This window comes from Mytilus edulis, chromosome 11 (assembly GCF_963676685.1).
Source record: "Mytilus edulis chromosome 11, xbMytEdul2.2, whole genome shotgun sequence".
In the NCBI taxonomy this organism is placed as follows: domain Eukaryota; kingdom Metazoa; phylum Mollusca; class Bivalvia; order Mytilida; family Mytilidae; genus Mytilus; species Mytilus edulis.
The window spans coordinates 52,960,980-53,105,158 of record NC_092354.1 but is presented as its reverse complement, the minus strand read 5'-3'; the positions used below and the strand labels follow the sequence as shown (position 1 = coordinate 53,105,158).

The following is a 144,179-nucleotide window of genomic DNA, read 5'->3' as shown; positions in this document are numbered from 1 at the left end:
ACAACACAATCAACTACAATGTAGGAGAGATCAAATCAAATACTCAACTTAATAAGCAAGAAGCGATAAAAACAAATAAACATCACAATAAACAAAGAGAGATCAATAAACAAGGAAAGTACAAAACAAATACACATCACAATAAACAAGGAGAGTCAAAACGAACACATATCACAATAAAAAAGGGGAGATAAAAAAAAATACACATCACAATAAACAAAGAGAGATCAAAACAAATACACAGCACAATAAACAAGGAGAGATCAAAACAAAAACACATCACAATAAGCAAGGAGAGTCAAAACGAATACACATCACAATAAACAAGGAGAGTACAAAACAAATACACATCACAATAAACAAGGAGAGATCAAAACAAATACACATCACAATAAACAAGAAGATATTAAAACAAATACACATCACAATAAACAAGGAGAGTCAAAACGAATACACATCACAATAAACAAGGAGAGATTAAAACAAATACACATCACAATGAACAAGGTGAGATAAAAAAAAATACACATCACAATAAACAAAGAGAGATCAAAACAAATACACATCACAATAAACCAGGAGGGATCAAAACAAATACACATCACAATAAACAAGAAGAGATCAAAACAAATACACATCACAATAAACAAGGAGAGTCAAAACGAATACACATCACAATAAACAAGGAGAGATCAAAACAAATACACATCACAATGAACAAGGTGAGATAAAAAAAAATACATATCACAATAAACAAAGAGAGATCAAAACAAATACACATCACAATAAACAAGGAGAGATCAAAACAAATAAACATCACAATAAACAAAGAGAGATCAAAACAAATACACAACACAATAAACAAGGAGAGATCAACACAAAGTCAAAGAAAAGATCCGTGCCTATACAACATTTGTTTGTACAACATGCCAATCTCAAATAAGTTTATGAAATTTCTTATCAAAGACTATAATAGGTTTATGTTGTTTGTCTGTTGGCTAAAGCTGTTACAGTGTAAAATAACCCTGCAAATATATCAGTGTATATTGTATAGTGTACAATTATGCTGCAATTATTTACTGTTGAAATACAGAGTTAAATCTTATAAGTATTTATTGTTAACATGTAATGTGTTAGATAACATCGCAAGTATTAACTGTTGACTAAAATATATTTTAAAGTCATTTCGCAAGTAAATAGTGTTGACCAGTACATTGTTAAATTACATTGCAAGTATTAAATGTTGACAAGAACAGTTTTAAAAGAGGGACAATAGACAACAGAGGGACAGTCAAACTCATAAATTGAAAATAAAGTCACAAAGCCTTGGCTAAAAATGACAAAAGACAAACAGACAAACAACAAAACACATGAAACAACATAGAAAACTAAGGAATTAGCAACACGAACCAAACCAAAAACTAGGGATGATCTCATGTGCTTCGGAAGGGTAAGGAGATCCTGCTCTACATGTTTTAAATTACATGACAAGTATATACAGTTGACTAGAACGTTGTTAAATCTATTCGTAAGTATATTTTGATGACTAGCAGTTTTAAATTACATGACAAGTATTTTCTGTTGACCATTAAAGTATAACATTACACTGCAAGTATTTACTGTTAATTAGCAAGGTGTAAAATACGTACTCGGAAGAATTAATTGTAATATAGCACAGTGTTGAACCGTTTAGTAGAAGCAAAGAATGAAATAAAAGAACATATGCAATGACCACTGCTTACTTTGAAGTATCGTAATAAAATTAACGGTACCAATTTTCTTGCACCAGATGCGCATTTCGACAATACATGTCTCTTCAGTGATGCTCGTGGCCAAAATATTTGAAATCCAAAGCTTATATAAAAGATGAAGAGCTATAATCCAAAAGGTCCAAAAAGTATAGCCAAATCCGTGAAAGGAATCAGAGCTTTGCATGAGGGAGATTCATTCTTACCAGGCATACTTCTCTCTATCCATAATTCTTCATTTTCATCTTCAATTTTCACTAAATCACTATTTCTCTCTATACAATTATCCTGAAAAGTAATACAATTCAAATTTGAAAGAATGTGCGCATAAAGTCGAGAGATGTTCTTTGGAGTCTAACAAAATGACACGAAATCGAATCAAGTTATACGAATCAGATCTTCATTGCAAATGTTTGATAATCAGTTGGTACTTAAAACATAATACTGATGATTTTTAGTTAAGCGACATTTTTAACACGCAAGGCGCAACAAATTAAAAGACTATCGGCCAATTGTTGTGATACTCTGACCAATGAAAACAATTACAAATTGATTAAGTACCTAAAAAAATTGGAATCGAAACAATCGATAACACAGATATAGTCCTACAATTGCTTATACATATGTAAATCACTATTCAACTGATGCCTTTTTGAATATGTAGTGTATTTTGAATATGTAGTGTATTTTGAATATGTCGTGTATTTTGAATGTGTAGTGTATTTTGGTAAAGTAACTTAACCTTTGCTTGGTTCCATGTTAACTCTTCCCATGAAAAGAAGTAACAATGTTCGTTGTGAAATATCCAATATTCTGGACAGGAACCAGTCTCTGCTGTATAAGAATTATTAAAAAGTTTTAGCAATTGAGGTTAATTTGTATACAGATTATGCAGTACATGTACAATCGATATAAAAAATGCAGGAAGAACTTCGATTAAACTGATATGTGTCCGTAGTACACTAATGCCCCAATCGCACTATCTTTTTCTATGTTCAGTGGCCGTTGAATTAGGGTACAAACAATAAGTTTATATTAAAATTAGACATATCATAGCATAGAGAACATGTGTACAAAGTTTCAAATTGATTTGGCTTCAACTCTACCAATAAACAGCTGTGCCATTAGCGCATTTAACACCCGTCGTTTTTTTTTTTGCTTAAAGCACTTTTAACAAATTGTCCGAAAAATGGCCCCTTTTTCGGAATTAAATCCCATAAACTCACAAAAATAAAATTTTAATTTTATAGAAATCGGAAGAGATCTAACGTCAATACATTTAGATATTTCAACAAAATTTTATGAAAATTGCAGAAGACTGGAATATACCCATTTTTAAATGATAAAAACTCGGAACTCGAAAACGTAAAATATACAATTTACAAAAATCAAAAAGGAGCTCATATCACTGGTACTTAAACTAGGCCGTAAGTTTTCTCGTTTGAATTGTTTTACATTGTTATTTCGGGATCTTTTATAGCTGACTATGCAGTACGGACTTTGCCTTATTGTTAAAGGTCATACGGTGATCTATAATTATCAATTTCTCTGTCATTTTGATCTGTTGTGGAGAGTTGTCTAAAAAAAATTATTAAGAATTGACAAAAGATTCTTGCAGAAGTAAATTAACTCCGAGACAAATTAAAAATGATAGTCCATAATCAAATGGCAATATCAAAAGCTCGAATACATCAAACGAATGGATAACAACTGTTATATTCCTGACTTGGTACTTATGTAGGAAATTGGTGAAAGTGTTTTGGGGTTAATGACCGAACACTCTCTCTTTTTTAATTAATAAAACCCCATAACGCGGGATTTTAACCTACAAAAGTTTTTTCCTGAAGCAGAACAGACGAACAAATGGACGAACGAACAGTCGGGTGCACAGACCGAAAAACATAATGACAATGAATGCAATTGAGAAAGCTTTAGTTTTGTCTTAGATGCATGATTTTTCTTTATTTGATGTTATTGGCTTTGAAATAGCTGACTGTAACTACGAGAACTCTCAGATCGGTACGTGGTCTCGGTATATTGTCGGGATGTTTAAGTACACAGCCACGTCCACTCTGTGTTTTTGTTAGATATATTTCTATTTGAACCCAGCTGACGAGTTAAACCTTTTCCAACTGATAGTAATGTTCTTATGTTGTACTGTTACACTACTGTCCTAGGTTAAGGGAGGGTTGAGTACCCGCTAACATGTTTACCAACCCCCCCCCCTTTTCTACATATTGTATGTGCTTGTCCCAATTCAGTGGTTGTCGTTTAAAATTGTTATACATATTTGTTTTTCGTTCATTATGTTTTATAGTTTGAATTGTTTTACATTTGTCATTTCGGGGACTTTAATAGCTGACTTTGCTCAGTGTTAAAAGCTGTTGATGACATAGATATTGAGGTCTTTGTCAATTGGTCTCCTGTAAGGAGATGTTTCATTGGCAATCATATTATATTTTCTTTTCTATGCTTATAGAAAATATATCCAGCAAGATTGAAATATCTCAAATAAAAAAAAAAGATGAATAAAAAATAAGGCATTATTCTAAGAAGCTTTAAGTGTTTTTTCTTACGTAAACAAACATGTGTATACATCTTTCTTTACTGAAGTAGATTGAATAATTTGTTCATTACAGCAAAGAAAAGTACAATAAAGATATTTTTAGATGCAAAAAAGAATAAATAAAATCATCTCTATTTATAAAAACGTTTCATTAGCCAATTTCAAACAGTTGATTTTACTTAAAGTTTGTGTAATGGACATTCGTTGACTAATTTAGTATCAAAGTCTGTTTTTGTTGTATAAATCGCACCTTCATCCACACACGAAAAGTAATTTTCCCATTCACCCGAAGGTAGACAAACTGAATAGGACCATCCTTCGAGTTTATATCCATCTTCACATTTAAATTTAACACCGGCACCAATATTCCTATGTATACCAAACCTTTCAGTACTAACTGACTTCTTTACAACTGGAACCCCTATACAGTCTACAACGTGAACATTTAGACAAATAAATTTCAATACGAAACAAAAAACACGTTATAAACTTCATACGTCCAAAACGCTTTTCTGAAAGGAGTAGGTTCAGGAAGACCCCTTTTTGGCCCCAAAATATAGCAGTTTTAGAAAATTGTGTAAATGTAATCTTTAAGCTATATTTTGGAAAGTAATATGCTTCTGCTACATAAATATGAGCTGTTTTTGACAATACAATGCACACATATCGCGTTCTAGCATCATTAAGTCATGCTAAATTACTGAAATCTTCAAAATTTTAGCATTTTGGTTAACTTTTAGACGGTTTCTGTCTAAAATGAAAGTCGCTGCATTCGTGTTCATTCATAATATTGAAATGTAAGTTGTATTTGATGAAAATACAAAACATATATAAAGGTTCAGGATGAACACGGATGCGGCCACTTTCATTTTTGACAAAAACCATCTGAAAAGTGACGTTTTTTGGCATATTTAAGCTTGAATCAGAGCGTTTTTAATGACTAAATCAGTTAAAACCTTTCACATACACTAATCGAATCAATTGAAATAGACACTTAAGTGTTTAAAAAGTGTCGAAAAACTTTCGTTTGATGAACCTGAAATTTGAGGCCAAAATCGGCCCTTACCGGACCTACTCCTTTACGTTAATCGGGAAATGCTCAAAGCCGAATATTTGAAAGCAAATTATGCTGTGGATTCATTAATATTCGTTGGATACTAATTTCGTTGATTTCGTGGGTACAGATTAATCACGAGTTCAAATGTTCAACGAATTGTATATTTTCCATTCGCTTGTTTGCAGATTTTGGCAAAACCAAGACATTAAATATCCACGAAAGTGTCAGTTTACCTTAATCCACGAAAATTGGTACCCAAAAAAAATAAATGAATCCACAGTAAATATAAACTATATCGCATTTTTGTTCAAAATTGCCGAGCTATTTATCTTGATTCATGACTTCAAACTACGTAAAACATCTATTTTATTGGTAACCCTTTCAAATATTTTTCAATTTGATATAGCGCTGAATGTTTAACACGTTTGAATCAATGTGAAAACAAACCTTGTGGGAAAACGTATGACTTTGCTAGATTTAATCAGAATAGACATATTAATTCATCATATTCTCCGTAATACAGAGGAGGATCATTATAGCCATATTAAGTCATCATATTCTCCGTAATAAAGAGGAGGATCATTATAGTCATATTAAGTCATCATATTCTCCGTAATACAGAGGAGGATCATTATAGCCATTTTAAGTCATCATATTCTCCGTAATACAGAGGAGGATCATTATAGCCATATTAAGTCATCATATTCTCCGTAATACAGAGGAGGATCATTATAGCCGAATTAAAAAGTTTTGTGTATTACTAAAGACAAATTAAAACAAAAGTTATTGTTATTTCGATCTTGACAACCAATTACAATACATAGAGAAGGTCCCGTATGTATATACAAAGGAAAAAGACCTATCTTGTCGAAGCTATCGGTCTAATTTATTTCAATGAAATTAAAACATAAGCTGCCTCTTGCTAGTTACTGACAATTATAAAAAGTAAAAATTACAAAAATCACAAAAATACTGAACATCGAGGAAAATTCAACACTGAAAGTTACCAATCAAATGGCAAAATTCAATGATAAAACACATCAAACGAATGGACAATAACTGTCTTATACCTGACTTGGTACAGGCATTTTTAAATGTAGAAAATGGTGGATTGAACCTGGTTTTATAGCGCTAAACCTGTAACTTGTATGACAGTCGCATCAAATGCCATTATATTTACAACAATGCGCGAACAAAACAGACATAATAGGTTAAATTGTTAAAATATGAGGTACAGCTATTATCCAATTTATATAATGTATACAAGTATTTACATGATTTTTCACAAAGCTGATTTTGACCATTGAAGACACATCTTTCGCCGTTCTTGCATCTGTGTTGTCGGCATTCACCCGCCATAACCTGTAATTTCACAAATTGTTTTCGAATTATTCCATGTGTGACCTTTACCTTGTCGTTTTTTGTATAATTCATTGACGCGTTTCATACACCGTTTTTGATTACAAATAAAACAAAAAAAAAACTACTGCGAATGAACCTACTTCATTATCACATAAAGAAAAAAATTATTTTTGTAAGTTTAATATAAAACAATAATGAAACATAGCTTCTCTAATTTTTGTGCTATTTTCACATTTCTTGATCGTTGTGAGAAAAATATTTCTCCTCATTAGTGAAATATCTGTTCTCGGCAAATGATTAGTTGAAATTTGATTATGACGTTAAAATGTGTTGTTTCCTTTTTAATTTTCCTATTGTAACGTCATAAAAAAGGCGACCATGCCTGATAACGTCGCATATAAAGAAATCAAGTTTCTGAAAATCTTTGAAAAAGAAGGATAAAAAACATGAGAGAAACAGATTTCGACAATATAACTCGTGTATAACGATATTTCTCCACTCTCGATAATTAAATTTTAATTATTTGAAAAGCTCGACAAACCTCGCGCTTTAAATAATAAAATTCAACTGTCTTGAGTGAAGAAATATTGTAATACACTGTTTGCAGTGTAGGAATCTATATTTCTCTGATTTTTGTTCTATTTTTCACTTCTTGATGTTTCTCCTCACTATTGAAGTTTCTTTTCTCAGCAAATGATTGGTCGAAATTTTATTATGGCGTCAAATTTTCGTGGTTTCTTCTGAATTTTCTATTGTGACATCATGGGAAAATACCATGACCAGTGACGTGACATATAAAAACACCACTTCCTGGAAATCTTTGGAAAGAAAATATAAAAATGATTACACAAACAGATTCCACCACTATAACTCGTTTATAAGGATATTTCTTCACTCTCGGCAAGCCTCGTGCTGTAAATAAGTAACATTTAACTGTCTCAAGTGGAAAAATATCGTAACACACTACTTGCAGGGGTGGAATCTATATCTACAAACATGACAGTTTACACTATTTACCCACCTTTGGCCATGCCGTAATATTTTTTACCTCAGGTCATGTCGAAATATTTACTCACCTTAGGCCATGTAGCAATATCACTGAAAATACAACCGGTCTCAGATATTATGTGTTTTGTATCTCCGAGAAGTTCACACATTAACCAATCATATCTGTAATTAAAACTTATGCATTGTGATGTCATAATGCATTCTTTCACGCAATTGAGCATGCTTATCTGAATTAATCGCCGAAGGATATTGCCCAATTTACATCTTTCAAAATGTAAACGTCCCGAATTGTCAAAATGCATGTGCTGGCAATTCAAATCATTTTTGTGACACACATCTACTAAACTGAATCCACTTGAAAAGTGTATGATGCATACAAAACATGAGAAACACAAATGTTTCATATTGACTTCAAACGTATGGAACAGTTATCCTATTTCAAGCTTCATCGAGGAATGGAATAATCAGTAGTTTACCGATATTGTTGATAATCAATAATGAAGGAATTTAGATATACAGATATATATTTGACACATATCATTTTTGAATGAACATGATATGGCAAATCGATGCAATATTTCTTAATGTCAAATAAAATGAAAGATAAGATATTTATGAATATTTTATACACAAAATTATTGTTTATATCATATTTGTTTACGTGAAAGAGACGATAGAAAACAAAGGGATATTTAAACTCATCAGTCGAAACAAACTGGCTATACCATGGCAAGTGACAGAAATATCGATGGAAAGACCAGTAACAAAACTCAATATAGAAAACTAAACACTGTGTAACACGAAATTTATCAAAGTCCCGTTTGAATATTTAGGAGCAAAATGATATGGGATTAATATTGACAACATAATTAAGTCGTCAACAAGAATAGATTTGAAAGCAATAGTGTAAACTACATATTTGTCGCGGCTACTTTATTTTACGATTATTCATTTCAGCTGACTTTATGGCTGTTCATTTTAACGATTTTATAACTTTTTTGGTGAAACTTCATAAGGGGAGTTACAATTTTGAGATTACTCTTGACTGCTTATATTAGCGTTATTTTCCTATTCTCTAAAGTCGCGAAAATCAAGTTCTCGAGAAAAGATGGTTGGAATACAGTTTGATAAATTCAAGCTAAACTATATTATTTTAAATGTTTAAGCACATTTCCTTGTCCATATTGATCGAGGTAATTTCAATCAAGTGTGGGTAAGCTGATATTAAACCAAACAATTCAAACTTTTCCAAATCTAAACGTCTTTCAATACACACATTTTCAACGTGCTTAGCGTAGTCTGGGACTTGATACAGTTCCCGAAGAATACATATTTTCTACAACAGCGTTCGAGTACGCAAGTCTGAACAATGCCTCACTAAATAATAAAACATTCAAACAGATGTAGAAGATACAACGGGGATTATTAAGACCTCATAAGTTTAAAGAATCTGATATCATTAATAACACCATTGGAAGAAAAGACAAACAAGTTTACAAAGCACAAATACATTTGTTACACTACGGTTTTCTTGATTTGTCTTCCTACTCTTCTTCAACTGTTGGCCATTGCTGCATATTCATATATTATTTTTTTTGATACTTTTCTTCTTTGAATCTCTGGTTACGCTATATATGATTGAAATTGGCTCGAGTAACGTATACAGACAACTGAAAAATTCATCAATGTGTATTCCCATAGCTAAATGTCAAGACATTGTTACAAAATACATTACCAACCTTGCTTTCTATATTATGGACATTTTTTTATTACATTTATAGATAGGGACAGAGTGCTACGCATTATCCAAAAATATCAATTAGTTGTGTGTTTATTGCGATTTGTAGGGAGATATATTCGTCTAGCTGCCGACTGGAATTTAACAAACAAACAAAAAATTATAGAATATATTGATTTATTCGGCAATCGATATCCGTACATTAACTTCATGGAAAAACAATCACCCCAGCATTTATATATTTCTTAGCTATCAGATAAACAATAAATCCATCATAAATACCACGATGAGAACTGTCTACGCCAGATGCGCGTTTCGTCTGCTAAAGACCTATCAATAAAAAAAAGTTTAAAAGGCAAAGAAGTACCAAGTTAAACTTACTTGGGGGATTGAGGAATTGCAATTAACATCTTAATACGATAATTACATAGTTTTAATGGACAACTTCACAGTATGAATGTTTTTAATTAATGACACACGGACATATATATTTATACCCATTGTTATTTTATCTCGATGAAGATGCCCGCGTTGATATACTAGTATGAGATACTTCAACAGAACATAATTAGTCAACATGACGGTAACCATGGTAATTTGGACCAAAAACCCAACATTGTGTACAACTACATCATAAACATACAACATTGATAAATCAAATCAACCAAACAAATATATGCAATAACATCTAACAAAAAGCCAATAAAATCATAACTGATGGGTAAAGATAATCTAGCACAGAATGTTAGTACACAATAACATACATACATGTCTCTCAAGAAAAAGTAAAAATAAAATTCATAAGTTTCGAGGGTACACATGTCTACCTTATATAGCAAAAAACAAAAAACACAAATCAATGGCCGTGTAGATAGATGAATAAAGACGATTAAAACATGCACTAAACTGCAGTTTATATAGATATGTAAGAATATGGAAAGCCTCAGCTGTCATATATTAGAGATTTGCATAACGTTATGCTGAAGCTTACAATGTAAGGTTAATACAGCGTGATGATGAATTAAATCATCAAAATGAAAACTTTAAATAATAAAATGCAAAGTTGAATCTGCGTTGTGTTGACTTGCAACTTCAAGTGTTGATGTTGTGAAAGCATCGTGGTGAGCCACGGCGTTATGATGATATGCTTATAACACGTAACGTTGAGCTGAAACTACATGTTGTTAAGTTGACATTACACGATGTTAACTTGATACTGGATAATGTTTAGACGTACTCTTCGGTTGCTAGGATAACAAATGAAACGAAAAGTTAAACTTCATGATGTTGACTTATTATTAATAAATGTAAAGCTTAGATATCACGACGTTATATCATTATAATGTCACGATAGGTTTATCATAATGTATGTAGACTTTAACCTACACTATGTAAAGCTAAACTAGCATACTGTTATATTACTTTAATGCCACGATAAGCTAACCATACAATATTTTCACTAGATATTACACGACGTACAGTTGAAAGTACGTGTTGTTGAGCTAGGATTGCACAATGTTAAATCAGTATTATGTCACGATAAGCTAACCATACAATATTCTCACTAGACATTACACGACGTACAGTTGAAAGTACGTGTTGTTGAGCTAGGAATGCAAAATGTTAAATCAATATTATGTCACGATAAGCTAACCATACAATATGCGCACTAGAAATTACACGACGTACAGTTGAAAGTACGTGTTGTTGAGCTAGGATTGCACAATGTTAAATCAGTATTATTTCACGATAAGCTAACCATACAATATTCTCACTAGAAATTACACGACGTACAGTTGAAAGTACGTGTTGTTGAGCTAGGAATGCACAATGTTAAATCAATATTATGTCACGATAAGCTAACCATACAATATGCGCACTAGAAATTACACGACGTACTGTTGAAAGTACGTGTTGTTGAGCTAGGATTGCACAATGTTAAATCAGTATTATGTCACGATAAGCTAACCATACAATATTCTCACTAGAAATTACACGACGTACAGTTGAAAGTACGTGTTGTTGAGCTAGGATTGCACAATGTTAAATCAATATTATGTCACGATAAGCTAACCATACAATATGCTCACTAGAAAGTACACGACGTACAGTTGAAAGTACGTGTTGTTGAGCTAGGATTGCACAAAGTTAAATCAGTATTATGTCATGATAAGCCACCAATGCAATATGCTCACTAGAAATTACACGACGTACAGTTGAAAGTACGTGTTGTTGAGCTAGGATTGCACAATGTTAAATCAATATTATGTCACGATAAGCTAACCATACAATATTCTCACTAGAAATTACACGACGTACAGTTGAAAGTACGTGTTGTTGAGCTAGGATTGCACAATGTTAAATCAGTATTATGTCATGATAAGCTACCAATACAATATGCTCACTAGAAATTACACGACGTACAGTTGAAAGTACGTCTTGTTGAGCTAGGATTGCACAATGTTATATCATAATTATGTCACGATAGGCTTATTAAACATTTTTTTGACACGAAACGACACGAAGGTGGAAAAAAGGACCACTGATGTAGGACCTGAGGTATCTTGCAAATAGTGCCGCATATACGTAGTAGTTATATGATATAAAAAGAGAATGAATTAAAAATAAATTATTCTAATTTCTATTTACACTGTTACAGTACGGTCCGTATATCATTTTAAAATAGTGAAAAGTTTTCCAATTGTAGAATTTTGGAATATAAAACGTTTTGAATTTTTCAAGTTAAATTTTCAACAAATACTTGAAATTTTAAAATTATTAATATCGTTTTTAGATTTTATAGTTTAGATTTTTGATTAATCTTTAAAAGTACTAAACTTAACGTAAAGTTTTGATTATTTCGCCTTCTTTAAAGTTTGATTTTTTAAAGTTTCAAAATTAAAAAGGGGCCGCAAAAGCGCCTGTTAGCTACGGAAAAAAACGAAACAAAATGAAATGAACAGTTACATAAAAGTTTATGTATAGAATGAGACCAGAGGCAGACAGTTGTAAGCTTATTAAACCTGCATCGAAAAAGTTAATTTGCGTTTACAAAAGTCTCTTTAAGCTTAGGGTTTCAGATATATAACTCAGAACTATTCTCTCCTCATTTAGAAAAACAGTAAAAACTGGACAACTCTCAATAGGCCGAGTAGTATGGTAGGGTTGAGCATGTATATATATTTTCAATTGAACTGTAACCAATAAAATTGCTCTATACTTGATTTCAATTTATTTTTTTGGCTTTATGACTTTTTACTATATATGCAATCATGTCGGCAAATGAAATTATCGAAATTCAAGTACATGATTTTGAACGATTACCTTCGCTTTCAAATATTCGGCTTTGGACGTTCCTGAAAGGGTAGATCAAGGAAAAGCGATTCGGTCTCATGCAATTTTAAACATTTTGTTATCAATTTTTTTATCGATTGCATATTGATAATATATTGCCTTGTATCATTGATTTCAGTTCAAAGTATTGATACGGAAGTCATTTTTAATCTATGGTGTCGCTATGAACGTAGTGCTAGCCGTGAATGTTGGAGGTTTTTGATATCTGTTTTACAGTGTTAGCCGCTTAGAGTAACTAAAAGATCAAATATTAGTTGCTTGGTGCCAGGAAACTATTTTAATATATGTAAATAAACTTATCATAGATAGACGCCAGGTTGGAAATTTTGTATTTGCGGCAGCCTCGCGTTTCGTTTACAAAAAACCTAACCAGTCACGCCCTAAATAAATAAAATTAAAAAGACCAAATCAAATATAATCAAAAAGGCCAAATAAAGTAAACGTTACCATTCAACTAATCGTTCTAGTTTTATTTTAAAGCTCAATACATTCATATCATATAAACGTTTACCATAAATATTTTTCAGCTTGCAAATCTATGTAATAGTTGCCGCTGTACATTAAGCTCCCATCTATTTATTTGTAGGTGTCGGCATTTTGAAAATTGAAATTTTAAACAAGTTTATATTTAACCCCTTTCCACATTGCGCATGCGAGTCGGCTGCCTTGTAGCGGCATTGCCATGCTCTTTTCCGAGATCTACAAGGGTGTCTTTTACGTGCAAGAGATTTGGCTCTCTCTCTTAACACTGGTCAGCAATTTATGGTCCCCTTCCGACGGACTGTCACTGTTAAGCCAATAAAGGGAACCAGATGTTTTTTGCTAGTTCTTTGTTTGTAATTTGTCCATTTTTAAGTTATCGCACAACAATCAAATTTCAGGCCAAGTACTCCTCACGTTAAGAACCTCTGCAGTGACTCGTTGCAAGGAAAGATTTCTGTCCCTATTCAATATATCATCATTTTTCCAGTGGCATATACGACTCTTACCTATTCTACCTGTTGTATATCATGTTAATTTGTTATAATCTTGAACATACATGTAATATTTGCCACTGGCAACCATCAATCAATAATTTAGAATAGGTCGTTTTACTAAAAAAAAATGGGTTCCAACTCCCTTGCAAAGTGGTCCTATTCTGTCTGAGAAAAGGCTCCGCGTTAACTTTGTCGACCATACTTTGACCTTTAATGGTTTACATTTACAAATTGTGATTGTGATGGAGAGTTTTCACATTGACATTCATACCACATCTTCTTATATCTACTTAGTTGGAATTTGATATTTCAACTTTTCATTTGGTCAAACACCTCTTAAATTGTTTTGGTTCTTATTTTTACTTGGCTTTCAAATATTCGAATATTTTGAGCGTTCCGTAGGTAAATGCTTTACTTAAAAATTCAGCGTTTTACATTGTCCTGGTTTTTCGAGAGCACAATTGGTGTGTGGCCAAAATGGCAAAATTCATTGTGCAGAGATCGTGGCACTGACTCTCTTTACACGCCCCATTCTGACTGGACATAGATGCGTATTTGTACTTTGCTCAAGGTTGATTGTGCTACAATAACTAAATAAAATGCTTCGCTGAGCTCAGCCTGATTCGACCGCAGTGGTCGAACCCTGAACAGTTGGTGCAAGTTTCGACACATTATTTAAGCTTGATACAGTCTGAAATTAGATTGTGATCAAACTTTTGACATAATATAGGTTTCTGACACATAATAAATGTGGTGAAAGATCTTTAAAATTTGAAATGGGTTTAAATATTTGTATTCAATTCCAATCGATTTTTTGTTTTGCTATTGCGCAATAATGTGCAATCCAAGATTTCTTCCTGGTCCAATATTGAGCTATTGCACAATAGATTGAAAATGAAGATGTCTTGGATGTGGCAGATCCAGGGGGAGGGTTCCGGGGGTTGGAACCCACCTTTTTATGGACGATCAATGCATTTAAATGTGGACATATAGTTGGACCCCCCTTTTTTTCATGGGTTTGGAACCGGCTGGATCCGCCCCTGTAAATGCTATTGCGCAATTCAGTGCAATTGAAGATTTCTTGCTAATGCGCAATACTATGATGAAGCGCAATACTATGCTATAGCGCAATACTATGCTATAGCGCAATACTATGCTATAACGCAATTATATGCTATAGCGCAATAATATGCAATTGAATATTTCCTGCCATTGCACAATACTTTATTTAATAATTTACACATAATATCCGGTGTATATCTCCTGATATATCAGTATTGTCATACGACCGCAAAAATTGAAAAATTTTTGGTCGTATATTGGTATCACGTTGGCGTCGTCGTCGTCGTCGTCGTCCGACGACATTTGGTTTTCGCACTCTAACTTTAGTAAAAGTAAAAAGAAATCTATGAAATTTAAACACAAGGTTTATGGAAATAAAAGGAAAGTTAGGATTGATTATGTGTGTTTTGTTTCCAACAGTTTAGGAATTAGAGGCCAAAAAGGGCCCAAATAAGCATTTTTTTTGTTTTCGCACAATAACTTTAGTATACGTAAACAGAAATCTAAGAAATTTTGACATAAGGTCTATGACCACAAAAAAAAATCTTGGGATTGATTTTGGAAGTTTTAGTCCCAACAGTTTAGAAATTAGAGGCCAAAAACAGGTCCCAAATAAGCATTTTTCTTGGTTTTTGCACAATAACTTCAGTATAAGTTAATAGAAATCTATGAAATTTTAGCACAAGGTTTATGACCACAAAAGGAAGGTTTGGATTGATTTTGGGAGTTTTGATACCAACGAATTAGGGGCCAAAAAAGTCCAAAATTAAACTTTGTTTGCTTTCATCAAAAAATGAATTATATATATACATGTATATATTTATATATATTTATTATCCTCCTTAAGGAGAGTATGGATATACATGAACATAAATACAATTGTTGTATAATACAGATATTGACATGTCAAATCTAACCGTGTATTCAGATTCTTAATTTTTGGTCCTGTTTTCAAATTGGTCTACATTAAGGTCCAAAGGGTCCAAAATTAAACTTAGCTTGATTTTAACAAAAATTGAATTCTTGTGGTTCTTTGATATGCTGAATCTAAACATGTACTTAGATGTTTTATTATGGGCCAAGTTTTCAAGTTGGTCCAAATCGGGGTCCAAAATTATTATATTAAGTATTGCGCAATAGCAAGAAATTTTCAATTGCACAGTATTCCGCAATAGCAAGAAATCTTCAATTGCACAGTATTGTGCAATAGCAAGAAACTTTCAATTGCACAGTATTGCGCAATAGCAAGAACTCTTCAATTGCACAGTATTGTGCAATAGCAAGAAATCTTCAATTGCGCAGTATTGCGCAATAGCAAGAAATATCTAATTGCACAATATTGCGCAATAGCAAGAAATTTTCAATTGCTCAGTATTGCGTAATAGCAAGAAATCTTCAATTGCACAGTATTGTGCAATAGCAAGAAATCTTCAATTGCGCAGTATTGCGCAATAGCAAGAAATATCTAATTGCACAAAAATGCGCAATAGCAAGACATTTTCAATTGCACAGTTTTGTGCAATAGCAAGAAATATTCAATTGCACAGTATTGTCCCGTTTTCAAATTGGTCTACATTAAGGTCCAAAGGGTCAAAAATTAAACTTTGTTTGATTTCAAAAAAATTGAATATATGGGGTTCTTTAATATGCTGAATCTAACCATGTATTTAGATTTTTAAAATTTGGGCCCCGTTATCAAATTGGTCCACATTGAGGTCTAAAGGGTCTAAAATTGAACATTATTTGATTTCCTCAAAAATTGAATTCTTGGGGTTCTATGATATATGCTGATTCTAACTATATATTTAGAATTTGGACATTGGAACATAATAGGTAAATGTCTAATTTAAAATGTTTAAGTTTTTAAGTTTAAGTTCTTAGACCACATTCATTCTGTGTCAGAAACCTATGTTGTGTCAACTATTTAATCACAATCCAAATTCAGAGCTGTATCGATCAAGCTTAAATGTTGTGTCGGACTCCATACTTGCCCCAACTGTTCAGGGTTCGACCTCTGCGGTCGTATAAAGCTGCGCCCTGCAGAGCATCTGGTTTGCTTTAATATACAAATACGAAATATGAATCAATAGAAAAATAAAGAATTTTAAGAAAAAAAGATATGAAACAAATTACACCCCTCCCCATTTTTACGATACACGCATGAGAAAACGGATGATGAACGGATAAATGACATTGCATATTTCGCGTCAGAAATGGCAATTATTGGTGTGTCAGATTTCTTGTGTGTCATGAATGCTTATTAATCATAAATGATCTTAGAGTAAGAGCACGTCTTCACTATCAAACATCTCTTATTCAGGCAAGAAACTACCCTTTGGCGGCATTTTGAAAAACAAACCAAAACCAGCTAAACGGAAACTTTTTGAATATTTATGCGATTTACAAGTATTATTAGTGCCACCTTTCATTTTTTTCGCATATTACATGTGTTCTTCCACTTTATCCGATATGCTTCCGTTTGGTGTACGTTGTATGCGGTACTAGTCCTTTGGATGTATGTTTGAAATCCGTTCTGTCTTGTACTTTTCCGTTTCTCGTACGTTGCATATTCTGTGTGTGTCCGTTGTGCCTTCGTTTACGCGTCCGTTTTATTTTGTCAGTACTGTACATTATCGGAACGGACTCCCAACGGATAACATTTTTGTTAACGTAAAACTTTTTCCATCCGTTAGTCGCCTGTTTGTGCTATCCGGTAAAGCGACCACAGTTGAAGAAGTCATAGAGCAAAAAAAAATCAAATTTGAGGGAAGTTTGTTGAAAAGTCAAAAGTGCAGAAGAAAATATAAACATAATCAACCTTGTATAAATCTGTTTAACCTACAGCGAGTTTTCACTGTTACTCCTAAATGTTGGGCGCTGTGGAAACAAAATAGTTCTGAACTATTATTTTAAACGCTCAGCTTATATAAGAGATTTTTTTTAAAAGAGAATCGGTTTAAATAAATAAAATTCATATTTGCAAAACCTTAACACATTTCAGGATACTGTTATCTCATGTTAATGTTCAATTTAAAAAAAAAAACACTGAATCTTTAAATTGTTTATTTTGCAATTGCAAATTATTTTGTGCGTTTTATTCCTTATTAAGAATGATCATAATCAAAGCTGTGCTACTTGTTTTAACACGAATTATTCGCTTTTAAGAAACATCTATTTTGTTACGAAATTTTTCACCGCTTACAATTGCCTTCCTTTTGACTTATTTTATACATTAACTTTGAAGTAACCGTAGCTCTTCATTTCATTTTGTTTCGTTTCATTCCGCTTTTATTCCGTTTTGCAGTTTACAGGTACTCCCTTTTCGCCCATTTTCTAATTTTGATATCTTCATCAAAATCTTTCAAAAATCAAACTTTCCAAAAGCGTAATAATCAAAAACTGCACGTTAAGCATTTAAGAGTACTTTAAAAGTTGATCAAATATCTAAACTATCAAATCTAAAAACGATATTTAGAATTTTAATAATTTGGTGAAAATTTCAAAATTTCAAAACTTTTTCAAATTTTGAAATGATAATATTACATGGACCGTACTGTTACAGTGTTAAAAAGAAAGTAGAATAATGTATTTTGAATATATTCTCTTTTTATATCATATAACTACTACGCATATGCGGCACTATTTGCAAGATACCTCAGATCCAACATCAGTGGACCGTTTTTCCAACTTCGTTTCGTTTCATGTCAAAATAATGTTTGATTAGCCTATCGTGACATAATATTGATATAACATTGTGCAGTCCTAGCTCAACAACACGTACTTTCAACTGTACTTCGTGTAATTTCTAGTGCGCATATTGTATTGGTAGCTTATCATGACATAATACTGATTTAACATTGTGCAATCCTAGCTCAACAACACGTACTTTCAACTGTACGTCGTGTAATTTCTAGTGAGCATGGTTAGCTTAGCGTGACATTAAAGTAATATAACAGTATGCTAGTTTAGCTTTAAATCGTGTAGTTTAAAGTCTACATACATTGTGATAAGCCTATCGTGACATTATAATGATATAACGTTGGGATATCTAAACTTTACATTCATCAATAATAAGTCAACATCATAAAGTTCAACTTTTCGTTTTATTTGTTATCCTAGCAATCTAAGAGTACGTCTAAGCTTTATCGAGTATCAAGTTTACATCGTGCAATTTCAACTTAACAATATGTAGTTTCGACTCAACATTACGTGTTATAAGCATATCATCATAACGCCGTGGCTCACCACGATGCTTTCACAACATCAACACTTGAAGTTGCAAGTCAGCACAACGCAGATTCAACTTTGCATTTTATTATTCAAAGTTTTCATTTTGATGATTTAATTCATCATCACGCTGTATTAACTTTACAATGGAAGCTTCAGCATAACGTTATGTAAATCTCTAATATATGACAGCTGAGGCTTTCCATATAAGAAACTATGTCCTAATTCAAAGTTGTTTGAAAACGTCAATAGGTCAATCGTATTGCAATATGCACTGATAAGATATTATAATCATTTGAAATAAGACTTGCAGGAACCTGCTGTTGATTTTCCGTTCAAAGAATTGCTTTATATTTCAAATATGCTTATTTTGCTGCTCTCAGGTAGGTCGACATACAATGTAACTTTTCAAAATAAATGTTTACACGGTCAAATATAATAATATTATAAAGACATTGAAGCAGATCTTTTCCCAGATTTGTGTCCTATCATAAGTTCTGTTTTCCGGGTTCAAGCTTGTTTATTATTTCCGACATCAGCAGGAGTCTATCTTGTTTTGAATAGTGCAATTGTATTTTCAAAAGAGAACGTTATGATCTTCTTCAATTTGTATTCGTATCCTTTAATTTGTTCTAGCAGAGCAGTGTATCTTTCCAACGGAAACAATTAAAACATTTGTAATAATCATTCAATGGTATTTTCGTTTAAAAACACACTTTTTAACACACTGAACCAAGATAGTCACGACGCCGACTCGATCTCGCAACAGAATATTACAGGCTCCACTAAAAAATCACCCACCCACAGTTGAAAATGAAATTATGAATTGGATAATTAATAGTCAATGTTTGAAACGGTCTCTTTTGTAAAGAAAACATGATGTAAGACAATCTTACAAATACATTCTTCTGTCTTTTTATATAGTCTGTATAGCAACTGTTCTAGCAGAGTGTCCAGTTACATGGCATCATTATGAAGATTCTTGCTATTTTTTTAGTCACGAGAAACTTAACTGGTTTAATGCGCAGGTATGGGTTTTACTATTCTTAATCTGGAAGTGTCATTCATTTTTAGCCACCAGAAACTTAATAGTTATCAAAGGTACCAGGCTTATAATTTACTACGCCAGACGCGCGTTTCGTCTACATAAGACTCATTAGTGACGCTCATATCAAAATATTTATAAAGCCAAACAATTAAATGTTGTAATTTGAAGTTATGAGTTAAAGTCATCTTAAAACGGAGCTAAAGGTTTTATTGTCATAAGAAACTCTATTAATGTATTGCGTACGTATGTGTTAAACTAACCTTAAAAAGGGAGTTTCGTGCTTTTTTAGTTAAGACAACTCAATTGTTTTACTGCGCAGGTATAGATGTTATAAACTAATCATTTGTGCTCTTAATGTCAAGAGAAGCTTCATGTGCAAGTATGTGTTAAGCTAATCTTAAAGAGGAATTTACAGGTGTTTTTTTAGTCACGACCACTCACTTGTTAAATGAGAGGGTATGACTTCGTTAAACTAATAATAAAAAAGAAGGCATATGCTCTTTTAGTTTAACACATACCTGCGTATTAAACCAATAATTTTCATTTGACTAAAAAGGCATGTGACTTCCATGATAAAATTTGTTTGGCAAACATATGAAATATCTGTGCATTAAACCAATATAGTTTATCGTGACTTAAAGAGCAAATAACTTCCTTTTTATGATTTGTTAAAATCACAGATATTTGCCGAACGGAAGTTATATGCTTTTTTAGTCACACGAACCTAATTGCTTTGATTTGCATGTATGTGTTACACCTGACTAAAATTATCAACCACGACCCTATATCTACCGAGCGCTTATTGTTTATGACCAATCACAATGAAATGCTAAATGTATATGTTTGTTCATCTTTAAAACCCTATATTTGAGCTCCGTAATCGTCGTGATGATCTCAGGGGTTGCCAATTAGTCATGGACAATTAATAATCATTAACTACCTAAACTATCAATGTATCTACTGAAAATTATTCAAAAAATTATTTTGTCAAATTTCATATGCAAAACTCAACTGTCACTGTTGGTTGTCACAAACATTTACTTTCTTTTAAGGAGAAAAAAATCCATTGTGGATTGAAACATTATGCAAAATATTCAAAACAAACATACAGGTAATACAAGGTTATATTTTTTAATATAATACTGTTTATAAATATACATATATTTTATTTTTGTGGTGAATTAGGGATCATGCAGAGCACATGACGCTAGACTTGCAGAAGTGATGTCTGGAAGCCAACAGAACTTTTTGCAATACACAGCAAGCTTATATTCTTCAAGTATTTCATTACATATACAAATATAATTAAGGCATAAATTGTCAGTTGGCATGCCTGTTACGCAAAAATCAGCTTTCAACAGTCTAAAAATCAAATCAAAATTTTAAAGTTATAATGATCCAAATAATTAGGTCTTTCCACTTTTCTGTGGAAAGACCTATTGTATTTGTTCTGATTATCATTATTAGGTCTTTCCACTTTTCTGCGGAAAGACCTATTGTATTTGTTCTGATTATTTTTTTTCTTCTGCCTAATTTTGTTCTTGCGATAAATATTTTTTTCGCAATATGTCGCTAAGATATTTCTCATATCGTATCATAAAAGTTCATGCGCTTCTAAATTTCACGCTGCTAAGACACACAATTTTAATTGTAAGAGTTATCTCCCCAATCACTGTTTTCCTTGTGACTACATCTCCGCCGTAATCGTTAAAGAAAGCGACAAATTTATTTTATAAAATTGCTTGTTATATCCTTAACATGATTTGTCCTATTTTAATCGAAGCGATATGAAAACTCTATGTGAGAGTTATTTCCCCTTATGCATGTGATATAAGGGAAATGCATTTTTTTTAAAACATAAATGATAGAGACCTAGGATATTTTGGTTCTTGATAAAAAAATACGAATATTTTGGTTCTTGATAAAAAAATACGAAAATTAGGTTAAGGTCCGAGGTGAAGGTCATATTTTAAATTTTGATTTTGGAAATTTTTTAACTCTTTCCAAAAACCATATAAAATATCAACAACATATTTTTACTAAATTATAAGTTGCGACATGTCGTAACACATGAATTTTGGTTGGAAGGGTATGCTAACATGAAATTGGAGTCTACCCTCATATATCAAAAAATTGGCATATAGTGATATAACTCATTAACCATATATAATTAAGACCTATGGTCTTTTGATTTGAAGCCCTTGATTTATGGCCTTAAAATTGAACTCAAGGTCAAAGCTGAAATTTACATTTTAGATTTGACATTTGCTTTTACCTCATATATATACACGATAGAGCCATGGGACTTTTTGCATTTCGTTGCAAGACCTTTGTTCATGGAAAAGCCAACCGAAAGTGACCTTCTGTAAACCGGAAGAAGCTATTTTTTGAACTTATTTAATGTTAAAGTATATTAAATAATATATTTTTTGAATAAGTATCAGGTAAACTATCAAATAAAACCGGACGTGACATATTTCAAGCCGGAATTAAAAGTTCATCTCCCCTATTTAGGTAAAAAAAAAAAACTATATATTTTTGGAATCAGTGTACAATAAGCTATCTTCAACGCTGGATATGATATTTCAAACTGAATTTTCATAGATCTATATCAAAATTGATCTTTATGGGTGGAAAGACCTTCAATTAATTTCTGAGCAATTGGTTTTTATTTTATTTTTTTCTCCTGCCAAATTTTGTTCTTTCGATTAATATTTGTTTTGCAATATGTCGCTTAGATATTTCTCATATAATTAAGATCTATGGACTTTTGATTTGAAGCCCTTTGTTTATGACCTAAAAATTGAACTCAAGGTCATAACTAAAATCGACGTTTTAGATTTTGACCTTTGCTTTTACTTCATATGTATACATGATAAAGCTATGGAACTTTTGCATTACGTTGCAAGACCATGCAAATCCCACCGAAAGTGACTTTGTGTAAACCGGAAGTAGCGATTTTTTGTACTTATTTAATGTAAAAGTATATTAAACAATATATTTTTGAAATCAGTATCAGGTAAACTATCAAATAAAACCGGAAGTGACATATTTCAAACCGGAAGTAACAATTCATCTCCATTGTTTATGAAAAAAATGAATAGAAACCATATATTTTTGGCATCAGTGTACAGTTAGATATCATTTGACGCTGGATATTATATTTCAAACTGAATTTTCATGGTTCTATATCAAAATTGATCTTTATGTGTGGAAAGACCTTCAATAGTTCTCTGAACAATTGGTTTTTAAGTGTTAATATTCTTTTAATATTATTATATCGTTTACTGTTTTGTTATCGTTTGAATTGTTTTACGTTTGTTCTTTCCGAGTATTCGATAGCTTGATAATCGTATACATTGGTATATATGTAGGCTACATAATGTAGCGGTGTATTCGGTATTGGTTATATTCATTGATGGTAATTATATGATTCCTTCAAGCTTTAGTATTTTTTTTACTTGTATATTCAGAGTGAACTGACATTAATATTTGAACAAAAAACTGTTGCCCTTAATTCATTTCACTGTTTGCTTAATCTCAACAAAATAAACATAACACACAACTCTCTATCAAAAAGTATTTATTTTCAGATAAGTAGATATATATAAAAAAAAAAGTGTTCAGCAGTAAGTTAATTAAACTGAGTTAGAGCACTTCTGGTATAATGTTACTGGACCGTATCCGTATATCGAAATGGAATTATTGTACAAACCACTTTTTTTTTATCTGTGTTTACTTTTGACATACAAGAACATGCTGGAATTCAAAAGAAGTGGTATGTGTTTACAAACGAGACAGATGATGAAAAAAGCATCGAAGAAAGATGTAAATAACAAGACATCTCCATACGGCAGACCTTCAACAACAATCTTAACTCATGCCATAATGTCATCTATTAGACACAAAATGTACAATAACCAGCGATCTGCTTTAAGCTTATACATGTTATACCATTAAGAGAAAAATTGCTGACATCGACCGCCGATACAGCGTTCACTTATTTGGGTTAGTTTAATAAAGAAAGTGGTGTGGTTAATGAAAAAATCACTATTTGAATATTAAAGACTTTGTCGCTTTGACACAATCCCAATTTCCTTCCTCAGTTTTATGTAGTGAAACAGTGCATCATTAGAACCGCAAAAATGATTTGTAAAAAACATTACACATCAGATCTGGGAAAGACAAAGATAAACATCGAAATGATTACTAAAAAAACAATACAAAAAGAAATTAACGCTTGTATCAATCAGTCCAACTCGATCTAATACATCGTAAAAATTTCATCACCAGTGGGCAGAAGTATGATCTTTTGAAGTGCGAACGTGTAATATCTAGCTTCAATTGCAATGAACAGAATCTAGATTGTAATATATGTAATATTGTGAAATAAAACTATTGAAAATAAAATCATTATAAGAAACCGATAATGTCAGTATTAAAAAATCTTATTTTAAATACAAATTATACTAAATGTCCAAACCGAACCGTCATCGTTGTTTCTATGAAAATAGATTACTGTTAACTCTTTTACTGCATAGTAACACAGTGTAAAACTACAATTAACATGACCTTATATTTTTTATCAGATTTTTGGCTCGGTGGTAGGGATGATTTAGAGGAAGGCAAATGGCAGTGGTCATCCACGAAAAGTTATTTTATGTACACCGATTGGGCGCCACATGAACCAAGAGGCGGAGTTAGCGGAAACTGCCTTCAAATGTGGAGTGCAAGTAACTGGCAATGGGATGATTATGCTTGCTCAACAGAAATAAAATACATATGTGAATCTAAGTACGTATCTAACAACAGATATCGTTACGGTTTAAGGTAGCAATACACAGTTAGTAGTTTGGTTTCGCATTTTGGTCCTGCTGGATTTTTCAAATATGAAAATTATTGTGCAATAAAATTCAGTTTTAGACAGCTGAGTACTAATTTATCCTTCAGAGATGGTTTGTAAGAACATTAAGATTACTTTTACATGTTTTATGGGTAATTTTCTGTTTGACTCTCCGTATGTCAAAGCTAGACCGGCCATAGGTTCAGAAATTAATATTTACAAACACTTTTTTCTACACGATGTTTTTGACGCAATTTTACAATAAAAAAATGAGATAAAACACATATTATTTTTGTTAGAGTTCTTGATAGATATATGTAAACAGTTTCAGGAAGGGTACTACTTCAAGCGATTGAAATTCTACATCTGCCCAAATTTTGGAGGGAAATGCGACATATTTCCCACTTTTTGCATTAATTTATAACAAATAAATGTAGGTTGTTGCCATGGATACCCAAAAAAGAAATTTGTTTTTTTACCATTTTAACTACTGGATATTAAATATATGGAAGCTTTTGACACACGCATATGTACATATATGACACAAACAGTTAGTTTAATTTGCAAGAAAGCAATGAAAAGGGGATGGTAAAATTTCAGAGAGTAAATTTGGATATTATTTCCTAACTGTGTATTGCCACCTAATAGTCTTTTTGTATTGTCGATAATCATTTGAGCTTTTTTCTACCCGAATCATCTTTGATAAAGATAAAGGATGCAAACTGCGTCTGTCTTTTGATTCGTCTGGTTTTGCGCAATTTTGGTTCTGTTTTGCGCAATATTTCTGTATTCATTTGAATTAATTGATAAAATATTTTGAAGAGCACATTCAGTATTAAAGGATGTCGAAAAGCCTATACTTTACTTTGCGCTTAGCAATAATTGGTTAGTCTTTGATTATTGCATCATTTTAATACATGCTTGACATTATTGTATAGATACATGTACATTATTTTTTACTGGGTATTGATCTCATTAGAATAAACTACCAAATCTGTTTTCAAAGCGGTATAATGAAAACCAAATCGCATAAACATATCAAAGGAACAACCAAGATGCGTTTTTCGAAGAAAGACTTACAAAACCATCACCAAAAAAAAAGACAAGAGTGCACACACTGAAATGTCTCGCTTTCTCTACTAATCATTGATATTATATTGATAGTTATAAATATAAAGCTGTATTACAACTGTCACATAAACTTAACATTAACCAAGAAAACTAAACATTGAACCATGAAAATGATGTCAAGGTCAGATGAAACGTACCAAGAAGGTATGCACAGCTAAGAATTATTCCATACAACAAATATATTTGACCTATTGCTTATAGTTTAAGAAAAACAGACAAAAACACATAAACTTAACAATTAGCAATGAACCGTGAAAATGAGGTCAATTTCCATACACCAAATATAGTTGACCTATTGCATAAAGTATTAGAAAAAAGACCGAAACTCAAAAACTTAACTTTGAGGTCAAGGTCAGGTGACACCAGTTGGACATGTACACCTTACAATCCTTCCATACACCGAATATACTAGACATATTGCTTATAGTATCTGAGATATGGACTTGACCACCAAAACTTAACCTTGTTCACTGATCCATGAAATGAGGTCAGGTTCAAGTGAAAACTGTCTGACGGGCATGAGGACCTTAAAAGGTATACACATACCAATAAAGCTATCCTATACCTTATAATAAGAGAGAATTGTAACATTACAAAAAATCTTAACTTTTTTTCATGCAATATCCTCTTTGCAATTAGAAACCCTATTTGAATTTTACAACATATAAATTTACGATTCCAAATATTCAACTTTTGGCTCTACCTGGGATAAACCATGACAATCGAACAGTTTTGCAAATAAAGTGGCAAACTATGACGTTAAAATACGCTGTATCATTAAGTGCTGATAGTTCTACAGTATATACACTAATATGATTTTTTTTTTCATTTCAATATTTTTCAGAATTCCAGAAACTGTTGTTGGTTAAAACAGATTGTTGATTGCATATTAGCTCATTACATCCATCCATAGCAATAAAAGATTAAACTTATGTACTGGTATGATTATTACCTCTTGTGAAACTTGAAGGATATAGGGTTTCATCAATGACATAAAATCAGTACATGCACGGGGAAAAAAACACAAAAAGCAGAGGCAGAGATCGAGTGGTTTACTACAATACGATTTTTCTAATAGTTATTGAATTGCAACCCCTATTTTTCGGCAAATGTGCAATGATTAAAAAAAGACAGTGAATTTTAGGCAATGAAACATGTATTTCGATATTTTAATCAGCTAACAAGAATCGACATAGTAGGGGTTATTTGTGAAATATGTTATGGTTAGATTGATCCTAAAATGTATGAGACTAATGCAAGATCCTTCATAAGTTGCATTTTCATTGGATAAAGTCGCCAATTTTCATAGCATCAATTCACAATTCATTATTGATGTTATGAAAATATACGCACAAGCATAGATGGGGTATAAATTATCTAAATGTATGATTGGACGTTGATTGCAATCAGTGTTCTTAGAAGGGAGATACCAGTATTGTATTTCAAGCTCCGATGTCATCAAATGGTAATTTGATGGTCGCAAACTAATTCGAAGCCAAATACAAGTATATATAAATCAATTTTAGTACAAAAACGTCATACCTAGTCCAGGAAACGATGACTTTGCTTATATATTGAATATTGTAGTGTCAAAACCAATATTGAAGTAACGGACACGATCATTTTTACTTGTCTTACTTATGACCGATCCATATGACATTGATCATTTCGAAAATAAATTATGCTAAATCTATAAATCAAATTAAAAGCATTAATTATAAGTTGTTTTGTCTGTTGTTGCCAATACAGGTTTATTTCTTTCATCTCTCAGTTATACAAATGAATATACATGCAAGTATTTATATGTTATCCTATAAGCCATGCACAAGACATCAATAATATGCATTATGTTGAATCGTTGGCCTACATTGCTCAAAGTATGTAAATATATCTTTATTCTTTACAAGTCGGATCAAATATGCCGTTAAACTGTATATGATACCCGTATGACGCATATATCTTGTTGTATCTTGCAATCGACCTTTCTGCTTTACAAAAAAAGTTTCACAGATAACACGAGCGATAAATGTAGACTATACGATTACAGTCTTCTGGTATCCTGCGTCTGTTGTGAGCGAACTGTAATGTTCAAACCACCACAGTTCAAATGGGAGTCCTCATTGTGGTTCGCTTTTAAGTCATGTCGGATTCATTTAAAATACAATGCAACGATTGTAATTGGAAAAAAACTCTCTGGAGATGAAAACAATATTCGTACAGTGTAGGAAAGTACACAATGTATGTGTATTCACTACGAAACAAGAGAAAAACTCGTCACGTTTCTAAAGCCCTTTAAGTAATTCTTATATTTTCCTACATTTTATGGATTTTGTTTATATATATTTATATTTATATGTGGTCATAATCTACTCTTCAAAGTTCCAATGTTAAGCAGTGTCGAAGTCGAACTATACTTCCTGAAAAAGAAAAGAAGTTCTTATTTAACTACGATCTATTAATTAATCATTCAGGTTTGGATTAACACGTATTACGAATGGCTGAAAGTCTTTGTCTTTTGACTAATAGAAATAATTTTGTCATGTCACCGTGAAGTCTTCAATTTGTTTTTTTCATGATTGACTCCTTTAAAATGGGATTTAGAATTAGGTTATAAGGATTGACTGTAATATTCTTATCTCTATTCGAAATACATTGTAACCTTTTTTCATGACAGATTTTTTTTCCAGTCAATCCTTAATTGATATGAAATCTGTAGTTGAAATAAAAAAAAATGTATTTCTTATTTTAAGCATAAACTTCATATGTTGTCGCTTAATTATTTCTTTGTTCTTGTTTGCGTATCGATATTTGGTTGGGAATATATGCATGTAATTATTAAATAAAATGCAGCGTTTAATCTTTTCTATACCAATTTAAAAAGTGAAAACACACCCCGAGCCTTAAAGGCCAGGCTGTACGAAAGTGATACATGAAGATCTGTGAGTTGGTGTGTCCTTCTCTATATTTCAGCTATGTAAAACATCATATGTGTTGCAATTCACTTAAAAACGATGTGTGTGACCCTGAACAGGGGAAAGACAAATATCGTTCTAGATCAAAATTTACTCGAACGTTTTTATAAACCTGATGTTTTATTCTGTTTCTCGCATGCAGTGCAATTTTCATTTTTATGCAATATTCGTGAATTTATGTCTTTTTACAGTATAAATGCGTGCTTATGTAATAGGTAATGCAACGATATGTATACACTAGTATGTGTTGTTGGTTTTTTTTTGCATACCTGATTGATATTCCTGCTTTATCAAACATATACTGTGACGCCTTTGCCTCGTCTTTATGTCTATTTTTATCATCATAGTAAACCATGTGTTTAATACCAGATTGAATAATTATTTTTGCACAATTATTACAAGGATACAGCGTGACGTACATCTTACATCCCCGGATGTCTGCAGATATCTTGTTAACAATAGCGTTCATTTCCGCATGACACACTGTAGACAGAAACAACAGTCTTAATAAAGTTAGTTAATAATCACATTTGACCAAATTGAATGATGTTAAGCACTCAAACATCAATCCAACGAGAAGGCGCATTGCTGAGGCTGAACGTATGTCATGTTTGAAATATTCAATTTTGATACTGAAAAAGAACGATTCAATAGTTTTGTGCTTCTGTCTTTAACATTGACGACATAAAAAAAACTCTACGGAAACAAAACAAAGAATGGCGATATACGTCAGTTACTGAATATCACAAATGAATATACGGTCAATGTAATTTGAATGCGCAAATAGTGCTTTGGCAGTATCAGAAATAGCCATACAAATTGGTGGAAACTGTCTGTGTATGACAAACCTGCATTTACATTTTCCTTCCACAACGGTCCATGTACAAATAAATAGTAATCTCACTCGTATTATATTATTAATTAGTGAACGACCATTTAACTTTAAAAAAAAGGGAGGTGTATGTATATTCTGATCCCCAAATTAATGAAGAAAACGAATATTGTGATGAAGCAGATGACAAAAAAAATAGTCTGAACCAGAGTCTACCCATACACGTACCTTATAGTGTTCAATTTTGAAAAAAATACTTATTGATAGCTTCAAAAACTAAAATTAATGTTTGGACTCAAACAAAAACCATACCCCCCTTTTTTCTTAAGTTAAAGGGTTGCTCCCTTATATAAACATGTACCTTTGTGAAAACATGGTAGTTGGTTTTTTGTTTGGTTAACTCTGGTTTTTTGTTCTCTTACCGTATAATTTTTTCGTATTAAGAATGTCTTTTGAATTTTTTCCCCAAGGCATATCATCATCACTGCAACCATTAGGCATACCATTATATCCTATACCTACAATCCTATTGTCTGTATTAACAATACAAGCACCAACCTGAAACAAACTACAAGTATAAACCACTGCAACCATCAGACATACCATTATACCCTATACCAATAATTCTATTATCTGGTTTTATAACAACCTCCGACCTGAAACAAACTACATTATAAAACACTATACCATTATACCCTATACTTACAATTATATGTTCTGCATTAACAATACAAGCTCTAACCTGAAACAAACTTCAAGTATAAAACACCATACCATTATATCCTAAGGCAGCAACCATTTGATTTTCGGGGGGGGGGGGGGGGGGGCTATGGATTTTTTTCCGGACAAACTTGTTCTTTCGCCTGTGGCGAAAAACAATCTATTTTTTGGCGACAAGTCGAAAACATTTTTTTTCTTTCAATTTTAGCATTACATATAGTGGCAGCTGAAGGTGAAACAAACATATTTGTTTTTCTCAGGGTCAAAAACAAATTATTTTTTTCCCCAAAAACTGGAAACAAACTTTTTTTTCCAAAAAAAATCCCCCCTCCCCATTATGTAAACCATCATACTCTATACCTACAATTATATTGTCTATATTAACAAAACAGGCACCAACCTGAAACAAGCTATAGGTATAAAACACTGCATCCATTATGATCATTATGTAAACCATCATACCCTATATCTACAATTATATTGTCTGTATTACCAATACAGGCACCAACCTGAAACAAGTATAAAACACTGCGTCCATTAGACATACCATTATACCCTATACCTACAATTATAGTGTCTGTATTAACAATACAGGCACCAACCTGAAATAAACTACAAGTATAAAACACTGCAACCATTAGGCATACCATTATACCCTAACCTACAATACTATTGTCTGTATTAACAATACAGGTCTAGGCTCCAACCTGACACAAGCTATAGGTATAAAATACTGCATTTATTAGGCATACCATTATTCTCATATACCAACAATTATATTGTCTGTATTAACAATAAAAGCACCAACCTGAAAATAACTACAAGTATAAACCACTGCATCCATTAAGCATACCATTATAACCTATACCTACAATTCTATTGTTTGTATAAACAATACATGCTTCAACCTGAAAGAAAATACAGGTATAGAACAATGCATCCAATAAAGAACCTCAGTGAGCACACTCACATAACCCCACGTCCCCACATTGTCATTGGAGAAATTAAATAAGTGTAAGGAAAAAAAATTGTATAAGAAAAAATATTGAATAATAATTTCCTGTCAATATGCACATCTACATAGTATGTCCTTATCATCTACAAAATTTCATGAAATTCTGTCGTGTGGTTTCAGAGAAGTTGAGATGACAAACTGTTGCATTGAAGCAACTAAGTTCAAAGGGGCGTAACTCCTAGAAAAAAATGAATAGTAATTTCCTGTCGATATGCATATCTACGTAGTGTGTCCTTATTATCTACAAAGTTTCATAAAACTCTGTTGTGTGGTTTCAGAGGAGTTGAGATGACAAACTGTTGAAGTAGTACCTTAAAGTACAGAACACTGCATTCATTAGGCATACCATTATTCTCATATACCAACAATTATATTCTCTGTATTAACGATACAGACACCAACCGGAAATACACTACAAGTATGAACCTGAAATACACTACAAGTATAAACAGTCAAAGGAAAAACGGTACAAAGACAAATACGTACCACACAATTTTATGAAAAAACAGCCAAACCAAATATTTCCTAAAGGGTAAGAATGTAGTTCTTACTCCACATGTGTGTTGAAAAGGTGTTATATATGAAAGTGTATATATTTGTTTTTGTCTTTTTATATATTTTGTTTTGTACGAAAAAAACAAACCGTTTGAGTTCTTGTTTGAAATGTTCTTCCTTTTTGTCAGAGAGGGTTTTTTTTTATACCTTAATGTTTGTAAAAAAAAATGGGATTCGATCGTTGATGAAGGTCATACAGTGACATATATTTGCTTAGATCAACGTCCTTTGCTCTCAGGTAGATAGTTATTTCCTAGGGGATTATACATTATTCTTTTTTTCAGTTCTTTGCATTAATTTTAAGAGTAATATGATACTTGATAAATTTCAGATACCAACCTGCGTAACAGGATCTTTGCTTCTTTCTGCTGAAACCAAGGCAACAGCCATAAAATACTGGTCCCATGTTAAATATCGTTGTCTTTTTCTGTTGATATCTGAAATTAAGTGTAGATACCAGTGTATTTTACATTATCTTACCTCCTATACATTTCCCGGAATATGATTGGTTAAAAGCGTCCGCGTGCAAACCGTGTATATTTGATATTAGGGTTAGTAGGGAGGCGGGGCTTATCTCATACACGGTTAGTAGTGGAGTTACGTCTCTTTATATTCCTTATAAGGTAAGAAGGGGTGGGGCTTATTTCATACACGGTTAGTAATGGTGTTATGTCCCTTTGTAAAAAACAAAACGGTACTGAGAAAAAATCTTAAAAGTTCCAACAGACGAAGAAAATGATGATTAAGGTTGAAACAAATTCATAAAACACATTTAAACCTTACAAGTCGTTATTGTTGGCATCTGTTTTTGTATGATCAATGGAAGTATTTACTTAGCGCTAACAGTATTGAAGACTTGCTCGTTTTGAGAATCACTAGTCTTAATTTCACACGTTAAGATAGTCGGTAAGATTAATTCGTTACATAGTGTGCAAGAGACGTAATACGGTATATATGAGGTCAGTAAATTCCATATGGGGATTCGAGCTTCGCTCTCACCCCATATGGAATTTACTGACCCAATATATACCGTATTAGGTCACTAGCACACTATGTAACTAATAATATGCTTACTTCGTGATACATATAATATAAGTATCAAATAGATGAGGGGTATACATCAGCCAAAAAGCAAGCAAACGAAACACAAACAAATGCATCGAGAGGTCGACATATAGGTTTTGATCATAAAAGGAACTTTTTATTCAATAGTATACAAATCTAAGATAAAATTTTATAGCTTGACTGTTTCTTCATCAGTTAACTAAAATTAGGTGGAGATATGTTCTTATTTCCAACAGAGGGACACTAAAACTATATCAATTAACCGGTATTTATACTTAAAATACAATAATAAAATTCATGTCTTTCATTTCAGGACTTCTGATCCAACCATGTATATGTAGTATGGCATGTTATTGAGATATGGTTTTGGTCGATGGATGTTTATGAAGGACCTGTATATACGTAGTACAAAGTATATCACTGGATTGAGCTCTTTGTCCAAGTTTATTATTAAAATGCTTTGCTTTGAGCTCAGTTCATTGTTATGCAATACATTCATTGAGAAATCAAGATTTGACAGACAACTTAAGAATTTGTAATCCTTTATCTTCCATGCAATTACTTTGTACACAAAAACAGTCAACCATGAATCTTTTGAAGGGAAATTATTAATAAAGCAATTTGATATATTTAGTCATAAATTGGTCGATAATTGGTTGCCTAATGTCCAGTGACAAATATTTCATGCATATAAACTATCCACTAGACTACCTATGGGTACATACCAGGGGCAGATCCAGCCATTTTTAAAAGGTGTTTCAACCAAAGATGTGGGAGGGGGATCCAAGTGTTTGTATTAAAAAGTAAAATCACAAAAATACTGAACTCAGAGGAAAATCAATTCGGAAAGTCCATAATCACATGGCAAAAGCAAATAACAAAACGCATCAAAAACGAATGGACAAGAACTGTCATATTCCTGACTTGGTACAGGCATATTCAAATGTAGAAAATGGTGGATTGAACCTGGTTTTATAGCTAGCTAAACCTCTCACTTGTATGACAGTCGCATCAAATTCCATTATATAGTCACCGATGCGTGAACAAAACAAACAGACATAATAGGTAAAAATGTCAAAAATAGGGGTACAGCAGTCAACATAGTGTTATCATCTTAATCACTATAAAAACAACAAATGTAACGAAGAAGCACAAAAAGGCATACATCAAATTAACATCCTCATTTTGATTATATTATACGATTATATGTGTCTATGTAAAATGCACCCATCAAGGAAGGAGGGTATGGGTACTGGTGTAAAATTGCGCGTTTGAAATCGCACAGGTGGACATGAAATAATTTTGTCGTTCAAAGTATGACGGGATGCATAAATACAGTCACGCAAAATAGATATAACAAACACTGACTTAGCAGTTAAAGTAATAATAATAAATGAAATAATAGTGTGGTTCAAAGTATGACGTGATACATAAGTACAGAGTCACGTAAAATGTATATCACAAAAAAGTTGGTTAACAGTAAAAGTAATATTAATGAATAAAATAATTTTGTCATTGAAAGTATGACAAGATACATAGGTACAGAGTCACATCATAAAATAATTTTGTCATTCAAAGTATGACAAGATACATAGGTACAGAGTCACATCATAAAATAATTTTGTCGTTCAAAGTATGATGGGATACATAAGCACAGAGTTACGTCAAAAGGATATCTCTAAAAACAGACAACAGTAAAAGTAATATTAATAAAGACAAATAAAAGAATAATATAACACGTAATTAAGATGATAAACAACGTCAGTACGCAAAATCTATACTTCAAGACCATCGTGTATTATTTGTGAAGTTGATACGGAATATTTATCAACAAGTTCATGGTACCTTCCGATGAACTTTTTTAGAAAAAGGACAAGACGTTCTTTGACATACCCCTGGTTCATCAACTTCTGCTCAGACACTGGTGACGTTTTACAAAGTCTGAGTAGGAGCTGCAAGCTCTTGAATACCGAATAAGTTGGGAAATGTATATTCCATATGCAGGTGAAGTTGGTATATTGCTACTAAGGTGGGGGAAATTGATAATTTCAAAATCAAAATCGTCTCGTTTGTCATAGATTCTGGTACTAAGATGACTGTGTATGTCAAATTCGAGGTATAAGTCTAAAAATGAGGCGGATGAAGCCGTGTCTGTTGTCTCTTTAATTTCTAGTTCTGGTGGATATATTAATGGAACCCAATCAGAAAAGTTTGGATTGTTAATGGAAAGAACATCATCAATATATCTGAAAGTGAAATTAAATAACCTGGCTTCTTTGATCTTCTTGTTTTTGACAAGTGTCTGAAGGAACTCCGATTCATATGAAAACAATAAGAGGTCAGCAAGGAGAGGCGCGCAGTTCGTTCCCATAGGAATGCCGACAGTTTGTTGAAAAATTCTACCTCCAAACTCAACAAATATGTTGTCGATAAGAAACTCCAGCATACTGACCACTTGTTCTTTTGTGTAGCAGGTTTTACCTTTTTGTTTGTCACTATTAACAAAATATGCCTTATGAAATCCCAAAGTAATAAATTTATAGCGTATGCTACCATTTTTATGTTGAAAGGCATTGTGGATTATTTCTTTTAGACGATTTTTCAATTTCACATGGGGAATGGTGGTATACAGGGTTGAAAAATCAAAAGTTTTGATAGAACTAATTTCAGAAATAGACCGAGATTTAAAATTGTCTAGAAGTTCTTTAGAATTTTTAAGAATCCACATATGGTTAATACCACTACGCGAGTAAACAGTTTCACAGTATTTCTGAAGACCCTCTTTCACTGCGGATAAAATTTTAGTCAATCTAATGGACAATTCTTTAGTGGAACATGAAGATGAGCCAGCAATATACCGTTGTTTGTACGGAATTTTATGAAGCTTTGGTATCCAATACAAACAAGGTAAGTCCTCCGATTTGGTGTTCAATGTAATGTTTATGGAAGCCATGAAGGACTTATGATTTGCTAAAATCTCGTCCTTGTCAAATGATATGTCTTTGTATGTGGGATTACCTGAGTGCTCCTTTATACCCAATTCTTTTACAAGACATTCGTAGTAATACGATTTACATACAAAGACAATATTATTTGAAGCTTTGTCCGCAGGAACAACAACATACGTATCATGAAGAGATGATAGACATTTCATGGCCTCTTTGTCTCTGAAAATGGACTTTGGTCGATCGTTAACACAGTTTTTCAACTTGTGAATGCGACGTTTTATCAGAGACCTGATAGTTTTAACCCATTCTGACAAAGTGTCCAGTTCAACTTCTTCTCGTTTAGCCCATGCTCTGGCGTAGTCCTCAATGGAATCCATAATTATTTTGAAGTTATGGTTCCAATTGATGTGTTGTGGTTCTCTAAACTTAGGACCATGAGAAATTACCTTTCGGAGATTTTCATGTTGAATTATGTTTAGATCTCCAGTTATAACATGACCAGAGGGGCTGTAATTATAAGGCGAGTGGGAACAGTCACATGTCGGAGGGCTTTTTAAGTATTGTTCTAAGTCAAGGTCCTGCAATGCTTGTTTATAGTTAAATATTTTAGGTGCAATGGTTTTGGTGTAACTGTAGGATACAATAGGAACAGATTGATTTTGAAAATAAATAGGAATTTTAGATGTTACCTCCTTGTGATGTAGAACGTTGCCGAGATTGATTGCATCAATTCCTCTATTGGCAAAATCAACAGGAAGGAATTTCCTCTTTTCCTCATGTAAAGGTTCCGATCTTACTGGTTTGAAAAGTCGGAAAAGAGCTACATCACAAATAATACTGACTAGTCTGTATATTGCAGAAAATGTATTGGTGCCTCCTTTGTCAAGTGCATAATCTCTCAAACGTTTTAGAAAATTAACTGGCAGTGAAAAGAGAATAGTTCTTATGTAATGTAACCCTAGTGGACGATGAAGATGTGAAAGAAGGTCATCAAAGCTCCCAGAGAGTGATCTAGATTTGGAAGACTTTTTAACATTAGGCCGATGGTAATGTTTTTGCCCATGACTACGTTGTTGTCGTAAGGTAGTATTAAATAAACTCATTACATTAATATCACTGCAGGCAGGACTTGACAAATTTCCTACTCCTTTAATATTGTCATTGCAACCATATGGCATTGCAGTCCCTAACTCCCTTATCCAGAAATTTTCTCTATCTTTGCGGAAAGGAGTACTTAGTACAGGGCTATTTGTGTGGTGATAAATTTTCTCAATGATGCGTACTTTCATAGATAAAGAAGGATCATGGTCCGGTTGATTAAAATGGTTATAAAGAACTCTAAATTGAGGATCTTTATTATCAGACCGGTGTTGATTCATTCTTTTACGCAAAGTTTGACGAGTTTCACCAACATAAAGTAGTCCACACAAAGTACATTCGATTCCGTACACGACATTGTCCGTGGAACAGTCCAGAGGCTCGAAAGATTTAGTATAATAAGTTTTAGATGTTAAATTACTAGTGAAATCAGGAGTCGTGATTAACATATCACATGTCTTACATGTGCTCTTTTTTCTTTTTTTATGTTTACAAGAAGAAATAATAGGTGTTGATTCACTTGTAGCAGGTGTCTTTAAACAGTCAAAAATATTGACACAACATGGCTTTAATTTATGAAAGGTATCTGAATTTTTGAAATAGTAATTACCTTCTGGCTGAACATATGTCAAATCAGGGGTATCCCGGAGGATATTTCGTGGAACACACAAATCAAATGCTACAGTGTTCCGTGCAGCAAAAGAGGACCTTGGTAACCCGGGCGACGTCCCAGCCGGTTTGTTCTTCGTATTATTTGTATTCATCATGCATAAAGCTAGTTTTAGGTTTTATGTGAAATTAAAAAAATGTTTTCAAGAATGTAAAGCTTTCACTGCAATTTAAGAATTGTCTGCTCTTGGTCAATTCGTTTTGTCATCTTACAATGTAAATAAGTACATGTATAGTAAAACAACGCTTCGTTCATATAAATAAACATACTTACACCAGCAGCTACCTTCTTTACATTCTAAAGTCAAGGGCCTTTGAAATCCCATTTTTACAATGATATTATAGTGAGTAGATTTACAAAACTACGCAAATGAGCTACATCCAGTCAGCCAAAACATATCAATAGACTAATTACGGGATTACTCAAGTTGTAAATATGTGCTAACATCTATACTGCCTATATGACACCTTAGTCCTGAGTGTAAATGGTCATCCAGTATGTTAAAAAAAAATTATAAGGCCGGCCTATTTGGCCTAATTGTATTCTAAAACTATATTTCATTGTACATTTGTCATTCATTTGTTTATTTCTTAATTTTTGCAAATTAACAGAAATACTACAATTAGTCGCTCTAATTTTCATAGTATATACCTTTCTATACAATATCCAATTTTAGCACATACTTACAACTTCTCGTCCAATCAAATTGCTTGAATTTGCCTTCTAATTTTCATAGTACATTTGTCATTCATTTGTTTATTTCTTAATTTTGCAAATTAACAGAAATTATTAATTACTACAATACACTTTCATACCACAATAAAACTGCCTTACTGTATTGGTATTACCTACAATTGTATCCATATCACAAAATGAATTGAAAAGAGAATATTTTTGCAATACCTTTTTCATATTGAATACTTTAACTTTTTAGATCTTAAGACATATTAAGTATATGTTCATATCCACCTGAAATTTTATCAGATGACTTCTGTAGCATGAGTCTTTGAAGCATGCTTAAAAAGGTTTTTTTGATGATATCATTTTCATACTGGCCAATTTTTATTATTTTTTGCTTTTACCTGCTTTGGAGAAAATATTTTCAAATAATTAATATAAAATAACACAGAAGTTTACTCTCTAGCTCATCTAGCCCCAAGCAATGGCAAGCATCATGTCAGGCATTGTCATTACTTATGTCTTCTAAACTGAGTAAATTAATTCCTAAAACAATTGAATGTCTTCCAATCTGAGAAACAATTTCGACATTAAAACGAAATCGTTTACTTATGATCATTATGATCCTGCACAAAATAATATAAATAGAACCATACAAACAGTTAGAAAATACATGTTCTCAGATACCATCTCCCATATATATAAAAAATCACATCATGAAAAAATGAACCTGTTATGTGTTCCTCTCCTAGCTTCAAAATGTATCCAAAATCAAAGATGTGGAACATATTCTATCATAATTATATGGCAATTAATGCAATTAATGTCTTTTCCATGCCAGTTTTGAACATAAAAAAACTAAATATTTAATAAACAACTCTCCTAGTGCTCAGGTTGGTTGTCATATTGTGCAACACAGTTGATAATATGGGAATATCATACAAAACACTGTCAAACATCCAAATATACTATCCACACTGATCTGTGTCCACACTTGTATTATATTAAAAAATATATATATATGGTTATAGCGAAGAATTTTGATGAACGACCTCATCAAAATCACGTGTACAGTTGTCATAAAAATAGTAGTTTCATCATTAAATATTCGAAACGATATACATGATTATATATATATCAAACCGCTTGGGTTTTTTATTTATTGATAATAAATTGTGTACGTACACTACATGTATTATACGATGTAGACTGACAAATGAATTATATTTAGTAGTTGGTCGATCTTATCAGATACTATATATATTATTTTAACTTAAGTATCAGATACTATTCATGCTATTATTAAATATTATATACCATGTGACGTAGTGACGACCTTATGTGAACCGTAACTTCAAATTTACAAATTTAGCGTCCCTGTGTTATGATCAATGTAATATAGATTATTGTATCTACATTATTATTAGACAGCAGTAAGTAAAATACATTTTACACATACAAATGTACATGTTTCGCATAATTATAACTCATAAGCTTTGATTAATCGGAGCAATAATGATTTCACTTTCGTTTTTGTAAACAACATTTTGCAACCAAATGATGTGAAAATGTAAACACTGATGTAAAAATAGAAATTGAAAACACGACATACCTGTATCCATTGCTTGTTGATCGCAAGATCGATTTTAGTCTGACATTTATTGATCGAAAATTGTACACAATAAATTAAACGTGCATAAACAAGAAGTATTGTAAATACGGCAAATACACAAAATGTATAATCGACATGCTCAACAGGATCTGAAAGACAAATCTATGTTAATGTATTTTAAAGTTAAACATTTAAATTCATGCATACATTTATTATATGATATAATTTATCCGTGAGCCAATATGCAATTTGTGTGTTTGATGAAATGAATTTAGTTTAATATAATAAACTCAAATCCTGATGTTAAAAGAAATTGTTGCAAATTAACCCGGCTCTATTATTGTATAGACACTGCAATTAATAAATATAATCTTGAATTATTTTTAATAATTTAATTGTAAAAATGTTGAAAGTAAAATACTATAAGTTATTATATATCCGGCTGATTTACTGTTAAACGTCCAGTGGCAAGTACTACAAGCTTGTCAGGACGAATATGTGTATATGATATTTGAATGTGCTTCACAACGAATAAATCCACAGATTGAAGGACATATCACCATAACCATAACATATCATTCTGACTCAAAGGCGACTACTTCAGAATGACGCGTGGTTAGCGCAGACACAGCTTATATCAGATTTCGAATCATTTGAACCAACATTAATTAAGCTTGTATCGAACCTATCACCTCTCGCACTCGAAGCCGAACACGCGGTTGTCTTCCTATAACACTATTGCATTGAATTGTTTTGTATATCCTGAAAAAAGTTAAATGATTATGATAATTATTTCTTTATTATAGTCGCTGAGAAGATGAACATTTGGACATGCAACGTACAACAAACGTGTGACATGTAGATAAGTATGAACATGTCGTCTCCACTCAAAAAGAGTGTCGAACTTTTCTATGACGTGGTATCGCCATATTCTTGGGTAGCTTTTGAAGTACTTATTCGATACAAAACAATTTGGACTAACATGGATTTAAAACTCAAACCAGTATTCCTCGGAGGTCTTATTCATGAATCTGGAAATAGATCACCGGTATATGTAGTGAATAAGGGTAAATATAATTTTAGAAAAGATATCCCACGATTAGCGAGGTATTACCAGATTCCTATCAAAATACCGAAGAATCCCTCAATTGTCATGTTTGAGAAGACCTCCCTGACAGCTATGAGGTTTCTAACAGCTATTAACACTGAGCATCCCGAATACACAGAAAAACTTTCTAGAGAACTATGGATGAGGGCTTGGAGTCGTGATGAAGGTATTTTTGACAAAAATGATCTGATGACAGCCGCTAAAATGGCTGGCATTGATGATGTGATATCAGAAAGCGCTTTCGCAACAGTTACGGATGACGCCATTAAAAAATCACTTAGAGCAGTGACAACTGAAGCTTTGAATAATGGTGCATTTGGTGTTCCGTCTATTGTGATATACATTAACAATAAACCGGAAATAGTATTCGGATCTGGCCGATTTCCAATACTTGCAACGTTGCTAGAAGAAGAATGGAAAGGACCAGAGAACAACATGTCAATTTTTAAACCAGATGAACATTTAAATGTGTAGCATTTAACTAACACTATTATTACTCTATCCACAAACTTATTTACACAATAACCTTTAAACTTGCAGATTAGTTAGATACTCTTCATCTAAAATCTAAAACAAGCGATATTCAAAAACCGCAAAATTGACCGGATCTCAGATGATCTAAAAAGTAACGAGATGCAATACTGTTGGTACCAGTATAACGGGGCTTTCTTTTGTATCGTTTAGGACTATTGTCATTATTTCGGATCTACGTATCCGGGATCGTAATCCATGTTGCCCGTTAACATAGGGAACTAGCTATAGTAAAGTTTCTCCGTAAGCTCACTTAGTACTGTCTATATAACGAAGTCCATTTAATGTTCACATGTTTAATCATATATATATATAATCTTTATATAACAGTACATGTATAATAAATATTCTTAATCATAATTTCCAATTAACGTTCGTACATACAACTTGGTACTTCAAGCTACTACTCTCAATCTCTGACCAATACCTAAAGTTTCTCACAAGATCGAGCTATAAACATGTTCTTAATTTATGTAAGGCATTGATTAATGGTCTTAGATTATTTGGATAAACTATTGCAGTTCAACTGTGCAACTAATGTATCGTATAAAGTGTCACATTAAACAAGATGAAAGATCATTAAACTGATTAAGAACTGACCATCAAATCTTAGATGGAATTGATTACGCCACATCACTCCCCGCTAAACAAAATTCGTTTTCACTCGAATTTAAAAAATTCATACCAAAAATATTACACAAAGTAAAAAGATAAGGGGAGGAAATGTGAACATTAAAAAATAAACTTTTTCTTTGACTAAAACTACTTTAAAAAATCTAAACTAATAATAATGAAAAAAAATAATGATAATTGCTATACCATGTAATTTATCAATTTACGTCGTGAATAGTTGTGGAAAACTTGCAAAAAGATTACTCTTAAAATCTAAATTAACAATTATCCTTTCAACTTCAAACTCTTGATATTTATAACTACAAAAGAGGCACTAAACAAAAATCATAAAAATATATAACACAAGTTTGACAATTATAAATCTATTCAAATACATTATGGTAAGGTCTTTCCGGAATTTTGACCGTTAATCCAAGCGTAAACGAAATGATAAAATAATTAAAAGCATCAATTAAAATCAACTAATCATTATCTCTGGGCAATCCAATTCAGAAAATCAGCATCTCATTAGCTGCAATTTTCACTTCTATGTGACCGTATCACCATAGAACTACCAACACTGTAAATCATTTTCACATGGACACTCCCATGTACCTCCAACTAGTATAAGCAACCCTTCTCGGTTAACTTAACTACACCCAATACGCCCACTCTCGTAATAACAAGAGATTAAAAATTAGCTTAATCAAACATGTGTAATACAAAATAAAATGCAAAAAGAAATATACAAGAAAACAAAAATAAACCTAGGCATAAAACATTCTGAATGGATAAAAACATTTATGAAAACTTAAAGTTATTTACAAACATGAATATATTGTCCACATGACTTCTTCGGTTTGAACGTGCGGAGCCACTTCTTCGAATCTTTCATCAGGAACTTGTCATTTTATATAACGGTTCTTTGCCGGTTTCGGATCGACGGATACGCCAGTCCACTCTGTTATTTACATTGTACATATATACATTGTTACCAACACAAAAGTTTCGATATACAAGTTACTGCTAGTTTTTTTTTTAACATCTCAGAATCATCTCAGGTTTCTATTCATCAACAATTCTCACAGGCGTCCTTCTAATGTTCTTCAAAGTTCGAGGATAATGCGTTTCCATAAAACCAAGGAAACAAAATGACTGACACAAAAGTTTCACAAATATTTACAACAAGTCACTTACATTAATATGTATACAAAGTCATCCTAACTCAACTCTCCGTGGCATACATTTCTCACTTCAGTTATCCTATAGTTTCTCTTGAACGGAAGCCCAAATTGCTTCTGTTTTCAGCACACGCCATAACTTTGTAATTCGTCCAGATTTCAGACACATTATAACTTCGGTTACTGACATATTGACCACGGGTACCTCCACCAGATATAACGGGGCTTTCTTGTGTTTGTTTTAGGAACTATGCAACTAATGTATCGTATAAAGTGTCACATTAAACAAGATGAAAGATCATTAAACTGATTAAGAACTGACCATCAAATCTTAGATGGAATTGATTACGCCACACCAGTATGATTACGACATGTACCCATTTTATCTCGTTTGAAACGTTGTCAACTGTTTAAGATTTTTTAGCATAGTAAGCTATCCTTCTTTTTTTGTTTTTTGTTGGTTGGTTCAAGTTTTCATGCGCAGTCTTGCCTTTATTATAAGGCACAATACTCTCGGTTTTGTCGCAGTAGTTGTGTGTATTACAGGGAAACTGTAGAACAAGAGATAAATTGTTTTGGTGAGTCCTTCGCCCGATCTTAAAAAAGCATTGCAAACTTCTTTTGTCCAAACAAAATACAAGAACTGTACATATATATAAGTTGTATAATATAAATACGTTACTATTATAATTCCTGTTCATACAAGCAGCATAACAATCCTTTGAGAATTAAACTTTCCTACATATTTTTTCATTGATTTTGTGATGCACCTGATTGTTTATCTTGCATGTTATCGAGACACTCTTGTCGTGTCCTAAGCTGCAGTATGTAAGACAAACAATATATCAGTCAATGGTATATTGCATTAAAACACTCATTCTTACCGCTATATTTAGAAGAAGAAAAAAGTTTGTGTCTCTCGGTTATATTTATTCAAATAGCACTGGTAATTTCATACGGTTTGTTAAGTTTATGTTTAAATTTTGTTTTCTTAAGATTTTTATTAGTTTAGTTTATTTTAAAGATAAGCTATTCCATTGGTGACGCAGTATTATGTGTATGTGTTTAATGAGGTTAATTTTTTGGCTAACTTTTGGGAAAACTCCTGAGACTAAAGTAATCAACAGTCAAAGGTTCGGTGCTAAAATGTACATTTCTAATAGACAATCTGTAGATACTTTGTGCAATTTAAGGGTTTCACTATTTGACGAGCAGGAGTTAAATTTCAATACTAAATATCTTAAATGGAGATCGATTATAGGGCTGAATATGCATTTAATGGTATTTTTAAGCACGTTGTAATAAACGATATAACTCTCCTTTTTATTTCACAGCATTGGTTTTATTTCTTGAAAATTATTGCTTATATGTTATTTACATTGTTTTAATGATATCATGTCGTACTGGTAACTATATGTGTTGTTTTATTGTGAAAAATACACAAACTAAAATACATTGTTCTGTTTTAATTCATTCTCTTTCGTAAAATAATTCGGATTACACATTTAGTTGTCTGCAGTTTTTACGTTATATAATAACGCAAATTCGTCAATTCCACTGCAAACTAACAACGTGTTTTTTGTAGGATTAAAACTTGTCCACATATCTTTGTTTATATAATTTTCTACTGCGTCCACTTTAACATTTTGCCTAATTCTTTGGTCAAAGTTAAGAACAGCTAGATTTTTTTGACCAGTCAACAGAACATATCCATTGCCTATTGCTACGACTGAAGTAATACATAAGTTGCTATCGAATTTATACGGATGTTTTAAGGTGCCTTCTTTTCTAAAGCAATTCAAGATGTTTCGCTTTTTATCGATCAAATAAATGTTTGACTTGTCTGAACACATTTCAGTGAATAATCTATCCTTTCCTACCGGAAATGACGTAATAATTTCACCAGAAGGACGATAAACATCTACGAAAGAATTATCAGATGAACTGAACCTTAAATCGTTTTTGAAGGACATTTGTCGTAATATCCTTGATTGGACACGATCAGGCTTGGAAAAGTCCAGCACCTCGAACCAATTCCAATCAATATAACGAACGACAATCTTGTCAATACCAACAGGTATTACATCCCAAATTCTTCCATATATGGGGATAGATTGAATATAAGAACCATATTCATCGTGAATAATCAGAGACTTACTACGAGTATATACAAATGTTACTAGAAATACCATTTTACTATCTGGCATGAACCAACACGAAGTTATCAAAAAATTGCTGTCTCCTTTTGGTAAAATAACTTTCAATTTGAGTTCGAGCACCCATTTACCCGAATAATTGTTTACGGGTTGAATTTTACTACAACTGCTGAAATTCACCAAACATGTGTTCTCTCTCATCTGTATATGAAGATGGAAGTTTGTAATGAGTTGTTGGCAAGTTTTCAAAACCGATATACAACATTCGTTCTTATGAAAACACTTTTTTACATTTTGTAAAATATTGCCTAAAGTAGAAAGAAATCGGAACGTTGTAACAACGAAGCAGAACTGTTCATTTGTCATTTCGCAGACTTTTAACTCGTTCATTCTAGAGACTATTGAAATTTTAACCGAATCATATTGTTTACTACATCCCATCATGTGAGATTTGGTTTCCGAATTGTCACTTCTGGTTATGTGATTGGTTCCCGAATTGTCACTTCCGATATTGTGATTAGTTTCCGTATAGACCTTTCCAGCATTGTGATTCGTTTCCGAATTGCCCTTTCCAGCATTCTGAATGTTCTCTGAAATGATACTCATGGTATTGTGATTGACACTTTCGGTATTGTGGTTGACACTTTCGGTATTGTGAATGACACTTTCGGTATTGTGATTGACACTTTCGGTATTGTGATTGACACTTTCGGTATTGTGATTTTGATTCATGTCATGAACTTTTTGTCGGATATTCTCTATGCTGGCAGTGACTGATTCTAGGCTGGCAGTGACTGATTGATGCGCCTGTTTGACAAATGGGTTAAAGTAAGTGTTCGACAAGAGATCATCTATATAATACAAATGACATGATCTGTGAAGGTAGTTTACTGTACACTGTGAACACAGTATATCTGTGTGTCTTGGGCAATAAAACTTGTACAACTTCAGATGTTCAGAGCACATGGTACCTGTTTCCATATTGAACCTGAAAAAAAAATAATCGTTGTAGGTCTGTTATAATAATTTACGAAAACATGTATACTTCGAGTAACTGACCTATGACATTTGAAAAATCAGCTGGCATAGTTCCAAACACTCCTCACAAAATGGTAAGAGATACATCAACTCAGATTACTAGATACTTGTAAGGATGTTCTTAAACCCAAAGTACCCACATTCCAAACACATATACAAATATTTTATTTTAAAAACCCAATTTCTATAAAATGAAGACACGCATTTTAGAACAAATACATTGCGTTATATAATTTGCATTATATAAGTGATATAGATGAGGGGGGGGGGGGTCATAGATGACTTATATCAATAAATGTTCTTACTTCTAGTCTCTTTTACTCGAAATATTTCAGATTCGATGACCTTTGCTTTCGTGGAAAAACATAAAAGTGAGATAGTTCTTGTAAGTCACGGAATATGTTTTTTTTAAGAAAGTTGAAGCGGTTAGTGTTTTTGTTCTTTGGTCCCTTGATGACTAAACAGATCCACTTTTATTTAATTAACTGCATCAATTGTTACCCGTGCAAAGCGTTGCAGGGGACATGGGAATACAGTGCATCCGTCTTTCCAGTCGTGATAACAATCTCACGTGTATATAGTGTTGGCCATATTTTTATAAAACTTGTGTTTATATTATCAGTAATGTCTAGGACGAGCCCAACATTCACCCCGGTACGGATCGATTATTTCAAAGTAGTTATACCCATAGGAAACATTAGTTATTTAGGAAATAGCACCGTTAGCGCTCTCATTGATGCACGATTATTGCCAGATTTGTTTTTATAAAACTTATACTTTGGTTATATCAGCAGTTTCTTTGACACTTTGGAAAAGTTAATACAAACCACTGTATTGATATATTGAATTCGAATTAAATGCTGATCAAATATATTAAACAGTTAAATAAGCTCCTTGGAAAAATCAATAATAACAGATACATGTACTGCATTGATTTTGAAGACTTCATTTCTCTAATTAATATATATATTGATTTGTTTTAAAGAACACAAAGTTATAGCCCTTGAACCTCAGATGTATAAAATATATGAACCGCGGAGAACATTGGAACTCTTTTTCTTTTTTTTCACATTAATTTTTTAATAGTTTGTCAAATTACATGTATTGGGCGGTAAAGCCATTTTATTCTTTTTTCGTTAACATATGCGAATTTCGTTCATTACAGCAGATTTCAGTGAGTATGTAGCTAAATGTAATATATATTTGGTTAGCTTGCTTGTTACCTAAACCGTGAAGTCATTGTTCGGTAAGGTATACTACTCCCCTTTACAAATACATTGGTAATCTGTCGGACTAGTCAGCTATTCTTAAAGGAGGGTAGTTTACCTTACCTAACAATGACTTCACAATTCAGCTAGCAAGCAATCTAACCAAAGATATTATCTTTAGCTACATACTCATTGAAATCCGCTGTAATAAACAAAACTCGCATACGTTAACGAAAAGTGAATAAAATGGCTTTACCGCCAAATATACAGCTACATGCTCACTGAAATCCACTGTAATTGTTTACGAGGATTTCATTTATATATGAAAGAGATAGTTCTAATATTTTCAAAGGATTGGTCAACTAGAAGTAATTAAACCATTTAACGACATCAAAGTCATACCATGATATGATATGACTTTAATTCATTTGGTGTCGACATAATACTCGAACCCCAATGTATTCAATCGGCAATCCTCGGATGACTCCGCTACTCTCCGTAGATGAGGTACGGAATCGGCCGAGTTGTGACGAATGCCAATGTATTCAGACAGACACTAGCGAGATAGTAGAAGGATTCCCTAGAATAAATGAGAACCTTGTCTTAAAAAAAACCCGAAATAAATACCATTCTAGTGAGTGGCAGATCCAGTGGAGGGTTCCGGGGGTTGGAACCCCCCTTTTTACGATCAATACATTTGAATGGGGACATATTATATATGGTTGGCACGGCCTCCCCCTTTTTATTCTTTGTTTGGAAACCCCTTTAAAAAATTATGACTGAATTCGCCCCTGCCTTTAATCTTACCTGCATGCAAATTGTAAAAAAAAAAAGCAAATGATCATGGAAATAAAAACTATAACTAGATAATCAAGCTGAACTGCTTTACGTGTTAATTTAACTGTCACAATTACCGTATAGTTTTACATCTATCTAAATCCTACCTCTCTAACAAACAAACAAACAAACAAACAAACAAACAAAATGATCCCACCATAAGGAATATCCAAAGACATGTGTATTTGTTTCTTCTAGTTCATTTATTCATTTCTACATCTAAACAAAAATGAAGTTCACCCAGTGTTAAGCTTTAAATACCTCAGTTAAATACATAGAAGAGAGTCCAAAATAAAAAAGGAAAATCCAAGAATGTCCTTTTTAGAGGTCGAAATTCGCTGTTATTGTGAAAATACCTAATTTTGCAATTTCGGATGCTAATATTCTGCTTTTGGTTGGTAATTTTTTGTAAACAAATAGTGTTAGAAGAAATTTCTTCTGTGGCAAAGGGAACACATGGAAAAAACACACCATTAATATGATTATTTTATTGGATATATATATTAAATTACTATTCATATTTTACAAAACATTCAAACCACAATGAAATGACGAACAGTAACCTATAAATTAATAAAATGGAAAGCATTATTCGTTCTCTACATTTTGTCACTAAACTGTCCTGTTTTCTTGGAAGAAATTTCTTCTAACAAATTAGAAAATGTATTTCATTCATATAAAGTATACAGTTTTAGTTTATACACTCAACTTGATAACTTCATTTGTATCCTCTCTCAAGTTGGAAGAAATTTCTTCCAAGTAATATCAAACCATTCAAAATTTCTCCCATCAAATATAGAAACATGTAATACATTTACATATTAATTTCAATTTGTTTAACACAGATAGTTCACTTCATTTAATGTTCTTTCTTGGAAGAAATTTCTTCTAACTAATTAGAAAATGCATTTCTAATAAAGTAGGCAATTTTAGTTTATAAACTTAACTTGTTCACTTCATTTTCATTCTCTCTCAAGTTGGAAGAAATTTCTTCCAAGTAATATCCAATCATTCAAAATTTCTTCCGACAAATATTGAAACTTGTAATATATTTACAATTTTTTTTCCCATTTGTTAAACTCAGATAGTTCACTTCATTTAATGTTCTTTCTTGGAAGAAATTTCTTCTAACTAATTAGAAAATGCATTTCTAATAAAGTAGGCAATTTTAGTTTATAAACTTAACTTGTTCACTTCATTTTCATTCTCTCTCAAGTTGGAAGAAATTTCTTCCAAGTAATATTAAATGATTCAAAATTTCTTTCAACAAATATTGAAACTTGTAATATATTTACAATTTTTTTCCAATTTGTTAAACTCAGAAAGTTCACTTCATTTAATGTTCCTTGTTGGAAGAAATTTCTTCCAACAAATTAGAAAATGTAATTCATTACTTATAAAATTTAATGCAATTATAGTTAATAAACTCAACTTGTTCACTTAATTTTTTATCGTCCTATCCTCTATCAATGCTACAGTCTACGAATGTCCCCCGGTGTATTGCCAGACCCTCCTATTATGCTATTGCAGAGTATGAATCCTTCAGGTTATTGCGTCACCCTTTTTTTTTCCTTGATGCAGGCTATGAATCATCCAGTTGATCATATTTCGTATGTACACTTCATTTACAAAATTCCAACTTCTTTCACGATGACAGTCTGTCTTGTAATTATTTAATCAACACAACACAAAATAAAAGTTATTCAGAGTGTTCAATTTATATATTTTTTTCTTTTATCTAAATAATTTGTAATGGAATTAACAATTGACAATTTCTGCTCCTCGGATAATATTTTACCATTTTAACATGTCCTTTAAATTCGGATATCAAATAATTTTAAATATTTCAAGAACATCATTTTTGTCCAGCGGAAGAGATGAATCTAACATTTTCTTCTTGCACAGCTGGTTGGTCAGCTTAACAAGTTTTGCTAGAGCTAATGTCATGGTCTTATTGTTCTCAAATAAACGGTCAGGTTATTTTTATTCTAAACTGACACTGCCACTGTCACTGCAACCTGGAAAAGAAATATACATAAAATTGAGAATGGAAATGGGAAATGAGTCAAAGAAACAACAACTCGATCATACAGCAGACAAGTCATCCGTTAAAAAAGAGTGCCCACACTGAATTATCTCGATATCATGTCGATATAGTCCTAAATATGAAGTTTCACTACAATTATCACATAAACTTAACATGATCCAAGAAATTGAGGCTAATGTAGAATAATCCAAACTGGAAATACATGTACGCCTTATAATCATACACCAAATATGCTTAAGTTGATCGACCTATTGCAAATCTAAAGACCAGCCTAAAATGAATCTTGAAAATGAAATCAGATGAACCCTGCCAGTCAGACATGTCAATACACGCTTTAGATCTAAATGACCTATTGCATATAGTATAAAAGAAAAAACTTAACCAGGAAAACTTAAGATTGGTCAATGAATCATGAAAGTGGTCATAGATTAACTTGCCAGACCGACATATAAACCTTACAATCATTACATACACCAAATATTATAGTTGACCGTTTGCAGGTTTGCTTATAGAACTAGAAAAACAGACCAACAAAACTTAAATTCAGCAAAATCTTCAAACTGAGAAATTGACCGTAAACAGAGGTCAAATAAAACATACCAGACTAACATTTACATCGTAAAATATTTCATTCATCAAAAAAAGTTGACCTATTGCATATTGTACAAGAAAAATAAGTCAAAAACAAGAATGTGTCCATAGTACACGAATGCCCCACTCGTACTATCATTTTTCTATGTTCAGTGGACCGTGAAATTGGGGTCAAAACTTTAATTTGGAATTAAAATTAGAAAGATCATATCATAGGGAACATGTGTACTAAGTTTCAAGTTGATGTAACTTTAACTTCATCAAAAACTACCTTGACCAAAAACTTTAACCTGAACTTCGCACTATCATTTTCTATGTTCAGTGGACCATGAAATTGGGGTCAAAACTATAATTTGGCATTAAAATTAGAAAGATCATATCATGGGCAACAAGTGTACTAAGTTTCAAGTTGATTGGACTTCAATTTCTTCAAAAACTACCTTGACCAAAAACTTTAACCTGAAGCAGACGGACGAACGGAGGCACAGACGGACGAACGGAGGCACAGACGGACGGACGGACGGACGAACGGAGACACAGACCAGAAAACATAATGCCCCTCTACTATCGTAGGTGGGGCATAAAAAGACCGTGAAATATTAACCATTTTACTGATCCATGAAATGACGTAGAGGTGTAGTGAAAACGGTCTGGAGGCATGAGGACCTTCAATGCACGTATAAACCAAATACAGTTATCCTTTAGTTATATTTATAAAATGATATTACTAACAAGAATGCGTCCATTGTACACGGATGCCCCACTCGCAATATCATTTTCTATGTTCAGTTGACCGTGAAATTGGGTTAAAACACTTATTTAGCTTTAGAGTAGAGAGATCATATCATTATCACTAGGGAACATGTGCACCAAGTTTCAAGTTATATGACTTCATAAAAAAAACTACCTTGACCAAAAACTGAAGCGGGACAGGCGGGCGGACGAACGGACGAACAAACAGACACACAGACTCGAAAGAAATAACGTGCGTTAAGTGGAGCATTATAAGAGGGGCACATAAAACTCTAACTTTTTTCAAGTATAGTCAATGAAACATGAAAACGAGGTCAATGACAATAGATATCTGAGACTGACAGATGGACACTTTATAACAAAAGGCATCTATATATAAAGTATAAAGGATCCAGGGCTTCTACCTTGTGAAATGTTAAGTTTTTAATAAGTTTCATAAAACCTCTACCGCCGAAGCCGCCAGTATCAAACTTTCTGGGACAGAAGTTACAGAATAGATAAAAATGGTGTGTTTCAAGTGAAAGTGCTCTAACTTGTCAAGACTTGCATTGAAAGAAGCAGGTAATGGTTTGATCCTTGACTATGTAAAACTAAAAACATGAAAATTGGTATTTGCTGTCTTTCCGACAATTCGAGCAGAAGGCATTTCGTAATAAGAGCAGACATGGTGTCCAGGCATGTTATTCATATCTTCTAATTTCTGTTACCTTGTGAAAAAGCATGTCAAATATCTGGCTCATCATGCCAGTTAATTATAAAGCATGGCTTATATTTAGAGATCATTACAGCTCTTCTCTAAAAGTATGTAAAACAAGACTTTGATCAACTTGTTTGCTATGTTTGCTTGGATGTAAACAATATGTAGGCGGAGTTTCAATATATACTGGGATTTGATTGGACATGAATTGAAATTAACGTTTATTGCTCAATCAAATTCCAGTATATAGTAAACACACTACCTACAGTAGTATCCGTTATTTACAAACATCCAAACAAATATAGAAAGCAAGTTGATCAATGGTTTGTTTTGCATGCTTTTATAGAAGAGCTCTAACATGTTCTCATTCTGTCATATTCATGCAATATTTGTCAATGAAGTTTATATACTTATCAGTCATCATAAATCTTAGAAAAGAAAAACTGTGGCGAAGAGCAGTGGCGGATCCAGGGGGGGGGGGGGGGTTGTTCCGGGGGTGCGCACCCCCCCCTTTATTTTTGCCGATCAATGCATTTGTATCGGGACATATGTTTTGCACCCCCCTTTGCCCTGGGTTAGCACCCCCCTTTCGAAAATTCCTGCATCCGCCCCTGAAGAGATCTGGCTTATAGAAATTAATGTTCTTTACAAATAGATGTGTCCAAATTGACTGACTATCTTATGTAACAATATTTTGAACAGGGTTGGCAAGTATTGCAAAGTCCAGAGGAAACATGTATGTACTCATAAAACCAGGGTTTTAGTGATAAATACAGAATATAATATGTAATATAAATATGAAGAGGAATCAGTGATCAGTTAGAAGCTCACTGATAAATATACAATTTCTTATACAATGTTATATACATGTATGTATATGACATAATAATCTTATGTTTGAGAGAATTTATTCTAAAGAGTATAAACTGGAAAAAGTAAAGATCCAGCAGCTCTTAAGACATACACAAAGACATGTGCGAGGGGGCGGAGGTACTTGACGGTTAGGATATTTATTCTTGTTTAATACTCTGTTTTCGTGGTCTTATGCACTTAGCCATTACATTCATTCTTAATTTAATCAGGATCATTGATATAGCAGAATAAGTAAGAAAAGTTCTTTTACTTAGGCACGACAGTTTTTTTTTTTGTATTTTTCATAATTGTATTACTAAATCAAAGAATGGAAGTATTATATTGACAGGAACTCCAACGAAAAACTGGCTCATTCGCATCTCCCTGATTTCTTTAAGAAAATTAAAGGTTTCGACTAAGTTTTTCGAGTACGTGATAACTCCTTTGTGGGGTGTCTGTGATGCCGCCTTCTCCTGTTCTGTCAACTGAAGCTAGTCTTATCTACATACCAATGTAAATAAACACGGAACTCCCATGGTCATTTGTGAATCGCCACATGAATAACGACATCTGTTTCCATTTTATAAAAATGTCCAAACGTATTTGATGTTTGGGAATAACTAATTAATGGATATATTCAAAAGTTCAAATTTAATTTACATACAGTCTTATTTGGGATATTAGAAAGAAAAAAAAAACTCGTAATATTATTAACTAAATTTTATATATGCACAAGGAGGTAATAACAAAAATGCAATATGAACAAGTAAATATAGTAGCCTTAAAAAATATATATAAAAGAAAATGTGTTAATTGAAAAAAAATTTTTTTTTACAAAAACAAACCATTGCAAAGAGCGTACGCCTGCTGGAACCCCTGCCACAACTAATAGAATGACTATACAGTCAAGTAAATGTTTACGTAGTAAAAATATCTACCTAATCAATGCCGCCTAGGTTAGCTTTTCTTTTTATACGATTATTATTATTTATTATAAGTTTGTAAAAAATTAAAAATATCAACCATATGTACTCTTCTCGATTTTGCTAATATACGATATGGACTTAATATTTACTATGAGTATTTATACATATAGTTTTTGACAATAAACACAATGCACAAAAACACTGTGCAGAATCTCGTGTGATCGCTGAGTTAAAGGTTGTAAATTTTTATCGAATTTTACAAGAATATTTTATATGGTTATTTCTATTGTCTAAACATGGAAAATATTCTAAACGTATTCAGAGATTTTAAAAGGTTGATAACATTATATGCACGTGATAACCTCTTCATAGCTTGTATCTGGTTAAGATACAGATGAATTGTTACACCTGCTATAATAAAAATCTGAGACTGCTATACTCAATAAAAGTTGAAAAGTTAAAACCCACTTTCAATATTTTAAAATTTATTCCGAAATTGCTCGAACTGACGTCTGATAGATTGTTTTGGGGAATGAATTGTTTTTTCAAAGTTGTTGAATTGTATGAAATATTTGCCATTGGACTTCTGTTAACAATTAAAATTTCTGAAATAAATGTTCTTCCGTTTTTGTTAAGGGGTCCTTATCGTAAAAATTGACATATTGTCATTTAGTGGCATGGTCCCTTGACAATACTGTAACACATCCGGTTATTTCGGTATGTTCCGTAATTCGATCAATCACGAAGTAAAAAAAAATGATTGAAAGATATCTTGATTTCTTCGCCTGCTTATTATAATTTTCCTTTTCATTCAAAGAGTACGTAGGTAAGGAATAGGTAGAGCCACACTTACATTGAAACAAGATACTAAAAGTTAAATTAATTAAAACATTATATATTAAATATTAAACAGTTTTCAGCGATCAGTGCAATGTTGTCATGGTAATCAAGCGAAATTCACGGAAAGATGAAAACATGACTTTACTATTTATATAAGTAAAACATTCTGAATGTCCAAGCTTGGACTGATACTTTTATCTATTGTAAGTTCAAAGTCTAAGATTCTAAGCTAGTGGTTTTGCCTTCTCCAATAATTTAATATTTTCTTTTGAACTTTCCCTTCTCTTTTCAAAATCATTAGATTGATAAATAAGTTCTCGTGTCATAATAAGACAACACACAATAGCAAGTCGTAATCATTTTTACGATTATGTGAATGTTTAATATGGAAACGGCATCATTGACCCCTCGGAGCTTGACTCCTATCGTCATTAAACAATTTACCCATCTATTTAAATCATTGATTTAACGACTATTTGTTTGACTAGATGTATACACTGTATATTCTAAAGCTAGCCTACGTGTGTTAACATACCTCTACACGTCTAAGTTTCGAAGATTCCTTCAAACATCGTAAATGCTATCTTCAGAGTTTTCATTTATTACCAAGTGCATGGGTTCCTTCAATTTTCCACAAAACCATATTGTAAATTCTCTAAATTTTTGTGAACGATCAAATAACACAACTGATTAAAGTCTTATAAATCAATTATTCATAACACCAAATCCAGTAGCCAAGCCTCAAGATATCACTCAGCTTGACGCTTAGATTTTATAATTTACGACATGTCAATATGCGACTTTGATGTACATAATCTAACTATGGGTGTACAAAGTTTTTTATACACCTATGTTCTAATTTAATCAGTACGGAGATCAGAAAAGCAAAAAAAAATAAAATAAAATTGCTGGGTATAAGGTTTGATTATTTTGTTTTTGTTTGTTTAATGCAAACTGCTGTTGATAAGTAAGGTTTTTACGAATTATTAATTTGCTTTCAGTAGATATTAACAAAATTCAATGTTAATTTAAGAATTGATTTTTAAACGGAATTCATTCCGACGAAATCTTTAAATTCTAGTAGCAGTAATTAAAACAAATCGATCATACATTGACATTGCAAAAAAAGTGCTTGGAATCGGAAGCAACAATGTATCTTTTTTACAAAATTATTCCCCTATTTTTATTATTTTTGTTTTTGATAACTGAAATTATAGATATAAAGATATAATGAGAGAAAGTCTAGATAAAAGCCAAAATGCATTCTTTCCAGGTCGCCGGATCTTTATGAAAAAAACAACATTGTACAAAATAATTCTCACCAGAATTCGACAGATTCTTAAACGCAGCCCGCCATTAATCTCAATAAAACAGTATTTGTATATGTCATACTGAATACTGCATGCTCATATTAATGATTTTTTATAGACTGTTTTTCGGACAGGACCACTAAGTAAATGATTGCGTGTCACCTTTTGTCGGGTTGTAACTCGAGGAAAACTGTGGTTCCACACTAATATAAATAATCCATGCACACTTTGTAAAGAGACTACATTTTATCAAGGAATTGTAATTTAAATATACAATTCCTTGATTTTATTGATGTTCACTATTAATGTCAAATATCAGAAAGGTACTACAAGACAACACGTGCAAGATTTCAACTGTCTAGGAGGTTATAAAAAACAAACAGATACCGGAAACATAGTTGCGTGGGTCAAGCAGCTGACAAGCTTTTAGTACAATGTTGAATGTCTGATAGCAAAAGTATTCTTTTAAAGAAAAATAATCGCTCGCCTTTACTTTTCAAACTTCGCTTCAAAAATTTGCAAAATTATTTTTTATTATATTAAAAGTTTCAAATCGTTCGCTCACTCGCCCCAATTTTTGGAGTCGAAAAATTCCGTAGAACAAGAAATTCAATTGTTGTGACCTATTCTATAATTTCTATAATGTGATATTATTTTTTTTTATGAAATAGATGATCGTAACAAACTCATAAATATGATTTACTTGTGGCCAAACCATTAATTACTTGTGATTAAATTAATTATTTTTGTATATATATATAGACACTTATACGAGCATGTTTGACTTACATCGTCAAGTTTCTTTATATCAATTAAAGAAATTTCATATCTCTCCTATTGTCACCAAGGCATTGTATAAATATACAATTCCTTGGTAATGTGTATAAATGAAATTCGTAAGTTTGTTTATGCCGTATGAACAGTTTTACTTCGATGATAGGGATTTGGTAACTGTCCGATCTGTAAAATGAGGAAGCGGTACATATGTACTTTAATAATTATTTTATTAACGACGGGAAATACATGCCCTTTTTGTTACATATTAACAGAACTAATATGTTTATTGACCCTAAACTAGTCTTATCATCAAACGCATCACACAGTGCGCAAAACACATCACACTGGGTGCACAACATGCGTCCTAACTGCATTTGTTTCATTTAATAGACGGGTGGTATAAAACAGTCCATTTGTAAGCAATATTAAATTATCAACACATCATATGTTTGAACAGAAGTATTTAAAATTTGAAATTTGTCTTAAAAATCGGATGTTTTTAATTATATTGAGGAGAATAATCGAAAAAATAAAACTGCTTCCTGGGCGTGGCTATGATAGCACTTGTGGTTGTTGCACCATATACTGACTCGGTGAGTAGAAATTTCAAAAACAATTTGATACAAATAATATTGAAAGTATTGTTTATTGTGTATGTGTACGTACTAACATCTGGGAACCGTATATCTAACATATATGTTCCTGGTAACATTTATCACATTTCAACAGAATGTGATATATGGTCGTTAGTTTTAATTCTCGTCTAAGAAGCATCAGATCGATTATTCGTGTCGGATTATATTTTTTAATTATATTGTTTTTAAGAATCATGTTCACGATTTTGACCGGGCTTTTTATATTTTTGGTAAATTTAATTTCAGTTCAAAGTTGAAAATTTTACCCCATCTTTTATAAACAAGAAGACTTCCGGTCAATTTTCTCCGGTCAGTTTTTAGGTGTCATACCACCAATTACTCCCTCAAATTTAGAACGTTACGTATGTGAAAGTAGGCCTACTCGGACAAAAAAAAAGTGCATTTGATGTCATTGTTCACCTAAACTAACTAACAAATTTGCAGAAATGAAAGTTTTGTTGAAAGAGAAATATATTAAGACAATTTTGAGCCAAAATTTACCTGTCTATGAGTTTGCATTAAAAATTGAGGATTAATGCGCTCCATAGTATACTAATTTAAGATTTCCAGAAAACCAGGAGTTATTTTTAGTGGTACCTCCTTTCGGAAGCTCTCTGCTTTCTTATATGATTTTGAATGTATGTTGAAAATTGGCATGCAGAAAGGTGACACCTGTACAATTCAGGATATACCTAGTTTCTATGAAGTTAAACTTAAGGTAAAATATTTAGAAAGCTGTGAAAATTGCAAAATTTGGTTGAACAGATAGGGACTTTTAATTGGTGGTATGACACCTTTTAACCCTTTTTACGTAATGTAAATAAATACATAGTATACATTGTATATTTCTTTTTATCATATTATTTTCCATAAAATTATCTTTAATAATCATTTAACAGATTTTGACCGGGTTATATGCTTTTAAATTAGTGAAATTAAGATTTAAGGTTCCAAAATGAATTGCCGAGACTAATTCCGGTCAACTTTTCGGTGAAAACGCATACCTAAATTATTTTTGATAATTTTATAATTTGATCTGATAGTCTACTGTATAAGCTTTCAAAACCCGTTTTAACTATTAATCTATCTTTAGCGGTTCCAGAGATATAGTACCAATATCCCGCGTTTACCACTTCCGTGTTTCAGGCCCTGAGGGCTCCCCTTTTTATACCTGTTACCTAGTCTTTATCTTCCTCCTCTAGCAGGAGCTTCGCTTCTAAAGCGTACTTTTTATTTGCACCCTAGCCCTTACACACGGGACACTCATAAAATCAGTTATGCAATATTGTACATGTTCGTATACGTAGTTATTATAACAGTAACATATATACAGCATGCGGACTAATTCATCACCATGTAAAAGAAGTAAACTATATATTACACAATCCAATCGTCCGTACTTCAACATTTATATCTCCATATATCAATATATATCAATCTAAACATTACTGCCCTCTTATTAGCATTTATTGTTCAACCGCTATCCTTGTTGACATAAAATCTAAAAATAAAACTTTCCAATTTATAGTCGAATATACAGTATGATTTTTTTGTCGAGCCTGCAACTTTTGTTGCAGAAAGCTCGACATAGGGACAGTGATCCGGCGGCGGCGGCGGCGGCGGCTTAAGCTAACTTCTTAAAAGCTTTATATTTTAGAAGGTGGTAGACTTGGGTGCTTCATACTTTGTTTACAGATGCGTCATGATACGAAGTTTCCGTCAGTCACAGGTCCAATGTCATTAACCTCATTTTCATGGTTTAGTGAATCAATTAATACTTGAAAAAAAGTTAGATTTTTTTTGTAATGTCAAATTCTCTCTTATTATAAGTAATTGGATAACTATATTTGGTATGTGCGTATCTTGCAAGGTCCTCATGCCCGTCAGACAGTTTTCACTTAACCTCGACCTCATTTCATGGATCAGTGACCAAGCTTAAGTTTTGGTGGTAAAGTCCATATCTCAGATACTATAAGCAATAGGACTAGTATATTCGATGTATGGAAGGACTGTAAGGTGTACGTGTCCAACTGACAGGTGTCATCTGAAGTTGACCTCATTTTCATGGTTCAGTGGTTATAGTTAAGTTATTGTATTTTCTATTTTGGTCTGTTTTTCTTATACTTTATGCGATACATGTAGGTCTACTATATTTGGTGTATGGAATGAATGTAAGGTGTATATGTCTAGCTGGCAGGTGTCATCTGACCTTGACCTTATGTTCATCGTTCATTGGTAAAAAAAAAAGTTTTTGTGTTTTGGGCTGTTTGTCTTATACTTTTTGCGATAGGTCTACTATATTTGGTGTATGGAATGATTGTAAGAAGTACATGTCTAGCTGGCAGGTGTCATCTGACCTTGACCTCATTTTCATGGTTTAGTGGTCAAAGTAAGGTTTTTGAGTTTTGGTCTTTTAAATAATAATATATGCAATAGGTCAACTATATTTGGTGTGTGGAAATATGTTATGATCTTTATCTCAATCAAGCAGGTTTTATTTGACCTTGACCTCATTTTCATGGTCCATTGCTCTGTGTTAAATTTTTTGTGTTTTGGTCTGTTTTTTTCTTAAACTATAAGCAGTTGGTCACTATATTTGTTGTATGAAAGAATTGTTAGCTGTACATGGCTGTCTGACAAAGTTCATCTGACCTTGACCTCATTTTCGTAGTCCATTGGTTAATTCTAAGTTTTCCTGTTTAATGCTAAGTTTATGTGACATTTGTGATAAGGCTTTATATTTAGGACTATCAACATTATATTAATTATTAATAAAGAAGCTTAAGGCCAGACATTTCAGCGTGTGCACTCTTGTTTTTATTCATTATGAAGGTAGCTTGCATACACCTCTTTACATAGGCGGATCCTAGGGGTCTGCCCCTCCTGTCGTGGGAACAAATGGTTGATTATATAGGGAATCACTGAAGCATGACTGGAGTCCCCGCTCTTAGGTCAGTCAGTGGGCCCCCTTATGAAAAGTTCTGGGTCCGCCACTGACTTCATTTGAACTATTACGAGGAAACCATGGTTTTGTTTGAAATTTGATTTCTTCCAATTTATACTATTGTATGCTGGTAATTTTCACTTCGAAGTTTAAAAGTCAGATTTCCGTGTTTCAACTTTGTCTGCTAAATCGACGCTATAGTTTAGCCGGGAACAGTCTATCTAATAATATAGGAACATAGTAACACGCAAGGATGAAAATGCTTTCCTTCTCAAATAAAGCCTGGTATGTTGCTTTAATAATGTCAATAGGAACATGAAAGGTTACTGTATGAATTCTTGATTTGTCTTAAATAAATTTGTTTCAACATAACTTGAATTTGTTATGCAGATTTTTTTTTATTAAAAAAAAAAAGAAACATGTGCGAGATTTTTAATGATTGTGGACTTTCAATTTCTGTTAAAAAAAAGACCACACGGGTAAAATATGAGCACCTTAATAACGTTGTATATTTAGGTTAATTTAAGGATTTCAGATCATGAGCAAAGCAAAGCAAAAAACATTTAGGTCCATATCTCTTAACAGTTTAAGCCTTTCACTTATAAAACATTTGTGTCAAATAGAAAAGGGCATAACCCTTATTCATGCATAAGTAATTTGACATATCAAATTTTCTTTTTTGTTTTATCAAATTAATAAATTTTTATATCAAATAATTATAATCTGTTATATCAAATTGATAATCTATTATATCAAATAATTATAATCTGTTATATTAAATTGATAATCTATTATATCAAAAAGTTAATCTATTATATCAAAAAGATAATCTATTATATCAAAAAGATTCCGTAAAAATAAACGAAATAGAATATTTTGTCTCTCTAACATGTCTAATATTAAAACAAAAATGTTTTTTTTTTCTTTTTTGTATTAGGTGGAAATGCCAGACGAAAAGAAAAAGAAAAAGACAAATGCAAACTTACAAGGGAAACGGAAACCAGCCCCCTTTAATGGCCCATCATGCTCATCTGGAAGGGAAAAAACACAAAAAATCCTCCTCAAAGAATGAAACCGAGCAAAACAGTACTTAAAAGTTAACAAAGGTTGTGGAAAGAAACCAACGCATCAGCAGAGGAAAATAGTTTCTAAATCAAAAAGAAATGGAAAAAAACGGAGCAGCTCAAGAAAAGATTCTGGTAGGAATATAATTATTCTTTTTTTTAATTTATATAATGATCTGATTTTTAGCTCACCTGGCCATATGGGCCAAGTCATCACTAGGCGTCCGTCGTCCGGCGTCTTTCGTCCCTCGTCCGTTAACTTTTACAAAAATCTTCTCTGATGAAACTTCTGAGCCAAAATTTAAGCAAACTTGGCCACAATCAACATTGGGGTATCTAGTTTAAAGATATGTCCAATGATCCAAACAACCAACCAAGATGACCGCCATCGCTAAAAATACAACAAATGGGTGTAAAACTTAGGTTTTGGCTTATATCTTTGAATCCAAATCATTTAGAGCAAATTTGACAAGAAACAATTGGTTTTCAGGTCTAGATCTATCTGTCCTGAAATTTTCAGACGATCAGACAAGCTGTAAATTCTTGGGTTGTTACCCCTGAATAAATAATTTTAAGGAATCTTTAGTTATTATCTTGAATATTATTATTGATAGAGATAGAACTGTAAACAGCAATAATGTTCAGCAAAGTAAGATCTACATATTAGTCAAATGACCAAAATTACTAATTGACCCCATAAGGAGTTATTGTTCTTTAAAGTCAAATTTAAAAAATTTTCGTAATCTTTTACAAAAGTCTTTTCCTGAAACAACTGAGACAAATTTAATCAAACCTTGCCAAAATCGGCATTATGGTTTATGGTTAAAACAAAATGTGTCCGATGACCCTGCTAACCAACCAACATGGCAGACATGGCTAAGAATAGAAAATAGGGGGAAATGCAGTTCTTGACTTGTATTTCTGAAATTAAAGCACAAGTTACAACGGTTGCATTATTTCATGCATCAATTGTAAATAAAAAATAAAATAAAAAATTTAAAAATATCAATGTAAGCGAAACAGTCTCCTTGGAGCATCTTGCTCTATCTTACAATCACCTTTTACTATATATATATAAGTGTTCCGAGCGACTGAAACGAAGCCATCTGGTTGAGTTTGATTCCTAAATAGATGTCCTCTACATGTATACTGTCTGCTTTAGCAGCATTGACTCAAAATGGAAATACTTCAAAGAAACTTGTCCGTAACGGAAATTCACACTTTATTTACCCCTTAAATTCTGGTTTACCTAATACATGTAATACCTTTCTACAAACAAAATTCATGTAAATTGATTCCCTACGAAATCAACAGTTGCTGTTATTCACAAAGTTACACTTGTTTTTATTTAGATTGATATTTTCGCGTTCTAACAAGACCGCAAAAAAAAAATTTGGGATCGTATAATACTATGATGTTGTCGTTTGCGTCGTCGTCGTCGTCCAAAGACACAATGGTTTGGACAATAACTTTAGTTTACGTAAAAGGATCTTTATGATTTTTTTTCAGAAGGTTCAATATCACAAAAAGGAAGCCTGTGATTAATTTTAGACATGACTGTCCCAAACGTTTAGGAATAAGAGGCCACAAGGGTCCGTAACAAGCTTTTTTCTAGTTTCAGGATAATAACTTGTGTATAAAAAAGAAGATGTGGTATGATTGCCAATGAGACAACTATCCACAAAAGACCAAAATGACACAGACATAATAATAACTATAGGTCACCGTACGGGTTCAACAATGAGCACAGCCCATACCGCACAGTCAGCTATAAAAGGCCCCTATATGACAATGTAAAACAATTCAAAGGAGAAAACTAACGCGTATGAATATTTCTATTGGTTTGAAATTGTACCACAATATTTAATACCACAAGTAGAAGGTTAGGATTCTGTTTAGGGGTTATGGGGCCAACAATTTAAGAATTAAGCGCCGAAAAGGGGCCAAAAACAAGACTTTTTCTTGTTTTCAAACAATAACTTGTATGTAAGTGTATGGATCTCTCTAAAATTGTACCACAATGTTTCATGTAACAAAGGAAATGATAGGATTGAGTTTGGGCTTAATTGCCCCAAACATGAAGGAATTAGGGGCAAAAGAAGGACAAAAAAGCATTTTTCTAGTTTCAGACAATAACTTGTGTTAAAGTGTATGGATCTCGCTGAAGTTGTACTATAAGGTTCCAGATGAAATCTTCAATTTGCACACTGACAGTAACGAGCAATAGCTATAGATTTGCAAGATTTTTGACCACATTTTTTTGTGTGTCAAAACCTATATTATGTCAAGAATTTGACCACATTTCAAATTCAGACAGTACCAAGCTTGAATATTGTGTCCATACTTGCCCAACTGTTTATGATTCGACCTTTGCGGTCGTATAAAGCTGCGCCCTGCGGAGCATCTAGTTTATATAGATAAGACAGTTGGTTTTCCGGTTTGAATGGTTTTACACTAGTAGTGGGGCCCTTTACAGCTTGCTGTCGGTGTGAGCCTAAGCCCTGTATTGAAGACCGGACCTTGACCTACAATGATTTACTTTTATAACTTGTGACGTGGATGGAGCGTTGTCTCATTGTCACTTATGCCACATCTTCTTATATTTATTAACATTTTACATTACTGTGTTATTAATGATTCGATTCATGCACAGTTTTGAACTTTTTGTCTGTTGTTTCTTACACTTTATCATCTTTGCTTGACAATGGTTATAATGTCATGCCCATTTCAATTGCACAGCGATTTCTTTTAAGATGGTACTATGACTAGAATCGTGAATAGGTTCTAATTGGACGATACAGGATTGCAATTACTTCTTATTAAAAGCTTATCCAATTTGGTGTAAAAAATCCAGAAAATCAAAATAGCATTTTACAAATTATAGAAAATATGTTTAAAAATCTTCACCCCAAGGTCATTAAAATTTACTTTTTTTATTAAGTCGATGTTTTAAGCAGCATTTTAATATCACCATACGGCCTTCAACAATGAGCAAACCCCTATACCCAATAGTCGATCAGCTAAACAAGGCCACGAAATGACAAATGTAAATCAATTCTAACAAGAAAACCATGATAAAAAAATCAACGAAAACAAAACAAAAATATGTATTGCATCAACAAACGACAATCTCTGAATTGCAGGCTTCTGACTTGGGAAAGGCACATACATACAGAATGTGGCGGGGTTAAAAAGTCAAATAAAAAAATTAAGAACTCCAAGGAAAATTCAATCGGAAAGTCCCTATAATCACATGGCAAAATCAAATGACAAAACACATTAAACGACTGTCATATTTCTGACCTGGTACAGGCATTTCAAGTGTAGAAAATGGTGTATTGAACTTGGTTTTATAGCGCTCAATCTCTCACTTCAACATGTTAGCGGGATCCAAAACCTCTCTTAACCTGGGAAAGTGACATAACAGTACAACATACATTTGTAAGAACGAACTATAAATTTGGTTGAAAAAGGCTTAACTCATCAGGTGGATAAATAGAAATACATAAAACAAAAACACACAGTGGACGTGGCCGGGTACTTGTATATCCAAACAACAAAAAAGACACTATCCATTTTTGCTGCATGACCATGTATATGGTTTTGATTGTTATGCAACACTGACATATCTAGTAACAGGAACTGCTACGTACCCTATGAGAATTGCATTATAGGAATAATTGTTCTTTTGTATCATTCTTGACCAACGGCAGCACTTGCACTCTCTGAAGTGTTGGGGTTTTAAAAATGGTTTTGCCCACTAGTAGAACATACATGCTTGGAAGCAGGAACCAGAAGGATTCGTTGGTATTCAAACATTTGCGTATGAAAGTAACGTACAGGAACTTCAATTAGTTGAGTAAGAACTTTCAAATTGTCACTCATTGTTGTCTTATAATGTTTTTGGGGCTCAGACTTGATGCACAATCACCACATGGCAATCGTTTATTATTTTTTCTACATTCACACATGCATATGCTCATTAAAGGCCCTTAATTTTAATTGAATAGTGCAAGTTACAACTGGGACCAATATTATAATTACCCCACTGATACAAAATTCTATCTTAAACGGCCAAGAGTAAAGAGGAGGGGACTTGATCATATTCCTTAGCCAGATTATATAACTTAAAATAAATTTATTTTGTTTTTATGAATATTGGTGTATTATTTAGTTAAGTTCATGCTATTGATACATCTTTATGTTTTAGACAGAGATCAATATTATGCGGTACTTTACTTTTTTTCAGATGAAACAAAGACAACAAAGAAACAGAAACAAAGTACATTCTTATGTGAACCAATGATACTATTACCAGAGAACTGCAAGAAGAGACAAACTAAGAAATTTCTCAGGACTAATTTTGGTTTTTGAATTTATTATGTTTTGTTGATATTGTATTGCAATGCATTTATCTGTTGTAGAATTATTATTTGTGTTCAATTAATTGATCATATTTCATCTTGAAGGGACTTTACATAGTCTCATTACTACTGTTATTACCGGAGAAATGAAAGGCTTTGTTTAACGATGTGCCAAAACCAGCTAATAGTAGTGGACTGTTAAGCATTGTAGTTAGTGGTTGTAGTGCATACATGTAAGGTAACAATTTGTACCTATTTTGTAAAATCACATTCTCCTACTTTTGAACCCTCTATGTTAAAAAAGTCAAACAAATATGTAAACCTCAAATCTATGGCCAGCCGCAAATCTGTTTTCTATATTGTAATGTGTCCTAGACGTCATAAATCTATGTCCTGTCCTTTTTATAGAAATTTGATATGCACTGTTGGTGTCAGAATGAGCAAAAAGTCATGTAGGATAAGAATAGATATGTTCGAAAAGTGTCTTTAACCAAATATTAGTCTGGGAGTAGGTGAAAGGAATCAGGGACGCATGTTCACCCCTTCTACTGTACATTGGGCCTTTCAGTTTACCGCACATTAAAAAGTGCAAATAACTAATTCTTCATATTTCCCCCTCCTTATTGTCTCCCCTTATTAATAATTAATAGTTACATGTATTTGGTGTTTTGCATTATTATTTTATGTAATATGTATGTGCTAGTTTTTTAAAATTTAGTGAATTTACTTCAGCGTTCAAGTCTAACATGAGTTCTAAATGTTAAAATGTACTTCATTTTTTCTAAATTTCTTAAAAGGTTTAGATTTTTTTTTTAAATGTAGAGGAATAAAATTTACTGCGGAAAAAAAAAAACAACGAAATAAAAAAATATTCCAAGAAATGATGGAGCCTTTATAGGAAACGAAATGACAATTTTTCACATGACTATAAATGCACTTGGAAGAAATTTCTTCCAACCATTACCACTGACAATAATTTAGTACACTGAGCCAAAAAAATGATTGTTTTTCTTAGGGGTGTAAATGAACTTGGAAGAAATTTCTTCCAAGTAGTGGTGGAGACTTTACACAGAATGGAATATTTTTTTCTTTCTGCTGTAAAAGTTCTTGGAAGAAATTTCTTCCAAGATTGAGTCTTGAAATGGAGTGACTTATTTGTGTTATAATATAAATAGCAAATATAAATATGTTTCTTTTTTCAATATATAAAAATTATGTTGAATAAATAATACTGTATTGGCAATTTTATTTTTGGCTTAATTCAATTGAAACTTCTGAAGTGGAAAGATTATTTTTTTTGAGTCTCTAAAAATATTTCGTACTTTTGTGAAAGTAACTGGAAGAAATTTCTTCCAAGAAGGAACATTAAATAAGTGAACTATCTGTGTTGAACAAATGGACAATAATTTGTAAATATATTACATGTTTTTATATTTGTTTGAACAAGTTTTGGATGATTTCATATTACTTGGAAGAAATTTCTTCCAACTTGAAAGGGGATACAAAATGAAGTGAAAAAGTTGAGTTTATAAACTAAAATTGTATGATACTTTATTGGAAATGAAATAAATTTTCTAATTTGTTGGAAGAAATTTCTTCCAAGGAGACGGGAAATTTATATGAACAAAATTTAGTGAACAAATTATGGCTTCCATTTTATTAATTTATAGGTTACTGTTCCTTCATTTCATTGTAATTTGAATGTTTTGTAAAATATGAATAGTAAAATAATATATATATCCAATAAAATTGTCATATAAATGATGTTCTTTCTCCACGTGTTCCCTTTGCCAGAGAAGAAATTTCTTCTTACACTATTTGTTTACAAAAAAATACCCATCAAAAGCAGAATATTAGCATATGAAATTGCAGAATTAGGTATTTTTACAATAACAGCAAATTCCGACCTCTAAAAAGGACATTCTTGGATTTTCCTTTTTTATTTTGGACTCTCTTATAGTTAATTATAGTAACTTCATGCCATACAATTATGTAGTTAAGTAAATAATAGACAAACTTAGTGTGCGAATTTTTAGTTATATTTACCTGAATAACATCACAAGTTCCAACAAAATACTTACTATATCTTAATGTAACATTATATATCTAGCTATTTACAAATATTGCACAATCTCCTGATCATGTGTATATATATACATGTATGTCGTTACTACTAGTTGCATCATATATTCTTCTAGAGTTGTCTTTCTTGTATTTATTGAAGTATTTAAAGCTCGATGTTTATAAATAACTATTTCAATATATCAATACAGTGGTTTGAATTAATTATTCATACGTAACCCAGGAACACATATACTTTTTTAAACCTGAACATATGACAATGTATGAAGGAAATATTTATATGCTACGTACGTATGTGCTATACAAAGGAAAGGGGGGGGGGGGGGTTCCGGGGGTTTTAACCCCCCTTTTTTGGTCGATCAATGCATTTGAATGGGGACATATAGCTGGAATCCCTCCCCCTTTATCCTGGGTTGGGAACCCCCCTTTTTAAAATGGCTGTATCCGCCCCTGTAAAGGTTACGAGATTTACGTTTAATAAAGCCACATAGACGAAAAGTCTGTCGATCTTGTACGCACAGGGTCCGTTTTAAAATCATTTGTATGAAAAGTTTAATTTTTAAAATTTTGTAAACAGTTTCATAAGTAATAGTAAACTAGTTGAGCATTACAATAGAAACTGGAGTTTGACGAGTCAATTGTTTGTTATTTTTGGAAAGGAATGAAAGACGACAAGGAAACTTTGTACAACAGCTGCATCTTTTTTATGTATGTGTAATACTTACAGGAAATAGCAATAATATTGTGTGATTTATTAGGCAGTCACAGAAAAAGTATAGATTTAAAAGTCGCACACACAACCGCCCAGTGTCAAATAAAAAAAAATCAATACAACTACAATATTTGTCTTAGCGTAATACTGAAAAGTAAAGACTGGTAACCATACACTATACTGAAATATGTGGAGCTCTGAATGGGTAACCAGATCCTGCTCCGTGATAAGCACCTTGACTTATGCATTTCCTTAAATGATTTATAGGTAATGTTGATAATTCAATTATGAATTCGAGGATCAACTATGCCTTTAACATTGTAAATCGTAGCATGTTTAAATCGATGAAAAGTAAAATCACAAAATTACTGAAATCCGAGGAAAATTCGATCGGACAGTCCCTACTCAAATGGCAAACTCAAATGACAAAACACATCAAACGAATGGACAACAACGTAAAAAGTATAGTCATGTCGAATACAAAAAAAATTAGAGGTTTTCATTAACTTTTCAAAGCTTTGCAAAGTAATGGAACGTAGCCATGTTTGTGATGGATACAAATATTTCAAAAAATATCAATCATTCCATGTAAAATTTTCGAGTATTTGACCTCTACGCAAGCTCCGGAATATCATATAAAAAAGAAGATGTGGTATGATTGCCAATGAGACAACCGTCCACAAGAGACCAAAATGACACAGACATTAACAACTAAAGGTCATCATGCTTACTTTGAGATATCAATCCCATTAAATGTGTATGAAACAATGTATGATCTATAATTACAGATACGTTGACTATAGACCTGTATCTTATCAATTTTCAATTTCATTTCACCTGCTGTTGACCTGAAATAACTTTTCGTCTTTCTGTGTAGATGGGACTGTTATCAACCTTATTCTAATAAGGTTAAACAGCAAGCGTCTCACTAAATATGTTGGTTTTTCGATGTTTCGTTTTATACTGTATCATTGCGGTCGGTGAGTATATAAATTGTTATTTTATTTTCACATCGCTGTACACAAGACAAAAAGTCACACAGGTTGTTTTTTGGTGTTTTTTTGTTGGGGGTTGACTTCATCTACAGGTGTTTAAATTCACGTTATAGTGCCTAACAAGATTGTGTGAGGTAGACGAAATTGACTTTAAAACGATCGTATTGACTTTTGATGTGCAGAAATAGGCAGATCGGATATATTTTGACTTTATTAACTTACTTCTTAAGTTTGGGATTAATTGTAATGAACATATTCCAATGAGACTGAAAAATGTTTTTTTTTTATTATGATAAATAATAATTTTACCTGCCGTATTCGTGCGTAAAATATATTTCGGCATTTCTCTTACGAAAATGACTTGTTCAATGGAACAAAACGTATTATTTGTAAACTTTCTCTTTAATCTTCACAATAGGCTTTTAAAAAATAACCTTTCAACTGTATATTCCGAAAATTTGGTGAAAATAGAATAATTGGCAATTCTTACCTTTCATACCTTAACTTTCATTGATAAAACATAATTTGACTCGTCCAGTGTCCAGTCTGAAGGTCATTTTAGTTCCCGTAAATATTCATGCACGTTTTAATTAATCAATAGTCATGTATGAAAAGCATAAACAAGTTTGAAGGTAAACTAATAACAATTTAATCCAATCAAATTGCCTACGATTTAATAACAATGACCGGTCCACATCATAAAAATGTATAGGGGTAAACTAGGTAGGGAGAAAATGTCAGATATTTTCAGTTCATTATTTTGCAATAACGAATAAAAAATTGTGGACCAATAGATTTGTTATAATTTCATAAACATGTCATTATGTATTGGTATAGTTTTTGGATCTTTCATTAGCGTATTTAAGGCTGTAGAAAGTTTTGCCTTCAAAAGTCAACATAATCATTGACTTTATACAGAAAATTCGCCTTTTTAAACATTGAATGTTTCTCAACTAATACTCGACAACAAAGCAAAATCATTTCTTAAAACACTGCAAAAAAAATAATTCTGATTGATGCAGTGGTATTGTCATAAATTGCACTGGAGTGAACAGTGGTACAGCAAACGTCGAATTCCCTCACACAATGTTATCACACACTATAGTTGGTCTCAGGTAGATAGTTGTTCTATTGGCACATTGGCAATACTACCACATTTCCTAATTTTTATATATAACATGGAATATATTAAGCTTCCTCATTTAAAACTTAACTATAAGATCAATACATGAAAATAAAAAAAAGTATGATGATCTTTATGGAGTTTATTGAGAATAATGGCCAAAATAAAATAAAAAATAGAAACAGGGGTCAACCAATTTAAAATTAGAGAATAATCTTTGGTTAAAATATAAAGAATTAAGAATAATTGGCAAACAATTTATAAATTGAGAAAAATGGATTAGAAAATTAAAGATTATAGAATTGAAGGACTACTCAAACAAAATCCAAATGATTGAGTGTTTGTATTATAAACTGTAACAGTTCAATTGAAATGATTGATTGGGTATAATTACTCGCTTAACGTACAGTGACAAATATGTAAGTATACATTATGCAAGGATTTTGTTTTGTATTTCTGTGGGTTTTTTAAAAACAATAGAAGTTAACATTGCATTTTTTTTTTTGTTCGTACAAACTTGAAATTTTCATAATTTATTGGGAAGTGAGAAAAAATAACGTACAGTTGTAGTGAATGAGTTCTTATTATTTTTAATATTAATATTCGTACCAATATACTACAAAATAACAAAGAATGCAAAATCGAATGTCCATATCTAAAAGAATTGTACCATAAAGTTACCTTTTATACATAATTTCATTTCAGCTTTAAGCAGTTGTCCACAGATGAACTTTATGTGTTCATGCCCAACCTGGCAAAATGGTTGCTATGTGTGTCCTTCTCCGTGTTCAGGTTAGTTTATCACTATCATTCTTGTGTATCTTTCACATATCAATGAACGTAATACTTTTATTACAAAGACATTTTTACATTCGGGACATAGAAATCATTTATTTAATCCAGTTTATACTTTATAAAAAGTGGTTTTCCACGTCAAGCTTTTTAAGTTAAAGATATTGCACAATTTTCATGTCGTTGATGCTATTTTATAACTTTATTGTTGCTGTGTGATATTTTCCAAGATTTATACTCACCGATATAAGAGTGCTACACGGTTTTTTTTTAACTTACATTGAGACTCAGTATATATTTATACTATATTGTTTTCAATAGGTTCTAATTACTTGTGTATTGTTGATTAAATTTCGCTCCTGCTATTCCACCTACTAAAACTTAAAATTTCATTTCGACAAAAATGTAACTGAATTCAATGTAACATGCTTGATATTTATGCTCTTAATTTTTATGCCCCACCTACGATAGTAGAGGGGCATTATGTTTTCTGGTCTGTGCGTCCGTTCGTCCGTCCGTCTGTGCGTTTGTTCGTCCGTCCGTCCGTTCGTCCGTCCGTTCGTTCGTTCGTCCGTCTGTCCCGCTTCAGGTTAAAGTTTTTGGTCGAGGTAGTTTTTGATGAAGTTGAAGTCCAATGGACTTCAAACTTGGTACACATGTTCCCTATGATATCATCTTTCTAATTTTAATGCCAAATTAGAGATTTTACCCCAATTTCACGGTCCACTGAACATAGAAAATGATAGTGCGAGTGGGGCATTTGTGTACTGAGGACACATTCTTGTTTTTTAATATGCTCCTATTTTATTTTTATAGAGATGGTTTTACGCCGCACATGATAAGTTGCACATTATTCTAATGAAATGTTCTTCTACTAATGAATTTGTAATTCATGCATGTATATTTAATGTTTATTTATTTTGAAAAAAAGAAGATCAGTTACTATAGTATTTGATTATTTGACACTGACATTATGAACTTTAAATCCAGATTTAATGTAAGCTTATTTCGATCAACCTAATACAGAACAATATTTCAGGTAGCGGTTTTGTCCCTGGTCGTTTTCCTGGCAATTTGAACTCACTAAATCCTACACAATCCCCTCAGTTGGGACCTAAACAATCATCTGGAACACAGACCCCAAGTGCTACACAGCAGTCAGGTATTCAAAAAGTAATGAATGTTTTATGAATGCAACATTCAAACATCTTAACAAATTGAGTAACTTGTAGTGTTATAGTAATTATTCATATACTGATAAACTAATCGAAAATATATTTATATTTAAATTTAGAGAAGTTGTCAAATGTGAATTTCGAGCAAGAACATTTTTCAGGTGGACAGCAACAGTCGAATAGTTTTGGTAGTTTCGTCCCAGGTGGTTTTGTTGGAAATATGAAAAATAAGAACCCTCCTCAATCCCCTCAGTCTGGAGCTATACAATCATCTGGAACACAGTCCCAAAGTGCTACACAGCAGCCTGGGACGCAATCCCCAAGTGCTACACAGCAGCCTGGGACGCAATCCCCAAGTGCTACACAGCAGCCTGGAACACAGTCCCCAGGTGCTACACAGCAGCCTGGAACACAGTCCCCAGGTGCTACACAGCAAGCAGTAAAACCCAATACATCAGGTTCCAAAACCAGTTCGCCGCAGTCATCTTCTTCAGGAGATCGTATGTTTTTTTATAATTTATTATGACATAAAATAATAATTGCCATTTATATTATCCAGTATACATGTTCTAATGAATCGAAAGTCTTAAAAATGCACCAAAGAAATGTTTTGAAGAAGAAAAAATCCAAACTAACAGCAATACTAGTATTAATATTTTTAGAAATGTTATTTACCATAGAGTTACACATTAGTACTAACAGACTTTAAAACAAAAAAAAATTGAAATATACCTCAATAGTTTGATAATAAGAGGAGTTAACTCAATAAAGAGTCCCTATACGAATACGAATGTTCACCATTGCATTGTGAATACGTTTTAATTAATTCTGCATGTTTCTTCCACAGTATGTAATCCAGCTCCTGTCAACTGTATGACCGGAATAACAATTGATTCCCAGGGATGTCCTGTGTGCAATCCCAACGGAAATGGTCAAAACGCTCGTAAGTTGAAAATTTTTAATTTTCAAAGAAACGTTGGATATACGTCAATGAAACAAAAACTTAATCACACAACAAACAAAACAAACTCAAACAAACATGTTAGCACGAAGTTTTTCCGAACTCCGAGGAAAATACAAAATGGAAAGTTCATGATCAAATGGCAGAATAAAAAGCTGAAACACATTTAACGAAAGGATAACAAGTGTCATATTCCTGACATGGTATTTTATATGACAAGGTCTTAATCGCCTCTATTATAGAAACTAGTTTTCAATACAATACAATACAATACAATATGCTTTATTTCAAAAACACTCAGTCACATAGACATGTGAAACAAGAGGTAAATTACAAAATACAATCACATACAAATAAAGAAATTAATAAAACAACTTAGAAATGAAATATATAGAAAATTACTTCAGGGAGTCCACTGTAGATGCGTATTTTCATCCCTCGACTTCACATGTGTGACTTGATATAGCATGATATTTACTGATTGGTGAAGTCCTTTATTGTCTGTAGAGTAATTGTCAAAATGATATAGATTCCACGACTACATCAAGTGTGTTACGATATTTCTCCACTTGAGATAGTTACATTTTGATATTTTAAGCGCGAGGTTTGTCGAGCTTTTTAAATAATTAAAATCTAACCTTTGAGATTAGCGTAATGGCGAAATATCGTTAAACACGAGTTATACTTTTAAAAGTGATGGATTCTGTTTCTCTAAATAAATTTTTGAAGATATTTGAACGAGGTCTTTCATTTCTTTTCAAATATTTGCAGACATTTGAGTTCGTTGTATATTTTCTCTTTTACTTATTCTGAAATGGATATCCAATTAATAGTATGTGTTTTGTTACTTTAAGGCTAACAATGTTTCTGTTTTAATTAAAAGCTTATACAGGAACTGGTCAAGGTGGAACTAACTGTCCCAAGCTTGATATGTCCATATGTCCAAATAATATGTGTGTGGATCCAACCAGTGGCTGTCCAACATGTGACTGTAATAAAGGTAAACATCAAGTCAAATACTAGTTGTTTGTGTATAGTCTTTTGTGCTTTCAAAAATGATTGATGATTCCAGTTTGAGTGTATTGGTCGCATGGCATCTATAATTTATCATTTTCATCATAATTGCTGATTATTCTAATACACTGTATTTGCTGTATTGTAAAATTAAAAACCCATTTGTGTTAACTTCCTTCGTGTCAAAGGTAAACCAACATCTTAAGCACTACATCTAAGTTTTCATCTCTTCTTTTTTTGTAGCTAAGGTCCCATCAACACAGGCTCCAACTACTACGACAAAGGCTCCAACTACTACAACAAAAGCTCCAACTACTACCTCACAGATTCCAACTACTACAACAAAAGCTCCAACTACTACCTCACAGATTCCAACTACTACAACAAGAGCTCCAACTACTACCTCACAGATTCCAACTACTACAACAAGAGCTCCAACTACTACCTCACAGATTCCAACTACTACAACACAAGCTCCAACTACTACAACACAAGTTCCAACTACAACAACACAAGCTCTGACTACAACAATACAAGCTTCAACTACTACAACACAAGTTCCGACTACTACAACACAAGCTCCGACTACTACAGTACAAGCTCCAACTACTACAACACAAGCTCCGACTACTACAACACAAGCTCCAACTACTACAACACGAGCTCCAACTACTACAACACAAGCTCCAACTACTACAACACGAGCTCCAACTACTACAACACAAGCTCCGACTACTACAACACAAGCTCCAACTACTACAACAGAAGGTTCAACTACTACAACACAAGCTCCGACTACAACAACTCAAGCTCCAACTACTACAACACAAGCTCAGACTACTACAACACAAGCTCCAACTACTACAACACAAGCTCCAACCACTACAACAAAGGCTCCAACTACTACAACAAAGGCTCCAACTACTACAACAAAGGCTCCAACTACTACAACAAAGGCTCCAACTACTACGACAAAAGCACCAACTACTACAACACAAGCTCCAACTACTACAACAAAAGCTTCAACTACTACAACACAAGCTCCGACTACAACAACACAAGCTCCAACTACTACAACACAAGCTCCAACTACTACAACACAAGTTCCAACTACTACAACAACGGCTCCAACTACTACGACAAAAGCACCAACTACAATCACACAAGCTCCAACTACTACAACTACACAAGCTCCAACTACAACCACACAGATTACAACAGCAAAGACAATAGTATCAACTCCTAGTACTGTAGTACCGACTCAAAAGAAAACTACAATTATGCAAAAGAAAGTCACCACCTTTAAGCCAATAACAAAAGGGGCATCCTTACCTTCGTCTACTACTACAATCACTACACAAAATGTTACATTCACTACACCATTAAGTGTCGAAACAACAACAGAAAATGCAACAACAAGTTCAATGACTGCAACTACTATAACAGCAACAACACCAACTACAATAGTGACAACTACAACAGCTCTAGGTGGTAAGATTACAGTATGAAATACTGTGGATTTATTTATCATCGTTGGTACCAATTTTCGTGAATGAAGGAAAACTTTGACATCTAATTTCGTGATTTTGTCGACGTCATTATACAAGTTTTTAGAAATTTGTCATTCGTTGAACATTTAATTTTGTGGTTCACCTGTACCCACAAAATCCACTAAAATTGGTGTCCAACGAATAATAATGAGTCCACAGTACTACTATTAACAACACAAGATTTTGATCACTTCTAGCTGGTATATGCTAAAACACTATCGATTGTAATCTTGCAAAGACTCTTTTTAACACCAGGCTATATAAAAAAAACGCTCCCCCCTTTTCGTGGGAAAAAATGATTATATAGGGAATCATTGAAGCATGACTGGAGCGCCCCCCCCCCCCCCCCCCCCCTTTAGGTCTGTCAGCGGGCCCCCACTTTGGAAAAGTCTGGATCCGCCACTGATGGATTAAAATTGTGTACTCCAAACGTCCGTTTCGTATACGAAACATTCATCAGCGACGCTCGAATTAGAATTTAAAAAAAGGCCAAAATAATGTTCGAATTTATCATATTTCAATGGAAGGAAGTAATAAGTATTTCAAAATCAAATGTTTTGTCGAACATTAACTAATAATCAAGACCATATCCAAGACAAGATAGTAAGACGTTAATTTTCTTGCTTTTTATTTTTATTTTAGGCTGTCCACCATACCCAGCTGATTGTCCTAACGAGTGTAGTACATATGATTTTAATTTCTGTTTGGTTTGTGATTATTCTACTTGTACTGGTAAGTCATTCTCATAGGTTTAAGTTGAAAGGTGTATTATCTGGTACATTCTTCACATCTGAAACAACTGTCTTAAAAATTGTAAGCCAATCAAACGAAATAAAGTTTCCAAAAGCTGTCATATTTAATATATTTCAAGTTTGACATATACACTTTATTACCATGCGGTGACTCATAGCTGTTAATGTCTTTGTCATTTGGTCATCTCATTGGCAATCATACCATATGTTTTTATTTGTATATCCATTTCGGGATAGTAAGTGTTTGTTCAGTGTTCCCGTTCGTCAGTCTGTCCCGCTTCAGGTTTAAAATGTTGGTTAAAGTTTTTGGTCAAGGTATTCTTATGATGAAATTGAAGTTGAATCAACTTGAAACTTAGTACACATGTTCCCTAATATATAATTTTTCTAAGTGTTATGCCGAATTAGATTTTTGTTCTCAATTTCACGATCCACTGAACATAGAAAATGATAGTGCAAGTATGTCTTGTTATATGATATTTTACTATATGATATTTTAATTTATCCATTCCGGTGAAAAAGTTACTTAGCCTTTATAAGCTATAAACAAAGTCTTGCATTCGAAAATAAAAAAGTTTACATTTGGGAACATGTCAAACTGTTGAACCTGGTCATATTAAATTGGGTTTCCACGTCACTTCCTTTGCGAAATGTTAATGCTGCCGAATCTTAGTTATAACTTTAAAAATAAAATTGAAAAAAAAATCTACATTTATTGCGTCTAAATCTCTTTTCTTGCTCTAAACCAAATGTATAAAAGCTAAGGATGTACAAGTACTGAAACAAATGAGGAGCCCTATGACAAAAAAAGACCTAAAATAATGATCAATTCCATCTTAGGGAGCTACCATTTGATTTTTATGGGGGGCTAGGATGAAATTTGAAAAAAATAGGCAGGACAGGAGTTTTGAGTAAAAAAAAAAAAGGCAGGATGAGACACTTACAAAAAAAAGTCAGGACGACAATTTAGGTAAAAAAAGTCAGGATAAACTAAAAAAAAAGAAGACAGGACCGAACAGAGTGAAAAATAAAAAGGCAGGACAGAGATTACAGTTAAAAAAAATGCAGGACAAAATTTTGCATCCTAACCCCCCATAAAAATCAAATGGTAGCTCCCTTAGGTCAACTTTGCCCGAGGGAGTCATTCGTCATCCAATTTATCCATATTTTGGTCGGAAGTGCTGGAAATCATTTCAAATCGAAAAACATATCATTTGTAATCAATTCATATATAAAGGCGTCACATGACTGTAATGAGATGTATACAGAACGAATTACACGCATTCACTCATCCATATATTCGCTAGCCAAGGGTCACGATCCACTCCCCTCCTCGCAAGTGGATTGTAACCCTTGGCTAGTGGAGAGGAGGGGAGTGGATCGTAACCCTAAGCTAGCAAAGATGACTCAGTTCGTTAGTTCCCAGAGCTATACGACCAACACGTCCTAATATGATCTGTTTATTTCAGCAACAGCTCCGGAAGCTACAAGGCCGACATGACCTAATATGTTTTGTATACTATTTTTTGTAACACCACCTCCTAGAGCTACAGGACACAACCTGTCCTATATGTTTTGTATGTTTGTGCAACACCACCTCCTAGAGCTACAGGGTCGAAATGTTCTTATATGTTTTGTACATATCAGCGACACCAGCTCAGAGGGCTACAGGGCCGACATGTTCTAATATGTTTTGTATACTATTTTTTCAGTTACACCACCTCCTAGAGCTACCGGACCGACATGTCCTAATATGTTTTGTATATTACCCTGTGGTGGACATTATAAGAAAGATGCAAATGGATGCGATCGATGTGAATGCGCTAGTTAAAATATTATTGAAAATAAAATTTTATTCCCAAAGACATTTTTTATTGCGATGAGGATGCCATGTGGTGAGCAGGATTTGCTACCCTTCTGGAGCAAAGATCCCCCAGTTTTTAATGGAACTCGTGTTGCTCATTGTTTGGTTTCCCACACAACTAATTATGCAACATCTGCAAATAGTACAGTAATATAATTTCTTTTGCTGACCCTGAAAATATCTTCATTTTTTCTGTTCTCAGGTAAAAGCACGGGAAATTACAACGCCATACTTACACCGTGATACTTGCATATGCTTTTTTTTAATTCCCAAGAGGTTTAGCTACAAAGTAACTTGATCAGCACCTCAAAAGAAACATTTGTACCATGTTTGATTTCAATCCATTCAGTTATTCTCTAAAAGTATCCATTTGTATGTATTGTCCTTATAGATTTCTTATATTAAACTAAGTCCGCCGCTGCTGGCCATCTTGGATGAGAGTCGCATCAAATTCCATTATTATATTGACAACAATGTGTGAACAATACAAACAGACATAATTAGTAAAAATGACAAAAATAGGGATACAGCAGTCAACATTGTGTTATAATCTTAATCACTATAAAAACAAGACAAATATATGTAACAAAGAAGTACAAAATGGTATATAAACGAAGCATATAAGCAAAAATTAAAAACAAGAATACACACATTTAGTATTATTTGCCATAGTACAATAACACAATGAAGGGGTGTATAAGTACAGAGCCACGTCATATATGTACCAAAGAAACATACAAAGACATATAGACAAAGCACATTAGCAAAAATGAAAAACAAGAATACGATAATTATCATAGACCACTAACATAATGACGGAATATACACAAACCAGACTTAAACAGTAAAAGTAATATTAAAAAAGGCAAATAAAAAAAGATGATAAACAATGTCAGTACCCAGAATCTAAATTTCAAGACAATCTTGTATTATTTGTGAAGTTGACACGGAAAATTTATCATTAAGGTGTTAGTACCTTTTGATGAACTGTTTTTTGTAGAAAATGACGAGAGGTTCTTTGACATATTACCCCTGACCCATCAACTTTCTGCTCAGACACTGGTGACATTTTACAAAGTCTGATTAGGAGCCGCAAGCTCTCGTTTACCAAATAAGTTGTGAAATGTATACTCTATATGCAGGTGAAGTTGGTATATTGCTACTGAGGTGGGGGGAATTTATAATTTTAAATGTAAAATCGTCTCGTTTGTCATAGATACTGGTACTGAAATTTCAAATTCGACATAAGGTCTAAAAATAAGGCGGAGAAAGCCGTGTCTGTTTTTTCTTTAATTTTAAATACCGGTTAGCCCAGTTCTACAAGTGAACAAATATAAATGTTTAGGTGATTATACATGTACCTCGGAAGAATATATATAACTATTTATATTTAGTAAATTACAATATCCTTGTCCTAATATACTATGATTCAAATTAACTAACATTTATCCATCAATTGCTATCCATAATAATATGTATCCGCATGCGTAATATACGTATCCGAGTTGATATATTAATTCTAAATAAAAACAAAATGAAGCAAGATCAATTTTATTAAAAACGTTTTCCTGTTAGAAACTAAGTATCGTGCCCTACATCACAACCGATCCCTATTACAAGACCTACCTAATGTTTTAATTGATAATGTATTCTTGTCCTAAACATGCGTGAAGTATTTGCCACTGGACGTAATATAAATAGACATGAATCCCAATGCTTGGTAACGAAGCAATTTCAAATGTTAGGTAGAAATAATCTATGTTCGATAGTTGAAATTGAAATAGATGCTAGGTAAAAATATAATAAATGTTTGATAAAAAGATGATTTTACTAAGAAAAAACAAATTTATACATAAAAATATCATTAGCAGTAATTGCACGCATATTAGTTTACTAAAAGGTAATATTGATTTATTCTGAGTTGGATTTCTCGTTACTATTGACATATTCAAATGTTCCTCGTTCACATCCAGATCATGTAGTAGTGATTTCAAACTTAACAGTGGAGAAGAATTTAACTGAAGGGAGGGGACAAACGTGCAAAATTGAAAAGCCAATAAAAACTAAATCTTGTCTGTAGTCTCATAGTTGAGAAAAAGGTTAGTGTCCTTCATCATTTATTTTTCAAAATTTAGAGACACCCTTTCTTCCAGTCAAATTGTTCCTCTCGGCTGCTTCTAAATAGGAAAATTTTACCAGGCTTATACTTTCCGCTTCGTGAATTCATAATGCAATGTGTATGATAGCTACTATCGAACTAACCGGACATCATACCTGGACATCTATACTCTACTATCAGAGCTAACTGAACATGACATCCTTGTGATAAAACAACAGGTGATTTTAAATGTTTGTCTTATTCCGTTATTCAATATGTTGCAATTTCATGTATGTAAAAAAAAGTAAACAACATTTACCCTGTATTACACCAAGGGTCTGAGTTTGGCATTTTTATCATCTTTTTAAGAATTGTGATTAAATGGAATATTTTCTTTTATCGGTTTTACTTTTTGCGACGGGAACTGTTGGTAAGTTTTATATTTGTTTTGAAACATATCATTTGTTGCGCAATTATAAAAACGTATGCAGTGAACAGAATATACGTTAAAGGAAGCGAAATAGTCATTTCCCGGCTGACAGTTAATATATATTGTATGTACAAAGCTAAACATCAAGTCTCCTGTTTGTTTTTTCTTTAAAAAAACGGCGATGTCACAATGGCCATCCATCGATCTCGAAAACCATTTTTTACCAAGAAATGTTTTATAGTTTTACATTTATTAAAAGAGAGTGCCATTGAGTTAAAATTTTCGGCTTTTGTCATTTATATTTTTTCTTGTAAGAATATTAAATTATTCGTGTTCTTGCCACAGGAAAATAAAGAAAAGTCTTTTCGACTCACCAAATGTATACATTGTTATCCGTTTCATTTAAGCGACTTAGTAGAGTATTGAATACTACATTCACATAAACAATTTCACAGAATAAGCAATCTACCAGACATAAAAAAAAATGCAGTAATACGCAAAATTAATGATCTCCTATCCCTTATCAAGACCCGTGTATGTTTTTCTACTCCATACATTTACCTGATCTTCTTATTTCAGGTTATTATCACGAGAGTTCATTTTCCACGAGAGATATCTCCAAATGTAAAACTATTTACATGTGTCCAACCTTTTGCTATAAACTAGTTAGGGGTTGTTTCACATGTAAATGTGATGGTAAGGAATTGTATGTCTCTTTGATTTAAATTTACATTACATTACAAATTGTGTTGTTGCTACGTTACGTTACATACAAATTGAAAAGGGAAATTTTCGCCTTTTCAGACAGATTCCTGCAATATTTTAGCTGATTTCATTAAGATTTTGAAGGAACAAAAGGTTATTTGAAAACCAATGCTTCATTTCCTAGTGGTACTAAACTAATAGTGTGATAATATTTCGTCCGCCTATCGGCACACAATGAAAAGCGTTTGTTGTATTTACAGTGCTAAAAACCGGAGTGAACGTATATGATCCGGAAGGCTTAGCAGACCCGTCGTGTTGCCCTTTAAAGTAAAACCTAGTGATAATTCTAATTCAGGAAGATTTAAGGAGCTGTGGTATGAGTGCCAATGAGACAACCCTCCATCAATGTCACTATTTGTAAAAGTAAATCATTGTAGGTCAAAGAACGGTCTTCAACACGGAATCTTGGTTCAGATCGAACAGCAAGATATAAAAGGCCCCAAAAATGACTAGCGTAAAGCCATTCAAACGGGAGAACCAACGGTCTAATTTATATAAAAAAAAAACTACAAATGAGAAACACTTATGAACTAAATCAACAAATGACAACAACTGAAATATATACCGTATAGAGGGTTATTTTCGCGAGTGTAAAATTTCGCGATTTTCATTGAATAAGGTATACGAAATATTTTGGCGATTATTATTTTGGCGTATTCAAAACTTTTCTCAAGACCTTGCACTTTGTAATTGGCGGTATTTATTTTGGCGATTTTGTTCTATCCGCGTAAATAGGCGAAAATTTACAACCCACGAAAATAACCCGCTATACGGTAGTATGTATAAATGAAAAATTACAATATGTTTAAATAGAATCGACAACAGAGTACATGGTAGGGGCTATGGCTAAGATGAAGGATGATTACAAACCCATAAAGCAGACCGGAGGTGAATACTCACTGAAACAGATAACCAATGGCGGGACAGCATCAGGCACGTGGTCTTCTATGTCAAACAATAATATGATTACTGGAATGGGAAGCTTATCGGGGTTTTATTCTTTTGGTGGCAGAGGTGGCATGAAATCGCCCTCTCCAATGCTTCAAAACGGTGGTATGAACAATGCAAAGACGATGTCAAGTTTTAACGGCATCAGCCAACCTCAGCATTCTTGTAAGTAGCCAAGAAAAAGTCGACTCGTACCAGTATCCCCTCCCCCCAAAAAAAGGTTTTATATTAAATTTCAAGGAAGGTAACAATCAATGGGTTCAAAGAAATTGCAACCCTGTCACTAGAAAAGAAACGAAAAGAGGCATTTTAATTTATTTAGATAATTTGCTTTGAATACACGTTGTGAATGAGTTTATATTAAATTTGTAATTGTCTTGAATAAACCTCGCTAGCTTTTCAAACGCAAACAATTCCAGCAAATAATTGGGCAATACATTCTACATAAGCATACTCTATGACATTCTTAACTTTCTATATGGGTTATTACTAAGATGGAACACGGGTAGGGAATCAACACTGTGTGTTGAGCACATTTTCATATATTTTTTTCTTTTTTTAAAGCCTTTTTCCAGCCATCGCAGCAAATGTTGCCCGGTCAGTGCCCACTGATGGACTATTCGTGCCCGTCGGTGTGTTGGTTCACAGACACATCGTCTGGATGCATTACATGTGCATGCAAAGGTAAAATTTAAGTCAGAAATGATCACAAATGACTACTTAATTGCTTAATACATATATACCCAGTGCATTACGTTTGCGCGCATTATCATTTTATTTGCGCAAAATCATTACTTTTGCACTCAGCTTTTGATTACAATTGTGCGAATTTTTTTTTGACAGGTAAACTCAGATAAAATACAGGTAATAATACTAACATTTGCGCGTGTTGTCTCTTTGACACATTCCCCATTTCCATTCTCAATTTAATATAAGTACCCCATCCGTTAATCTAAGTCCCCTGCTAACCCAACGAGGAGATGAAAGTGTGATTTCGAGCAGGATGCACATGATTACAGGAAAAGTCTAGTACTTGATGTTTACATTAGTTTTAAATACAATATTGCGTGCATATTAACTTTAAGAAAATATGTGTGTAATAGACAAGAATAAGGGGTTGTTATTACTACTAGAAAAGTCGGTTATACGGATTAAGAATAGACATTTATCCTTGCAACCGGCCACATACGGGTCTCTCGATGTTGTTGTAAGTGCTTTAACATATAGAGAGCGTGACACTGGCCCACCATACACATGGCTTCGGATTAAACATCCCTAACTAAATATAACTGAATAATTACATTAGATGTATGTTTCATTATGATACTTTATTCTGATTGGCTAACTGCACATCACGTGTTATTCCGTAAGCAATTGCATTGCTCAATAAAACTTTTCATTCATGATAACACGTGGTCCCACAATAAAGTGCACAGGCGAATTAAATAAAACAATAATAAAATTCGTGTTTTCATGATCATTGCTAAAAAAATGTAATTATAAGGATTGAATGCTACTTTTTGTAACTTCATAGGGTTGTAAAAGCGTTGACCGTGCGCACATTTCTAGTATTTTTTTAGCAGTGGCGCTTCATACAAAATGTACTTCGGTCAATGCTTTTTCACCCCAATGAAGTTACAAAAAGAAGCATTCAATTCTTAAATGCCTGCTATACAAATTAGTACACAAGCGTGATAATTATTTAAAAAATCGTTGTTTAAAATTGTTCTGATTAAACGCATACTCTTCATTCAAAGTTGGACCACTGAAAGTTACAGAAAAACTAAAAAGTTTACCAACGACAAATGAACCAACAACGTTACCAACGAAAAATGAACCAACAACGTTACCAACGACAAATGAACCAACAACGTTACCAACGACAAATTTAAATGGCAACCATGCCAACAAACAACATCAACAAACACCCAATAAATGGATACTACCTACTGCTACTCAACAGACATCGATAGAGACAACAGAACACCATACAACGTTAGCTGTGAACAATAAAGCTACAGAACAAAATGGAATAATATCAAAAGGTCAAAATCGGAGAGGTATGTATCAAAATAAACCAGTCATTTTCAAGGCCTTTGCTGCTCGTTGTGAGCCAAGGCTAAGTGTTGATGGCAGTACTTTGACCTCTAATTAAATATAAAGGTTTACTTTTACATATATTGTGACTAGGATCGTGAGTTGTCTCATTGGCACTACACATCTTCTTATATCTATCGATACTTATACGATATTCTGAATTCATAAGTTTACATACTGACAACACAATGACAGACAACAAACATCGACTAAAAGACAGAAAACTAAAGACGGAGGAACATATAACCACGAAGCAAAGACGATTCTTGGCAAAGTGTCCTCGGAATTGCCATTTTAAAATATCAAAATATTAACCTAAAATGTAGTCATATGCTGGACAGTGTTTTAAGTTTGTGTTTGGTTTTATCTTCATTATATCAGTATTGATCTTGAGGAGCTTATTTTAATAATTTGGTGTACTGAGAAAACATTAAACTGTTCTATGATATTCGTTGGTGTCAATGAAAAACAGGAGGGATGGTTTGAGTCTCTGCAAGCTGTTAATATAGAAAATTGTTTCATAATGAGAAAAAAAAACGATATTTAATCACACGTATCACTTACTAGTTTTACGCATCTCATGATTATTTTCATTTACAATATGGGTGACACAGTGACACTGACATTGAAATGTATGCCGACGAATCTTCGTCTTGAAAGTGGAACGAGCTAGATTGATAACTTCTCTATATTTATCATTTTATCTTGAATAGTGTGTCTACCAATCGAAGATAGCTGTCCCCTACATTGTCTGAACTTTGACCGTCAAACATTTTGTGCTTTGTGTGAATGTCCACAGACAACAACACCAACAACAGCCCCAACAACAGCAGTAGCAACAACATCGGCAACAACAGCAGAAACAATACAATTGACAACAATATCGACAACAACTCATCTATCAACAACTGATTCGTCACAAAATAAGGCTCCCAGTAAGGAACTAGCTTATGATTTGTTTTAAGAGTGAATAGTTATTAATGAAACACATTGAAACACAAAGCCTTCATTTCTGGAATTTAATATCTTCTGGGTTTATAATTTATGATTATTGTTTCGACAAGTTGTTAATTATGCATTTTATGCAATTATTTAAATTTTGATAATATTGACAATTTGTCAATTTGATCAACATTTTAATCGTTTTCAAAGACACGCATCCGTCTCATTTTTTCACTAACCTGTTACCGCCAAGAAGATAAAGGATAATTTTTCAGCAAACTTTCATTTATAAGCATTCAGATAATATTTCAAAATACTGAAATTTATCCATGCTTGTTCCAAAACTATTAATTTTAGAGAAAAAAATACGTACTGCAGTTCATTCAGTTCGTCACTGACAAAGATCTTTGCTAGTGCCGATTATTGCAGAAAAAAAAAGAAGAAAAAAACATAACACCGCAGTATTCGCAAATAACTAATGTTATAACCATCAAAATGTGTTTTTTTTATTTTTCAGCATGTCAACCACTGCACAAGTCCTGTCCCACCGAGTGTAGAACATACGATACACAGACGTACTGTCCAGTCTGTAGATGTCAGAAGACAACACCACCACCTGTACCAACAACTGACAGTAGGTACATATAATTCCTTGCATATGCTTGACGGGTGATGCATGCAAAGCAGCAGACGCTTACCATGTCGATGAACTCCGTTTCGATGCGTTTGGACTTCATGTGATGCCCTCGTTATTTGTTTGTTTGATCTAAACATCGGTGACATATTGTTGCTATTATTTTCATACTTTTTTTCTGTCGTCATTTACTATATTATTTATAAGTAAATAAGATAAGAGGTCCTTGAATATGCAGTCATGAATATGTTACGTATATATAAGTGTGATACAAAGATATATGTTACACAAATGTAGCAGCAACCAAAAGACAGAAATAACCAAAACTGAAACACAGCTATCACAGTTGTCCCTATTTAGCTGACATTTTCTGCAATGAATTTAGTAAAAAATCCAAGGTATTGAAGTGTCAAGAAATATTGACCCCCCTTTTTTCATCTGGTGTCAGTAAAGTAATACAAATTGATCAAAAGTGCAGTCATGGTCATTTAACAGTAAATAAAATTTAAGGTATTGCTGGACGTGATCTTCCGAACAGAAAATTTAGGGAATGATATTAAGTTTGGTATATGATAATAATTGTTAGTCACCTCAACGTGGGTGATTTTCTCGCTAGTACAGCGAAAGTGAGAGAAGCAATCGAGTTGAGATGACCAATGATAATCTGTTTATCGCTGTTTTACCTATGACAACGTTGTCAATTTCATGTCAATTGCATTAGCAACGCCACGTGCCACATTAGTTTCTAGCGATAATTTTCATATCACTCGACTAACTGAGAAAGGAAATTATCTGTCAGCAAGATCAAAAGAAAATTTCGTAAAAAAGCGATAATTATAAACTAAGTCTCTGAAACATTTCTGTGTAGTTCAATGATTATAGATTATCGTTGAGATGACCAATGATAATCTGTTTATCGCCATTTTACCTATGACGACGTTGTCAATTTCCTTAGCAACGCCACGCGCCTCCTTAGTTTCTAGCGATAATTTTTCCATCTCAAACGAGAAGCATGATATGAAAGATTATCACAAAAAAAGATCAAAAGAAAAATGCGCAAAATAGCAATAATTAATTAATTATAGATTATCGTTGAGACGACCAATGATAATCTGTTTATCGCCATTTTTCCAATGACGACGATGTCAATGTCATGTCAATTTCCTTAGCAACACCACGTGCCTCCTCAGTTTCTAGCGATACTTTTCCATTTCAAGCGAGTAGCATGATATGAAAAATTATCACAAAAGATCAAAGGAAAAATGCACAAAAAAGCGATAATTTTTTATATCAATCTACTGTCATGCTGAGAAAGGAAATCATCAGTCAGTAAGATAAAAGGAAAATTTTGTAAACTAACGAAACCATAATCTATACTACAAAACAGTAGTAGTTTTGTTTAACCGTATTTATTTATAGTGAATTTGGAAACAAGTTTTTCAACTTATATTAATCCCTTTCCACAAAACAGAAGTAGTCTTAGATATAAGATTTACTATATATATTTAATTGTCAGGATGTGTTTCTCTGCCAGTTGATTGTGGAACACAATGTGTGAAGCTAGGAGTAAATGGTTGTCCTGTTTGTCAGTGTCCTAACGTTACGGTAGACTTAAACACTTCCGATGTCAACACAACAGGTATGAGTGTATCACAGACTTGATTTCTCATATTGTTAGATTTTTAGATTGGCGGATAAGAAAATCAATCATCGCAAAATTCAAGATTTTTTATAAAAAATTACCGCAACTTTCGACACTATTTGTTGTTTCGTGACTGCTAGTGTTTATCTTGCGGATTAAACCCGAGTGTGCAAATTTACACGACTTTTATGGAATTAGTAGTTACAGTTTGTGTTTGTGTAAAATGGTTTAAAAACTTTTGTGTTATCAAAGAAATTATAGCCTTTTAGATCAGCATCCTAAGTAGCAATGTGTACTTTAATGACCATAGTAATGTGATAAATTGTTTGTTTTTTTACAGATTTAACTTGTCCACCTATAAACCGTAATTGTCATAAGGAATGCATTACGTATGACCCGAATTCGTTCTGTCCACTTTGCCAATGCAACACTGAAGAGGTAAAGTTAATATAGTTCAAAAAACGTTTTATTGTTTGTATTGTGGTGTATTCGCTTTTTATTATACCGTGTTGGGCATAGTGTGAAATGTGTATTTGTTTTCAAAAAGAACTCGCGGGATGCAAAACCAGAGACCCATTTAGTATAGTTAAAATTGATTTATGTGTGTGTGTGTGTGTAAAATTGAGAATGAAAATGGGGAATGTGCCAAAGAGACAACAACCCGACCATAGAAAAAAACAACAGCAGAAGGTCACCAACAGGTCTTCAATGTAGCGAGAAATTCCCGCACCCGGAGGCGTCCTTCAACTGGCCCCTAAACAAATATATACTAGTTCAGTGATAATGAACGCCATACTAATTTCCAAATTGTACACAAGAAACTAAAATTAAAATAATACAAGACTAACAAAGGCCAGAGTCTCCTGACTTGGGACAGGCGCAAAATGCGGCGGGGTTAAACATGTTTGTGAGCTCTCAACCCTCCACCTATACCTCTAGCCAATGTAGAAAAGTAAACGCATATAAACAATACGCACATTAAAATTCAGTCTAAGAGATGTCCGAGTCTGATGTCAAAAGATGTAACCAAAGAAAATAAACAAAATGACAATAATACATAAATAACAACAGACTACTAGCAGTTAACTGACATGCCAGCTCCAGACTTCAATTAAACTGACTGAAAGATTATGATTTCATCATATGAACATCATATGAACATCATGAACAACGTGTGTACGTTTCGATGTTCTACTGATCTAGGTTAGAAGGGGCGGGTTAATATAAAAGCTTGAGCTTGTTTAACCCTATGACACATATGATTACACATTGATCTGTTCTTATTAATAAGTGGCTGCATGCTTATGACAAAATAATGGGTTTTTTTTGTCTGTTTTCAAGAATTTAGAGTTGATATTAAACCTGTATTGTAATTCATATAACACTTGTATACAGTCGGGAAGATATAAAGCGCGATATAGTATACAAATAAATGAATGGATACTGTATAGATACCTTTTTGTTATTTTTGTCTGTATATAGATATAGGAAGATGTGGTATGAGTGACAATGAGACTCTAGAATTGACATATACTACTATCTCCATTTGTTTACATTTTATAAATTATAAAAGAAAAAGTAAACTCACAAAAATACCGAACTCCGAGGGCTCCCGACACAAATGGCAAAACAGAAATCGCACACACATCAAACGTATGGATAAAAACTGTCACATTCCTGACTTGGTACAGGCCTTTTCTTATGTAGGAAATGATGGATTAAATCTGGTTTTTATAGCTAGCTAAACCTCTCTCATATCTCACTCAATACATTTTCTAGTACTTCCTTTTTTTCTCTATATACTTTCAGGAGGACAAGACGCAGAACTGACTGTTTTGATTTAGTACAATATACCTCAAGAACTAGATATCTCTTTTTATGTCTATCGTTCATTATTTTGTGCATAAAGTAGGCCGTTAGTTTTCTCGTTTTGATTGTTTTACATTAGTCATATCTTAGCCTTTCATAACTGACTATGTGATATGGGTGTTGTTCATTGTTGAAGGCCATACGGTGACATATAGTTGCTAATTTTTGTGTTATTTAGTCTTATCTCTTGTGGAGAGTTTTATTGGCAATTATACTATATCGTCTTATTTTTATAATATTCTTCCTATTGTCTCTGTTGTTATCTGATATTGCTTCTTAAACCAGCTTAAACTATTTTTTTTAAACTTTCGCATAAGATTGATTTAAAGATTGATACTTGAGGAATTCCAAATCTATGGTATGAAATATTATTTTAAGTTCCGCGTTGGATATATATGTTTCAATATACTGAATATAGCAATACTATACAAATACTTGAATATAGTCATGCACGAAACGGAAAGCGGAAAGTTTAGTTAAAGGATACTGATAGCAGCTTTTCGTTCGACTTCCTATGAAGTTCCTGTAGCAAATCAGACTCATGTATGAATAAAGGATAAATGAACAATGAAGTCGACAAAGAGAGAGATATTTTTTCTCTCGATATTTTCTCCAAACGTTACAACTATGTTGTCTCTCAAAAAAATCAACCTTCTTAATACTGTCAGATTTAGGATTTGTTTGTTTGAATTTATACGAAATGTGAGCTATTCATCCTTAAGATCAAACGTTTTGATCTAGGTTGACCATTCTTTTTTTTATCCTAGGAACAGAGCAGAACCAAAAGTCAATATATATTTTAATGCTATTGCATGATCAGGGGCGGATCCAGCCAGGAATTTAGAAAGGGGGGGGGGGGGGGGGCGAAGTTTTTTAAAGTTCGCCGAGCGGAGCGATGCGAAATAATCTTGGGACTTTTTTGGGGCTAAAAAAAAAAGTGTTAAATGCACTTTTTAAACGGTTCCTTGGGTGGGGCATGTATATTCTATAGTTGCTGAAAAGTGTAAGGATTCTCCCTATTAATTGTCTATGTTCTGATATATTTGATGTGGTACTTGTCAGTAAAAAATAGATATGGAAAATTCTCGTTGTTGTATATTAAGTTAACATATCAGCACAAATTTCTTGTTGTAAACAAGAAATACGCCGGGATATTCGATGACATTTTTAATACGACCGACACGAGTTAAAAAAAGTCAAAAAAACAAATTTTATCCAAATGTTTGGTTGATATGTTTCACCCAACAAAGTTTAAGGCTACGAATGAGTCTGAAATGACAACGAATTTATGAATGAAGGTCGACAAATGGAGACATAAAGGCCACACTCAGCAGTCAGGTTGCAGTCTGGTCTTGAAAAAAAATATTCGATCAGTTCGGCGAAACAGACATTCTGGTCAGACATGCAAACCCTGGCCTAAAAAAATACGCCCGTTTTTTATTCCTCATTTTCATTTAATGCTAAATAATTATGTTGGTAATTTTCATTTCTAATAGCAAAAAGTGGACAAGATTATTGTTTTCAATACAGATGACTGCCAGAACTTTTATTTAATGCAAAAATCAGAGTCAGATTTTTTTCAGTCTCTCAAATACCTTAGAATGCCTCCTCAGATCAAATGGTTCGTACCTTAAAATTTAAATCTATCTAGAGCTTATACTGACTGGGGATCATTATATTCAGCTATCATGTTATTTTAGAATAGGCTGGGGCGTTTAGGGTTAAACATGTTTTCGTAGGTAAATAATATTTCTGTGGATTTTTTTTGTTATGAAAGTTAATAGAGTATAACTTTCTGTTTGGTTGAATTGTGAAATAGAAGTCACTACGTTCTTGCTCAATTCTGTGTCGCTTTGAAGGTATCATGGTTGTCATCCTCAGCCTAAGCAATGTGTTGCTGTTACTTGAATTTCAAAATGACTGAGTGACGGTTTTTTTACGCACTGGTCAACTCCACTATAGCAAATCACATGACTTTGACATAATCGATAATCAGTATTATACCAGCGAAAAATATTTTTATAAGTAAAGAATTGTCGCATATATTATACAAATTAAATACACGGGAAATGGCAAACATCACGAAGTCCAGTCTGATTAATCATTTTACCAAAAAAAAAAAAAAAAGTCAGGCCAAGTACTGATGATAATAAGGTCTTAGATTTTATGTACTCTTACAGATATTTGAAATTTGTTAGTCAATCCCACCTTCTCTACAATGCAATGGATAGTTTCACAATTACTTTATAAACTCTATCTTTAAAATAAAAGTACACTACCTGGTCGCCTTATCTATCATAGAACATCTTCTTTCCAATCATATGCAAAATAAATTATTAAAATAATATACTATATATATATATGCATCAAAAAGAAGATGTGAAAAACGATGCATCTTTTTAATTAATGTCCCCCCAAAAGACAATATTATAAAATGATAATTCATCATCTTTGTGAGGTAACTTTGGTAAAACAGAGTGGGATGAGAAGGTACGTAGACAGTGGGGCGAGTTGGTGATAAAGTGGGCTTAGGGCGAATTAGTATTTGGGCGAGACAATACTGTATTCACTTTGGTATACTATTCCTAGAGGAAAGCAAGTTTTGCACATGAGCTGTTATTTTCTTTGTTTTAGAATTCAACTCTTTCAATTGCATTCTGTTTTGGTGGGTTTTGTAACTGTGTAAATTATACGCAGACGGATCCGCTCTCTTAATTTTAGGTGCAACAAAGAATAACCATTATCTCCCCTTAAATTGCCGCCAAAGTCAAGATCTGTGACAAGTCAAAACTGAAAACAAGAATGGTTTTGGTTTGTTTTTTGTTAATGTGATGCTTATCTTTTAAAATTGAAACTTTTTTCCATCTTTTTTTTTGTTTTTATGTAAATTTGATAAGTTGTAGGTGATCCCCGTTTATTTTTGTAACAAAATGAAATGAGCGTCCGTGGCAACCAAATTGTCCACATTTTGATATACCCTTTTAATGTCATGTTTAAAGGTAGAACAGGGTATTTCATGAAAAGTGTTCGATAAGTGTAGCCTTACATCCTAGCTCACTGCCAGGCAGAATACACAACAACATTGTTTTGTCTAGTCCAAATAATTATGACGTCTGGCAAGACTATTTTAATTTTTTTCTTGGACGCTTCCTACAACGTCATAACACTGAAGCTATTTTTTACGTCTAGAGTTTGAGAGCAGATTATGGGGGTAACTTTGACACCTAATTTTGACAAGAAATTTTCATTTCTGGTTAGAAACTTTTATGTAGTTACAAAATTTAAAGTCCTACATGTACCTTTATTGTGCTTATTGATGAAAAATATTTCCAGAAATATTCAAAAGAAAAGAGAATGCTAGTCGTTTCATAACCTGGCGGTTTCATACCTGGTCTATTCGTAACTACATTTATTTGTAACTGTGACGTTTCCTACCTAGTGTAATTATATATGGTTATAAAGTGTTAGTTTAAAATAATTAGTTAAAGTGAAACAGTTAAAGTTATTATTTATAAATGATCAAATTTTTCATCTAATAATAACAATATTGTAATGTTTGGGATTCTGAAGGGACTCCGATTCATATATAAAATAAGAAGAGGTTAACAAGGACAAGCACACAGTTCGTTTTCATATGAATGCAAAAAACAACTTCTGATAGAAAAAAAGAAGATTGATAAAGAACTTACAGTACAGATTTCACGAAAGCCTTCCCAAACTCCAATCACCAAGTTTTTTCTTGGTGTGACACCAGGAAACTCCGACATCCCTCCCTAAATTCTCAGAGAAATTTAGGAGTATTCCCTCCGACTTCCGCATAAATTTGCTACCTTTTGTTTATTGTATTAGCGACATCTCTCTAGTCCGGTGTCACACCAGGAAATTAATTGCCCTAACCCTTCTGATCTATACTGACACGCGACAGTCAAGCTGATTGTATTTCCTGTCTATTGATAATTAGGTTATATATCTGATTACTTGAAACAAATAAAACATTAAAAAGCAAAACGTTACTGTTAATTCTTTCAATTACACTGTACATTTGAAATTAGTTTGATTAAAAACAACTATTTGATTTCGACTTCGTTTTTTTGTCAGTAAATAAATATTTAATTACAACAGAGATATAATTGTGTAAAAATAAACGGAGACTAACGCTGAATAAATGTGGGCAGTTTAAAGAAAATTACACGTTTCAAAGTTTAGTGTACAAGTAAAAAAGAAAATATTATTCACTATTCGTTATGCTGCTAAGTCTACGCCATTTTCATTTTAAGATTACATAATTGCTTGAAACAAATAAAAGATTTAAAAGCAAGATGTTGTTGTTAATTCTTAAATGCATTAAAGTCTTATATAAAAAATATATACTTCGTTTTGACCTCGTTTTTTATTGGTAAATTATAATACTTACGAAAAGAGACAGACTTGCGTAAAAATAAACGGAAACAAACGCTAAATAAAAAAATGTGAGAAGTTTGAAGAAAATTACGTGACTCAAAACTTGTATATACAAGTAAAAAAGAAAATACTATTCATACTTAAGGCCAATTAAAATTAATTGCTAGATTTTCATCCCTGTCTGCCCCTCTGAAATGGTCCCGCCCAGATTTTTTTTTATAATATGATTTCCGGATTTTGTTCATGTCCGTTACCGGGAATCATCGATAATTTCGTTTCATTTAAAACTTCCTGTTTCAAATTTCGTTTTTGTATTTCTTCTAGTAATCTAATGAAAATGATTAAGTCAACATATTCTGCTGCTCTATGATGACAACATCATCTACCGAGAATAGAGATTGATGACGAGAAGGGCATGAAATATTCCAGTTACGAGTAAAACGCCTTGTCCTTGAACTCAAATTGTGGTAGTCACAAGTGAATCGAAAACCATGTTTATTTACTTTATTTATACAATGACTTTGTGTCAGGAAATTTGGACTGTGAATGATATCCAAAGTGCAAGAATTGTAGATCAAATTGGTACAAAAAACATGACTGGATTAAAGAAATTGACACAAGCACAAAGTTGTTTGATTTATGACCGTATATTGAGAAAAAAATAAATCTGGCTAATACGATAATGTTGTCACGCGTCATTAATTTTCAGTACATCTGATGGGCAATAAACCAATTAACAGCCACACAGTGTTGGGAGAGAATCTTTGGAGGAAATTAGGAGTATAATCCGTGATTCCCCGTGTCACACCGCTACATTCCAAAATCGGTGATTAAAGTTTGCGATTACAAACTCTCTGGGCGTACTGTAGCAACATAAAGATGAGCGGTGTCAAGAATTGGAGACATCAAAGCACATGGGAGAAGAAAAAATACTTTATAAAGACAGGGTTACATGATCGTACATCTAAATGTTGATTGACAATTTTCTTCTGTTCTATTCTCATGTGTGCAAAACTGTACTTGTAAAGTGTAAACTTATTATATATGCAATCAATTATTTAATAAATAAATATAGATTTACCTCAATAAGTCTTTTATTATTTTTTACGTAACCTACGACTCAAATTATTATTATATATTGATATAAGGTTACAAAACGTCTGAGGTACGAAACGACCTAGTAAGTTACGAATTGACTCTTTACGAATCGACCAGGTTACGAAATGACATGAACCCAGAAAATGATAAAATAAGGTATGATTCCATTTGTGGTGGGCAAATATTTATTTTGCTCCAAATGATTTCCCACAATTACCAAAGAAACGTCACTTCCAGTGAATATAAAATTTTAAAATCGATAATATTTGACAGACCCAATTAAATTTCTGGATAATGTAAATTGAACGTTCCGGAAATTCTGGTCCATTAAATTTTACCATTTTTAATATTTTAAATTGAAAGGCCTGGTCACCACCTCATTTAATATAATATAATTGATTGATTCATGTTTAAGAAAATAAATAAATAATCTTTATAATCTTCATTGATCTTTTAGTTCAAGTGGATTTTTATTCCATTAGTTAAAAATCATGTGAGAGTCATCAAAATATGATAATGACATTTTCATAAAGAACATAAAATGATTTAAACACAAAATACATGTACCTACACCACTTTTACACTGGAAAAAACCCATCAAGAAAGGGGTAACCCTTAATATATATCCATAATTCAGGTCTCACACAGGGTACATGTACATGCATAAACTGACATTCCCTGCTTAGGATTTATATTCCCTTCCCCTTTGGCTCAGTAGAAATAAACTCTAAGCTGGGAATGTCACAGTATATATACCTTGTCTGAGACTGGAATAACTAATAAAGTGTATACTATTCCTTTAAAATATTTTCATGAAATTCAGTTGTAGGTCACAAAACACAATAAATTTTATACGAAATGAAATTGTAATTTTATTTTAGTTATAGACATAAGTTTACTTCATGGGTTCCAGTGGAAGTAAGACTAAACCTGGACCAAATTCAAGTAACAATGCTGCCCCTGAGTCCACCAATAAAGAAAATAAATCTGAAGGTTCCACAAGTTTGCCACCTCTAAATCCACCACAGAGTACTGAGGATAAAAAGATGACCACTCTGTCCAGTAGTGTTACAAAACTGCCTGAAGTTTCAAGCTCAACAAGTCAAAATCAGAATGAACAAAGTAAAAACAAGGGAGGTAACTCATCAGATTCTAAGGAGGAACCAAAGGGAGATAAGTCTCAAACAGAAGATGATTTTATTGAACCAGAGGACCAAAGGAAGTTTGATGAAGCACTGGGTTGTGCATGTGTTCTTGTTAAACCGGAAAGTTTAATGAAAAAAGTGACAAAAAATATAACAAAACTACAAATGTTCAGAGCTTTACCAATGAATTATAATTTTTACGATTTTTTATCCAAGTTGTCAAATTTACAGGTATGAATTCAATTGATTACAAAAGGGGCACTTTTTTATTATTTAAATTTACCCAACCCTTTGGAATTGCCTATAAGAACTGCTATCTATTGTCTGTGTCTTTAAACATGTTTACCATGAAATAAACAGATCTAAACACATCAAAGATTTACCTGTTAGGCTGTTACACCTGTCCAATTTATCAAAATTACAGAAAACACTACATTGTAATATATTTTACAATATGACAGATAAATTAGTAAAAGACACAGAAGCATGACAGTTAAAAAAAAATGTTTATTTTTACAACACAGAAACAATTGAAAAACTTGAAAATCTGCAAACAATGTAACCCGAATCATTCAGTCGTTATATTCCGCTTACTACATTAACGCCTGAATGCATAGACAATGAAAAATCTTCAATCAACCATTCGGAATTAGCTCGGGATTTACCTATATCGATAAAATTGAGCTAATTACTGATTGGTTACGTCTTCTACAGGGCACCAATCAAAATCGAGGATTCGTGAAGAGTTTTTATCGTGTTAGGAATTCAGGGCCTCGCAAGTAGGAGCGATCGATTACGGGGAGGGATTGAATTATTCGGTTTACATACAATGCAGCTCATAGTTATCAGAAAATGTACATTTTTACTACACCATTTTATACACACCATTTTACTACACCATTTTACACAGCAACAATTGAACGACAGGAAAATCTGTTAATGTAAGAGAATCAGAAATGATAAATTTAAATTACTTTCTATATGATTGCATTCATTGCACATATACAAAATGTTTGTAATTCAACTTAATTATTTTATGCAGAAAGATTTTATTTATTGCAGGAAATTGACATATCTAATAATAACATAGGACCACATTCATTCAGGAGTATTTGTTTAGCAATGTGTAACAATGTGACAGTGTCCAGTCTAAATATAGCAGATAATATGGCTGACACTGACAGTGCTGTAAGTATATATATATACATTGTAGTAAAAGGATTTAATATAGGGATGTCAGGGGCAGCAGTGCATGTGTTGATGCCTAATGGTTTGATAAAGGGAGGATCAGAGGTCAAAACCTTTGTCAGGAAAGTTGGAAATAGGAAAGATATTTATATTGAAACAACATTCCTAAAACATACATTCGACATAAAAAAACATTTTTATGTTAATGATCACATCAGTCTCTGGTTAACCTTTAAAAAATCTAAAAAAACCCACAAAAAACATTTTTAACTTTAAATCCACAGCAAATATTTAATGAACATCAGATTATTATAAACAAAATGAAGGTCAAGTTAAAAACAATTAATTTTATTATACATGTAATACTTTCTTTCATGGTTACTGATCTGTTGCCTTCAAAAATAATGAAAGCTTTAACTTAAATGTTTTCTGTTTTTCAGGAATGTTTGGGTAAAATGATAACACAGAATAAGACATTGGTGTACCTGAATGTGTCCAGTAATTCCCTTGGCAAAGATTACTTCTCCAGATGTGTGGGACCAGCACTGAAAGTGAATACATCACTCAAGACTCTTAGGTAAATGTAAGAACACTCCCCATCTGCATTTATACAAATATCCACTGAGAACATAGAAAAAAACCCAGACTCACACCAAGAATTTCAAGGTAATCATCATGAATAAAAACCATCTGTTAATGAAAGTACATGTATTATTTGGGGCCCTTTAGTCTGTTGTAGTTAGTTAAATTATGTATATTATACATGTATACTCTTAACCAACTTATTTTTATGCCCCACCTACGATAGTAGAGGGGCATTATGTTTTCTGGTCTGTGCCTCCGTTCTTCCGTCCGCTTCAGGTTAAAGTTTTTGGTCAAGGTAGTTTTTTTGAAGTCCAATCAACTTGAAACTTAGTACACTTGTTCCCCATGATATGATCTTTCTAATTTTAAAGCCAAATTATAGTTTTGACCCCAATTTCATGGTCCACTAAACATAGAAAATGATAGTGCGAAGTTCAGGTTAAAGTTTTTGGTCAAGGTAGTTTTTGATGAAGTTATAGTTACATCAACTTGAAACTTAGTACACATGTTCCCTATGATATGATCTTTCTAATTATACACCTGCTTTAAAAAGGGGGGGTATACTGTTTTACCTCTGTCTGTCAGTCCGTCCGTCCGTTAGTCAGTCAGTCCGTCCCATGAAACTTTCGTCACATTTTTCTCAGGAACTACACATCCACCCTTTCTGTAATTTGGTATCAACATTTATATATGTCAGCCATACCGTGTGATGCGTTTTCAGATTCATCACTTGACAACTTCCTGTTTACCGAACACTTGTATGATTTTACACATGATAGCCAAGTTGAAAATTTTCGTCACATTTTTCTCAGGAACTACAATACAAGGATTTCTGAAATTTGGTTTCAGGGTTTATCTAAGTCAGCTATACCGTGTGATGCGTTTTCAGATTGATCACTTGACAACTTCCTGTTTACCGAACACTTGTATGATTTTACATATGATAGCCAAGTTGAAAATTTTCGTCACATTTTTCTCAGGAACTACACATCCACCCTTTCTGTAATTTGGTATCAACATTTATATATGTCAGCCATACCGTGTGATGCGTTTTCAGATTCATCACTAGACAACTTCCTGTTTACCGAACACTTGTATGATTTTACACATGACAGCCAAGTTGAAAATTTTCGTCACATTTTTCTCAGGAACTACAATACAAGGATTTCTGAAATTTGGTTTCAGGATTTATATAAGTCAGCTATACCGTGTGATGCGTTTTCAGATTCATCACTCGACAACTTCCTGTTTACCGAACACTTGCATATTTTTACACTATTAATATTATCCACTTGCGGTGGGGGTATCATCAGTGAGCAGTAGCTCGCAGTTTCACTTGTTTTAATTCCAAATTAAAGTTTTGACCCCAATTTCACGGTCCACTGAACATAGAAAATGATAGTGCGAGTGGGGCATTCGTGTACTATGGACACATTCTTGTTCACAGATACTTTTTTTCACTTTTTCTTGTCTATTTTGTGGCTATTTAATTTTTCGATTTCCTAATTTACTTGACATATTTTTATAAGAAGAAAACCAGGTTTTACATTTTTTTGAGATGATTTATATTCATGTTATTTTTCTACTAGCAAAAGTCCTAAAAATAAATCAATCATGAAAATAAATTAGTTTAAAGTTTTAAATACTATATTTAAAATGTGCGTTGTTTATCATTCATCTTTATCTTCTAATCAGAGCCCAGAATTTAGGATCATCTGACATGAAGGTGTTTATGGAAGGTTTGATGGAGAATACAGCATTAACAGATATTGATCTTAGTAACAACGCCTTGTCTGACAGGATGATTTTAGGCAAGGGATTTGGTGAGAAATTAAAGGTAAAATTTAGGCATTATACATTTTTGGGAACTTATTAAATCATTACATTAGTTCAATATGGTTAACTGTATTCAGCCATCTTGGATTGTAAATAGCAGTACACTATCAGTCTAGTTCTTTGCTTTTAAAAATCCATAAATTGTGAAACAGATTAGCAATTTATGAGTAAGACGATTTCTTTGAATAAAAAAAAAAAAAAATATTGCATTATTCAGATTTTTTTGACAAATACCAGAAGTTTGTTTTTGTTCAAATCAACTATTCAATTTAGCTTTTTAAGGGGAGATACCTCTAATATGGAGATTTCTATAAAGAAATACCAGAGAATTTGTTTTTTTGTTACAAGAAAACTAATTTAGTGACACAATTTTTTTTAAATTTTAATAATGCAATAATCAGTTGTGTTAAAAAATATATTTAGAACTAAATTACAATTAAATGTATCTTCAGCATCCTAGCTGTAACCTACACTATTTGAATGAAATAGGTTTTTTTTCAGAATCCTAGCTGTATCCTGAAGAGTATTGCCTTGGCTAACTGTGAGATAAATACTGCAGGGATTGATGCCTTTATACAAGGCTTTGAATCTAACACAACACTAGAGGAGCTTAATCTTAATGGTAATCAGGTAAATAGTGTTAAATATTCACCAAATAACTTGCAGTTTTTGAGTCGTTAAGTTGCTGACATATGGGAATTGTATGAAATAGCATTACAATTCTGTACAAACTTGTGAATTTAAGTCATTGGTTATTTTTGGTTAACAAAGGGATCAATGCATTTATTTTTCTGAACTCAGAATGGAAAATGCAACTAAAATGAACTAAAATTGAAAAATATACAATATATATTATTATTACATCAACTTCTATTGATTACATTAATTGCACATGTCCTGAATTGAAGTCCTGTTCAGCTTACTATGAAAAAGTGTCACATGATTTTTATTTTTTTTATTTATGTCTGACCCTACTGATGCAAGGCAACGATGGTGCCAGGATACAAGACTACAAATCACTCTACAGCCATAAAACTTTGGAAGACTGAACGAGTGAAGTGAAGTGAGCTACAAAAAGTTTTCAGGGGAAAATTAAAAATAGAACATATTACTGAAATATTTACTATACACATGGAAAAAAGTATTGCAACACCAAATTGAAATTGAAATTAAAAAAACACTTTTTATTTTTTTTTGATATAATTTGGTAAAATAGAACTACTTTAACTTTATTTAAGTATCATCTGAGTTTAATCAATAAATATCGACTCGGTAAGTTTTTATCTGCACATGCAGCTTGTACCCGTAAACAGCAAAACAGATGTTTTCATCTTCCTTGTTTTCAACACTTTAAATAACCAAGTTTTTAAAGTTATGTGATTGACACCTTGTAATGGGTCCTCGACAACTCTAAACTGCAGCAAGATGACAGATTATCAGCATGAGAGAAGCAGGGATGTCGCTGTAACAACTGCACGTATTGTTGGTCATCACCATTCCACTTTAAGTCGTTTTGAGAATAAAAAATGGCACTAAACGATGTTAAAGACATTCCGAGATAAAGAAGACCCCCTATACCATTTGCTAGGAAAAATCAAGCATAATAAAGGTTGATCAGAAGGAAACCCATTGCATACAATACAATCCCAAAAAGAGAGTGGTGGGCATACAGGAGCCTTTTGACAAGAACTTTTCGAGATCGAGTCATCGCTACTGGTTATCGTGCGATAACCATTTCGGAGACCTTTGCTTACGAACAGACACACAGTTTTCCGTATCCAATGTAGTGCAGAGCTCGCTTAAGTTGAAAATTAGCATCGTGGAGGAAGATTCATTGTTCCAATGGAATTCGGGTCATCTTCCTTGGACGGATCGTAGCCCAGATTTGAACCATATCGAGCAAATATGGGACACTATTGGGTGGAAAGTGCGCGAAAGGACACCCCAGTTCAAACACATCATGAAATAAACAATGCCCTTCATCAGAAATGGTTGCTGCTACCTTAGCAACAAACTAGTCGATTTTTGACAGGAATCAGAAGACGTTAAGATGTGGTTATCCGTTTGAATGGAGGCTGCGCACAAAGTACTAATTCTTTGGCGTATAACGATCAACCATGATGTGAACAGTCATCTGAAGATTAATTTTGAAATGTCTTACATTGTAAAATTCGACTACAGCCAAAGTTGTAAAATGCATTTTTTTGTACAAAAAACACTTCATTTTGTTATTAAAATTGTGGTTGTATAAATCATTTTTTTTCAAACATTTTTTGTTCGTTTCAATGCCAATGTTATCATAAACTATGTTTCAATAATATTATACAAATATCTTATTATATATCATCCAAAAAAAGAGGCTAATTTTTCAAGTTTTGAAAAATCAAGGTGTTGCAATACTTTTTTCCATGTGTATATATTTTCATGAATTGTGAGCTTTCTAAAATAAATACTAAAATATAATGTACATTAAAACTAATTTAATTTTCATCATCTTCATTTTATAGTTTGACTCATTAAAGAGACTTGGAAAACTTGTAGTTTTTGCAATGAATTCTTCCACCATGAGAAATCTTAGCTTGGATATTGTCAGAGTAAAAGACACAAATGTGTCTGCAGCAGGTAAATTTCAAAAATGTTTTTAGTACAATACCTTTTAAAAGCTTATTTACCCATGTATCTACCTGGTGCAGTTGTTCAGCTCCTTTGATATCACTACTTTGCTCCCATAAAACAAAACTTTTCACTTTACAGTAGAACAGAAATTATTTTTATCATCAAGGTAACTAGATCATGATAGCTTATTAAAACACATTTTTTTATTCCCCTGTTTATACATATTGATAGATTAGGGACAACATCAAAAGTTCAATGAAGGATAAAAAACTTAATTCACATAGTTTTTTCTCCGACCCCCCCACCCCCTCTTAACTTAATTTGGGAAAAAATTAATTGACCCATATAGATATGTAAAAATCAATGTTGTATAACCACACCTTGCAGCAGTTCAACCCCACACCCAAACTATTTGAATTAATTTTTTTTATCTTACATTGATCTTTTGTTGTCGTCCCTTAATCAATATCTGATTGATTGTGACTATCCCACATGTCATTGAAAATATCTTCATATTCCATTCCGAGCATCATATTCCCCTCTGAAATGTCGGGATATTATCGTGTGACGTTACACACGGTTAATGTACATAACATTCTGAACTTCTTATTTCATCTTAAACAATAGCGATAGCAATAATCTTTTTATCATGTTCAAATTTATTTCGGATGATAAAACTAAAAGACTTATAATTAAATTTTGATCCGTACTATTTATCAATGGGTATATAAAAAAGAAGATGTGGTATGATTGCTAATGAGACAACTATCCACAAAAGACCAAAATGACACAGACATAAACAACTTAGGTCACCGTACGGCCTTCAACAATGAGCAAAGCCCATACCGCATAGTCAGCTATAAAAGGCCCCAATAAGACAATGTAAACAATTCAAACGAGAAAACTAATGTCGTTTTAAGTTTAACTTATAAAAACAAGCGGATAAGAAAACAAAATAATAATCAAAGTATTGATAGTAAACAAAGCATAGGCAGTGGAATAAAACATTCATTTCCCTTTGCCTTGGGAGATGTGAAGAATTGCTCACCCTTGAAAAATCATATTTCCCTTGGGCAGAGCCCTTGTGAAATATGAATATTCTTGGGTGAACATATCTTCATATTGCCCTCGGGCACAGGAAATAAATGTATAGTGTCCAATAGTGTAAATTTGTTCAGAATTGGGTGGTGACACTTTTTCCGTTGATGAGTTATGTCCCTTTATAAATGGAAATTAAAAAAGCTAAGCCTGTCATTTCATTCTTTAATTTTACCTTAATGAAATGTTATGAAACTTGTACACAATGCTTATAAGGCCATAAAAAAGAATAGGTTTGTTTGCCCAAACGCTACCTACCAAGAAAAAAGCTGCCTACTCAAATTCTTTTATTGTCCTGATTTGAAGAAGTTTTTTTTTAATCAGATAGGCATGAAGACTAATAAACACCTGATACTTCAATTTCTCTTTTTGAAAAAAAGAAAAGAAAATGCCTACCTACCTACCCACTGTCTCAACCTTTGGGTAGGGTTTGGGCAAACCAAATTTTTTTTAATTGTGGCCTAATCACAAAAAATCTGTCTTAACAATGTGAATCCTGTATATGTATTTGGGAGGAGACTTCTGCATATTTACAAGCTGGGGCATCTGTGGCCCATAGACACCTTCTCCATTTATTATTCTCTATTTCAGATTTAAAGGTAGATTTGAAAGAAGATCACACATCACAGCTACAGATTATCAGTTTGAATGATGGTAGCCTGACTGACAACTTCTGGGCATGTGTTGAAGAGGTTTTCCAAGGGAGACAAATCCCTGTGTTTGACATTAACATTGGCTCTAATTCAGATTTATCACCAAAGTGTTTTGACTCAATCCTAAAGCTAACATCAGGTATGAATTTTTTTTCCTAATTATGAGAGTATAAACACTATGGAAAAAATACATACACAAAATGGTGGATATGTTACTGAAATATAATATAAACCTTCCTCCACCTTCCCAAGGAAATCAAAATCATGCAACAAGTGTTTTTTTACACATTGCATTGGAAAAGTATCATAAGTGGATGCCAATAGTTCTATTTTAATTTTCCTGAATTTAAAATACATTTGATACAATTTTACCACTTAATTTTTAGAGATTACTTCAGACTTGTTGATATATGAACATGCACCTTTTAAGAATCTGAAAACTGGATTTTAATCAAACAAATGGTATTCCAGTGTTTGTACTTAAAAAAAGGAAAAAATACACTTGATTAATAAATTTGTTATTGATGTTTAATAGTAACATTTTACCATTTTGAAAATATTACCCAGACTGCATTAGGTTCTGAAACAGTAAATAAGTGTATACTATTTTTAGATGGAGAAGGTATAAGTACTTTAAGAAGAATAAACTACAGTTTAAACAATCAGTGCAATGGTCTGTCAGAGAAGTTAGAAAAGTTTCAAGATCTGCAGTATGTCAACATTAGACGATGTAGGATCAAAGATCTCCACCAGATGGCAGCTGTGTACACAACAGGGAACCTGACTACACTGGTTCTAGATGGTATCAAGCTGGCTTCTACTGATACATTGCAAGCTTTAATGGGTATATTGTATTTTTATTACATTTTCCTTTGCTGTTATGCGAAATAACTTGACCGTCTGCAGTTGACTGAGTACCTGTGATGATGCATTACACTGATTCATCTCTTATTTTATTATTTGATCATTCTAGATTTTGGTTTTAATCAATTGAATGAAATTAATTGAAATTTTTTACCATTAAAGAAGGGTTTGTTTTGATTTTCTTTGATTTCACTTTTATATATTTAGACTAATACTTGATTGTTTGAAAATTTTTAAATGTTTATCTATAGCCCTGCTTAATCATTTTGGCCACTAAACATAATTGTGATCTCTTAGTTACTATACTAAACATAATACATAACATATTTAATGCAATTTGTAAATAGATTAATTAGTTTATTTATCTTAACAGGGAATGTTGTGGGATCTTCATTAAGAACTCTCAGTTTTGGAGGATGTTCCCTGTCTGCATCTGACATCGCTCCTTTGTGCCAGGCAATAAAGAAAGGGTTCCAGTTACATATGTTGAAACTGTCAGCCAATCGTTTAGAAGATGAGGGTGTGATTGACTTGTCTCAAGCTGTTGTTAGCTCTAAGACACACCCTTTAGCTGTCTTAGATTTATCAAGCAATACAGTGAGTTATAATTGACATTTGCAATGTTTTCCATTGAGCTAGCATAAATAGAAATTCCCCTCCTACTTTTTTGATTGACATGCCTTGATGTTGTTATTTATGTAATTAATAAACATTTTGGTGGAATACTCTTTATTACTATGATTTTATGGGTGCAGAATGGCATGGACTGGGTGAAACATTTATTTTCTTAGAAACTGACGATTTCATGGTTTTCAAAACTTCAGAATACAATCTAGCTGGTCTATTGGAAATTTGTACATAATTTTAGTTTCACCAATATTTCCCCCAAAAGTTATTATGAATCTTCAATAATGGGGTTTGTTTACTAAATAGATACTTCAGTGATAATTTTATAATGGTTATGACCAGTCCAATACAATAGGGCTCTTCACGGTTAGTTCGGCCATATTGGATAGGGGGCAGATTTTCATAATGGAGGTAAAAATAGTGTGAACAAAAAATACAGGAAAACATCATTAAGACAAAGCAGTTGCTTGGAAACACACATAGGATTTCCTATACTTTCATACTATTTTCACCTCTTTCCAAAAAATCTGCCCCTTATCCAATATGGCTGAACTAACCGTGAAGAGCCCTATTGGATGCATCAGATGATAAATAATACCTCACCTAAACTATCTCATAGTGGATAAATATAGTAATCAATGGGACATTTGCTACAAATATCTTTGAATTCAAATTTTGAAAAGTGCAAAATAAACTCATCATAGACTAGGATTGAAATTTTCCATTTGCGTCAGACACGTTTTTTGTCCACAAAAAAAATCATCAGTCACATACAAGACTATAGAACTATTTGGTTCTGACCAGTTCAGCATAGAAACAAATCTTACAAATTTACCTGTCCTGAATGATAACAATTTTTATCAACTTTCAAAAGCAAAATTTTCAAGTTTAAATTGCTGCTGTAAATTTTCCAGTAAAAGTTTAACTATCTCCAGTAGATAAATATAGTAATTAATGGGACCTTTTTTACTTCATATGTTTCAAATTATCATTCTGTTTTAGTTTACAGACACTGGTGCTTTAAGTTTGTCAAAGATCTTTTCCACAAAAAGTCACAAATCTCAGTTACACAGTCTCAATGTCAGCTCAAACAATATTGGTAAGATTATTATGTTTACTTATCCTCAAAATTAAACGAAGGTAATAAAGGGGTTTCTAATCTTTGTATTTATTTTACTGTTAATTTTAAATAATTTAATTTTGAATGTAACACGCCTTCTGATTGGCTGACGTTATTTTTTTATGAGCCCATAGACATAATTTAGTTATGTGACCGTGACATCATCAACGTTTTTTCATGGTTTTCTACGGTTTAAAATGGAATTTAGAATTAAATTATAAGAAATGACTTATATTTTTTCTGTCTATTCAAAATAACATAAAAAATGTAGAGTGCACACTGTTAAATAACCCGCTACGCGCGTTATTCAGTGTGCACCAAATTTTTTATGTTATTTCTTCATAGACAGAAAAAATATTACAGTCATTCCTTAATTAATTTTTAGAGGTTGAACATCTTTTAAAAACAGACATCAGGGGGAGATTTAGTATTTAGGGAGACTTCAGATGATATCTTGTGATTGACACTTATGATATAGAAAAAGGGATTACCAATATTAAACAGCACAACAGTTGACACCAACCTAAACACTTGGCACTAAAAAAAAGGCATATTTTCAGAAAAAAAAGCAACACATGGACCTGCTATATAAAAAAGATGTGGTATGATTGCCAATGAGACAACTATCCACAAAAGACCAAAATGACACAGACATTAACAACTACAGGTCACCGTACGGCCTTCAACAATGAGCAAAGCCCATACTGCATAGTCAGCTATAAAAGGCCCCGATAAGACAATGTAAAACAATTCAAACAAGAAAACTAACGGCCTTATTTATGTAAAAAAAAATTTAACGAAAAACAAATATGTAACACATAAACAAACGACAACCACTGAATTACAGGCTCCTGACTTGAGACAGACACATACATAAATAATGCTAGCCTGGCTTGTTACAACCACACATTATGACCAGTTTTGATGTGCTAAAAGTCCATGCTTGTCTATATAACGGTATGTCATATGATGTGAAAATAAAACACACAACATAAAACCAGCAATATTTTATGTATTTAAAGGATTTTATTGTTACATTTTGTGAGATTAATTAACAGTATTTCTATAACATTTAATTTTCTGTATTTTAACCATTTAGTGTGAGTCTCATTGGGGTCTAAGCGTGATGCGGGATTGCTGAATTTTTATTAGCTTGACACGTGAAAGTCAAATTATTGTGTCGTGAAAACAGGAAATGAGGTCTTGCGGGACCCGGGAAATGACAAAAATGAGAATTGCTTACGTACATAGTGTAAGTGGGATACGGGAATCTGACAAAACAGTAAGCAGGATCCGGGATCGGAACCCCCCAATGAGACCCCCTTTAGTAAGTTTATAAACATTTATTTATAGATATTTCTTAATAGGTAAAGAAGGACTGATGAGCTTGGTATCAATGGTTGGTGGGAAGTCTCCTTTACATTCTCTTCATGCTCAAAATCAAACTGAAGGTTTGAAAGAATTGGAAATGACAGAATTATTTACAAAACTTGCAACAGTATTAGGTAATGCTATCTATAAGACATGTAAGAGTAATACAATTTTTGTTTTGAACTGTGTGGGGCTAATTTCTAATATGGTACTTTTTCAGGAAAGTAAATTCCCTAATTTAACCAATTTTTATCAAGTTTTGGATTTTAAAGCTGAATGAATAAATTATCTTGAAAAATATGAATTTCCGAATATTGTAACAGAACAAAATGTAGAAAACAAAAATTCAGAGCGTTTTTTCATATTATAGTTTTCTTAAAATAAATTATTAGATTAATTAATATATATATATGAGACAACATTGCTTTATGATAAATGGCACAGTTTTTAGTCTAATTGTTGATAGTCATGTATTTCTACTTCAAAAATGTACTAATTGAATGAATTTTATGACAGGATTTAATATAAAGAAGATAGGACCTAGTGTGTCAGATCTTCCTAATTTACCTGAAGGAATACTAGTCAACTTATCATCAATGGGAGGCAATCCAGGTAATGGGAGATAACTCTAGTTATATTTGTACAACATTTCCTAACATCTTATGGATATATGATACAGAAGAGAAAGTTTCTACAAACATTTATACACATGTGTCATTAAAAAAAAATTAAGATTATTACATCTCAATTTTAGAATTTCAGATTTATAGAAGAATAAAATGAATGATTATTTTAGTCCTTATGGCACATGGTATAAGTTTCTGTCAAGAGATTTTGAAGATTAATAAAACACTATTCACAGTGCTGAATAAGACAATAGTAATGCAGGCCTTGCATTATATTATAGCTTAAACTGTAAATTTTTAAATTTGTGCATGCAATTATTATTGCAATTCTACAGAAATAACAACAGGGGCTAAGAAATTTTGTATTAGCTCACTAGCCCACGGCTAATTGGTAGCATGATTTTACTAGCCCTGTTGGAAGAACTACTAGCCCAGCAAAACTGACCCGCCAGCCCTAGTATGCCTCACAAATTCAGAGTTTGCTGCAAAAACAATGAATTATATAAAGTTAACAATTTTTATCCATTTTACAGTAGATTTGTGCAAATTGGATACTCAAAACTATCCAATTACTGGCATTAGCAGATATATATAAGTAATTGATAATTGAATATTCACTGAATATTCTTTAATAGTGAGTTGCCCAAATCCTGACATGATACAAGTCTTCAAGTACTAAAGGGTTTTTACCAGATACATTATCGCGTTTGTTTAAAAGAAAAAAAGATAAAAATTCATCATTTGGCGAAAGTAATATGTAAAATGATTTATTTCCCTCCATCTTGTTTATTTACTTTTTTTCGAGTTTCTCGGACTTTACCCGATCAGACAATACTCGGAATTCGCCTTGACCTCATTAAGATTCGGACAGAAAATCAATAATCAGCTGATTGCATTTTATAGCTATCGACAACAAAAGACTAATTAATAAAGGTGTTGATTGAATTGTTTGACAAAATGATATGGATAAATGGCTTCCGCTAAATGTCACATACTGAATTTATTTACCACTTTGCGAAGCACGTGTTAAGCAAACTATTGACGTCTCCTCTCCCTGTAAATATAGTTTAGAAAAGAAAGCTGTTGTTGTGACGAAAAATGTTCAAAAGCAAGAAAAATCTCCGATTTAAAACTTTAATTATCCTTTGACTTTAATATAGGTAATTGATTAGGGAGACTACTTTACAGTCGTTTGAGTGACACGTGTTTCAAGCATAGTTTTACGATGGTCAAGAAAAGAAAACTGTCGTTATGAAGAAATCTATCAAAAAGGTTGAACAGCCAAACAGACGCCCCACTTCGGAAAGCGTTTTACTGCCGGTCGGGAGAAGACCCAAGTGACCATATTTCTATTCCCCAGTCACCATTGGGGACTTTAAAACTCGAATTCATTTGAATTTCAATGAAGATTATCATGATTGATGAAAATTTGTTGCATCAAGTTTAACCTGATGCTTTTTGTTATCTATTAATCATGTGTTTCTTTGTCTAATATGTTCTCCTATTTATTTGTATTGTACTCCTGTTATATTATGTTGTCATTTCAATGTTATATTTAACATTGCCATTAAAGTGTAAGGCTTGGCATGCCTCAAAACCAGGTTCAACCCACCCTTTTTCTCTTTAAAATGTCCTGTTCCAAGTCAGGAAGATGGCCATTGTTATATTATTGTTCGTTTTAGTGTGTGTTAAATTATCACGTTGCGTCGTTTTCTCTTATTTTTAGTGTAAATTCACATTGCGATAAGACGTGTCATGGTACTTGTCTATCCCAAATTCATGTTTTTGGTTTTGATGTTATATTTGTTATTCTCATGGGATTTTGTCTGATGCTTAGTCCGTTTCTGTGTGTGTTACATTACAGTGTTGTGTAGTTGTTCTCCTCTTATATTTAATTCGTTTCCCTCGGTTTTAGTTTTTTACCCACATTTAGTTTTTGTCCATGGATTTATGAGTTTTGAACAGCGGTATAGTACTGTTGTCTTTATTTAAGTTTTCCGAGAATGTTATTGATTAGATCATGGTTTTGGAGGCAAAATGGCGTCCATAACATGTTTCAAAAGTTATATCGGACAAAAGTCAGGATTCTGCTGTCAAAAAGGATTCACAATAATATTGCAATAAATTATTCAGAAGAAGGTGCATTCAGGTTGCATATCAAGCCTGTACTGATACATCGATATTGAAAGTACGGGATCCATTCAGAGTTATTTGTTCTATTTTAAAACTTGTACAAAATAAGTTAACATTCTGATGACGTAGTCGAATCTGATTGGCTTAGATAGAAAAGTGATGAGGGGAGTTTCCTCGTTCTATTTTAGAAACGCCAATAATTTTTTGTCACTAGTCCGTCGGGCATATTGGGTTACAAATTTAGTTGCCCTAGGCCTAAATGTTGTAGTGTCGGGCTAGTGAAATTTTTAACCCCTGAACAAGAAGAGAGATATATTATTGTGATTTCAGCAAATACTGTATAAAAAAATGCTACCAAGATTAAAAATGCCTATTTTTAATTTTTAAAACATTCTCCTATCATATCCAGTTGCACTTTTCACAATATCGTAATACAACATAGCTAAAATTTTAGAAAATTTCAGTAATTGAAATAAATATTTACAAATTTAACAGATCCTTGTGAGAGCAAGAAGAAGTTTGCCAAATAAAAACCTCAACTTGAACTGTTATTATTTCCTAAATTTAAAAGTAATTATATTACCATTTAGTGACAATTTTCTTCTTTCTTTTTCAGGAGAGACAGGATCCTTGCTTGACAGTCAAAGAATACTAACAGATTATCGAAATGATAAAATACCTACCATGACTTTTGGACATATACAAGAACTATGTGCCTGGTTAAAAAATACAGGTAAACTTACAGCTCTAGTGATAGGCAAAAATGTTTAGCTAACAGGGGTTTAAATTTACTTAAAAGTAATGGATGGTCCAGGACCTTCGACCAAAAATACTCAAAGGTCAACCTATATTCTTAGAAGGTTTAATTTTATTATTGCTGCAATCTTGTTTACATTGGTTTCAAAAGTAGTTCTGTCAACATCATCTATAAAAAAAAAATAACTTCAAGAGCCATTACTGGAAGACCTCTCGACCAATCATGAATGCATTCCAAAATATGCAAATCATTAAAGAATTATTAGCTCACCTGGCCCAAAGGGCAAAGTGAGCTTTTTTCATCACTTTGCGTCCGTCGTCCGGCGTTAGCTTTACAAAAATCTTCTCCTCTAAGACTACTGGCATAAATCAAACCAAACTTGGCCACAATCATCATTGAGGTATCTAGTTTTAAAAATGTGTGGCGTGACCCGGTCAACCAACCAAGATGGCCGCCACGGCTAAAAATAGAACATATGGGTAAAATGCAGTTTTTGGCTTATAACTCAAAAACCAAACCATTCTGAGGAAATCTGACATGGAGGTAAAAATGTTTATTATGTCAAGATCTATCTGCCCTGAAATTTTCAGATGAATTGGTCAATCAGTTGTTGGGTTGCTGCCCCTGAATTGGTAATTTTGAGGAAATTTTGCTGTTTTTGGTTATTATCTTGAATATTATTATAGATAGAGATAAACTGTAAACAGCAATAATGTTCAGCAAAGTAAGATCTACAAATAAGTCAACATGACCAAAATGGTCAGTTGACCCGTTTAGGAGTTATTGCCCTTTATAGTCAATTTTTAATCATTTTTCGTAAATTAAAGTAATCTTTTACAAAAATCTTCTCCTCTGAAACTACTCGGCCAAATTAATCCAAACTTGGCCACAATCATCTTTGGGGTATCTAGTTTAAAAATGTGTGGCGTGACCTGGTCAACCAACTAAGATGGCCGCCACTGCTAAAAATAAAACATAAGGGTAAAATGCAGTTTTTGGCTTATAACTATGAAACCAAAGCATTTAGAGCAAATCTGACAAGAAGTTAAATTGTTAATCAAGTCAATATCTATCTGCCCTGAATTTTTCAGATGAATTGGACAACTGGTTGTTGGGTTGCTGCCCTCCGATTGGTAATTTTTAAAGAAATTTTGTCGTTTTTGGTTATCTTGAATACTATTATAGATAGAGATAAACTGTAAACAGCAATAATGTTCAGCAAAGTAAGATCTACAAATAAGTCAACATGACCTAAATGGTCAATTGACCCCTTAAGGAGTTATTGCCCTTGATAGTCAATTTTTAACAGTTTTCATTAATTTGGTAAATTTATGTAATTTTTTACCAAATATAGTTCTCTGTTACTAATGGGCAAAGTTCATTATAGATATAATTGTAAGAAGCAAAATCGTTCAGTAAAGTAAGAACTTCAAACACATCACCATCACCAAAATACAATTTTGTCATGAATCCATTTGTGTCCTTTGTTTAATATGCACATAGACCAAGGTGAGCGACACAGGCTCTTTAGAGCCTCTAGTTATAACAGTTACTGTATTATATATTGTAGGAAATGATATATGTGTTTGGTCCAGCGAAGAGTGGGGACTGATAACTGGATCAGGTCGACCTACTACTGATGCACCATCATGGCTGCAGGTATTGAAGATTTTAAGCTATTGCTTTTGTAATTATACCCCCGCTTGAAAAAGTGGGGGTATACTGTTTTACCTCTGTCTGTCCGTCCGTCCATCAGTCCGTCCGTCCATCAGTCCGTCCGTCAGTCAGTCCGTCCCATGAAACTTTCGTCACATTTTTCTCAGGAACTACAATACAGGGATTTCTGAAATTTGGTTTCAGGGTTTATCTAAGTCAGCTATACCGTGTGATGCGTTTTCAGATTGATCACTTGACAACTTCCTGTTTACCGAACACTTGTATGATTTTACACATTATAGCCAAGTTGAAAATTTTCGTCACATTTTTCTCAGGAACTACAATACAAGGATTTCTGAAATTTGCTTTCAGGATTTATATAAGTCAGCTATACGGTGTGATGCGTTTTCAGATTCATCACTCGACAACTTCCTGTTTACCGAACACTTGCATATTTTTACACTATTAATATTATCCACTTGCGGCGGGGGTATCATCAGTGAGCAGTAGCTCGCAGTTTCACTTGTTTGTTATTTGTTAAATGTCAAATAAAAGAAAGGATAGTCAATAAACAGAGAGGATTAATTATATTGCTATGCTATTCTTTACATTGTCAATACTGTAAATTCAGAAATTATCCAGAGGTTTTTATTATTGCGAAAAATGGGACGGAATTGTAAAGACAATAATTTAAACTCGCATTTTAAACTATTTTATATGAATTAAAGAGGTTTTTATCTCAAAATCGTAAAAATTAAAATCGCATTTAAGTCTAAAATGACAAAATCGCAATATTGAATGGAAGCAATAATTTCTGAATTTACAGTAACTAAGGAAAAAAACTACAATGAGTGCCTATAAGAAGCAAGATGTTATTTAAGGAATGACTGTAATATTTTTTCTGTCTATGAAGAAATAACATAAAAAAAATTGTACACACTGAATAACACGCGTAGTCGGTTATTTAACAATGTGCACGAAATTTTTTATGTTATTTCAAATAGACAGAAAAAATATTACAGTCATTTCTTATAATTTAATTCTAAATTCCATTTTAAACCGTAGAAAATTATGAAAAAACATTAATGATGTGACGGTCACATGACTAAATTATGTCTATAGGCTCATAACAAAATAACGTCAGCCAATCAGAAGACGTGTTACATCCAAAATTAAATTATAAACAAATCAATTTGAGTTTGAATCATTAATAAGAAATATTAATTATATGACAAGCAAAATTATATATTGTCTTTCAATAAAATGTTCAATATAAAAATAAGAAGGTGTCGTATGATTTGCCAATGCAACAACTCTCCTCAAGTGACCATACGAAACTAAAATTAATTACTATAAGCTTCTGCTCAGTCTTCAACAATGAGTAAATGCATAGTCAGCTATAAAAGGACTCAAAATTACAAGTTTAAACCAATTAAAATAAGAAAACTTACGGCTTAATATGTGAACAAAGTTATGAATAAAAACAAATATGTTACACAACAACAAATGAGGCTTAAATTAAAATATTGATTGTTTGCCCTTTACCGACCGACCCTATAAATTCGTTGCGCCTGAAAATCTTTTATTTGTATTTACCAGCAAGTTTTTATTTTATTTTATTTTTTCGTTCCTACCAAAAATCTTATATTTGTATTTCCCGCTCAAAACTATTTTATCCGGAATTCTCGGGTTTTATCTTTAACGTATAAGGTCCAGTCCGTTTGGTATCACCTGAGTGTTTGACATGAACACTTGCATTTGAAGTTTCAAAGCATTTGTTTGAAATCGATGTTCAGCATGTGAACGCTTCCTGAAATCATGATATGACATACGCTACTCTGTACCTTTATACTTAAAGAGCAGGGTTCATTTACCAATAAGTTCGTTTGATACAAAATTATCAACGTGTGTACAAACTAATTTGTGAACGGACACGTGTTGTATTCTTTGTAAGGATTGCCTTTTGTGATCCGCAGATCGGGATGATTATGTTAACGATGCCGCTATATTATTTATATCTGATTTGAATCAAAAGTGACAAAACCCTGTAAAATGGAGAATATCTGGCAGTAAAATCGCCAAGTTGTCCATACAGATCATTTATAAATGTGATGTAAAATACGTGACAATTGTCAGAGTTTTAAGTCTTGTAGCATTTTTATTGGAAACAAAGGCACACACGATGTTTTTTAACACTCGACTTTTTCTACTAGTTATGTATGTCTGTCTGGACATATCTTATCAGTACAAAGTTATCTTTTACAGAAAATCTTAAGGTAAGCATACAAATTACGTAGTACAAAATATAAGTGCAATTAAGTTCAAACTCTTCAAAGTTCCAGGCATATTAACGTTGAAGATATGCGGTACAGCTCTATATTTTGATATTTTAAAACAAAATAGTACTGTGCATGTGAATTAGCTTCACATTCTACGTGATATTTTTTTTTTAAACTAATAGTCCCAGAAAACTTATTTGCAAAAAAAACCGGACACAAATGACATTATGCAGAGTTTGTATCTATAAAATAAAATATTATACCTACCTGCCTTCCCATGACAAATAATATACCGAGCCAAGTTATTTTTTTGGGGAAAAAAATAAAATATTTTACCTACCTACCTACCCTGTTTCAAAACATAGGGTCGGAAAAGGGCAAACAAACAATATTTTAATTTAGGCCTGACAACCATTGAATTACAGGCTCCTGGCTTGGGACAGCAACATACAGAATGTGGTGGGGTAAAACTAGTTAGTTGCTGACAAATACTAGTTAGTATATAGATAAAAAACAAATTGATATTTACAATGGAATAAAACATTTGATGATAAATAGTGCACAACATCTATAGCAAGTACCTCACAGTACCTTAGTAATCTATTTGTAAATTGAGAACTGGGTTAAGGTGGTACCTAACACTACAGGGAGATAACTCTGTAAAGTCAGCTAAACGTTTTGATAAGTTGCGTTGTAAAAGGAATATTAAGCTTCTCAAAATTGGTGTTTGTCAAATTGCTATATAACCAGTGTTATTTTTCTGACAAAACGGTTGGTTTGAAATTAATTTTTTTATGTTTTTGTTAAAGTGTAAAAGTGAATACTTTGTCAAAATTTTATTAAATTTAAATGAGCCAAATTAATTTTAGTGAAAGTGTTGGGTACCACCTTAAAGTCCATTTAATATTTTATTTCAGCTTGAGGCAAAGAGATCAAAAGCTTTGTATCTAAGTAACTTGCCTGGCAACACAACACAGCAGAAAATGGATGCTATGTTTGAAATGGAGGCTGATTGTAACTTGGATGAAGTTTGTCTGATGAAGGTAAGAGATAAAAACAGTCCAAAATGTCAAAAGTTTTCGGTGGTAAAATTTTGTTATTAATTTAAAGATACCAGACCTAGAATTGTGTATGACAAATTTGCGTTTTGGACTACAAATTTTAAATGACTCATCAGGGACAATCAATTATTAAAACGTCAAAATAAAGTACAAAATTGAAGATCATTGATGAATATTTTGAAAATATAACTAAAGTTTTCTATTCCTAGGGTAAAAAATTTAAATTAAATTTTTAGAGATTATATAGATATAGAAAGATGTGGTGTGAGTGCCAATGAGACAACTCTCCATCTAAATAACAATTTATAAAAGTAAACCATTATTGGTCAATGTACGGCCTTCAACACGGAGCCTTGGCTCACACCGAACAATAAGCTATAAAGGGGTCCAAAATTACTATTGTGAAACCATTCAAACGGGGAAACCAACGGTCTTATCTATGCGTATATTGGCAAAACAAAAATATCCTTAAAAAAATCAAATTTCTCTCAAATTATTCCAGGCACTCCAACTTATTCCATCAATAAAAAATGACAGCCTTAAAATAGCTTTTAGTGCTGAAAGTGGCATTACACATACACAAATAAACCTATCAGATAATTAGGGCCCCGCCGACTAAGGCGGGTCGCCCTATAGTGATCAGTCTGTCCGTCCGTCCGTCTGTCCGTCTGTCGTACCGTCCGTCTGTCCGTCCGTCCGTAACACTTTAACTTTGTGTCCGCTCTATATCTTAAAAACCGTTATGATTTCAAAGTTTATACTTGACATCCATTTTAACCAACACCAGAGGGTGTGTCATGATGTATGTAAAACTTCCTAGGTCAAAGGTCAAGGTCAAAAACTTTGGTTTCAGTTGACAACCCTGTGTCCTGTGGTGAAGATCGTGTCCGCTCTATATCTTGAGAACCGTTATGATTTCAAAGTTTATACTTGACATGTATATGAACCAACACCAGAGGGTGTGTCATAATTTATGAACGACTGCCTAGGGCAAAGTGCAAAGTTCAAGGTCAAAAACTTTGGTTTCAGTTGACAACCCCATGTCCTATGGTAAAGATCGTGTCCGCTCTATATCTTGAGAACTGTTATCATTTCAAAGTTTATACTTGACATGTTTATAAACCAACACCAAAGGGTGTGTCATAATTTATTTACAACTTCCTAGGTCAAAGGTCAAGGTCAAAAACTTTGATTTCAGTTGACAAACCCATGTCCTATGGTAAAGATACAATTTTTTAATGCACATTATTCACAGCGGGGCCCACAGAGATGGCTCCAATCTCAATGATATCTAGTTATATTTTTTTCTGTTTGTAGGACCCTGTAACTAGGAGTATAAATGGTACAGGTTGGGTTACAATGTTAGATGATCAGTCTATACAGAAAGCTATAGACTTTTTTAATTCTGGAGAGGTGAGTTCATTTGATTCGGTCACCCCAAACCCTCTTGTTTGAAAACTTGTAAACAGTTAACATCCCCACCCCTAAACCATATGTATTCTTGTATGGGACAATAAAACAAATCACATGAAATTAAATGGAAGTTCCTGGGGGTCACCCCCACCCCGTTCAATTTGAAAATGTACTATTATCTTGTAAATGGTCCAGATCCCCACCCCTAAACCATATATATTCTTGTAGGGGACAATAAAACTAATGAAATGAAATAAAAGGGAAGTACCTGGGGTCGTCCCCACCCCGTTCAATTTGAGAATGTGCTATTATCTTGTTAAGCCATAAATATTCTTGTATGAGAAAAAAATTCAAATCAAATGAACATGGGACCATATGAATAGGAAGTAATTGGAGCTTTGTTTGGGAGACTTCGTAACAGCATCCTCTTCGTAACAGCATCCTGTTACAATTACTTCTTGTTGTGTTTTTACTTTTTATGGTTCTCTGATCAATGTTAGTTTAATTTGATTTGGTCAATTTGTCATTAATGATCCAATAAGCAATGAGGACCACTTTATTTGGTGTATGGAATGGTTTTAAGGTGTAAATGTCTGTCCAACAGGTTTCATCTGAAATTAGACTCATTTTCATACTTTGTTCATCAATGTTTAGTTTTCTTGGTTATGTAAAATGTCTGTTCCTCATATGCTATAAACAATAGGTTAACTTTGTTTGGTGTATGGAATGATTACATGGTAAGCATGTTGTCTGGTAGGTTTTTATCTAACCTTGACTTTGTTTTATACTGTGGATTCATTATTATTCGTTTGATACCAAATTTAGATGTTCAAAGAATGACAAATTTTCTATAGGCTTGTATGTAGACTTTTGCAAAACCACGAAATTAAATATCCATTAAAATGCAAGTTTTCCTTAATACACGAAAATTGGTACCCATAAAAATAAATGAATTCACAATAAGTCATATTTTGTGGTTTTGTCTTTAATCTTTTATGTATATTAAGCAATAGGTCAACTATATGTATTGTATGAAATGATTGTAAGGTGTACATTTTTTTGCCTGGAGGGTTCACCTGACCTTGATCTCATTTTAATTATTAATTAATAATCTAAAGTTTACAATCTACACATGATAGTTGTAGTTAACCCTTAATGTTTTGTTGGTCAATGTTATTTTTCATGGTTTAGTCCATTTATCAGATACTATATATTTTGTATTTGGATTTTTAAGGTAAACATATCTGTCTGGATTGGTTGATCTGACCTTGATCTCATTTACATATCTGTCTGTATTGGTTGATCTGACATCAGGGGTTAAGAAATGTTGTTATAGCTCACTAGTCCAGGGCTAATTGGTATCAGTATTTTCCTAGCCCTGTTGGAAGAACTACTAGCCCAACAAAACTGACCTGCTAGCCCCGAGTATGCCTCAAAAATTCAGAGTTTGCTGCAATTAAATGAATTCTATAAACTTAACAATTTTTATCAATCGTACAGTAGATTTTTGCAAATTGGATAGCCAAAACTTATGTCAGCAAAAAACTATCCCATTATCAGATATATTGAATTAATCGATAACTGAATATTCATTGAATATTCTGTAATAATGAGTTGACCAAATCCAGAGATGGTACAAGTCTTGACCACTGCTATACATGGTTATATAAAAGGATTGGAGTGATTTTATCAGATTCATCATCACGTTTGTGTAAAAGAATTATAAGCTGGTTATATGTAATGCTCATATTTGTTTTCAGTTTAAAAATTCTATTTATTAAAATAAATCAGATGACCTCAAATATTTATGTGAATAAATATCACCATCAATCGTTTGTGTCTTTTATAATTGTTTTATAAAGGAAGTACAGTAATATCCATATTTACATTTATCATTGATAAGCTAATTGTGGGCTATAAATAGATTACAAACTGAGCACAGTCTCTAAACTGAAATTGTAATTGTTATAAATTTTATTTCTTGAAAATTCCAATTCATTTGAATATCAATGAAGATAATCATGATTGATGAAAGTTTTCTGAAGACTGTTAATGTTTAGGTCATGGTTCTGGAGGCTTCTTCACAGTATGTAAACAAAAACAAAATAGCGTCCTAACATGTTTCAAAAGTTATATCTGACAAAAGTCAGGTTTCTGTTGTCAAAAGGGATTCACATTTATATTGCAATAAATTATTCAGAAGGAGGTACAATCAGGTTACATTATATTTCTCTGGTTGCATAAGCAATGTATACCCCCTGTACTGATCGACAAATCGATATTGGAAGTACGGGATCCACCCCGAGTTATTTGTACTATTTTAAAACTTGTACAAAATCAGTTCAAATTCTGGGAATCCCCGATGACGTAGTCGAATCTGATTGGCTAAGATAGAATAGTGATGAAGGGATATTCCACTTTCTATTTTGGAAACGCCACGAATGTTTTGTTACTAGTCCGTCGGGCATATTGGGTTACAAGTTTTGGTTGCCCGAGGCCAAAATGCTGTAGTCCCGGGCGTCGTGCTAGTGGAATTTTTAACCCCTGGACATTGATCTCATTTACATTGTTCATTAATAATCTTTTAGTTTGTGCAACACTTGCACTGTAACTTTCATATAGCTCACTTTCAACGTAAAGTCAAGTAAAGCAGGTGAGACATTTCATTATGTACACTCATGATATAATAATGATTTATCTCTTTCCAGGCAAAAGTTTTTGGTCAGCCTTTCAAGATCTCCAAAATAAACATTAAAGTAGATGATGAAGCAAACTCACTAGCAGAAGCTCAGGCATTGTAAGTTTTTTATGATATATGTAGCTTTTTATGCCTAATCTATGATAGTAGAGGGGGCATTATGTTTTCTGGTCTGTACATCTGTTTGTCCATTCATTCGTCCGTTCGTCCTGCTTCAGTTTAAAGATTTTGGTCAAGGTAGTTTTTGATGAAGTTTGAAACTTAGTGCACATGTTCCTTATGATATGATCTTTCTAATTTTAAAGCCAAATAAGAGTTTTGACCCCAATTTTACGGTCCACTGAACATAGAAATGATAGTGCGAGTGGCCATCCGTGTACTGGGGACACATTCTTGTTATCGCTGTTCTGCAGATGGTCAACACAATTCAGATTGTTCCAGAAGTAGTTTGAAAAATTGTAAGCTTCTTATAAGTAACTATGTTTTGTAAACCAGTGTCAATTTTAAATAAAACTTTTTGAAAAAATAATACAACATTGGGATACATTTTATTTTTATTTTATTTTTTTAAAATTCAAAAAGTCTAAATATAAAATATGTATAACATACATGTATCATACAAATAAGAAATCTGATGAGAATTGAGGTATTTTTGTAATATGGCCTTTTTTAAACAAAGTTTTAAGTAATTAATAAGTCATTTTAAGATTTGTAAATATTATATGTCTATTCTCCTCGTAAAAAACCTCAGTTATTAAAACAGGAACTTTATTCATTTTCTTTCTCAAACTTTCAGCCCTAATTAACTAGAATATGAATAAGTAAGGAAAGGTATTGTTTCCTTGAAAACATAAGACTTCAAAATCTCAAGTAAATATATTTTTATGGTTATTAGGTTTCAGATCTAATTAAATTGAACATTGCGTTGCATTGAGGTTTGAAAAAAATATAGAATATTGCATTTATTTGTTCAAAGTCTATTGAAAGTGATCCCTCTGATGTTAAGTATATATACGAACAACATAGATATATTTGTTACTGAAAATTTGGGATTTTAGGAGATTTTTATTTTTACTATCTCAATGGTTAAAGATGCATAAAAAATAATTGTGTCCTTCACAACAGTTTTATAGATGTTATTAGACTATCTTGGCAGGGGATCTTTGTTTCCCCCCTTTTTTAGTCATCACAATCTGATATGATTTATATACTGTATTACAGAGAGGACTTTGAATTAAGACAGAAACAAAAACAACAAGAGGCTAAAGAATACAGATCTCTAATTCAAAGAACAACAGAAGAATCATGGAAACGTCATGCCTATAGACTAGCTCATCCTGCTTATGCTGATGGGAGAATATGGTGACAACCTGCATTGATGCATACTTTATATACTAAAAAATTAAAACATATCTAAAATACTATAATCTTATACAGTTGTGATATTGTTGATATTTACATTACAGAACATATAGATATGTTTAAGACTTGAATTTTAGTTTATTGAAGGACCTTTCCTCTCGGTCATAAAACTTTCGAGTTAGTTTTAAGTACTCGTTCTCCAAATTTAACCAATCATAATGCTGGATTTCATGTTTCAAGCACGATTTTTCTGCCACGAGCACTGAGCAAAGCTTTATGACTTCAAGCCCTTATGTCTGATTTTATAAATATACTGTAAATTGTAAAAATATTTAAAATAGCTCTCATCATCGTGATTTAGCCTTTTTGCGTGCGTGTGGCGTAAAGTAAACACCAATCAATTATTACAGTTCAAAATAATTTTTCCATTTTAACCAATCTATGGATGAGTCATAACACTTTCATATGTCTCCTGTTTTAAGGGGACATGATTTTTTTTATGCCCTTACTGCAGCCGTGGGTTTGTCACCAAATGGTTTTTTTTTTCTTGAGGTTGCCTCAACTAAATGTCATGCAACTTATGCACAATGCTTATGTTCAGATCAGGATCAAGATCAAATTAAAGTTTCACCTGCCCAAACAATTGAGCACTTTACAAAATAGAAAATGGCTGAATTCTTTGGTTTTCCTCACATTTCTGTATGTGCTTGTCCTAAGTTAGGATCCTGTAATTTATTGTCATTAGCCACTGTCCATTTTATTGAATTTTATTTATAAGTTTTAATTTGTACAAATAAGCCATATTACTTGGTCAAAAGTAATAAAATTGGCAAAACCTTTTTTACTGTTAGTCTAGGTTGTCTTAAAGTTATAGTATTATTGCTTTATTTATTTATTTTTTTATTATTTGTGCTTGTTGAAATGTTTCTAGATGTTATTTTTCAAAGTATTTTATAAATGTTACAAATTACATTATATTTTATTGTTAAATTATCTGTGATATTATGTATTTAAATGTTGCCAAATAAACATAGAACTCCTACTACTCTCTGAGTTTTACTCTAGAAGAGAGGTCTATTTCACTGTGTTGTCCATTTTTGTAGAAAAAGCAAGACTAAGCGATCCTACATTCCGTCGTTGTCGGTGGCGGTGTCCACAAATATTCACCCAGTGGTTAAAGTTTTTAAAAATTTTAATAACTTTCTTTAACTATCCTGGGTTTGTACCAAGCTTGGACAGTTGCTGGTTTATGATCATAAGATAGTATCCAGAAGTAAATTTTGTAAAAACAAAATTCCATTTTTTCCGAAATTTTACTTATAAATGGACTTAGATTTTCTGGCAGGAAACAAAACACATTCACTCTATGGTTTAATCTTAAAAAAAAATAAAAATTTTATGCTACTTTTAATTTGTACCAAAGTTAGACAGAAGCTTGTTTATGATCATAAGCTAGTATTTAGAAGGAAAGTTTGTTAATATTTTGTACCTGTGTATCTGTATTTTACTTATAAATGGACTGAATCTTCTGGTTAACATTTCATACAGTCTGCAGTTAAAGTCTTTAAACATTTATTAGATTTATAAACTATCCTGGAGTTTTACTAAACTTGGACAGAAGCTTCAAAAGATAGTATCAAGAGGAATATTTTTATTGATTTTTTCCTCATTTTGTTGAGCCTGTGATTTTCAGCAAAAGTAGGCAAGACACTGGGTTCTATGGAACCCTTACAAATTTTATCACACTTTTCTTAGGTACTAGTGGATGGAATGACTTCAACTTCAATGTTAAGTTTGACACCAATTTATTTAAAAAGAGGGGCGAAAGATACCAGAGGGACACTCTGACAGTCAAACTCTTAGATTGAAAATAAACTGACAATGCCCTGGCTAAAAAATAAAAAGACAAACAGAAAAATAATAATACACAAGACATGGGTGCACTATTTAATGCTTTCAAACACTATCCTGCATTTTTTCCTATATTTTTATGCCCCACCTACGATAGTAGAGGGGCATTATGGTTTCTGGTCTGTGCGTCTGTTCGTATGTGTGTCTTTCCGTCCCTACCTTCTGTCCCTCTGTTCCGCTTCAGGTAAAAGTTTTTGGTCAAGGTAGTCCAATCAACTTGAAACTTAGTATACATGTTCCTTATGATTAATTGATTGTTGGTTGCTTTACATCCAGTGGCAAAAATTTCATGTATATTCAGGACGAGAACAAGTTTACAATAGATATAGGAAGATGTGGTGTGAGTGCCAATGAGACAACTCTCCATCCAAATAACAATTTAAAAAGTAAACCATTATAGGTTCAAGTACGGCCTTCAACAGTTCCCTATGATATGATCTTTCTAATTTAAATGCCAAGTTTTTATCCCAATTTCAAGGTCCATTAAAAATGGGAAATGAAAGTGCTAGTGGGGCATCGGTGTGCTATGGACATATTCTTGTTAATTTTTAATAGAGTCTCAGAATTGAAGGAAGAAAATGACTGTATTTGGTTAAATCATTCTGTTTTCAGATACTGAATTCCAACATGTTCAATGTAAAAAAATCATAGAATTTTATTTGATTTGATTGATGGTTGCTTTACGCCGCATTAGCACAAAAAGTCTATATCGCGGCGAGAGCTAATTAGAATATTTTTACAATTTATAGCATATTTTTAAAATAAGACAAAAAGTCCTTCAATATACTAAAATTCTTAACTAAAGCAAATTGATTATATACAAATAAAAATCAACAGTAAAATAACGTGATACAAATTAAAAACGATATTTTTTTTATATTCTATAATAAATTCCAATTTCTTTTAAAAATGCAACAATATTTGTGAATGGAACATTATTGAATAAATCTTACATATTATTGACATTGAAAAATCATAGAAAGAGAAAGGAATAAGGTACCATTACTTTTTAAAGTGTTCGGTTTGTTGTAATTTTACACCACTATCTCAGGTTAGGGTGAGTGTTAGGCGCCAGCAGACTGGTTTAATCCTCATCATATACGTGCCTTCACATTGCTTTGGCAATAGTTATCAAAGGTACCAGGATTATAATTAAGTACATCAGGCGCTCATTTCGTCTACATAAGACTCATCTGATGAGTCATCATTGATGTTCAAATCAAAATAGTTATGAAAACAAGCAAGAAGTTGAAGAGCATTGAGAATTCCAAATAGTTGTGCCAAATACGACTAAGGTAATCTATTCCTGGGATAAGAAAATCAATAGTTTTTCGAAAAATTCAAAGTTGTTTAAAAAGGAAATTTATAGAAATTACCACTTAATAGTCATTCGTGTTAACACCGAAGTGCTGACTACTGACCTGGTGATACCCTCGCAGTGGCATCGAACCAGTGTTGTAAATAGTTATCAAAGGTTTGGAAACGTGTCTGTACTGACGTTTTGGATTTCGATGAGCGTAAGCGATCTAATACTAGTTAACAAAGAATTCAAAACCTTCACTTAATTCACAAAGATATAAAGATTCGGTTTGCATGTTTGATTGTACCTATGGAAAACATATTTCAACCGGAAATAGTACATCCTTAATTTAACAATGGTGTTGTTCACACAGTCCCGAAAATTAACGACTCGGGCAAACTTGTCAAAAGAATCCTTATAAATAAACTTATTCTAAAAATCTACATGTTTGACACTGTATTGACATATTTGAATATTGTTTTTATTGGAACAAATATTTATCAGTTTAAAGACCCAAATGTTGCTAAACACCTATCCGACCTCCATGATAAATATGTTGTTGTCCCCGCAGACAAAGCCCTAAAAAAAATCGTTTTTGTGTGATTGATTGATTGATTGTTTTTTTATAATAAAATACCACCGGATCGGAATGAAACGTGAAATTTATACGGAAATTGTCGTAATAAGTGAATACATTCCCGGGTTAAAACTACTTAGAGGTTTTATAAATATTTATATGAATAAATAATTATATTTACATAAACTAGTACATAGCTTCAGAGAAAATAGCAGTTCAGATATAATACATATTTTGTTTCGCATGGTTGAAAATAAATAATATTATTAAAGTTACCAAGACTTTCCCCCTTGTCTTACACTAATTCAACTAGCAAACATGTCAGACAAATGATCATTATAGACAATACGTGATTTAACATCATCATACATGCTTTCCTTTTACATTATTTAAAAAGGAGTTTATAAAACAAAACAATACGGTGTACAAAATCAAACGCCTTTTCAAAATCTACAGAAGCGCAAAACATCTTTTTCTTTTAAATACTAAGAAGTTCAAAAAGTGCATATAAATAAAAAAAAATATGATCAGCTGTAGAGTAACCTTGCCGGGATCCAGTTTGATTTACATTTAATATATTCAATTAATTCATCAACGAAAACCCAACCTGTCATTAAGAATAGATGTAAATATTTTCGCCAAGCACGACAATAAAGTAATCGGTCTATATTTCTTTTTGGATCTAACTTACACTCCTTTGTATCAATTCACCAATAAGCCAAGGTTCCGGTAATATACCGTATCAAAAATAAGATTAAACAGGTTAATGTATATATCAATCATACTATCTAGAGATAAAGCAATGTATTCATTAATGATTTGATCTACTGAAGGCGATTTATTATTCCTTGCCTTTTTACCAGCTTTTAAAATATATTTTCGTGTTATTACACAATTAAGTGTGTTATCGTCACAAGATGAGCTCACATCGTTTCCAATAATAAATTCATCTTCAAACTTCTTCTTATTCAAATCTTTAAAAAATCGAATAATGTTCCAATAGATATATTGCTTTTTTCTCTATTTGACGTCCCTTATTAAACAATTTCCAAACTTTTTTGGAATTTTATTTTTCAATTTTTTCATGTTGTCACTCATATTTGCATTTTATTTCTTAATATATCCATCCATCACTTTCTTATAATATATCTCACCCTGTCGTAATCTATCATTGAAAAAATATTTGACACATAATCATTATGTTTATAACGTCTTAAAGTTTATGATTTTCTTAATTATTCTTTGCTTTGTTACAATCTGTATCCTACCACTGTTTATTGTTTTGTTTCTCAGAATTACGCAACATAGTTTTAGTATACACATTTGTACCAAAAGTAAGTTTTGCAGAATCAATCAAGATATTAGAAACTTCATGTACCAAATTATTCATGTCATTTTTTGAAATCTTATCTTTATCATTAGAAATATTCAGCTTGCTTGTAACGTAATCAACTTTATCTGTATCAATATTTTTTCTATATTCATTTATTTTTCAATTTTCAATTTTCCAATCATATTTTGCTGTACTGAATTATTTTCAATTACATTATTTTTGATCGAGGATTGATTGATTGATTGTTGGTTGCTTAACGTCCAGTGGCAAATATTTCATGCATATTCAGGACGAGAACAAGTTCACAATAAATACAATAGGTAGGTTGATACAATAAAGGCCATCTGGGATGATGGTCGGGGAAATTTGGACTGCCACTGGAAAATGAGGGTATATTGGATAGGGACAGCAATTTTGCCTTGCAACAGGCCAACTACGGACCCCTCAAAAGAGTTGTTGCAAGGGTTCTTAACGTGCAAAGAGCTTGGCACTCTCTTAACACGAGGCATCGGATTTAACGTCCCCCTTCTGACCGGACGTGACTGCAAACTTGATACATCCCGCACAGCCAAACGGACGCCCCACTTCGGCAAGCGTTTTACTGCCGGTCGGGAGAAGACCAAGTGACCATATTTCTATACCCCAGTCACCCTTGGGGTGGATCGAGGACTGACAATCAATAGGTAATGATAAAGGTGAGTGCACATCAGAAAAAAGTTTGGAAATTCACCAATTTCAAAATTGCTTATGAAATGTAGAAAATGTGAGATACATATAAAAAAATCAATAACACTATTGTTTCTACGTGTAGTTTTTGCATTAACAGCTTGACCTACTCTTCCATTCAGTATAAACACTTTGTTAGATTTACAAAAGTCTTATAATTTTCTACCAAAGCCTGGATTAACTACATCATCTGGAGAGTTTCTTTCTATAGGTATATTAAAATCTCTGTAAAATGTTCAACAATGAAGTCATCGACAGAACTTTCATCATAAAAATCGGACAATTTAGCAGTGCGACTATTAATAGTCACCAAGTAGTATAATTTATTTACTATTTTGGAAAATCTTTGAAATTTAACATCAATTTCATTAACAGATTCTTTTGATGTGTAATTTGTATTGTATGTAAACAATACCGAATACAATATTTTCGTCAAGATCAAAAACTTTTTTTTCAACAGAAAACCAATACACATTCGCTATAAAAATTTTTAATACATTTATCCAAGCACTTCCGGTAGCCTTGTAATTTTATGTCTTTTTTTAAAACTAAAAATAAATTCGTCAGAGGTTATAAGTCTCGGTTTATGTATGGAAAGGTATTTACTTTGAAATTTATTTAATTTCATGGTATATACCTTTCTATACATTATCCAATTTAGCACATATATAACCAGGAAGATTTGGACTATTTGCGATTAGAAATAAATTAAGATCAGACATTATATTTTAAGATCTTTTAAGTGACAATTTGATAATCCGTCTATCTAACCTTTTATATTTCTTTGTGTTTGAATTAATTCTATTGTAAAATATATGTTTGTCGTGATGGAAATCACTCTGAACATGACAAGTTAATCCGTTGAACACTTAACCCTTTTCTATAGATACTGTTTTTTTTATATATGCTTGTGTATGTTATTTTGTAGTTAGTTTAGGTCTTAGGTCTGGTACTCTCCGGACCTTGCTAATAAAGTTTAAAGTATTGGTATTCCGTCTTTGCATTACTATAACACGGAAAACGCCCGGTTATATATTGGTTGAGGTACCCGTGGCACGATCCGATCTAGTTCCCCCAAACTAGTAAATGAATACCTTCAGAAGCAACAGAATGGAAGGAACCTGGATTTACCAGCCTTGCAGAAATGGACATTCGTTTCCGATAAGAAAAGATTGATTGATTGTTGGTTGCTTAACGTCCAGTGGCACTTATTTCATGCATATTCAGGACGTGAACAAGTTCACAACAAATACAATAGGTAGGTTGATACAAAAGAGGCCATCTGGGATGATGGTCGGGGAAATTTGGACCGCCACTGGAAAATGAGGGTATTGGATAGGGACAGAAATTTTGCCTTGCAACAGGCCACCGATAAGAAAAGAAGATACCTGTTTGGACTTTCTTTGTAAATATTGCGGTAATACATTGAACGTTTTCACCAACCATCAATGTTATGCAGCTAACGCTCATTGTTACAAGCGCATACATCATGGACATTTTGCCCGTATGTGTAGTTTTCACGTTAAGTCACATGAAAACCCAAAACTGAAGAAGAAATCAAAGTCGAAATCCAAAATTCAGAGAGACAGTGACCGTATGAGAACGTTTATTGAGAAGAGGCAAATGTCTCAATTTCCGTTTCAAGGACTTGAGGACAAGAAAATCTCTTCATATACGTGCACCATACAGGACGAATCCACGTAACAGGACATAAACAAGTTAAAAGTGTCTAACCGAAATTTCATCAAAGAAATCGCTGTACTTAAGGCTGAAAAATCTAAATTGGATACCGTAGTGAAAGATAATGTGATGTTAAGAAACATTTTGGACATAGTAAATTTGGAACGTTCAGAATATGGCCGGGAAATTCAAAAGATCGAACATAGAAGTAAAACTGAACATTTGGAAAGAGTAATAGTTCAACTGAAAGGAAAATCTAAATTTAACGAACTCCAGACAACGCTTAACAACGGAGTTCAAAAATACTGACATGCAGTACAGTCGCATCTTACATGATATAGAAGACGAAATTCGGAGACTTAAGGAAGAGAACGTAAACAGTAGACACGAGATTCAAGATCTAGATATAAAACATTCAAACCGAAATGATTGCTCGCGTGGCAATCATCGGCGAGGAGGAGGATACCCACGACGATAACAAAATTATTTCGAAAAACTCGGAGACCGAGCTTAGGTGGAGTAGTAGCGAATATAACCAGGAAGATTTGGACTATTTGCGATTAGAAATAAATTAAGATCAGACATTATATTTTAAGATCTTTTAAGTGCTAAAGTGACAATTTGTTAATCCGTCTATCTAACCTTTTATATATCTTTGTGTTTGAATTAATTCTATTGTAAAATATATGTTTGTCGTGATGGAAATCACTCTGACCATGACAAGTTAATCCGTTGGACACTAATCCTTTTCTATAGATACTGTTTTTTTTTTTTATATATGCTTGTGTATGTAATTTTGTAGTCAGTTTAGGTCTTAGGTCTGGTACTGTCCGGACCTTGCTAATAAAGTTTAAAGTATTGGTATTCCGTCTTTGAATCACTATAACACAGAAAACGGCCGGTGATACATATTCACAACACGAGTGATTGTTAAATTGGTGTAATTGATGGTCAGTTGATCGCTTGGTAAAAGTAATCATCAAACAAGGTAAGTGCGACTAGATTTCAGTAAATTTAAGAGAGTTGTGTTTTTTTTGTAAAATTTACCCAGTATCAATACCGTAGCTCCGTGTCATTTCAATTCTGATCATGATGAGCAACACTGATTTGCCAGATCATAAGTTTTTGGGTACCAGAAGTACAGATACAGAGCGATTAGTATGCAATTCAAACGCAAAAATTGGTATGTTCAAACTAAAGAGATTCAAGTCGATTTGCAGAACCAGTTCTAACCGAGGAACACGCTGGTCCATGAATGTCTGGAGAGGTCGGGCAGAAAACAGAAACTGTAACCCAATGACTAGGTTTGATGAATTTGCTTGTGTGCCTGTTGACCCAGAAACAGCTACTGTAAAAGAATTGGACTTCTGGTTATCCAGACTCATCATGAAAACTTGACGAAAAGACGGGTCACCTTACCCACTTAACATCCTTATAAACATTTCCGCAGGAATTCAAAGATTGATTGATTGTTGGTTGCTAAACGTCGAGTGGCAAATATTTCATGCATAATCAGGTTTTCAAAACAAAAGATCACCAAGACTATACCTATTCTTAAAAGAGCACATACGATCAACTAAGGAAAAAAGAGAAGGGTAGGCAAAACGGCATAGACACAACATTAAATTCCATTTTTTAAAACTTGACAAATTCACTATTAAATGTAATGAAACAATGATATAATGTACTTTGTTTTCAACGATTCTGTCATAGATTCTGAGGGATGAAACGGCACACTTGATGACATTATTTCTGATAAAACTAAGGCCGATGCCAATCATCTTCTTGATATGTGCTTCGTTAATAAATGACAAATATTTGACGAGAATATTTTACATCTGAAGCGTGGAAGCAGCTTATAATTCGGATCAACGAAAGATTGATTGATTGATTGTTGATTGCTTAACGTTCAGTGGCAAATATGTCATGCATATTCAGAACGAGAACAAGTTAATAATAAATACAATAGGTAGGTCTTGTCATAAAAGAGGCCAATGGTCGGGAAATTTTGGACTGCCACTGGAAAGTGAGGGTGTATTGGATAGGAACAGAAATTTTGCCTTACAACAGGCCACCTACGGACCCCTCAGAGAGTTGCTGCTATGGTTCTTAACGTGCACAGAGCGTAACACTCTCCTTACACGAGACATCGGATTAAACGTCCCCATTCTGACCGCACGCGACTGCGAACTTGATACACCCCGCACAGCCAAACGGACGCCCCACTTCGGCAAGCGTTTTTACTGCCGGTCGGGAGAAGACCAAGTGACCATATTTATATACCCCATTCACCATCGGGGTTAACAACAAGATCAAGAATTTGTGTGCAGTGTACGAATGGATTGAAATTTGTATCAAATGTCAACCAAAACTTCACGATCAGAACTCTTTGGCCTGTGATTGTTGTTTTGACTGACACCATTAGAAATGTGCAGGGTTAAAATACGTGTCGAAACAATCCTATTGGATATGTATAATATGCACATCTCCTTTTTTCATCTGCTTTTATTTTTTTCGAAAATCAGAATTATTCAGTTTTAATATATTAAGGGTTTTATATATCAAGAACCACGTCAGAGAGGTTACATGGATTCATACCTTTTTTTATCAAACCGTACACCAACAGTGGTTATAGATGGAATAACATCAAATACAGTACCAGTTACACCAGGTGTGCCCCAAGGAACATCATCGAGCCTACTGTATACTCTCTTCTAATTAATATAAAAAAAAATCCAGAATACATCGATGCCAGCAAATTACGGCTTTTTACTTAAAATAGTATTATAAACTGTGAAACTACATGATTAATTGATTGTTGGTTGCTTAACGTCCAGTGGCAAATATTTCATGCATATTCAGGACGAGAACAAGTTCACAATAAATACAATAGGTAGGCTGATACAATAGAGGCCATCTGGGTCGGAGAAATTTGGACTACCACCGGAAAAGGAGTGTATATTGGATAGGGACAGAAATTTTGCCTTGCAACAGGCCACCTACGGACCCCTCAAAAGAGTTGTTGCAAGGGTTCTTAACGTGCAAAGAGCGTGGCACTCTCTTTACACGAGGCATCTGATTTAACGTCTCCCTTCTGACCGGACGTGACTGCGAACTTGATACATCCCGCACAGCCAAACGGACGCCCCACTTCGGCAAGCGTTTTACTGCCGGTCGGGAGAAGACCAAGTGACCATATTTCTATTCCCCAGTCACCCTTGGGGAGGTTAAACTACATGTCAACAAGATAACACAAAACAACAAACACATATGAACGGAGCTGCTACACGAGAGACTGAGTGGCTCATTACCTTCAATCCAGGAAAATGCACAACTTTAACAATAACACTTAAAAAAGAAACCATTCAAACACAATTAAATTCTGCATAACCATACTTTTAGAACCAATAACATCAGCAAAATATCGCGGCGTAACCTTGAAGTCGAATGTAAAATGGAACAATCACTGACTTTTAGAACTAATACTATCAGCAAAATATTTCGGCGTAACATTACAGTCAAATGTAAAATGGAACAATCACAATCACAGCATCATCATGGTGTGTTAGTTTGCTTATATTTGTCTTATTGTTATTTTAGATAAAACATGTTTTATCTTAAGAAAGAAAAAAATATGTTTGTATTTTGTAAAAAAAATAGGCACTAGTACTTGCAATGTCACAGTTTGCTCAAAGCATATTATTTTGAAATGCTAATTGTAATTAGCATATGTTACTTGGAAGGTTAAAGATTTTATCAAAACATTATAGGATTAGGCTAAATTTAAGTTAACTTTAAATAATAAGAGTACTATTAACATGTCGAGACATATGTACCTATTTTGGATTTAGTGAGATTAAGTATAGATTATATTTTAGTAACTTTGACATTTATTTTATATCTTACATTTTCAGAAATAGGTTTTACTTTGGATTTGTTACTTAAGATTTTATCCTATATATTTGTATTAAAGTATTATTATTTGGCATTTTTTTAATTAAATTATGAAAACCTTTCTTGCGTTTTAGCTATTTTTACCTGAACAAGACTGACTCCTGCCTCTTGGTTTAAGCACAAAAGAGAAAGCCGCCTTATCTAACCGTGCTCTGTGAGACCTTGGTGACACATATGGTGGAGTTTGACCCGAGGCATGGTACATAAGAAGTTCTGACACTGCATAGCTAAAATATAGTTTGCAAAATTCATTTAAAAAGCTTAAAACGTCAACAGCAGGAGAGACAATGAGAGGAAGAGAGAACCAGTAACAACATAGACAAGTTGCAGATAAAACAAGACACAAATAAAAGAGATGTACAGCTTGCCTATTATATTACTCTAACATTTTTGAGTGGAAAGTTCAGATGTATGTTTATTCTTGGTATGAATCTGTAGTTTATAATACTTGCTTGTGCAAAACTTTACTACAGTTAACATTCAGTTAAGTAGAAACTGCAAATAATTTTATATGATTGGGAAATTCATGAAATTTGACTTATAGCAAAGAGAAAATAACATAAACAAAATGCTGACAAAAGTTACTTTTAGTTTCAGTTTGGTAATTATCATGGAGAAAGATAATTTCAAAAGGATGGTGCTGCCAAAAAGACAGATGTGGCAGGCTATCCAATATTATATGCCAAGAACAGCAAGCTTCCAATTTACAACAGCCATGGATAAGAATGTTGTTGAAATTGGACTAGAGAATCTTCAAGTGAGATGTTTAGTTGACAGTAGAGCTTCTTTTAGCTGTACCAGTCAGCATCAGTTGTGTCGTCTAAACACCACTGCAGCGATAAAAAGATCAACCATCAATAATTCAATAGGTGTCTGTGGAGAGGTACATGCAATAATCGGTGAAATACTAGTAGCGCTACAACTTTCTTTTGAACAATACAAAGATAACCAGAAATTCTGACTACATGCAAAAACTATTTGCTGATTGCTGACTGACAACAGAGTTAAAACAGATTTTGAAAAAACGATTTTGACGAAACCGGTTCAAAAGAATATAGCAGTGAACATTGAACATCATGATAGTGCTGCTCATGTTACCATAGCAACCTTCAAGGACAAAAATGCAGTGATACCATTAGCAGAAACTATAAACTCTGTTATTTTGGAGCCGTATTAAAAAAATTTGTACCAGTTAAAATTCCAAAATTGTATATAGGAACTAGTTATTTTAGAACCGTGCAATAAACTTCAATCTGGCTTCTCTATAGCTGGTGGAAATATTGATGATAATAACCTATTTATTTGAACTTTAAATTACAAATTGTAGTTGCAAAACTAGTTCACTCAAAAAATATTCATGCTTTTAAAGAACAAGATCAATAATGTGTGTGCAGTTTTTAGACAGTAAGACATATTCGAATCGTAACTGTGAAAAGGTATTAGCAGACGTAGGAATTAATTTAGAGGATACAGATCTAAATGTGATGAAGCAGCAACAACTTTATAATTTTTTAAGCCAGAATAGGGACATATTTGCCAAGGATTTATCTGAACTTGGTAAAACGGAAATGCACTACCATACCATTCATACAATGGGTGATAAGGTGGTTAGTTTAGCACCTTATCGTCAATCACCGCATATGTGTGAATAAATCGAAATACAATTAGATGAGACGGAGAGACATGGTATCACCGAAGAGTCTACATCACCTTTTCATTGATTGATTGTCCTAGTGAAGAAACAAAATGGTGAATTTCGTTTTTTGTGGTATTTCGTGTGCTTAACAAGATAATAGAGCCACTTTCTTTTGGGATTCCACACTTATCTGATATATTAGATACTTTAGCTGATGCCAACTTGATCTGAATTCAACAATCGACTCCGTTAAGAATTCTGGCAGGTACCATTGGACCGACACTGGTAGCAACCAACGGCAAATGGGTTGGAGAGCCTATTTTATTCAAAACATTGGGCATCTCACGATGTTCGGATAACTTAAGTCTGATCTCTACACTCCGACCTGTCCAGCCTGGGTAACCCTACCAGGAGAAGAATCTCCAGCTGGCATAGCTCTTGGGGTCACTGAGACACGCAAGTCCCCCGACCACGGCAAATCCTAAGCAGTAGTTAACCAACAGTACGAATGTCGGACTTTCACTGAAGTTATAACTTTAGAAAACATATTTAAATCTAGAATTTAAATAATGACAATTACATAATAGAAACGAGAATACAGAATGACAATGAAACAATACGATAAGGAAAACATTACGATAAGGATTAACAAAAGAATATAACAAAATTCTGTCGTTTGAGCTTTAGTCCAAATAGCGCCGTAATTGAAATGACTACAGGATTAATTATTCTTTACATAAGAAAACTTAAGAAATATGCAAAGTTGTGACTTTTATGTTTATTATTTACAAGAAGAATTATCTTGAAACAAATAATTAATATTACTTATAATACAAAAAGCTTTATAAAGACAAAATCGTTCCATCGTAAAGAAATTACTTTGACGGACAAATATTGCAAATAAAATGATTTCGATGAAATAATGAATAGTTTAACAATACAATGCTAATTTATGACCGAACAGTGTGTCAGTGAAAGTTCAAAAGAGTCAGAAGAATAAACTTTTTAAATAGTTTCAAATGAAAATGCATAATTTACATAAATGATCGCTATCACACATTCCCTTCCCTTTGAAATTCAAAGCGTCCCCTCTTTGTGGTTGAATTGCACTATCTTCTGCGGTGATTTTTTTTTTCAAAAATGTTTATTCCTATTAGCTGATTGATGATTTGCCTGTTGAATTGATTTAAATCGATTATTTTCATCCGATAATATAATCTGCAGTTGGTTTTTGATAGACTCAGCAGGCTTAACTCTGAAGCCAAGCAAATGTGATTTTGCACAGAAAGAGGTTCTTTACCTTGGTCACATAATTTTAAGAGGAGGAGTCAAGGTTGATCAGTCTACAGATGAAACTGCCAAATCCTTCCCAGTACCAAAAACTGAGACACAGGTCAGAAGCTATCTAGGTCACTGTAACTACTATCGCAAGTTCATTTAAAACTTTGCATACATAGCCAAGTCCCGTACAAATCTCACCAAGAAGGATGTACTATTTGAGTGGTCAGAAAAATGTAAAAAAAATCTGTTGACACACTTAAAGATGTACTCTGTATCCGGACTTAACTGAACCTTTACATTCTTACTGCAGATGCTAGTGGAGCTGCTATATAGGGTAAACCTTATGTCAATTTGATTCGGGAGGTAGAGAAAAAGTATGTGCTTACAATGGTCGTTCTATCAGATAATCTGCAGTGCGTGTTCACATATCATCCAACATCAATCATACTGTCGATACCATTCTTCAACTTGTTCCAAAAGAAAATTTATTAATGCAGTCAAACATTATAAGCAAAAGTAAACGAGGTCTGTTCAAATTTAATGGTTACATTTTCAAGAGTTTGTTTGGAACGGCTACAGTCAAAGATGTCAACCGCCTTACATGTCACATGAACATTCTTTCCAGAAACAGTAAGACATTAGCCAAATATATTGTTCATCAACACGAGTTACTATCATCTTATATGTCAAAGACAGATAAACGCTTTGAAAATATAGTGTCAGAAATACAAAATAATCATGACTTCATTCAAAATGTTAGACATCCTTAGAAGTCGCACAGTTTCCCCGGTGACAGATTGGTGGACGACGACGGCGTGCTAACTACCAAGCTCAGCACACGATCCAGAGACCTCAAGCAGCCAAGCGAGTTCCCAAGACAAGTAGCGTAGACAATATTCAGCGATGAAGTATAGATTTGGACTTAAATGGAGACCATAGAACATTCAGTCAGGTTACAGTCCAGCATGTGGATGAAGCGGTAAATTTCACAAATTCTATTTATGCAATTAAATCAATCAAAGATGCTATTCGTGTGGAAAATTCGAACACTATTCCACAACAAATGTTTTTCAAAAGCAGCAAAAAACAGACAAAGTACATCAGTTAATGTGAAATCAAGAAAGCAAAAGGAGCGCAATACAACTATATTCAGCGTAAAATATTATCCGAGCCTTACCGTTCTCTAGTATAAGAAATTCAGCATTTATTCAACATTTGGACATTGCAAATGTTCTAAAAACAGAACTAAGTAGTGTTAAGTCGAAATTATCAGAGGAAAAAAGGAAAAATTCAGAACAACAACAGTACATTCAGGACTTAAAATTTTAAATGAACCATCTAGAGAGTGTTTTATTCGAGAAATATAAGTTTAAGCAAGAGCTTGAAAACATTCGTAAACAGAAGGAAGAAAGTGCCTCGCGTATAAACTGTCATGAATATGTACACCAAATTTAGGAATTACAGACCAGGTAACTGAAAAAGACAAGACTGTTAGAATGGTACAGGATCTTAACGATATGCGTTCCACCGAATTTCCAGATGAAAAACGAACATTGATAAAGGAAAAAACAGACTTTCATTCAAAATTTCAGTTTCATGAAAGTTCTATTTAACAGCTGACAGAAGAAATTCAAAGCTTTCGTCAAGAAAACTACATGTTGTCTTCCAGACAAAATCAACAGCGACCCAATCATCACTTTTACAACAGCCACTATAACAACCGCAGAGAAGACCGATTTAGATAGTGCTAAATCCGAGGACGGACTTAATTGGGAGGAGAGGCATATGTTACCAGGGGAAAAGCAGCATAGTTTATTATTTTGGACTTAAATATAAAATTCTCAATTTTTATATTTAGTCTTTTATTCTCAATATTTTATAATGCATTATATTTCATAATTTCGTTCTTAGTTACATTTCCTATCCAGGACTTAATTCATCATGCTTTGATGTGCATTTCATTTTCAGTTTTGACATTGAGTGACATGTAATACTCTGTGAACTAATTAGTGACATTTTTGCTTATAATCAGATTATCATTTAATATTTATTCCTCAAGTACTACCAATAGTCCATCTGTAATAAAAGTACAAGTATTCCATGCTGAATTATTGGTTTATTCATCGCTAGTTCCAGATGGACTTTCTAAGGAGTTAGTTTTCACCCGAGTTTCAGTGTCAGAGTTCTTATTGCTATTCAGAGCAATAGTTCGTTGTGTGATCATGTGCATCACACAGTTTCAGTAACAAGCTTAAGAGACCAGTCAGTCAGGCTCTTATTACAAGTCACAAAGTTTCCCCGGTGACATACGCATGAAAGTGAATCAGAACATATAATAAATTTGGATTTATCTGAAGAAGCAATCAATTTTTTAGCCAATATTTTTGCTTCTGCTTCAGCAGTAAAGATGAATGCATCAGATGGCAAACGGAGAGTTGCAGCTTGAAAACAAGAAAGGAGTTGTTCCACGTTATAATGAAATCACAACCAATTCCGAAGACCGTGTTCGAGCTTAGTAGAAGCTACGCAACATTGCAAAAAGCCTAAGGTTTCTTTTTTCAGAAACTAAGTAACATTGGAGAAAACAGAAGTTATAGTCGAATAAAAAACAAAGTCAACTTCCAGCTCTGAGGATCCATCTGATAATGAATTGTAAGCTAAGTTATCGTCAAAGAAAAAAATTTAAAAGTTGTTCAGGACTGAAAATAAATCTGCAGATCAAATTATAAATCCATAATTTTTCCACATAACTTTTTACAGTATGAGTACGCGATTGAAGATTTGGAGTTTAAACAATTAAATTTTAAAATAATTATTGCAGGAGAATTTGAAATTTCAAATAATTTCTGCAAAATCAAATCTGAAAAATGAAAGATGTTTAGAATTATTACAGCAAACTCCCTATGTAAGTTCGATTTATCACTTAGTGGGGCAAGGGATTTTGCCAAGGATAATGATAAATATATCAAAAAGAAGGTAAGTTATGGTGCTGTACTAAGTACATTTACATTAAGTCCATTTAATGATCATATGGTAATATCTCGTTTGAATTCTGTGCCAAAAGCAAACTCGGAAGAAGTGAGAGTTATCAAGAATTTGAGTTTTCAAAAGGGTAAATCAGTCAATGATGGAATCGATAAAAATGTTCATTTAGGTAACATAGAGAACTACATTTTCCTAATGTGGATAATTTTGTTGAAATTATCAAAGATAAAGGTAAATTCTGTAAAAAAAAATTAAAAGGATTTACGCCGAGCCTATAGACAAATACCAGTTGATCCAAAAGACTATAACCTATTTGGTTTTATATGGAAAGGTCATTATTTTGTTGATAGAGTTTAACCTATGGATTTCAAATCAAGTGCTCTCATTTGTTAGACAGTAACTAATGCTGTGAGATTTGTTGCCAAAACACCATGATACATCTTCAAAAAATTTAATTAATTTTGCTGGTGCTGAAAGTAGTGAAAAAGCAGATATTTCATATTAAAATGGACATGGGGTTTAGATAACTATGGATTTAAAGAATCTGTAGAGAAAGCTAGTAGTCCTTCTCACATAATGAGCTTTTTATGTGTTTGGTTTGATACTGAGAAAATGACAATGAAAGTCACTCCTGATAGATTGGTGGAGATGTGTGACTTTGTTTTGTTTAAATAAAGACACTGCATCTTTAAAATAAGTATAATCCTTAATGGGAAAACTGCCATATAAAATCGTCAACATCATAGTCGGCTTTACATCGCATTAGTACAAAAAGGCTATATAGCGGAGACAGCGTATTGGAAAATATTTACAATTAAAAGTACATTTTTAAAATCAGACAAAAGGTCCTTCAAAGAACTAAAATTCTAGACGAAATCAATTGATTATTGAAGCAATAGAGTATCGGACACCGACACTGTGAGATCTTCTGAATTTATCAGTCCAGTAATCACCACCAAGCTGGTGATCAAATTCTTGCAGAAAAAGGCTTCACTCTACAAGACAACTTTGCCAGTCTTTGTTCTGCAGAACTTATAATTCTGGTTTTCACAAAAGGGAAATCACAGTTATCTTAAGAGGAGGTTAAACATCACGCAAAATGAGCAGCACAAGAATACATTTTGTAAGAGTAATTCGTTTGATGAAAAACAAGTACAACATTCTACAAGGGACTTTTACAATCATTATGATAAAATCTATCAGCAATGTAAAAAAATTACTGTGATAGTCTCTGCCGGGGAAAAAAATATCACAGTGGAAGAAATCTGTTTAGTTAAATATATTCCTTTAACTAATCGAAACCGAAAAAAAAAAGAGAATGCACCGGAACATATTCGTCCAGCGTTTTGTAATGGGCATGCAGTAGAGTAATTTATATATGATACACATTCCAGTTTAAAGAAAGACATCACTACTGACTTTCACTTTTCAGAAATACCAGAAAACAGGTAGCCTTCATTTAAATATATTTTTTTATATTTGCATATGTCTTAGTTTGTCTTTGAAACTTCAAACAGCGTTATTTAGTTTGTTAATGAGCATTGTGTTTCGTCGTTTGATCATTTTTCAGAAACGCTTGTCGTCTTCGTTGAGATTTATGAGTTTTTGTTACTTTTATCTAGTAATTCCGTAAATTATGGATCGTCCTAAGACAAAAATCGCGGGATTTGATTATAATAAACTGAATAGTTTTGGATTATTGGTTGTTGGTTGCTTAACGTCCAGTGGCAAATATTTCATGCATTTTCAGGACGAGAACAAGTTCACAATAAATATTATAGGTAGGTTGATACAATAGAGGCCATCTGGGATGATGGTCGGGGAAATTTGAACTGCCACTGGAAAATGCGGGTATATTGAATAGGGACAGACATTTAGCCTTGCAACAGGTCACCTACGGACCCCTCAAAGAGTTGTTGCAAGGGTTCTTAACGTGCAAAGAGCGTGGCAATCTCTTTACACGAGGCATCGGATTTAACGCCCCCCTTCTGACCGGATGTGACTGCGACTGTGACAAGCGTTTTACTGCCGGTTGGGAGAAGACCAAGTGACCATATTTCAATTCCCCAGTCACCATTGGGGATGAATAATTTGGGAACTATTGGAATAGATGACATGGCATTTGAGTATATATTTTAGAAAATGACCAATAGTAATTCGAATCGGGATGTGTAGCAACTTTATCTAGAGGAAGACGATCTGCTCGATCTTATTTCGGATGAGGAATCTAACAAAACGAATGAAGTCGCGGCTTTAGTTTACTCTACCCAACATAAAACTAGTCAACAAGCGACATGGTTTAGTAAAGCGAATGATGAGGTAAAGCAATATAAGACGGATAAAAATCACAAGTTAACAGTCACAGAGGTTTACCATTTACAACTAAGAGTGTATACCCTATTGGAGATTCTAAGCTAAATGGGAATTCCTCATATCACGAACAAAAACTGTAGCTATGATATTTAGTAAGAGTAGTTCCCATTAAACTAAGAGAAACCTGATTGTCAGTTGTTAAAGAAATCAGGTTTGAAATGATTTTTCATTCAAAGCTTACATAGTTAAAAATGTACCGTATACAGAAAGTAGATGTTCAGGAGTGTTTAACTGCATCGAAATTATTAACTGGTACAAAATGCGGTACAAACAGTTCCACCTTGCGTACACAATATATCAAGATTCAAAGATTGACTACGGTTGTGAAGTGTATAACCCAGCATTCCACTCCGCTAAGAAAGAAAATAGCCTTAATATATATATGAGTTCAGATATAAAAATATTATAACTAAGTTTTTTCTGAATATATTTAGTCTCAATGAGTCGAACCCAGCGAATTAGAGTCTATAGAAAAATGCTATATGTGAATTTAACAAGAAAAAAATAAGGAAAAAAAAATATATTGTGTAACTGCACACTAATGAAGATAATGCAGACTATGGAATAACGGGCCGCGAATGAAGTTACTCCTTATAAAATCAATCGATGAGGATGATATACAAAAGAAGATGTG

The 144,179-nt window shown here is 32.9% G+C and overlaps 6 protein-coding genes and 1 pseudogene across 8 annotated transcripts in view; 5 read left to right on the top strand and 2 right to left on the bottom strand.

The window, feature by feature from the left end:
- The window catches only part of LOC139494879 (C-type mannose receptor 2-like), a 10,667-nt gene extending 2,488 nt beyond the window's left edge, over positions 1-8,179 (bottom strand). Inside the window, exons 1-5 of the mRNA XM_071283029.1 lie at positions 7,810-8,179; positions 6,646-6,733; positions 4,565-4,744; positions 2,491-2,582; positions 1,955-2,036 (exon numbers count right to left, since the gene is read on the bottom strand). Coding sequence (XP_071139130.1) covers positions 1,955-2,036; positions 2,491-2,582; positions 4,565-4,744; positions 6,646-6,733; positions 7,810-8,145 — 778 coding nt within the window. The 5' untranslated portion in view covers positions 8,146-8,179. The remainder of the gene's footprint in view (positions 1-1,954; positions 2,037-2,490; positions 2,583-4,564; positions 4,745-6,645; positions 6,734-7,809) is intronic.
- Positions 8,180-19,362: 11,183 nt separating this feature from the next.
- Positions 19,363-27,053, top strand: LOC139495808 (hepatic lectin-like). Its single transcript, XM_071284182.1, has 5 exons — positions 19,363-19,482; positions 20,024-20,127; positions 21,333-21,426; positions 24,737-24,941; positions 26,966-27,053. The coding sequence occupies exons 1-5, from the start codon at positions 19,461-19,463 to the stop codon at positions 26,988-26,990; spliced, it is 450 nt and encodes a 149-aa protein (XP_071140283.1). The 5' UTR covers positions 19,363-19,460; the 3' UTR covers positions 26,991-27,053.
- Positions 27,054-27,839: 786 nt separating this feature from the next.
- Positions 27,840-40,437, bottom strand: LOC139495807 (deoxycytidylate deaminase-like). Its single transcript, XM_071284181.1, has 5 exons — positions 40,287-40,437; positions 32,555-32,652; positions 30,348-30,483; positions 29,363-29,576; positions 27,840-28,538 (listed from the first exon to the last, which is right to left on the bottom strand). The coding sequence occupies exons 1-5, from the start codon at positions 40,294-40,296 to the stop codon at positions 28,481-28,483; spliced, it is 516 nt and encodes a 171-aa protein (XP_071140282.1). The 5' UTR covers positions 40,297-40,437; the 3' UTR covers positions 27,840-28,480.
- LOC139495806 (glutathione S-transferase kappa 1 pseudogene) lies at positions 40,003-45,173 on the top strand (annotated as a pseudogene).
- A 28,644-nt stretch (positions 45,174-73,817) lies between these two features.
- LOC139495805 (uncharacterized) lies at positions 73,818-79,776 on the top strand. The gene is made up of 6 exons (XM_071284180.1): positions 73,818-74,136; positions 74,484-74,579; positions 75,481-75,597; positions 75,855-77,102; positions 77,804-77,893; positions 79,626-79,776. Exons 1-6 carry the CDS (start codon positions 73,857-73,859, stop codon positions 79,742-79,744), a joined length of 1,950 nt encoding a protein of 649 aa, XP_071140281.1. The 5' UTR covers positions 73,818-73,856; the 3' UTR covers positions 79,745-79,776.
- A 2,371-nt stretch (positions 79,777-82,147) lies between these two features.
- LOC139495804 (uncharacterized) lies at positions 82,148-91,216 on the top strand. 3 transcript variants are annotated; one of them, XM_071284176.1, is made up of 10 exons: positions 82,156-82,305; positions 82,885-83,001; positions 83,884-84,183; positions 84,583-84,702; positions 85,776-86,078; positions 86,829-87,050; positions 87,575-87,691; positions 89,208-89,330; positions 89,674-89,771; positions 91,143-91,216. In XM_071284176.1, the coding sequence occupies exons 1-10, from the start codon at positions 82,257-82,259 to the stop codon at positions 91,161-91,163; spliced, it is 1,470 nt and encodes a 489-aa protein (XP_071140277.1). In that variant the 5' UTR covers positions 82,156-82,256; the 3' UTR covers positions 91,164-91,216. The 3 variants fall into 3 exon arrangements, with proteins under 3 accessions (XP_071140279.1, XP_071140278.1, XP_071140277.1); XM_071284178.1 differs by lacking the exon at positions 86,829-87,050 and having other exon boundaries at positions 82,148-82,305; XM_071284177.1 differs by lacking the exons at positions 89,674-89,771; positions 91,143-91,216 and having other exon boundaries at positions 82,149-82,305; positions 87,575-87,695.
- Positions 91,217-93,929: 2,713 nt separating this feature from the next.
- LOC139495803 (uncharacterized) lies at positions 93,930-123,907 on the top strand. Its single transcript, XM_071284175.1, has 19 exons — positions 93,930-94,013; positions 97,583-98,077; positions 98,909-99,034; positions 99,475-99,611; positions 101,315-101,456; positions 101,957-102,085; positions 103,963-104,077; positions 105,761-105,961; positions 106,436-106,666; positions 107,060-107,283; positions 108,316-108,412; positions 109,801-109,938; positions 110,321-110,416; positions 113,180-113,296; positions 114,891-114,979; positions 118,173-118,298; positions 119,634-119,729; positions 122,438-122,526; positions 123,649-123,907. The coding sequence occupies exons 2-19, from the start codon at positions 97,604-97,606 to the stop codon at positions 123,791-123,793; spliced, it is 2,772 nt and encodes a 923-aa protein (XP_071140276.1). The 5' UTR covers positions 93,930-94,013; positions 97,583-97,603; the 3' UTR covers positions 123,794-123,907.
- The last annotated feature ends 20,272 nt before the right edge of the window (positions 123,908-144,179 follow it).

Bases quoted from the DNA above. Each gene is read 5' to 3' on its own strand.
- LOC139495805 (XM_071284180.1), top strand. From the start codon at position 73,857: ATGAAAAATAAGAACCCTCCTCAATCCCCTCAGTCTGGAGCTATACAA. The intron at 74,137-74,483 runs GTATGTTTTTTT...TTTCTTCCACAG, and splicing joins GTCATCTTCTTCAGGAGATC to TATGTAATCCAGCTCCTGTC. The intron at 75,598-75,854 runs GTAAACATCAAG...CTTTTTTTGTAG, and splicing joins AACATGTGACTGTAATAAAG to CTAAGGTCCCATCAACACAG.
- LOC139495803 (XM_071284175.1), top strand. From the start codon at position 97,604: ATGGGTTCCAGTGGAAGTAAGACTAAACCTGGACCAAATTCAAGTAAC. The intron at 109,939-110,320 runs GTAATGCTATCT...ATTTTATGACAG, and splicing joins AAAACTTGCAACAGTATTAG to GATTTAATATAAAGAAGATA. The intron at 119,730-122,437 runs GTGAGTTCATTT...ATCTCTTTCCAG, and splicing joins ACTTTTTTAATTCTGGAGAG to GCAAAAGTTTTTGGTCAGCC.
- LOC139495808 (XM_071284182.1), top strand. From the start codon at position 19,461: ATGCTTATTTTGCTGCTCTCAG. The intron at 21,427-24,736 runs GTATTTCATTAC...ATTTTTTATCAG, and splicing joins AGCAAGCTTATATTCTTCAA to ATTTTTGGCTCGGTGGTAGG. The intron at 24,942-26,965 runs GTACGTATCTAA...AATATTTTTCAG, and splicing joins AAATACATATGTGAATCTAA to AATTCCAGAAACTGTTGTTG.
- LOC139495807 (XM_071284181.1), bottom strand. The intron at 30,484-32,554 runs GTTGGTATCTGA...AGTTTGTTTCAG, and splicing joins GCAAAGATCCTGTTACGCAG to GTTGGTGCTTGTATTGTTAA. The intron at 28,539-29,362 runs GTATGCAAAAAA...TTTCTTTTTCAG, and splicing joins AAAGCAGGAATATCAATCAG to GAAGTATAGTTCGACTTCGA.
- LOC139495804 (XM_071284176.1), top strand. From the start codon at position 82,257: ATGGAATATTTTCTTTTATCGGTTTTACTTTTTGCGACGGGAACTGTT. The intron at 82,306-82,884 runs GTAAGTTTTATA...TTCTTATTTCAG, and splicing joins TTTTGCGACGGGAACTGTTG to GTTATTATCACGAGAGTTCA. The intron at 89,331-89,673 runs GTATGAGTGTAT...GTTTTTTTACAG, and splicing joins TTCCGATGTCAACACAACAG to ATTTAACTTGTCCACCTATA.